The sequence below is a fragment of the Triturus cristatus genome, chromosome 9 (assembly GCF_964204655.1).
Source record: "Triturus cristatus chromosome 9, aTriCri1.1, whole genome shotgun sequence".
Lineage (NCBI taxonomy): Eukaryota > Metazoa > Chordata > Amphibia > Caudata > Salamandridae > Triturus > Triturus cristatus.
Genome location: NC_140592.1, coordinates 625,456,016 through 625,600,194, shown reverse-complemented (window position 1 = coordinate 625,600,194; position 144,179 = coordinate 625,456,016).

Here is a 144,179-nt window from a genome sequence, read left to right as displayed (position 1 = left end):
CGTACAAATGTGAATTGTAGTTCAGAGGCAACATTTGAAAATGGACCATTTTTTTAGTTTCTGAAGCATGTCGTAAGGGGGGTGGTTATCTCTTTCACCAAAAAACGGGCATTTTTGGTTGAACAATAAAGGCCTCCAAATGTTATTTAATTCACTTCCCGTGGAGGAGAAACACTTTTTAAGGCCTCAAAATGAGTAAATTGGCCATTTGCATTCACTTTTACCCATTTCTCAAATCTTGTGTTTATGGCCCCTGGAAGCTTGAAAATCACTTTAAACATCTCATTGTATCTCTAAAAGTGATTATCCACGTACAATGTTAATTGTAGTTCAAAGATGCAACATTTGAAAATGAACCATTTTTTTAGTTTCAGAAGCATGTTGTAAGGGGGGGTGGTTATCTCTTTCATCAAAAATCAGGCGTTTTCGCTTGAACAATAAAGGCCTCCAAATGTTATTTAATTCACTTCCCGTGGTGGAGAAAAACTTTTTAAGGCCGCAGAGTGAATAAATTCGCCATTTTCATTCACATTTACCCATTCCTCAAATCTTGTATTTAGGGCCCCTGGAAGCTTGAAAATCACTTTAAACATCTAATTTTATCTCTAAAAGTGATTATCCACGTACAAATGTGAATTGTAGTTCAAAGACGCAACATTTGAAAATGGACAATTATTTTCGTTTCTGAAGCATGTCGTAAGGGGGGGTGGTTATCTCTTTCACCAAAAAACGGGCATTTTTGGTTGAACAATAAAGGCCTCCAAATGTTATTTAATTCACTTCCCGTGGAGGAGAAACACTTTTTAAGGCCTCAAAATGAGTAAATTGGCCATTTGCATTCACTTTTACCCATTTCTCAAATCTTGTGTTTATGGCCCCTGGAAGCTTGAAAATCACTTTAAACATCTCATTTTCTCTTTACAAGTGATTTTCCATGTACAAATGTGAATTGTAGTTCAGAGGCAACATTTGAAAATGGACCATTTTTTTAGTTTCTGAAGCATGTCGTAAGGGGGGGTGGTTATCTCTTTCACCAAAAAACGGGCATTTTTGGTTGAACAATAAAGGCCTCCAAATGTTATTTAATTCACTTCCCGTGGAGGAGAAACACTTTTTAAGGCCTCAAAATGAGTAAATTGGCCATTTGCATTCACTTTTACCCATTTCTCAAATCTTGTGTTTATGGCCCCTGGAAGCTTGAAAATCACTTTAAACATCTCATTGTATCTCTAAAAGTGATTATCCACGTAGAATGTTAATTGTAGTTCAAAGATGCAACATTTGAAAATGAACCATTTTTTTAGTTTCAGAAGCATGTTGTAAGGGGGGGTGGTTATCTCTTTCATCAAAAATCAGGCGTTTTCGCTTGAACAAGAAAGGCCTCCAAATGTTATTTAATTCACTTCCCGTGGTGGAGAAAAACTTTTTAAGACCGCAGAGTGAGTAATTTGGCTATTTTCATTCACTTTTACCCATTCCTCAAATCTCGTGTTTAAGGCCCCTGGAAGCATGAAAATCACTTTAAACATCTCATTTTATCTTTAAAAGTGATTTTCCACGTACAAATGTGAATTGTAGTCCAAAGAGGCAACATTTGAAAACGGACCATTTTTTTAGTTTCTGAAGCATGTCGTAAGGGGGGGTGGTTATCTCTTTCACCAAAAAACGGGCGTTTTTGATTGAACAATAAAGGCCTACAAATGTTATTTAATTCACTTGCTGGGGTGGAGAAAAACTTTTTAAGGCCTTAGAGTGAATAAATTGGCCATTTTCATTCACATTTACCCATTCCTCAAATCTTGTGTTTACTGCCCCTGGAAGCTTGAAAATCACTTTAAACATCTAACTTTATCTCTAAAAGTGATTATCCACGTACAAATGTGAATTGTAGTTCAAAGATGCAACATTTGAAAATGGACCATTTTTTTCGTTTCTGAAGCATGTCGTAAGGGGGGTGGTTATCTCTTTCACCAAAAAACAGGCGTTTTTGATTGAACAATAAAGGCCTCCAAATGTAAATTTATTCACTTCCCGTGGAGGAGAAACACTTTTTCAGGCCGCAGAGTGAGTAAATTGGCCATTTTCATTCACGTTTACCCATTTCTCAAATCTTGTGTTTAGGGACCCTGGAAGCTTGAAAATCACTTTAAACATCGCATTTTATCTTTAAAAGTGATTTTCCACTTACAAATGTAAATTGTAGTTCAAAGAGGCAACATTTGAAAACGGACCATTTTTTTTGTTTCTGAAGCATGTCGTAAGGGGGGGTGGTTATCTCTTTCGTCAAAAATCGGGCGTTTTTGCATGAACAATACAGGCCTACAAATATTACTTAATTCACTTCCCGTGGAGGAGAAACACTTTTTAAGGCCTCAGAATGAGTAAATTGTCCATTTTCATTCACTTTTACCCATTCCTCAAATCTTGTGTTTAAGGCCCCTGGAAGCATGAAAATCACTTTAAACATCTCATTTTATCTTTAAAAGTGATTTTCCACGTACAAATGTGAATTGTAGTCCAAAGAGGCAACATTTGAAAACGGACCATTTGTTTAGTTTCTGAAGCATGTCGTAAGGGGGGGTGGTTATCTCTTTCATCAAAAACTCGGGCGTTTTTGATTGAACAATAAAGGCCTACAAATGTTATTTAATTCACTTTCTGGGGTGGAGAAAAACTTTTTAAGGCCTCAGAGTGAATAAATTCGCCATTTTCATTCACATTTACCCATTCCTCAAATCTTGTATTTAGGGCCCCTGGAAGCTTGAAAATCACTTTAAACATCTAATATTATCTCTAAAAGTGATTATCCACGTACAAATGTGAATTGTAGTTCAAAGAGGCAACATTTGAAAACGGACCATTTTTTTAGTTTCTGAAGCTTGTCGTAAGGGGGGGTGATTATCTCTTTCGTCAAAAATCGGGCGTTTTTGGTTGAACAATAAAGGCCTCCAAATGTTATTTAATTCACTTCCCGTGGAGGAGAAACACTTTTTAAGGCCTCAAAGTGAGTAAATTGGCCATTTGCATTCACTTTTACCCATTTCTCAAATCTTGTGTTTATGGCCCCTGGAAGCTTGAAAATCACTTTAAACATCTCATTGTATCTCTAAAAGTGATTATCCACGTACAATGTTAATTGTAGTTCAAAGAGGCAACATTTGAAAACGGATCATTTTTTTAGTTTCTGAAGCATGTCGTAAGGGGGGGTGGTTATCTCTTTTGTCAAAAATCGGGCGTTTTTGCTTGAACAATAAAGGCCTACAAATATTACTTAATTCACTTTCTGGGGTGGAGAAAAACTTTTTAAGGCCTCAGAGTGAATAAATTCGCCATTTTCATTCACATTTACCCATTCCTCAAATCTTGTATTTAGGGCCCCTGGAAGCTTGAAAATCACTTTAAACATCTAATTTTATCTCTAAAAGTGATTATCCACGTACAAATGTGAATTGTAGTTCAAAGACGCAACATTTGAAAATGGACCATTTTTTTCATTTCTGAAGAATGTCGTAAGGGGGTGGTTATCTCTTTCGTCAAAAATCGGGCGTTTTTGATTGAACAATAAAGGCCTCCAAATGTTATTTAATTCACTTCCCGTGGAGGAGAAACACTTTTTAAGGCCTCAAAATGAGTAAATTGGCCATTTGCATTCACTTTTACCCATTTCTCAAATCTTGTGTTTATGGCCCCTGGAAGCTTGAAAATCACTTTAAACATCTCATTGTATCTCTAAAAGTGATTATCTACGTACAATGTTAATTGTAGTTCAAAGATGCAACATTTGAAAATGAACCATTTTTTTAGTTTCAGAAGCATGTTGTAAGGGGGGGTGGTTATCTCTTTCATCAAAAATCAGGCGTTTTCGCTTGAACAATAAAGGCCTCCAAATGTTATTTAATTCACTTCCCGTGGTGGAGAAAATCTTTTTAAGGCCGCAGAGTGAGTAATTTGGCTATTTTCATTCACTTTTACCCATTCCTCAAATCTCGTGTTTAAGGCCCCTGGAAGCATGAAAATCACTTTAAACATCTAATTTTATCTCTAAAAGTGATTATCCACGTACAAATGTGAATTGTAGTTCAAAGACGCAACATTTGAAAATGGACCATTATTTTCGTTTCGGAAGCATGTCGTAAGGGGGGTGGTTATCTCTTTCACCAAAGAACGGGCATTTTTGGTTGAACAATAAAGGCCTCCAAATGTTATTTAATTCACTTCCCGTGGAGGAGAAACACTTTTTAAGGCCTCAGAGAGAGTAAATTGGCCATTTGCATTCACTTTTACCCATTTCTCAAATCTTGTGTTTAGGGCCCCTGGAAGCTTGAAAATCACTTTAAACATCTAATTTTATCTCTAAAAGTGATTATCCACGTACCAATGTGAATTGTAGTTCAAAGACGCAACATTTGAAAATGGACCATTTTTTTCGTTTCTGAAGCATGTCGTAAGGGGGGGGTGGTTATCTCTTTCACCAAAAAACAGGCGTTTTTGATTGAACAATAAAGGACAACAAATGTTATTTAATTCACTTCCAGTGGAGGAGAAACACTTTTTAAGGCCGCAGAGTGAGTAAATTGGCCATTTTCATTCACTTTTACCCAGTCCTCAAATCTCGTGTTTAAGGCCCCTGGAAGCATGAAAATCACTTTAAACATCTCATTTTATCTTTAAAAGTGATTTTCCACGTACAAATGTGAATTGTAGTTCAAAGAGGCAACATTTGAAAACGGACCATTTTTTTAGTTTCTGAAGCATGTCGTAAGGGGGGGTGGTTATCTCTTTCATCAAAAACTTGGGCGTTTTTGATTGAACAATAAAGGCCTACAAATGTTATTTAATTCACTTTCTGGGGTGGAGAAAAACTTTTTAAGGCCTCAGAGTGAATAAATTGGCCATTTTCATTCACATTTACCCATTCCTCAAATCTCGTGTTTAAGGCCCCTGGAAGCATGAAAATCACTTTAAACATCTCATTGTATCTCTAAAAGTGATTATCCACGTACAATGTTAATTGTAGTTCAAAGATGCAACATTTGAAAATGAACCATTTTTTTAGTTTCAGAAGCATGTCGTAAGGGGGGTGGTTATCTCTTTCATCAAAAATAAGGCGTTTTCGCTTGAACAATAAAAGCCTCCAAATGTTATTTCATTCACTTCCCGTGGCGGAGAAAAACTTTTTAAGGCCGCAGAGTGAGTAAATTAGCCATTTTCATTCACTTTTACACATTCCTCAAATCTTGTATTTAGGGCCCCTGGAAGCTTGAAAATCACTTTAAACATCTAATATTATCTCTAAAAGTGATTATCCACGTACAAATGTGAATTGTAGTTCAAAGAGGCAACATTTGAAAACGGACCATTTTTTTAGTTTCTGAAGCTTGTCGTAAGGGGGGGTGGTTATCTCTTTCGTCAAAAATCGGGCGTTTTTGGTTGAACAATAAAGGCCTCCAAATGTTATTTAATTCACTTCCCGTGGAGGAGAAACACTTTTTAAGGCCTCAAAGTGAGTAAATTGGCCATTTGCATTCACTTTTACCCATTTCTCAAATCTTGTGTTTATGGCCCCTGGAAGCTTGAAAATCACTTTAAACATCTCATTGTATCTCTAAAAGTGATTATCCACGTACAATGTTAATTGTAGTTCAAAGAGGCAACATTTGAAAACGGATCATTTTTTTAGTTTCTGAAGCATGTCGTAAGGGGGGGTGGTTATCTCTTTTGTCAAAAATCGGGCGTTTTTGCTTGAACAATAAAGGCCTACAAATATTACTTAATTCACTTTCTGGGGTGGAGAAAAACTTTTTAAGGCCTCAGAGTGAATAAATTCGCCATTTTCATTCACATTTACCCATTCCTCAAATCTTGTATTTAGGGCCCCTGGAAGCTTGAAAATCACTTTAAACATCTAATTTTATCTCTAAAAGTGATTATCCACGTACAAATGTGAATTGTAGTTCAAAGACGCAACATTTGAAAATGGACCATTTTTTCATTTCTGAAGAATGTCGTAAGGGGGTGGTTATCTCTTTCGTCAAAAATCGGGCGTTTTTGATTGAACAATAAAGGCCTCCAAATGTTATTTTATTCACTTCCCGTGGAGGAGAAACACTTTTTAAGGCCTCAGAATGAGTAAATTGGCCATTTTCATTCACTTTTACCCATTTCTCAAATCTTGTGTTTAAGGCCCCTGGAAGCATGAAAATCACTTTAAACATCTCATTTTCTCTTTAAAAGTGATTTTCCACGTACAAATGTGAATTGTAGTTCAGAGGCAACATTTGAAAATGGACCATTTTTTTAGTTTCTGAAGCATGTCGTAAGGGGGTTGGTTATCTCTTTCACCAAAAAACGGGCATTTTTGGTTGAACAATAAAGGCCTCCAAATGTTATTTAATTCACTTCCCGTGGAGGAGAAACACTTTTTAAGGCCTCAAAATGAGTAAGTTGGCCATTTGCATTCACTTTTACCCATTTCTCAAATCTTGTGTTTATGGCCCCTGGAAGCTTGAAAATCACTTTAAACATCTCATTGTATCTCTAAAAGTGATTATCCACGTACAATGTTAATTGTAGTTCAAAGATACAACATTTGAAAATGAACCATTTTTTTAGTTTCAGAAGCATGTTGTAAGGGGGGGTGGTTATCTCTTTCATCAAAAATCAGGCGTTTTCGCTTGAACAATAAAGGCCTCCAAATGTTATTTAATTCACTTCCCGTGGTGGAGAAAAACTTTTTAAGGCCGCAGAGTGAGTAATTTGGCTATTTTCATTCACTTTTACCCATTCCTCAAATCTCGTGTTTAAGGCCCCTGGAAGCATGAAAATCACTTTAAACATCTAATTTTATCTCTAAAAGTGATTATCCACGTACAAATGTGAATTGTAGTTCAAAGACGCAACATTTGAAAATGGACAATTATTTTCGTTTCGGAAGCATGTCGTAAGGGGGGTGGTTATCTCTTTCGTCAAAAATCGGGCGTTTTTGGTTGAACAATAAAGGCCTCCAAATGTTATTTAATTCACTTCCCGTGGAGGAGAAACACTTTTTAAGGCCTCAGAGAGAGTAAATTGGCCATTTGCATTCACTTTTACCCATTTCTCAAATCTTGTGTTTAGGGCCCCTGGAAGCTTGAAAATCACTTTAAACATCTAATTTTATCTCTAAAAGTGATTATCCACGTACCAATGTGAATTGTAGTTCAAAGACGCAACATTTGAAAATGGACCATTTTTTTCGTTTCTGAAGCATGTCATAAGGGGGGGTGGTTATCTCTTTCACCAAAAAACAGGCGTTTTTGATTGAACAATAAAGGACAACAAATGTTATTTAATTCACTTCCAGTGGAGGAGAAACACTTTTTAAGGCCGCAGAGTGAGTAAATTGGCCATTTTCATTCACTTTTACCCAGTCCTCAAATCTCGTGTTTAAGGCCCCTGGAAGCATGAAAATCACTTTAAACATCTCATTTTATCTTTAAAAGTGATTTTCACGTACAAATGTGAATTGTAGTTCAAAGAGGCAACATTTGAAAACGGACCATTTTTTTAGTTTCTGAAGCATGTCGTAAGGGGGGGTGGTTATCTCTTTCATCAAAAACTTGGGCGTTTTTGATTGAACAATAAAGGCCTACAAATGTTATTTAATTCACTTTCTGGGGTGGAGAAAAACTTTTTAAGGCCTCAGAGTGAATAAATTGGCCATTTTCATTCACATTTACCCATTCCTCAAATCTCGTGTTTAAGGCCCCTGGAAGCATGAAAATCACTTTAAACATCTCATTGTATCTCTAAAAGTGATTATCCACGTACAATGTTAATTGTAGTTCAAAGATGCAACATTTGAAAATGAACCATTTTTTTAGTTTCAGAAGCATGTCGTAAGGGGGGTGGTTATCTCTTTCATCAAAAATCAGGCGTTTTCGCTTGAACAATAAAAGCCTCCAAATGTTATTTAATTCACTTCCCGTGGCGGAGAAAAACTTTTTAAGGCCGCAGAGTGAGTAAATTAGCCATTTTCATTCACTTTTACACATTTCTCAAATCTTGTGTTTAAGGCCCCTGGAAGCATGAAAATCACTTTAAACATCTCATTTTATCTTTAAAAGTGATTTTCCACGTACAAATGTGAATTGTAGTTCAAAGAGGCAACATTTGAAAACGGATCATTTTTTTAGTTTCTGAAGCATGTCGTAAGGGGGGGTGGTTATCTCTTTTGTCAAAAATCTGCCGTTTTTGCTTGAACAATAAAGGCCTACAAATGTTACTTAATTCACTTCCCGTGGAGGAGAAACACTTTTTAAGGCCTCAGAATGAGTAAATTGGCCATTTTCATTCACTTTTACCCATTCCTCAAATCTTGTGTTTAAGGCCCCTGGAAGCATGAAAATCACTTTCAACATCTCATTTTATCTTTAAAAGTGATTTTCCACGTACAAATGTGAATTGTAGTTCAAAGAGGCAACATTTGAAAACGGACCATGTTTTTAGTTTCTGAAGCATGTCGTAAGGGGGGGTGGTTATCTCTTTCATCAAAAACTCAGGCGTTTTTGATTGAAGAATAAAGGCCTACAAATTTTATTTAATTCACTTTCTGGGGTGGAGAAAAACTTTTTAAGGCCTCAGAGTGAATAAATTCGCCATTTTCATTCACATTTACCCATTCCTCAAATCTTGTATTTAGGGCCCCTGGAAGCTTGAAAATCACTTTAAACATCTAATTTTATCTCTAAAAGTGATTATCCACGTACAAATGTGAATTGTAGTTCAAAGACGCAACATTTGAAAATGGACCATTTTTTTCGTTTCTGAAGCATGTCGTAAGGGGGGGGTGGCTATCTCTTTCACCAAAAAACAGGCGTTTTTGATTGAACAATAAAGGCCTACAAATGTTATTTAATTCACTTCCCGTGGAGGAGAAACACTTTTTAAGGCCGCAGAGTGAGTAAATTGGCCATTTTCATTCACTTTTACCCAGTCCTCAAATCTCGTGTTTAAGGACCCTGGAAGCATGAAAATCACTTTAAACATATCATTTTATCTTTAAAAGTGATTTTCCACGTACAAATGTGAATTGTAGTTCAAAGAGGCAACATTTGAAAACGGACCATTTTTTTCGTTTCTGAAGCATGTCGTAAGGGGGGGTGGTTATCTCTTTCACCAAACAACAGGCATTTTTGATTGAACAATAAAGGCCTACAAATGGTATTTTATTCACTTCCCGTGGAGCAGAACAACTTTTTAAGGCCTCAGAGTGAATAAATTGGCCATTTTCATTCACATTTACCCATTCCTCAAATCTTGTATTTAGAGCCCCTGGAAGCTGAAAATCACTTTAAACATCTAATTTTATCTCTAAAAGTGATTTTCCACGTACAAATGTGAATTGTAGTTCAAAGAGGCAACATTTGAAAACGGACCATTTTTTTAGTTTCTGAAGCATGTCGTAAGGGGGGTGGTTATCTCTTTCATCAAAAACTCGGGCGTTTTTGATTGAACAATAAAGGCCTACAAATGTTATTTAATTCACTTGCTGGGGTGGATAAAAACTTTTTAAGGCCTCAGAGTGAATAAATTGGCCATTTTCATTCACATTTACCCATTCCTCAAATCTTGTGTTTACTGCCCCTGGAAGCTTGAAAATCACTTTAAACATCTAACTTTATCTCTAAAAGTGATTATCCACGTACAAATGTGAATTGTAGTTCAAAGACGCAACATTTGAAAATAGACAATTTTTTTCGTTTCTGAAGCATGTCGTAAGGGGGGGTGGTTATCTCTTTCACCAAAAAACAGGCGTTTTTGATTGAACAATAAAGGACAACAAATGTTATTTAATTCACTTCCCGTGGAGGAGAAACACTTTTTAAGGCCGCAGAGTGAGTAAATTGGCCATTTTCATTCACTTTTACCCAGTCCTCAAATCTCGTGTTTAAGGCCCCTGGAAGCATGAAAATCACTTTAAACATCTCATTTTATCTTTAAAAGTGATTTTCCACGTACAAATGTGAATTGTAGTTCAAAGAGGCAACATTTGAAAACGGACCATTTTTTTAGTTTCTGAAGCATGTCGTAAGGGGGGGTGGTTATCTCTTTCATCAAAAACTTGGGCGTTTTTGATTGAACAATAAATGCCTACAAATGTTATTTAATTCACTTTCTGGGGTGGAGAAAAACTTTTTAAGGCCTCAGAGTGAATAAATTGGCCATTTTCATTCACATTTACCCATTCCTCAAATCTCGTGTTTAAGGCCCCTGGAAGCATGAAAATCACTTTAAACATCTCATTGTATCTCTAAAAGTGATTATCCACGTACAATGTTAATTGTAGCTCAAAGATGCAACATTTGAAAATGAACCATTTTTTTAGTTTCAGAAGCATGTCCTAAGGGGGGTGGTTATCTCTTTCATCAAAAATCAGGCGTTTTCGCTTGAACAATAAAAGCCTCCAAATGTTATTTAATTCACTTCCCGTGGCGGAGAAAAACTTTTTAAGGCCGCAGAGTGAGTAAATTAGCCATTTTCATTCACTTTTACACATTTCTCAAATCTTGTGTTTAAGGCCCCTGGAAGCATGAAAATCACTTTAAACAGCTCATTTTATCTTTAAAAGTGATTTTCCACGTACAAATGTGAATTGTAGTTCAAAGAGGCAACATTTGAAAACGGATCATTTTTTTAGTTTCTGAAGCATGTCGTAAGGGGGGGTGGTTATCTCTTTTGTCAAAAATCTGCCGTTTTTGCTTGAACAATAAAGGCCTACAAATATTACTTAATTCACTTCCTGTGGAGGAGAAACACTTTTTAAGGCCTCAGAATGAGTAAATTGGCCATTTTTATTCACTTTTACCCATTCCTCAAATCTTGTGTTTAAGGCCCCTGGAAGCATGAAAATCACTTTAAACATCTTATTTTATCTTTAAAAGTGATTTTCCACGTACAAATGTGAATTGTAGTTCAAAGAGGCAACATTTGAAAACGGACCATGTTTTTAGTTTCTGAAGCATGTCGTAAGGGGGGGTGGTTATCTCTCATCAAAAACTCGGGCGTTTTTGATTGAAGAATAAAGGCCTACAAATTTTATTTAATTCACTTTCTGGGGTGGAGAAAAACTTTTTAAGGCCTCAGAGTGAATAAATTCGCCATTTTCATTCACATTTACCCATTCCTCAAATCTTGTATTTAGGGCCCCTGGAAGCTTGAAAATCACTTTAAACATCTAATTTTATCTCTAAAAGTGATTATCCACGTACAAATGTGAATTGTAGTTCAAAGACGCAACATTTGAAAATGGACCATTTTTTTCGTTTCTGAGGCATGTCGTAAGGGGGGGTGGTTATCTCTTTCACCAAAAAACGGGCGTTTTTGATTGAACAATAAAGGCCTCCAAATCTTATTTTATTCACTTCCCGTGGAGGAGAAACACTTTTTAAGGCCTCAGAGAGAGTAAATTGGCCATTTTCAATCACTTTACCCATTTCTCAAATCTTGTGTTTAGGGCCCCTGGAAGCTTGAAAATCACTTTAAACATCTAATTTTATCTCTAAAAGTGATTTTCCACGTACAATGTGAATTGTAGTTCAAAGAGGCAACATTTGAAAATGGACCATTTTTTTCGTTTCTGAAGCATGTCGTAACGGGGGGTGGTTATCTCTTTCACCAAAAAACAGGCGGTTTTGATTGAACAATAAAGGCCTACAAATGGTATTTTATTCACTTCCCGTGGAGCAGAAAAACTTTGTAAGGCCTCAGAGTGAATAAATTGGCCATTTTCATTCACATTTACCCATTCCTCAAATCTTGTATTTAGGGCCCCTGGAAGCTGAAAATCACTTTAAACATCTAATTTTATCTCTAAAAGTGATTATCCACGTACAAATGTGAATTGTAGTTCAAAGACGCAACATTTGAAAATGGACAATTTTTTTCGTTTCTGAAGCATGTCGTAAGGGGGGGTGGTTATCTCTTTCACCAAAAAACGGGCGTTTTTGATTGAACAATAAAGGCCTCCAAATCTTATTTTATTCACTTCCCGTGGAGGAGAAACACTTTTTAAGGCCTCAGAGAGAGTAAATTGGCCATTTTCAATCACTTTTACCCATTTCTCAAATCTTGTGTTTAGGGCCCCTGGAAGCTTGAAAATCACTTTAAACATCTAATTTTATCTCTAAAAGTGATTATCCACGTACAAATGTGAATTGTCGTTCAAAGACGCAACATTTGAAAATGGACCATTTTTTTCATTTCTGAAGCATGTCGTAAGGGGAGGTGGTTATCTCTTTCAACAAAAAACAGGCGTTTTTGATTGAACAATAAACGCCTCCAAATGTTGTTTTATTCACTTGCTGGGGTGGAGAAAAACTTTTTAAGGCCTCAGAGTGAATAAATTGGCCATTTTTATTCACATTTACCCATTTCTCAAATCTTGTCTTTAGGGCCCCTGGAAGCTTGAAAATCACTTTAAACATCTCATTTTATCTATAAAAGTGATTTTCCACGTACAAATGTGAATTGTAGTTCAAAGAGGCAACATTTGAAAATGGACCATTTTTTTCGTTTCTGAAGCATGTCGTAAGGGGGGGTGGTTATCTCTTTCACCAAAAAACTGGCGTTTTTGATTGAACAATAAAGGCCTACAAATGGTATTTTATTCACTTCCCGTGGAGCAGAAAAACTTTTTAAGGCCTCAGAGTGAATAAATTGGCCATTTTTATTCACATTTACCCATTTCTCAAATCTTGTCTTTAGGGCCCCTGGAAGCTTGAAAATCACTTTAAACATCTCATTTTATCTATAAAAGTGATTTTCCACGTACAAATGTGAATTGTAGTTCAAAGAGGCAACATTTGAAAACGGACCGTTTTTTTAGTTTCTGAAGCATGTCGTAAGGGGGGGTGGTTATCTCTTTCATCAAAAATCGGGCATTTTTGATTGAAGAATAAAGGCCTACAAATTTTATTTAATTTACTTTCTGGGGTGGAGAAAAACTTTTTAAGGCCTCAGAGTGAATAAATTCGCCATTTTCATTCACATTTACCCATTCCTCAAATCTTGTATTTAGGGCCCCTGGAAGCTTGAAAATCACTTTAAACATCTAATTTTATCTCTAAAAGGTATTATCCACGTACAAATGTGAATTGTAGTTCAAAGACGCAACATTTGAAAATGGACCATTTTTTTCGTTTCTGAAGCATGTCGTAAGGGGGGGTGGTTATCTCTTTCACCAAAAAACAGGCGTTTTTGATTGAACAATAAAGGCCTACAAATGGTATTTTATTCACTTCCCGTGGAGCAGAAAAACTTTTTAAGGCCTCAGAGTGAATAAATTGGCCATTTTCATTCACATTTACCCATTCCTCAAATCTTGTATTTAGGGCCCCTGGAAGCTTGAAAATCACTTTAAACATCTAATTTTATCTCTAAAAGTGATTATCCACGTACAATGTTAATTGTAGTTCAAAGATGCAACATTTGAAAATGAACCATTTTTTTAGTTTCAGAAGCATGTTGTAAGGGGGGGTGGTTATCTCTTTCATCAAAAATCAGGCGTTTTCGCTTGAACAATAAAGGCCTCCAAATGTTATTTAATTCACTTCCCGTGGTGGAGAAAAACTTTTTAAGGCCGCAGAGTGAGTAATTTGGCTATTTTCATTCACTTTTACCCATTCCTCAAATCTCGTGTTTAAGGCCCCTGGAAGCATGAAAATCACTTTAAACATCTAATTTTATCTCTAAAAGTGATTATCCACGTACAAATGTGAATTGTAGTTCAAAGACGCAACATTTGAAAATGGACAATTATTTTCGTTTCGGAAGCATGTCGTAAGGGGGGTGGTTATCTCTTTCACCAAAGAACGGGCATTTTTGGTTGAACAATAAAGGCCTCCAAATGTTATTTAATTCACTTCCCATGGAGGAGAAACACTTTTTAAGGCCTCAGAGAGAGTAAATTGGCCATTTGCGTTCACTTTTACCCATTTCTCAAATCTTGTGTTTAGGGCCCCTGGAAGCTTGAAAATCACTTTAAACATCTAATTTTATCTCTAAAAGTGATTATCCACGTACCAATGTGAATTGTAGTTCAAAGACGCAACATTTGAAAATGGACCATTTTTTTCGTTTCTGAAGCATGTCGTAAGGGGGGGTGGTTATCTCTTTCACCAAAAAACAGGCGTTTTTGATTGAACAATAAAGGACAACAAATGTTATTTAATTCACTTCCAGTGGAGGAGAAACACTTTTTAAGGCCGCAGAGTGAGTAAATTGGCCATTTTCATTCACTTTTACCCAGTCCTCAAATCTCGTGTTTAAGGCCCCTGGAAGCATGAAAATCACTTTAAACATCTCATTTTATCTTTAAAAGTGATTTTCCACGTACAAATGTGAATTGTAGTTCAAAGAGGCAACATTTGAAAACGGACCATTTTTTTAGTTTCTGAAGCATGTCGTAAGGGGGGGTGGTTATCTCTTTCATCAAAAACTTGGGCGTTTTTGATTGAACAATAAAGGCCTACAAATGTTATTTAATTCACTTTCTGGGGTGGAGAAAAACTTTTTAAGGCCTCAGAGTGAATAAATTGGCCATTTTCATTCACATTTACCCATTCCTCAAATCTCGTGTTTAAGGCCCCTGGAAGCATGAAAATCACTTTAAACATCTCATTGTATCTCTAAAAGTGATTATCCACATACAATGTTAATTGTAGTTCAAAGATGCAACATTTGAAAATGAACCATTTTTTTAGTTTCAGAAGCATGTCGTAAGGGGGGTGGTTATCTCTTTCATCAAAAATCAGGCGTTTTCGCTTGAACAATAAAAGCCTCCAAATGTTATTTAATTCACTTCCCGTGGCGGAGAAAAACTTTTTAAGGCCGCAGAGTGAGTAAATTAGCCATTTTCATTCACTTTTACACATTTCTCAAATCTTGTGTTTAAGGCCCCTGGAAGCATGAAAATCACTTTAAACATCTCATTTTATCTTTAAAAGTGATTTTCCACGTACAAATGTGAATTGTAGTTCAAAGAGGCAACATTTGAAAACGGATCATTTTTTTAGTTTCTGAAGCATGTCGTAAGGGGGGGTGGTTATCTCTTTTGTCAAAAATCTGCCGTTTTTGCTTGAACAATAAAGGCCTACAAATATTACTTAATTCACTTCCCGTGGAGGAGAAACACTTTTTAAGGCCTCAGAATGAGTAAATTGGCCATTTTCATTCACTTTTACCCATTCCTCAAATCTTGTGTTTAAGGCCCCTGGAAGCATGAAAATCACTTTCAACATCTCATTTTATCTTTAAAAGTGATTTTCCACGTACAAATGTGAATTGTAGTTCAAAGAGGCAACATTTGAAAACGGACCATGTTTTTAGTTTCTGAAGCATGTCGTAAGGGGGGGTGGTTATCTCTTTCATCAAAAACTCGGGCGTTTTTGATTGAAGAATAAAGGCCTACAAATTTTATTTAATTCACTTTCTGGGGTGGAGAAAAACTTTTTAAGGCCTCAGAGTGAATAAATTCGCCATTTTCATTCACATTTACCCATTCCTCAAATCTTGTATTTAGGGCCCCTGGAAGCTTGAAAATCACTTTAAACATCTAATTTTATCTCTAAAAGTGATTATCCACGTACAAATGTGAATTGTAGTTCAAAGACGCAACATTTGAAAATGGACCATTTTTTTCGTTTCTGAAGCATGTCGTAAGGGGGGGGGTGGCTATCTCTTTCACCAAAAAACAGGCGTTTTTGATTGAACAATAAAGGCCTACAAATGTTATTTAATTCACTTCCCGTGGAGGAGAAACACTTTTTAAGGCCGCAGAGTGAGTAAATTGGCCATTTTCATTCACTTTTACCCAGTCCTCAAATCTCGTGTTTAAGGACCCTGGAAGCATGAAAATCACTTTAAACATATCATTTTATCTTTAAAAGTGATTTTCCACGTACAAATGTGAATTGTAGTTCAAAGAGGCAACATTTGAAAACGGACCATTTTTTTCGTTTCTGAAGCATGTCGTAAGGGGGGGTGGTTATCTCTTTCCCCAAACAACAGGCATTTTTGATTGAACAATAAAGGCCTACAAATGGTATTTTATTCACTTCCCGTGGAGCAGAACAACTTTTTAAGGCCTCAGAGTGAATAAATTGGCCATTTTCATTCACATTTACCCATTCCTCAAATCTTGTATTTAGAGCCCCTGGAAGCTGAAAATCACTTTAAACATCTAATTTTATCTCTAAAAGTGATTTTCCACGTACAAATGTGAATTGTAGTTCAAAGAGGCAACATTTGAAAACGGACCATTTTTTTAGTTTCTGAAGCATGTCGTAAGGGGGGTGGTTATCTCTTTCATCAAAAACTCTGGCGTTTTTGATTGAACAATAAAGGCCTACAAATGTTATTTAATTCACTTGCTGGGGTGGATAAAAACTTTTTAAGGCCTCAGAGTGAATAAATTGGCCATTTTCATTCACATTTACCCATTCCTCAAATCTCGTGTTTAAGGCCCCTGGAAGCATGAAAATCACTTTAAACATCTCATTGTATCTCTAAAAGTGATTATCCACGTACAATGTTAATTGTAGTTCAAAGATGCAACATTTGAAAATGAACCATTTTTTTAGTTTCAGAAGCATGTCGTAAGGGGGGTGGTTATCTCTTTCATCAAAAATAAGGCGTTTTCGCTTGAACAATAAAAGCCTCCAAATGTTATTTCATTCACTTCCCGTGGCGGAGAAAAACTTTTTAAGGCCGCAGAGTGAGTAAATTAGCCATTTTCATTCACTTTTACACATTCCTCAAATCTTGTATTTAGGGCCCCTGGAAGCTTGAAAATCACTTTAAACATCTAATATTATCTCTAAAAGTGATTATCCACGTACAAATGTGAATTGTAGTTCAAAGAGGCAACATTTGAAAACGGACCATTTTTTTTAGTTTCTGAAGCTTGTCGTAAGGGGGGGTGGTTATCTCTTTCGTCAAAAATCGGGCGTTTTTGGTTGAACAATAAAGGCCTCCAAATGTTATTTAATTCACTTCCCGTGGAGGAGAAACACTTTTTAAGGCCTCAAAGTGAGTAAATTGGCCATTTGCATTCACTTTTACCCATTTCTCAAATCTTGTGTTTATGGCCCCTGGAAGCTTGAAAATCACTTTAAACATCTCATTGTATCTCTAAAAGTGATTATCCACGTACAATGTTAATTGTAGTTCAAAAAGGCAACATTTGAAAACGGATCATTTTTTTAGTTTCTGAAGCATGTCGTAAGGGGGGGTGGTTATCTCTTTTGTCAAAAATCGGGCGTTTTTGCTTGAACAATAAAGGCCTACAAATATTACTTAATTCACTTTCTGGGGTGGAGAAAAACTTTTTAAGGCCTCAGAGTGAATAAATTCGCCATTTTCATTCACATTTACCCATTCCTCAAATCTTGTATTTAGGGCCCCTGGAAGCTTGAAAATCACTTTAAACATCTAATTTTATCTCTAAAAGTGATTATCCACGTACAAATGTGAATTGTAGTTCAAAGACGCAACATTTGAAAATGGACCATTTTTTTCATTTCTGAAGAATGTCGTAAGGGGGTGGTTATCTCTTTCGTCAAAAATCGGGCGTTTTTGATTGAACAATAAAGGCCTCCAAATGTTATTTTATTCACTTCCCGTGGAGGAGAAACACTTTTTAAGGCCTCAGAATGAGTAAATTGGCCATTTTCATTCACTTTTACCCATTTCTCAAATCTTGTGTTTAAGGCCCCTGGAAGCATGAAAATCACTTTAAACATCTCATTTTCTCTTTAAAAGTGATTTTCCACGTACAAATGTGAATTGTAGTTCAGAGGCAACATTTGAAAATGGACCATTTTTTTAGTTTCTGAAGCATGTCGTAAGGGGGTTGGTTATCTCTTTCACCAAAAAACGGGCATTTTTGGTTGAACAATAAAGGCCTCCAAATGTTATTTAATTCACTTCCCGTGGAGGAGAAACACTTTTTAAGGCCTCAAAATGAGTAAGTTGGCCATTTGCATTCACTTTTACCCATTTCTCAAATCTTGTGTTTATGGCCCCTGGAAGCTTGAAAATCACTTTAAACATCTCATTGTATCTCTAAAAGTGATTATCCACGTACAATGTTAATTGTAGTTCAAAGATACAACATTTGAAAATGAACCATTTTTTTAGTTTCAGAAGCATGTTGTAAGGGGGGGTGGTTATCTCTTTCATCAAAAATCAGGCGTTTTCGCTTGAACAATAAAGGCCTCCAAATGTTATTTAATTCACTTCCCGTGGTGGAGAAAAACTTTTTAAGGCCGCAGAGTGAGTAATTTGGCTATTTTCATTCACTTTTACCCATTCCTCAAATCTCGTGTTTAAGGCCCCTGGAAGCATGAAAATCACTTTAAACATCTAATTTTATCTCTAAAAGTGATTATCCACGTACAAATGTGAATTGTAGTTCAAAGACGCAACATTTGAAAATGGACAATTATTTTCGTTTCGGAAGCATGTCGTAAGGGGGGTGGTTATCTCTTTCGTCAAAAATCGGGCGTTTTTGGTTGAACAATAAAGGCCTCCAAATGTTATTTAATTCACTTCCCGTGGAGGAGAAACACTTTTTAAGGCCTCAGAGAGAGTAAATTGGCCATTTGCATTCACTTTTACCCATTTCTCAAATCTTGTGTTTAGGGCCCCTGGAAGCTTGAAAATCACTTTAAACATCTAATTTTATCTCTAAAAGTGATTATCCACGTACCAATGTGAATTGTAGTTCAAAGACGCAACATTTGAAAATGGACCATTTTTTTCGTTTCTGAAGCATGTCATAAGGGGGGGTGGTTATCTCTTTCACCAAAAAACAGGCGTTTTTGATTGAACAATAAAGGACAACAAATGTTATTTAATTCACTTCCAGTGGAGGAGAAACACTTTTTAAGGCCGCAGAGTGAGTAAATTGGCCATTTTCATTCACTTTTACCCAGTCCTCAAATCTCGTGTTTAAGGCCCCTGGAAGCATGAAAATCACTTTAAACATCTCATTTTATCTTTAAAAGTGATTTTCACGTACAAATGTGAATTGTAGTTCAAAGAGGCAACATTTGAAAACGGACCATTTTTTTAGTTTCTGAAGCATGTCGTAAGGGGGGGTGGTTATCTCTTTCATCAAAAACTTGGGCGTTTTTGATTGAACAATAAAGGCCTACAAATGTTATTTAATTCACTTTCTGGGGTGGAGAAAAACTTTTTAAGGCCTCAGAGTGAATAAATTGGCCATTTTCATTCACATTTACCCATTCCTCAAATCTCGTGTTTAAGGCCCCTGGAAGCATGAAAATCACTTTAAACATCTCATTGTATCTCTAAAAGTGATTATCCACGTACAATGTTAATTGTAGTTCAAAGATGCAACATTTGAAAATGAACCATTTTTTTAGTTTCAGAAGCATGTCGTAAGGGGGGTGGTTATCTCTTTCATCAAAAATCAGGCGTTTTCGCTTGAACAATAAAAGCCTCCAAATGTTATTTAATTCACTTCCCGTGGCGGAGAAAAACTTTTTAAGGCCGCAGAGTGAGTAAATTAGCCATTTTCATTCACTTTTACACATTTCTCAAATCTTGTGTTTAAGGCCCCTGGAAGCATGAAAATCACTTTAAACATCTCATTTTATCTTTAAAAGTGATTTTCCACGTACAAATGTGAATTGTAGTTCAAAGAGGCAACATTTGAAAACGGATCATTTTTTTAGTTTCTGAAGCATGTCGTAAGGGGGGGTGGTTATCTCTTTTGTCAAAAATCTGCCGTTTTTGCTTGAACAATAAAGGCCTACAAATGTTACTTAATTCACTTCCCGTGGAGGAGAAACACTTTTTAAGGCCTCAGAATGAGTAAATTGGCCATTTTCATTCACTTTTACCCATTCCTCAAATCTTGTGTTTTAGGCCCCTGGAAGTATGAAAATCACTTTCAACATCTCATTTTATCTTTAAAAGTGATTTTCCACGTACAAATGTGAATTGTAGTTCAAAGAGGCAACATTTGAAAACGGACCATGTTTTTAGTTTCTGAAGCATGTCGTAAGGGGGGGTGGTTATCTCTTTCATCAAAAACTCAGGCGTTTTTGATTGAAGAATAAAGGCCTACAAATTTTATTTAATTCACTTTCTGGGGTGGAGAAAAACTTTTTAAGGCCTCAGAGTGAATAAATTCGCCATTTTCATTCACATTTACCCATTCCTCAAATCTTGTATTTAGGGCCCCTGGAAGCTTGAAAATCACTTTAAACATCTAATTTTATCTCTAAAAGTGATTATCCACGTACAAATGTGAATTGTAGTTCAAAGACGCAACATTTGAAAATGGACCATTTTTTTCGTTTCTGAAGCATGTCGTAAGGGGGGGGTGGCTATCTCTTTCACCAAAAAACAGGCGTTTTTGATTGAACAATAAAGGCCTACAAATGTTATTTAATTCACTTCCCGTGGAGGAGAAACACTTTTTAAGGCCGCAGAGTGAGTAAATTGGCCATTTTCATTCACTTTTACCCAGTCCTCAAATCTCGTGTTTAAGGACCCTGGAAGCATGAAAATCACTTTAAACATATCATTTTATCTTTAAAAGTGATTTTCCACGTACAAATGTGAATTGTAGTTCAAAGAGGCAACATTTGAAAACGGACCATTTTTTTCGTTTCTGAAGCATGTCGTAAGGGGGGGTGGTTATCTCTTTCACCAAACAACAGGCATTTTTGATTGAACAATAAAGGCCTACAAATGGTATTTTATTCACTTCCCGTGGAGCAGAACAACTTTTTAAGGCCTCAGAGTGAATAAATTGGCCATTTTCATTCACATTTACCCATTCCTCAAATCTTGTATTTAGAGCCCCTGGAAGCTGAAAATCACTTTAAACATCTAATTTTATCTCTAAAAGTGATTTTCCACGTACAAATGTGAATTGTAGTTCAAAGAGGCAACATTTGAAAATGAACCATTTTTTTAGTTTCAGAAGCATGTCGTAAGGGGGGTGGTTATCTCTTTCATCAAAAATCAGGCGTTTTCGCTTGAACAATAAAAGCCTCCAAATGTTATTTAATTCACTTCCCGTGGCGGAGAAAAACTTTTTAAGGCCGCAGAGTGAGTAAATTAGCCATTTTCATTCACTTTTACACATTTCTCAAATCTTGTGTTTAAGGCCCCTGGAAGCATGAAAATCACTTTAAACATCTCATTGTATCTCTAAAAGTGATTATCCACGTACAATGTTAATTGTAGTTCAAAGATGCAACATTTGAAAATGAACCATTTTTTTAGTTTCAGAAGCATGTCGTAAGGGGGGTGGTTATCTCTTTCATCAAAAATCAGGCGTTTTCGCTTGAACAATAAAAGCCTCCAAATGTTATTTAATTCACTTCCCGTGGCGGAGAAAAACTTTTTAAGGCCGCAGAGTGAGTAAATTAGCCATTTTCATTCACTTTTACACATTTCTCAAATCTTGTGTTTAAGGCCCCTGGAAGCATGAAAATCACTTTAAACATCTCATTTTATCTTTAAAAGTGATTTTCCACGTACAAATGTGAATTGCAGTTCAAAGAGGCAACATTTGAAAACGGATCATTTTTTTAGTTTCTGAAGCATGTCGTAAGGGGGGGTGGTTATCTCTTTTGTCAAAAATCTGCCGTTTTTGCTTGAACAATAAAGGCCTACAAATGTTACTTAATTCACTTCCCGTGGAGGAGAAACACTTTTTAAGGCCTCAGAATGAGTAAATTGGCCATTTTCATTCACTTTTACCCATTCCTCAAATCTTGTGTTTAAGGCCCCTGGAAGCATGAAAATCACTTTCAACATCTCATTTTATCTTTAAAAGTGATTTTCCACGTACAAATGTGAATTGTAGTTCAAAGAGGCAACATTTGAAAACGGACCATGTTTTTAGTTTCTGAAGCATGTCGTAAGGGGGGGTGGTTATCTCTTTCATCAAAAACTCAGGCGTTTTTGATTGAAGAATAAAGGCCTACAAATTTTATTTAATTCACTTTCTGGGGTGGAGAAAAACTTTTTAAGGCCTCAGAGTGAATAAATTCGCCATTTTCATTCACATTTACCCATTCCTCAAATCTTGTATTTAGAGCCCCTGGAAGCTGAAAATCACTTTAAACATCTAATTTTATCTCTAAAAGTGATTTTCCACGTACAAATGTGAATTGTAGTTCAAAGAGGCAACATTTGAAAACGGACCATTTTTTTAGTTTCTGAAGCATGTCGTAAGGGGGGTGGTTATCTCTTTCATCAAAAACTCGGGCGTTTTTGATTGAACAATAAAGGCCTACAAATGTTATTTAATTCACTTGCTGGGGTGGATAAAAACTTTTTAAGGCCTCAGAGTGAATAAATTGGCCATTTTCATTCACATTTACCCATTCCTCAAATCTTGTGTTTACTGCCCCTGGAAGCTTGAAAATCACTTTAAACATCTAACTTTATCTCTAAAAGTGATTATCCACGTACAAATGTGAATTGTAGTTCAAAGACGCAACATTTGAAAATGGACAATTTTTTTCGTTTCTGAAGCATGTCGTAAGGGGGGGTGGTTATCTCTTTCACCAAAAAGCAGGCGTTTTTGATTGAACAATAAAGGACAACAAATGTTATTTAATTCACTTCCCGTGGAGGAGAAACACTTTTTAAGGCCGCAGAGTGAGTAAATTGGCCATTTTCATTCACTTTTACCCAGTCCTCAAATCTCGTGTTTAAGGCCCCTGGAAGCATGAAAATCACTTTAAACATCTCATTTTATCTTTAAAAGTGATTTTCCACGTACAAATGTGAATTGTAGTTCAAAGAGGCAACATTTGAAAACGGACCATTTTTTTAGTTTCTGAAGCATGTCGTAAGGGGGGGTGGTTATCTCTTTCATCAAAAACTTGGGCGTTTTTGATTGAACAATAAATGCCTACAAATGTTATTTAATTCACTTTCTGGGGTGGAGAAAAACTTTTTAAGGCCTCAGAGTGAATAAATTGGCCATTTTCATTCACATTTACCCATTCCTCAAATCTCGTGTTTAAGGCCCCTGGAAGCATGAAAATCACTTTAAACATCTCATTGTATCTCTAAAAGTGATTATCCACGTACAATGTTAATTGTAGCTCAAAGATGCAACATTTGAAAATGAACCATTTTTTTAGTTTCAGAAGCATGTCCTAAGGGGGGTGGTTATCTCTTTCATCAAAAATCAGGCGTTTTCGCTTGAACAATAAAAGCCTCCAAATGTTATTTAATTCACTTCCCGTGGCGGAGAAAAACTTTTTAAGGCCGCAGAGTGAGTAAATTAGCCATTTTCATTCACTTTTACACATTTCTCAAATCTTGTGTTTAAGGCCCCTGGAAGCATGAAAATCACTTTAAACATCTTATTTTATCTTTAAAAGTGATTTTCCACGTACAAATGTGAATTGTAGTTCAAAGAGGCAACATTTGAAAACGGACCATGTTTTTAGTTTCTGAAGCATGTCGTAAGGGGGGGTGGTTATCTCTCATCAAAAACTCGGGCGTTTTTGATTGAAGAATAAAGGCCTACAAATTTTATTTAATTCACTTTCTGGGGTGGAGAAAAACTTTTTAAGGCCTCAGAGTGAATAAATTCGCCATTTTCATTCACATTTACCCATTCCTCAAATCTTGTCTTTAGGGCCCCTGGAAGCATGAAAATCACTTTAAACATCTCATTTTATCTCTAAAAGTGATTATCCACGTACAAATGTGAATTGTAGTTCAAAGACGCAACATTTGAAAATGGACCATTTTTTTCGTTTCTGAGGCATGTCGTAAGGGGGGGTGGTTATCTCTTTCACCAAAAAACGGGCGTTTTTGATTGAACAATAAAGGCCTCCAAATCTTATTTTATTCACTTCCCGTGGAGGAGAAACACTTTTTAAGGCCTCAGAGAGAGTAAATTGGCCATTTTCAATCACTTTACCCATTTCTCAAATCTTGTGTTTAGGGCCCCTGGAAGCTTGAAAATCACTTTAAACATCTAATTTTATCTCTAAAAGTGATTTTCCACGTACAATGTGAATTGTAGTTCAAAGAGGCAACATTTGAAAATGGACCATTTTTTTCGTTTCTGAAGCATGTCGTAACGGGGGGTGGTTATCTCTTTCACCAAAAAACAGGCGGTTTTGATTGAACAATAAAGGCCTACAAATGGTATTTTATTCACTTCCCGTGGAGCAGAAAAACTTTGTAAGGCCTCAGAGTGAATAAATTGGCCATTTTCATTCACATTTACCCATTCCTCAAATCTTGTATTTAGGGCCCCTGGAAGCTGAAAATCACTTTAAACATCTAATTTTATCTCTAAAAGTGATTATCCACGTACAAATGTGAATTGTAGTTCAAAGACGCAACATTTGAAAATGGACAATTTTTTTCGTTTCTGAAGCATGTCGTAAGGGGGGGTGGTTATCTCTTTCACCAAAAAACGGGCGTTTTTGATTGAACAATAAAGGCCTCCAAATCTTATTTTATTCACTTCCCGTGGAGGAGAAACACTTTTTAAGGCCTCAGAGAGAGTAAATTGGCCATTTTCAATCACTTTTACCCATTTCTCAAATCTTGTGTTTAGGGCCCCTGGAAGCTTGAAAATCACTTTAAACATCTAATTTTACCTCTAAAAGTGATTCTCCACGTACAAATGTGAATTGTCGTTCAAAGACGCAACATTTGAAAATGGACCATTTTTTTCATTTCTGAAGCATGTCGTAAGGGGAGGTGGTTATCTCTTTCAACAAAAAACAGGCGTTTTTGATTGAACAATAAACGCCTCCAAATGTTGTTTTATTCACTTGCTGGGGTGGAGAAAAACTTTTTAAGGCCTCAGAGTGAATAAATTGGCCATTTTTATTCACATTTACCCATTTCTCAAATCTTGTCTTTAGGGCCCCTGGAAGCTTGAAAATCACTTTAAACATCTCATTTTATCTATAAAAGTGATTTTCCACGTACAAATGTGAATTGTAGTTCAAAGAGGCAACATTTGAAAATGGACCATTTTTTTCGTTTCTGAAGCATGTCGTAAGGGGGGGTGGTTATCTCTTTCACCAAAAAACTGGCGTTTTTGATTGAACAATAAAGGCCTACAAATGGTATTTTATTCACTTCCCGTGGAGCAGAAAAACTTTTTAAGGCCTCAGAGTGAATAAATTGGCCATTTTTATTCACATTTACCCATTTCTCAAATCTTGTCTTTAGGGCCCCTGGAAGCTTGAAAATCACTTTAAACATCTCATTTTATCTATAAAAGTGATTTTCCACGTACAAATGTGAATTGTAGTTCAAAGAGGCAACATTTGAAAACGGACCGTTTTTTTAGTTTCTGAAGCATGTCGTAAGGGGGGGTGGTTATCTCTTTCATCAAAAATCGGGCATTTTTGATTGAAGAATAAAGGCCTACAAATTTTATTTAATTTACTTTCTGGGGTGGAGAAAAACTTTTTAAGGCCTCAGAGTGAATAAATTCGCCATTTTCATTCACATTTACCCATTCCTCAAATCTTGTATTTAGGGCCCCTGGAAGCTTGAAAATCACTTTAAACATCTAATTTTATCTCTAAAAGGTATTATCCACGTACAAATGTGAATTGTAGTTCAAAGACGCAACATTTGAAAATGGACCATTTTTTTCGTTTCTGAAGCATGTCGTAAGGGGGGGTGGTTATCTCTTTCACCAAAAAACAGGCGTTTTTGATTGAACAATAAAGGCCTACAAATGGTATTTTATTCACTTCCCGTGGAGCAGAAAAACTTTTTAAGGCCTCAGAGTGAATAAATTGGCCATTTTCATTCACATTTACCCATTCCTCAAATCTTGTATTTAGGGCCCCTGGAAGCTTGAAAATCACTTTAAACATCTAATTTTATCTCTAAAAGTGATTATCCACGTACAATGTTAATTGTAGTTCAAAGATGCAACATTTGAAAATGAACCATTTTTTTAGTTTCAGAAGCATGTTGTAAGGGGGGGTGGTTATCTCTTTCATCAAAAATCAGGCGTTTTCGCTTGAACAATAAAGGCCTCCAAATGTTATTTAATTCACTTCCCGTGGTGGAGAAAAACTTTTTAAGGCCGCAGAGTGAGTAATTTGGCTATTTTCATTCACTTTTACCCATTCCTCAAATCTCGTGTTTAAGGCCCCTGGAAGCATGAAAATCACTTTAAACATCTAATTTTATCTCTAAAAGTGATTATCCACGTACAAATGTGAATTGTAGTTCAAATACGCAACATTTGAAAATGGACAATTATTTTCGTTTCGGAAGCATGTCGTAAGGGGGGTGGTTATCTCTTTCACCAAAGAACGGGCATTTTTGGTTGAACAATAAAGGCCTCCAAATGTTATTTAATTCACTTCCCATGGAGGAGAAACACTTTTTAAGGCCTCAGAGAGAGTAAATTGGCCATTTGCGTTCACTTTTACCCATTTCTCAAATCTTGTGTTTAGGGCCCCTGGAAGCTTGAAAATCACTTTAAACATCTAATTTTATCTCTAAAAGTGATTATCCACGTACCAATGTGAATTGTAGTTCAAAGACGCAACATTTGAAAATGGACCATTTTTTTCGTTTCTGAAGCATGTCGTAAGGGGGGGTGGTTATCTCTTTCACCAAAAAACAGGCGTTTTTGATTGAACAATAAAGGACAACAAATGTTATTTAATTCACTTCCAGTGGAGGAGAAACACTTTTTAAGGCCGCAGAGTGAGTAAATTGGCCATTTTCATTCACTTTTACCCAGTCCTCAAATCTTGTGTTTAAGGCCCCTGGAAGCATGAAAATCACTTTAAACATCTCATTTTATCTTTAAAAGTGATTTTCCACGTACAAATGTGAATTGTAGTTCAAAGAGGCAACATTTGAAAACGGACCATTTTTTTAGTTTCTGAAGCATGTCGTAAGGGGGGGTGGTTATCTCTTTCATCAAAAACTTGGGCGTTTTTGATTGAACAATAAAGGCCTACAAATGTTATTTAATTCACTTTCTGGGGTGGAGAAAAACTTTTTAAGGCCTCAGAGTGAATAAATTGGCCATTTTCATTCACATTTACCCATTCCTCAAATCTCGTGTTTAAGGCCCCTGGAAGCATGAAAATCACTTTAAACATCTCATTGTATCTCTAAAAGTGATTATCCACATACAATGTTAATTGTAGTTCAAAGATGCAACATTTGAAAATGAACCATTTTTTTAGTTTCAGAAGCATGTCGTAAGGGGGGTGGTTATCTCTTTCATCAAAAATCAGGCGTTTTCGCTTGAACAATAAAAGCCTCCAAATGTTATTTAATTCACTTCCCGTGGCGGAGAAAAACTTTTTAAGGCCGCAGAGTGAGTAAATTAGCCATTTTCATTCACTTTTACACATTTCTCAAATCTTGTGTTTAAGGCCCCTGGAAGCATGAAAATCACTTTAAACATCTCATTTTATCTTTAAAAGTGATTTTCCACGTACAAATGTGAATTGTAGTTCAAAGAGGCAACATTTGAAAACGGATCATTTTTTTAGTTTCTGAAGCATGTCGTAAGGGGGGGTGGTTATCTCTTTTGTCAAAAATCTGCCGTTTTTGCTTGAGCAATAAAGGCCTACAAATATTACTTAATTCACTTCCCGTGGAGGAGAAACACTTTTTAAGGCCTCAGAATGAGTAAATTGGCCATTTTCATTCACTTTTACCCATTCCTCAAATCTTGTGTTTAAGGCCCCTGGAAGCATGAAAATCACTTTCAACATCTCATTTTATCTTTAAAAGTGATTTTCCACGTACAAATGTGAATTGTAGTTCAAAGAGGCAACATTTGAAAACGGACCATGTTTTTAGTTTCTGAAGCATGTCGTAAGGGGGGGTGGTTATCTCTTTCATCAAAAACTCGGGCGTTTTTGATTGAAGAATAAAGGCCTACAAATTTTATTTAATTCACTTTCTGGGGTGGAGAAAAACTTTTTAAGGCCTCAGAGTGAATAAATTCGCCATTTTCATTCACATTTACCCATTCCTCAAATCTTGTATTTAGGGCCCCTGGAAGCTTGAAAATCACTTTAAACATCTAATTTTATCTCTAAAAGTGATTATCCACGTACAAATGTGAATTGTAGTTCAAAGACGCAACATTTGAAAATGGACCATTTTTTTCGTTTCTGAAGCATGTCGTAAGGGGGGGGGTGGCTATCTCTTTCACCAAAAAACAGGCGTTTTTGATTGAACAATAAAGGCCTACAAATGTTATTTAATTCACTTCCCGTGGAGGAGAAACACTTTTTAAGGCCGCAGAGTGAGTAAATTGGCCATTTTCAGTCACTTTTACCCAGTCCTCAAATCTCGTGTTTAAGGACCCTGGAAGCATGAAAATCACTTTAAACATATCATTTTATCTTTAAAAGTGATTTTCCACGTACAAATGTGAATTGTAGTTCAAAGAGGCAACATTTGAAAACGGACCATTTTTTTCGTTTCTGAAGCATGTCGTAAGGGGGGGTGGTTATCTCTTTCCCCAAACAACAGGCATTTTTGATTGAACAATAAAGGCCTACAAATGGTATTTTATTCACTTCCCGTGGAGCAGAACAACTTTTTAAGGCCTCAGAGTGAATAAATTGGCCATTTTCATTCACATTTACCCATTCCTCAAATCTTGTATTTAGAGCCCCTGGAAGCTGAAAATCACTTTAAACATCTAATTTTATCTCTAAAAGTGATTTTCCACGTACAAATGTGAATTGTAGTTCAAAGAGGCAACATTTGAAAACGGACCATTTTTTTAGTTTCTGAAGCATGTCGTAAGGGGGGTGGTTATCTCTTTCATCAAAAACTCTGGCGTTTTTGATTGAACAATTAAGGCCTACAAATGTTATTTAATTCACTTGCTGGGGTGGATAAAAACTTTTTAAGGCCTCAGAGTGAATAAATTGGCCATTTTCATTCACATTTACCCATTCCTCAAATCTCGTGTTTAAGGCCCCTGGAAGCATGAAAATCACTTTAAACATCTCATTGTATCTCTAAAAGTGATTATCCACGTACAATGTTAATTGTAGTTCAAAGATGCAACATTTGAAAATGAACCATTTTTTTAGTTTCAGAAGCATGTCGTAAGGGGGGTGGTTATCTCTTTCATCAAAAATCAGGCGTTTTCGCTTGAACAATAAAAGCCTCCCAATGTTATTTAATTCACTTCCCGTGGCGGAGAAAAACTTTTTAAGGCCGCAGAGTGAGTAAATTAGCCATTTTCATTCACTTTTACACATTTCTCAAATCTTGTGTTTAAGGCCCCTGGAAGCATGAAAATCACTTTAAACATCTCATTTTATCTTTAAAAGTGATTTTCCACGTACAAATGTGAATTGTAGTTCAAAGAGGCAACATTTGAAAACGGATCATTTTTTTAGTTTCTGAAGCATGTCGTAAGGGGGGGTGGTTATCTCTTTTGTCAAAAATCTGCCGTTTTTGCTTGAACAATAAAGGCCTACAAATATTACTTAATTCACTTCTCGTGGAGGAGAAACACTTTTTAAGGCCTCAGAATGAGTAAATTGGCCATTTTCATTCACTTTTACCCATTCCTCAAATCTTGTGTTTAAGGCCCCTGGAAGCATGAAAATCACTTTCAACATCTCATTTTATCTTTAAAAGTGATTTTCCACGTACAAATGTGAATTGTAGTTCAAAGAGGCAACATTTGAAAACGGACCATGTTTTTAGTTTCTGAAGCATGTCGTAAGGGGGGGTGGTTATCTCTTTCATCAAAAACTCGGGCGTTTTTGATTGAAGAATAAAGGCCTACAAATTTTATTTAATTCACTTTCTGGGGTGGAGAAAAACTTTTTAAGGCCTCAGAGTGAATAAATTCGCCATTTTCATTCACATTTACCCATTCCTCAAATCTTGTATTTAGGGCCCCTGGAAGCTTGAAAATCACTTTAAACATCTAATTTTATCTCTAAAAGTGATTATCCACGTACAAATGTGAATTGTAGTTCAAAGACGCAACATTTGAAAATGGACCATTTTTTTCGTTTCTGAAGCATGTCGTAAGGGGGGGGGTGGCTATCTCTTTCACCAAAAAACAGGCGTTTTTGATTGAACAATAAAGGCCTACAAATGTTATTTAATTCACTTCCCGTGGAGGAGAAACACTTTTTAAGGCCGCAGAGTGAGTAAATTGGCCATTTTCATTCACTTTTACCCAGTCCTCAAATCTCGTGTTTAAGGACCCTGGAAGCATGAAAATCACTTTAAACATATCATTTTATCTTTAAAAGTGATTTTCCACGTACAAATGTGAATTGTAGTTCAAAGAGGCAACATTTGAAAACGGACCATTTTTTTCGTTTCTGAAGCATGTCGTAAGGGGGGGTGGTTATCTCTTTCACCAAACAACAGGCATTTTTGATTGAACAATAAAGGCCTACAAATGGTATTTTATTCACTTCCCGTGGAGCAGAACAACTTTTTAAGGCCTCAGAGTGAATAAATTGGCCATTTTCATTCACATTTACCCATTCCTCAAATCTTGTATTTAGAGCCCCTGGAAGCTGAAAATCACTTTAAACATCTAATTTTATCTCTAAAAGTGATTTTCCACGTACAAATGTGAATTGTAGTTCAAAGAGGCAACATTTGAAAACGGACCATTTTTTTAGTTTCTGAAGCATGTCGTAAGGGGGGTGGTTATCTCTTTCATCAAAAACTCGGGCGTTTTTGATTGAACAATAAAGGCCTACAAATGTTATTTAATTCACTTGCTGGGGTGGATAAAAACTTTTTAAGGCCTCAGAGTGAATAAATTGGCCATTTTCATTCACATTTACCCATTCCTCAAATCTTGTGTTTACTGCCCCTGGAAGCTTGAAAATCACTTTAAACATCTAACTTTATCTCTAAAAGTGATTATCCACGTACAAATGTGAATTGTAGTTCAAAGACGCAACATTTGAAAATGGACAATTTTTTTCGTTTCTGAAGCATGTCGTAAGGGGGTGGTTATCTCTTTCACCAAAAAACGGGCGTTTTTGATTGAACAATAAAGGACAACAAATGTTATTTAATTCACTTCCCGTGGAGGAGAAACACTTTTTAAGGCCGCAGAGTGAGTAAATTGGCCATTTTCATTCACTTTTACCCAGTCCTCAAATCTCGTGTTTAAGGCCCCTGGAAGCATGAAAATCACTTTAAACATCTCATTTTATCTTTAAAAGTGATTTTCCACGTACAAATGTGAATTGTAGTTCAAAGAGGCAACATTTGAAAACGGACCATTTTTTTAGTTTCTGAAGCATGTCTTAAGGGGGGGTGGTTATCTCTTTCATCAAAAACTTGGGCGTTTTTGATTGAACAATAAAGGCCTACAAATGTTATTTAATTCACTTTCTGGGGTGGAGAAAATCTTTTTAAGGCCGCAGAGTGAGTAAATTAGCCATTTTCATTCACTTTTACACATTTCTCAAATCTTGTGTTTAAGGCCCCTGGAAGCATGAAAATCACTTTAAACATCTCATTTTATCTTTAAAAGTGATTTTCCACGTACAAATGTGAATTGTAGTTCAAAGAGGCAACATTTGAAAACGGATCATTTTTTTAGTTTCTGAAGCATGTCGTAAGGGGGGGTGGTTATCTCTTTTGTCAAAAATCTGCCGTTTTTGCTTGAACAATAAAGGCCTACAAATATTACTTAATTCACTTCCTGTGGAGGAGAAACACTTTTTAAGGCCTCAGAATGAGTAAATTGGCCATTTTTATTCACTTTTACCCATTCCTCAAATCTTGTGTTTAAGGCCCCTGGAAGCATGAAAATCACTTTAAACATCTCATTTTATCTTTAAAAGTGATTTTCCACGTACAAATGTGAATTGTAGTTCAAAGAGGCAACATTTGAAAACGGACCATGTTTTTAGTTTCTGAAGCATGTCGTAAGGGGGGGTGGTTATCTCTCATCAAAAACTCGGGCGTTTTTGATTGAAGAATAAAGGCCTACAAATTTTATTTAATTCACTTTCTGGGGTGGAGAAAAACTTTTTAAGGCCTCAGAGTGAATAAATTCGCCATTTTCATTCACATTTACCCATTCCTCAAATCTTGTATTTAGGGCCCCTGGAAGCTTGAAAATCACTTTAAACATCTAATTTTATCTCTAAAAGTGATTATCCACGTACAAATGTGAATTGTAGTTCAAAGACGCAACATTTGAAAATGGACCATTTTTTTCGTTTCTGAGGCATGTCGTAAGGGGGGGTGGTTATCTCTTTCACCAAAAAACGGGCGTTTTTGATTGAACAATAAAGGCCTCCAAATCTTATTTTATTCACTTCCCGTGGAGGAGAAACACTTTTTAAGGCCTCAGAGAGAGTAAATTGGCCATTTTCAATCACTTTACCCATTTCTCAAATCTTGTGTTTAGGGCCCCTGGAAGCTTGAAAATCACTTTAAACATCTAATTTTATCTCTAAAAGTGATTTTCCACGTACAATGTGAATTGTAGTTCAAAGAGGCAACATTTGAAAATGGACCATTTTTTTCGTTTCTGAAGCATGTCGTAACGGGGGGTGGTTATCTCTTTCACCAAAAAACAGGCGGTTTTGATTGAACAATAAAGGCCTACAAATAGTATTTTATTCACTTCCCGTGGAGCAGAAAAACTTTGTAAGGCCTCAGAGTGAATAAATTGGCCATTTTCATTCACATTTACCCATTCCTCAAATCTTGTATTTAGGGCCCCTGGAAGCTGAAAATCACTTTAAACATCTAATTTTATCTCTAAAAGTGATTATCCACGTACAAATGTGAATTGTAGTTCAAAGACGCAACATTTGAAAATGGACAATTTTTTTCGTTTCTGAAGCATGTCGTAAGGGGGGGTGGTTATCTCTTTCACCAAAAAACGGGCGTTTTTGATTGAACAATAAAGGCCTCCAAATCTTATTTTATTCACTTCCCGTGGAGGAGAAACACTTTTTAAGGCCTCAGAGAGAGTAAATTGGCCATTTTCAATCACTTTTACCCATTTCTCAAATCTTGTGTTTAGGGCCCCTGGAAGCTTGAAAATCACTTTAAACATCTAATTTTATCTCTAAAAGTGATTATCCACGTACAAATGTGAATTGTCGTTCAAAGACGCAACAATTGAAAATGGACCATTTTTTTCATTTCTGAAGCATGTCGTAAGGGGAGGTGGTTATCTCTTTCAACAAAAAACAGGCGTTTTTGATTGAACAATAAACGCCTCAAAATGTTGTTTTATTCACTTGCTGGGGTGGAGAAAAACTTTTTAAGGCCTCAGAGTGAATAAATTGGCCATTTTTATTCACATTTACCCATTTCTCAAATCTTGTCTTTAGGGCCCCTGGAAGCTTGAAAATCACTTTAAACATCTCATTTTATCTATAAAAGTGATTTTCCACGTACAAATGTGAATTGTAGTTCAAAGAGGCAACATTTGAAAATGGACCATTTTTTTCGTTTCTGAAGCATGTCGTAAGGGGGGTGGTTATCTCTTTCACCAAAAAACTGGCGTTTTTGATTGAACAATAAAGGCCTACAAATGGTATTTTATTCACTTCCCGTGGAGCAGAAAAACTTTTTAAGGCCTCAGAGTGAATAAATTGGCCATTTTTATTCACATTTACCCATTTCTCAAATCTTGTCTTTAGGGCCCCTGGAAGCTTGAAAATCACTTTAAACATCTCATTTTATCTATAAAAGTGATTTTCCACGTACAAATGTGAATTGTAGTTCAAAGAGGCAACATTTGAAAACGGACCGTTTTTTTAGTTTCTGAAGCATGTCGTAAGGGGGGGTGGTTATCTCTTTCATCAAAAATCGGGCATTTTTGATTGAAGAATAAAGGCCTACAAATTTTATTTAATTCACTTTCTGGGGTGGAGAAAAACTTTTTAAGGCCTCAGAGTGAATAAATTCGCCATTTTCATTCACATTTACCCATTCCTCAAATCTTGTATTTAGGGCCCCTGGAAGCTTGAAAATCACTTTAAACATCTAATTTTATCTCTAAAAGTGATTATCCACGTACAAATGTGAATTGTAGTTCAAAGACGCAACATTTGAAAATGGACCATTTTTTTCGTTTCTGAAGCATGTCGTAAGGGGGGGGGTGGCTATCTCTTTCACCAAAAAACAGGCGTTTTTGATTGAACAATAAAGGCCTACAAATGTTATTTAATTCACTTCCCGTGGAGGAGAAACACTTTTTAAGGCCGCAGAGTGAGTAAATTGGCCATTTTCATTCACTTTTACCCAGTCCTCAAATCTCGTGTTTAAGGACCCTGGAAGCATGAAAATCACTTTAAACATATCATTTTATCTTTAAAAGTGATTTTCCACGTACAAATGTGAATTGTAGTTCAAAGAGGCAACATTTGAAAACGGACCATTTTTTTCGTTTCTGAAGCATGTCGTAAGGGGGGGTGGTTATCTCTTTCACCAAACAACAGGCATTTTTGATTGAACAATAAAGGCCTACAAATGGTATTTTATTCACTTCCCGTGGAGCAGAACAACTTTTTAAGGCCTCAGAGTGAATAAATTGGCCATTTTCATTCACATTTACCCATTCCTCAAATCTTGTATTTAGGGCCCCTGGAAGCTTGAAAATCACTTTAAACATCTAATTTTATCTCTAAAAGTGATTATCCACGTACAATGTTAATTGTAGTTCAAAGATGCAACATTTGAAAATGAACCATTTTTTTAGTTTCAGAAGCATGTTGTAAGGGGGGGTGGTTATCTCTTTCATCAAAAATCAGGCGTTTTCGCTTGAACAATAAAGGCCTCCAAATGTTATTTAATTCACTTCCCGTGGTGGAGAAAAACTTTTTAAGGCCGCAGAGTGAGTAATTTGGCTATTTTCATTCACTTTTACCCATTCCTCAAATCTCGTGTTTAAGGCCCCTGGAAGCATGAAAATCACTTTAAACATCTAATTTTATCTCTACAAGTGATTATCCACGTACAAATGTGAATTGTAGTTCAAAGACGCAACATTTGAAAATGGACAATTATTTTCGTTTCGGAAGCATGTCGTAAGGGGGGTGGTTATCTCTTTCACCAAAGAACGGGCATTTTTGGTTGAACAATAAAGGCCTCCAAATGTTATTTAATTCACTTCCCGTGGAGGAGAAACACTTTTTAAGGCCTCAGAGAGAGTAAATTGGCCATTTGCGTTCACTTTTACCCATTTCTCAAATCTTGTGTTTAGGGCCCCTGGAAGCTTGAAAATCACTTTAAACATCTAATTTTATCTCTAAAAGTGATTATCCACGTACCAATGTGAATTGTAGTTCAAAGACGCAACATTTGAAAATGGACCATTTTTTTCGTTTCTGAAGCATGTCGTAAGGGGGGGTGGTTATCTCTTTCACCAAAAAACAGGCGTTTTTGATTGAACAATAAAGGACAACAAATGTTATTTAATTCACTTCCAGTGGAGGAGAAACACTTTTTAAGGCCGCAGAGTGAGTAAATTGGCCATTTTCATTCACTTTTACCCAGTCCTCAAATCTCGTGTTTAAGGCCCCTGGAAGCATGAAAATCACTTTAAACATCTCATTTTATCTTTAAAAGTGATTTTCCACGTACAAATGTGAATTGTAGTTCAAAGAGGCAACATTTGAAAACGGACCATTTTTTTAGTTTCTGAAGCATGTCGTAAGGGGGGGTGGTTATCTCTTTCATCAAAAACTTGGGCGTTTTTGATTGAACAATAAAGGCCTCCAAATGTTATTTAATTCACTTCCCGTGGAGGAGAAACAATTTTTAAGGCCTCAGAGTGAATAAATTGGCCATTTTCATTCACATTTACCCATTCCTCAAATCTCGTGTTTAAGGCCCCTGGAAGCATGAAAATCACTTTAAACATCTCATTGTATCTCTAAAAGTGATTATCCACATACAATGTTAATTGTAGTTCAAAGATGCAACATTTGAAAATGAACCATTTTTTTAGTTTCAGAAGCATGTCGTAAGGGGGGTGGTTATCTCTTTCATCAAAAATCAGGCGTTTTCGTTTGAACAATAAAAGCCTCCAAATGTTATTTAATTCACTTCCCGTGGCGGAGAAAAACTTTTTAAGGCCGCAGAGTGAGTAAATTAGCCATTTTCATTCACTTTTACACATTTCTCAAATCTTGTGTTTAAGGCCCCTGGAAGCATGAAAATCACTTTAAACATCTCATTTTATCTTTAAAAGTGATTTTCCACGTACAAATGTGAATTGTAGTTCAAAGAGGCAACATTTGAAAACGGATCATTTTTTTAGTTTCTGAAGCATGTCGTAAGGGGGGGTGGTTATCTCTTTTGTCAAAAATCTGCCGTTTTTGCTTGAACAATAAAGGCCTACAAATATTACTTAATTCACTTCCCGTGGAGGAGAAACACTTTTTAAGGCCTCAGAATGAGTAAATTGGCCATTTTCATTCACTTTTACCCATTCCTCAAATCTTGTGTTTAAGGCCCCTGGAAGCATGAAAATCACTTTCAACATCTCATTTTATCTTTAAAAGTGATTTTCCACGTACAAATGTGAATTGTAGTTCAAAGAGGCAACATTTGAAAACGGACCATGTTTTTAGTTTCTGAAGCATGTCGTAAGGGGGGGTGGTTATCTCTTTCATCAAAAACTCGGGCGTTTTTGATTGAAGAATAAAGGCCTACAAATTTTATTTAATTCACTTTCTGGGGTGGAGAAAAACTTTTTAAGGCCTCAGAGTGAATAAATTCGCCATTTTCATTCACATTTACCCATTCCTCAAATCTTGTATTTAGGGCCCCTGGAAGCTTGAAAATCACTTTAAACATCTAATTTTATCTCTAAAAGTGATTATCCACGTACAAATGTGAATTGTAGTTCAAAGACGCAACATTTGAAAATGGACCATTTTTTTCGTTTCTGAAGCATGTCGTAAGGGGGGGGGGTGGCTATCTCTTTCACCAAAAAACAGGCGTTTTTGATTGAACAATAAAGGCCTACAAATGTTATTTAATTCACTTCCCGTGGAGGAGAAACACTTTTTAAGGCCGCAGAGTGAGTAAATTGGCCATTTTCATTCACTTTTACCCAGTCCTCAAATCTCGTGTTTAAGGACCCTGGAAGCATGAAAATCACTTTAAACATATCATTTTATCTTTAAAAGTGATTTTCCACGTACAAATGTGAATTGTAGTTCAAAGAGGCAACATTTGAAAACGGACCATTTTTTTCGTTTCTGAAGCATGTCGTAAGGGGGGTGGTTATCTCTTTCATCAAAAACTCTGGCGTTTTTGATTGAACAATAAAGGCCTACAAATGTTATTTAATTCGCTTGCTGGGGTGGATAAAAACTTTTTAAGGCCTCAGAGTGAATAAATTGGCCATTTTCATTCACATTTACCCATTCCTCAAATCTCGTGTTTAAGGCCCCTGGAAGCATGAAAATCACTTTAAACATCTCATTGTATCTCTAAAAGTGATTATCCACGTACAATGTTAATTGTAGTTCAAAGATGCAACATTTGAAAATGAACCATTTTTTTAGTTTCAGAAGCATGTCGTAAGGGGGGTGGTTATCTCTTTCATCAAAAATCAGGCGTTTTCGCTTGAACAATAAAAGCCTCCAAATGTTATTTAATTCACTTCCCGTGGCGGAGAAAAACTTTTTAAGGCCGCAGAGTGAGTAAATTAGCCATTTTCATTCACTTTTACACATTTCTCAAATCTTGTGTTTAAGGCCCCTGGAAGCATGAAAATCACTTTAAACATCTCATTTTATCTTTAAAAGTGATTTTCCACGTACAAATGTGAATTGTAGTTCAAAGAGGCAACATTTGAAAACGGATCATTTTTTTAGTTTCTGAAGCATGTCGTAAGGGGGGGTGGTTCTCTTTTGTCAAAAATCTGCCGTTTTTGCTTGAACAATAAAGGCCTACAAATATTACTTAATTCACTTCCCGTGGAGGAGAAACACTTTTTAAGGCCTCAGAATGAGTAAATTGGCCATTTTCATTCACTTTTACCCATTCCTCAAATCTTGTGTTTAAGGCCCCTGGAAGCATGAAAATCACTTTCAACATCTCATTTTATCTTTAAAAGTGATTTTCCACGTACAAATGTGAATTGTAGTTCAAAGAGGCAACATTTGAAAACGGACCATGTTTTTAGTTTCTGAAGCATGTCGTAAGGGGGGGTGGTTATCTCTTTCATCAAAAACTCGGGCGTTTTTGATTGAAGAATAAAGGCCTACAAATTTTATTTAATTCACTTTCTGGGGTGGAGAAAAACTTTTTAAGGCCTCAGAGTGAATAAATTCGCCATTTTCATTCACATTTACCCATTCCTCAAATCTTGTATTTAGGGCCCCTGGAAGCTTGAAAATCACTTTAAACATCTAATTTTATCTCTAAAAGTGATTATCCACGTACAAATGTGAATTGTAGTTCAAAGACGCAACATTTGAAAATGGACCATTTTTTTCGTTTCTGAAGCATGTCGTAAGGGGGGGGGGTGGCTATCTCTTTCACCAAAAAACAGGCGTTTTTGATTGAACAATAAAGGCCTACAAATGTTATTTAATTCACTTCCCGTGGAGGAGAAACACTTTTTAAGGCCGCAGAGTGAGTAAATTGGCCATTTTCATTCACTTTTACCCAGTCCTCAAATCTCGTGTTTAAGGACCCTGGAAGCATGAAAATCACTTTAAACATATCATTTTATCTTTAAAAGTGATTTTCCACGTACAAATGTGAATTGTAGTTCAAAGAGGCAACATTTGAAAACGGACCATTTTTTTCGTTTCTGAAGCATGTCGTAAGGGGGGGTGGTTATCTCTTTCACCAAACAACAGGCATTTTTGATTGAACAATAAAGGCCTACAAATGGTATTTTATTCACTTCCCGTGGAGCAGAACAACTTTTTAAGGCCTCAGAGTGAATAAATTGGCCATTTTCATTCACATTTACCCATTCCTCAAATCTTGTATTTAGAGCCCCTGGAAGCTGAAAATCACTTTAAACATCTAATTTTATCTCTAAAAGTGATTTTCCACGTACAAATGTGAATTGTAGTTCAAAGAGGCAACATTTGAAAATGGACCATTTTTTTAGTTTCTGAAGCATGTCGTAAGGGGGGTGGTTATCTCTTTCATCAAAAACTCGGGCGTTTTTGATTGAACAATAAAGGCCTACAAATGTTATTTAATTCACTTGCTGGGGTGGATAAAAACTTTTTAAGGCCTCAGAGTGAATAAATTGGCCATTTTCATTCACATTTACCCATTCCTCAAATCTTGTGTTTACTGCCCCTGGAAGCTTGAAAATCACTTTAAACATCTAACTTTATCTCTAAAAGTGATTATCCACGTACAAATGTGAATTGTAGTTCAAAGACGCAACATTTGAAAATGGACAATTTTTTTCGTTTCTGAAGCATGTCGTAAGGGGGGGTGGTTATCTCTTTCACCAAAAAACGGGCGTTTTTGATTGAACAATAAAGGCCTACAAATGTTATTTAATTCACTTCCTGTGGAGGAGAAACACTTTTTAAGGCCGCAGAGTGAGTAAATTGGCCATTTTCATTCACTTTTACCCAGTCCTCAAATCTCGTGTTTAAGGCCCCTGGAAGCATGAAAATCACTTTAAACATCTCATTTTATCTTTAAAAGTGATTTTCCACGTACAAATGTGAATTGTAGTTCAAAGAGGCAACATTTGAAAACGGACCATTTTTTTAGTTTCTGAAGCATGTCTTAAGGGGGGGTGGTTATCTCTTTCATCAAAAACTTGGGCGTTTTTGATTGAACAATAAAGGCCTACAAATGTTATTTAATTCACTTTCTGGGGTGGAGAAAAACTTTTTAAGGCCGCAGAGTGAGTAAATTAGCCATTTTCATTCACTTTTACACATTTCTCAAATCTTGTGTTTAAGGCCCCTGGAAGCATGAAAATCACTTTAAACATCTCATTTTATCTTTAAAAGTGATTTTCCACGTACAAATGTGAATTGTAGTTCAAAGAGGCAACATTTGAAAACGGATCATTTTTTTAGTTTCTGAAGCATGTCGTAAGGGGGGGTGGTTATCTCTTTTGTCAAAAATCTGCCGTTTTTGCTTGAACAATAAAGGCCTACAAATATTACTTAATTCACTTCCTGTGGAGGAGAAACACTTTTTAAGGCCTCAGAATGAGTAAATTGGCCATTTTTATTCACTTTTACCCATTCCTCAAATCTTGTGTTTAAGGCCCCTGGAAGCATGAAAATCACTTTAAACATCACATTTTATCTTTAAAAGTGATTTTCCACGTACAAATGTGAATTGTAGTTCAAAGAGGCAACATTTGAAAACGGACCATGTTTTTAGTTTCTGAAGCATGTCGTAAGGGGGGGTGGTTATCTCTCATCAAAAACTCGGGCGTTTTTGATTGAAGAATAAAGGCCTACAAATTTTATTTAATTCACTTTCTGGGGTGGAGAAAAACTTTTTAAGGCCTCAGAGTGAATAAATTCGCCATTTTCATTCACATTTACCCATTCCTCAAATCTTGTATTTAGGGCCCCTGGAAGCTTGAAAATCACTTTAAACATCTAATTTTATCTCTAAAAGTGATTATCCACGTACAAATGTGAATTGTAGTTCAAAGACGCAACATTTGAAAATGGACCATTTTTTTCGTTTCTGAGGCATGTCGTAAGGGGGGGTGGTTATCTCTTTCACCAAAAAACGGGCGTTTTTGATTGAACAATAAAGGCCTCCAAATCTTATTTTATTCACTTCCCGTGGAGGAGAAACACTTTTTAAGGCCTCAGAGAGAGTAAATTGGCCATTTTCAATCACTTTACCCATTTCTCAAATCTTGTGTTTAGGGCCCCTGGAAGCTTGAAAATCACTTTAAACATCTAATTTTATCTCTAAAAGTGATTTTCCACCTACAATGTGAATTGTAGTTCAAAGAGGCAACATTTGAAAATGGACCATTTTTTTCGTTTCTGAAGCATGTCGTAACGGGGGGTGGTTATCTCTTTCACCAAAAAACAGGCGGTTTTGATTGAACAATAAAGGCCTACAAATGGTATTTTATTCACTTCCCGTGGAGCAGAAAAACTTTGTAAGGCCTCAGAGTGAATAAATTGGCCATTTTCATTCACATTTACCCATTCCTCAAATCTTGTATTTAGGGCCCCTGGAAGCTGAAAATCACTTTAAACATCTAATTTTATCTCTAAAAGTGATTATCCACGTACAAATGTGAATTGTAGTTCAAAGACGCAACATTTGAAAATGGACAATTTTTTTCGTTTCTGAAGCATGTCGTAAGGGGGGGTGGTTATCTCTTTCACCAAAAAACGGGCGTTTTTGATTGAACAATAAAGGCCTCCAAATCTTATTTTATTCACTTCCCGTGGAGGAGAAACACTTTTTAAGGCCTCAGAGAGAGTAAATTGGCCATTTTCAATCACTTTTACCCATTTCTCAAATCTTGTGTTTAGGGCCCCTGGAAGCTTGAAAATCACTTTAAACATCTAATTTTATCTCTAAAAGTGATTATCCACGTACAAATGTGAATTGTCGTTCAAAGACGCAACATTTGAAAATGGACCATTTTTTTCATTTCTGAAGCATGTCGTAAGGGGAGGTGGTTATCTCTTTCAACAAAAAACAGGCGTTTTTGATTGAACAATAAACGCCTCCAAATGTTGTTTTATTCACTTGCTGGGGTGGAGAAAAACTTTTTAAGGCCTCAGAGTGAATAAATTGGCCATTTTTATTCACATTTACCCATTTCTCAAATCTTGTCTTTAGGGCCCCTGGAAGCTTGAAAATCACTTTAAACATCTCATTTTATCTATAAAAGTGATTTTCCACGTACAAATGTGAATTGTAGTTCAAAGAGGCAACATTTGAAAATGGACCATTTTTTTCGTTTCTGAAGCATGTCGTAAGGGGGGGTGGTTATCTCTTTCACCAAAAAACTGGCGTTTTTGATTGAACAATAAAGGCCTACAAATGGTATTTTATTCACTTCCCGTGGAGCAGAAAAACTTTTTAAGGCCTCAGAGTGAATAAATTGGCCATTTTTATTCACATTTACCCATTTCTCAAATCTTGTCTTTAGGGCCCCTGGAAGCTTGAAAATCACTTTAAACATCTCATTTTATCTATAAAAGTGATTATCCACGTACAATGTTAATTGTAGTTCAAAGATGCAACATTTGAAAATGAACCATTTTTTTAGTTTCAGAAGCATGTCGTAAGGGGGGTGGTTATCTCTTTCATCAAAAATCAGGCGTTTTCGCTTGAACAATAAAAGCCTCCAAATGTTATTTCATTCACTTCCCGTGGCGGAGAAAAACTTTTTAAGGCCGCAGAGTGAGTAAATTAGCCATTTTCATTCACTTTTACACATTTCTCAAATCTTGTGTTTAAGGCCCCTGGAAGCATGAAAATCACTTTAAACATCTCATTTTATCTTTAAAAGTGATTTTCCACGTACAAATGTGAATTGTAGTTCAAAGAGGCAACATTTTAAAACGGATCATTTTTTTAGTTTCTGAAGCATGTCGTAAGGGGGGGTGGTTATCTCTTTTGTCAAAAATCTGCCGTTTTTGCTTGAACAATAAAGGCCTACAAATATTACTTAATTCACTTCCCGTGGAGGAGAAACACTTTTTAAGGCCTCAGAATGAGTAAATTGGCCATTTTCATTCACTTTTACCCATTCCTCAAATCTTGTGTTTAAGGCCCCTGGAAGCATGAAAATCACTTTAAACATCTCATTTTATCTTTAAAAGTGATTTTCCACGTACAAATGTGAATTGTAGTTCAAAGAGGCAACATTTGAAAACGGACCATGTTTTTAGTTTCTGAAGCATGTCGTAAGGGGGGGTGGTTATCTCTTTCATCAAAAACTCGGGCGTTTTTGATTGAAGAATAAAGGCCTACAAATTTTATTTAATTCACTTTCTGGGGTGGAGAAAAACTTTTTAAGGCCTCAGAGTGAATAAATTCGCCATTTTCATTCACATTTACCCATTCCTCAAATCTTGTATTTAGGGCCCCTGGAAGCTTGAAAATCACTTTAAACATCTAATTTTATCTCTAAAAGTGATTATCCACGTACAAATGTGAATTGTAGTTCAAAGACGCAACATTTGAAAATGGACCATTTTTTTCGTTTCTGAAGCATGTCGTAAGGGGGGGGTGGCTATCTCTTTCACCAAAAAACAGGCGTTTTTGATTGAACAATAAAGGCCTACAAATGTTATTTAATTCACTTCCCGTGGAGGAGAAACACTTTTTAAGGCCGCAGAGTGAGTAAATTGGCCATTTTCATTCACTTTTACCCAGTCCTCAAATCTCGTGTTTAAGGACCCTGGAAGCATGAAAATCACTTTAAACATCTCATTTTATCTTTAAAAGTGATTTTCCACGTACAAATGTGAATTGTAGTTCAAAGAGGCAACATTTGAAAACGGACCATTTTTTTAGTTTCTGAAGCATGTCGTAAGGGGGGGTGGTTATCTCTTTCATCAAAAACTTGGGCGTTTTTGATTGAACAATAAAGGCCTACAAATGTTATTTAATTCACTTTCTGGGGTGGAGAAAAACTTTTTACGGCCTCAGAGTGAATAAATTGGCCATTTTCATTCACATTTACCCATTCCTCAAATCTCGTGTTTAAGGCCCCTGGAAGCATGAAAATCACTTTAAACATCTCATTTTATCTCTAAAAGTGATTTTCCACGTACAATGTGAATTGTAGTTCAAAGAGGCAACATTTGAAAATGGACCATTTTTTTCATTTCTGAAGCATGTCGTAAGGGGGGGGTGGTTATCTCTTTCACCAAAAAACAGGCGTTTTTGATTGAACAATAAAGGCCTACAAATGGTATTTTATTCACTTCCCGTGGAGCAGAAAAACTTTTTAAGGCCTCAGAGTGAATAAATTGGCCATTTTCATTCACATTTACCCATTCCTCAAATCTTGTATTTAGGGCCCCTGGAAGCTGAAAATCACTTTAAACATCTAATTTTATCTCTAAAAGTGATTATCCACGTACAAATGTGAATTGTAGTTCAAAGACGCAACATTTGAAAATGGACAATTTTTTTTCGTTTCTGAAGCATGTCGTAAGGGGGGTGGTTATCTCTTTCACCAAAAAACGGGCGTTTTTGATTGAACAATAAAGGCCTCCAAATCTTATTTTATTCACTTCCCGTGGAGGAGAAACACTTTTAAAGGCCTCAGAGAGAGTAAATTGCCCATTTTCAATCACTTTTACCCATTTCTCAAATCTTGTGTTTAGGGCCCCTGGAAGCTTGAAAATCACTTTAAACATCTAATTTTATCTCTAAAAGTGATTATCCACGTACAAATGTGAATTGTCGTTCAAAGACGCAACATTTGAAAATGGACCATTTTTTTCGTTTCTGAAGCATGTCGTAAGGGGGGGGGTGGTTATCTCTTTCACCAAAAAACAGGCGTTTTTGATTGAACAATAAAGGCCTACAAATGTTATTTAATTCACTTCCCGTGGAGGAGAAACACTTTTTAAGGCCGCAGAGTGAGTAAATTGGCCATTTTCATTCACTTTTACCCAGTCCTCAAATCTCGTGTTTAAGGCCCCTGGAAGCATGAAAATCACTTTAAACACATCATTTTATCTTTAAAAGTGATTTTCCACGTACAAATGTGAATTGTAGTTCAAAGAGGCAACATTTGAAAACGGACCATTTTTTTAGTTTCTGAAGCATGTCGTAAGGGGGGGTGGTTATCTCTTTTATCAAAAACTCGGGCGTTTTTGATTGAACAATAAAGGCCTACAAATGTTATTTAATTCACTTTCTGGGGTGGAGAAAAACTTTTTAAGGCCTCAGAGTGAATAAATTGGCTATTTTCATTCACTTTTACCCATTCCTCAAATCTTGTGTTTAAGGCCCCTGGAAGCATGAAAATCACTTTAAACATCTCATTTTATCTTTAAAAGTGATTTTCCACGTACAAATGTGAATTGTAGTTCAAAGAGGCAACATTTGAAAACGGACCATTTTTTTAGTTTCTGAAGCATGTCGTAAGGGGGGGTGGTTATCTCTTTCACCAAAAAACGGGTGTTTTTGATTGAACAATAAAGGCCTACAAATGTTATTTAATTCACTTGCTGGGGTGGAGAAAAACTTTTTAAGGCCTCAGAGTGAATAAATTGGCCATTTTCATTCACATTTACCCATTCCTCAAATCTCGTGTTTAAGGCCCCTGGAAGCATGAAAATCACTTTAAACATCTAATTTTATCTCTAAAAGTGATTTTCCACGTACAATGTGAATTGTAGTTCAAAGAGGCAACATTTGAAAATGGACCATTTTTTTCGTTTCTGAAGCATGTCGTAAGGGGGGGTGGTTATCTCTTTCACTAAAAAACGGGCGTTTTTGATTGAACAATAAAGGCCTCCAAATCTTATTTTATTCACTTCCCGTGGAGGAGAAACACTTTTTAAGGCCTCAGAGAGAGTAAATTGGCCATTTTCAATCACTTTTACCCATTTCTCAAATCTTGTGTTTAGGGCCCCTGGAAGCTTGAAAATCACTTTAAACATCTAATTGTATCTCTAAAAGTGATTATCCACGTACAAATGTGAATTGTCGTTCAAAGACGCAACATTCGAAAATGGACCATTTTTTTCATTTCTGAAGCATGTCGTAAGGGGGGGTGGTTATCTCTTTCAACAAAAAACAGGCGTTTTTGATTGAAGAATAAAGGCCTCCAAATGTTGTTTTATTCACTTGCTGGGGAGGAGAAAAACTTTTTAAGGCCTCAGAGTGAATAAATTGGCCATTTTCATTCACATTTACCCATTCCTCAAATCTTGTGTTTACGGCCCCTGGAAGCTTGAAAATCACTTTAAACATCTCATTTTATCTCTAAAAGTGATTATCCACGTACAATGTTAATTGTAATTCAAAGGCGCAACATTTGAAAATGGACCATTTTTTTCGTTTCTGAAGCATGTCGTAAGGGGGGGTGGTTATCTCTTTCACCAAAAAACGGGCGTTTTTGATTGAACAATAAAGGCCTACAAATGTTATTTAATTCACTTGCTGGGGTGGAGAAAAACTTTTTAAGGCCTCAGAATGAATAAATTGGCCATTTTCATTCACATTTACCCATTCCTCAAATCTTGTGTTTGCGGCCCCTGGAAGCTTGAAAATCACTTTAAACATCTAACTTTATCTCTAAAAGTGATTTTCCACTTACAATGTGAATTGTAGTTCAAAGAGGCAACATTTGAAAAGGGACCATTTTTTTCGTTTCTGAAGCATGTCGTAAGGGGGGGTGGTTATCTCTTTCACCAAAAAACTGGCGTTTTTGATTGAACAATAAAGGCCTACAAATGGTATTTTATTCACTTCCCGTGGAGCAGAAAAACTTTTTAAGGCCTCAGAGTGAATAAATTGGCCATTTTTATTCACATTTACCCATTTCTCAAATCTTGTCTTTAGGGCCCCTGGAAGCTTGAAAATCACTTTAAACATCTCATTTTATCTATAAAAGTGATTTTCCACGTACAAATGTGAATTGTAGTTCAAAGAGGCAACATTTGAAAACAGACCGTTTTTTTAGTTTCTGAAGCATGTCGTAAGGGGGGGTGGTTATCTCTTTCATCAAAAATCGGGCATTTTTGATTGAAGAATAAAGGCCTACAAATTTTATTTATTTCACTTTCTGGGGTGGAGAAAAACTTTTTAAGGCCTCAGAGTGAATAAATTCGCCATTTTCATTCACATTTACCCATTCCTCAAATCTTGTATTTAGGGCCCCTGGAAGCTTGAAAATCACTTTAAACATCTAATTTTATCTCTAAAAGTGATTATCCACGTACAAATGTGAATTGTAGTTCAAAGACGCAACATTTGAAAATGGACCATTTTTTTCGTTTCTGAAGCATGTCGTAAGGGGGGGGTGGTTATCTCTTTCACCAAAAAACAGGCGTTTTTGATTGAACAATAAAGGCCTACAAATGTTATTTAATTCACTTCCCGTGGAGGAGAAACACTTTTTAAGGCCGCAGAGTGAGTAAATTGGCCATTTTCATTCACTTTTACCCATTTCTCAAATCTTGTGTTTAGGGCCCCTGGAAGCTTGAAAACCACTTTAAACATCTCATTTTATCTCTAAAAGTGATTTTCCACGTACAATGTGAATTGTAGTTCAAAGAGGCAACATTTGAAAATGGACCATTTTTTTCGTTTCTGAAGCATGTCGTAAGGGGGGGTGGTTATCTCTTTCACCAAAAAACAGGCGTTTTTGATTGAACAATAAAGGCCTACAAATGGTATTTTATTCACTTCCCGTGGAGCAGAAAAACTTTTTAAGGCCTCAGAGTGAATAAATTGGCCATTTTCATTCACATTTACCCATTCCTCAAATCTTGTATTTAGGGCCCCTGGAAGCTGAAAATCACTTTAAACATCTAATTTTATCTCTAAAAGTGATTATCCACGTACAAATGTGAATTGTAGTTCAAAGACGCAACATTTGAAAATGGACAATTTTTTTCGTTTCTGAAGCATGTCGTAAGGGGGGGTGGTTATCTCTTTCACCAAAAAACGGGCGTTTTTGATTGAACAATAAAGGCCTCCAAATCTTATTTTATTCACTTCCCGTGGAGGAGAAACACTTTTTAAGGCCTCAGAGAGAGTAAATTGGCCATTTTCAATCACTTTACCCATTTCTCAAATCTTGTGTTTAGGGCCCCTGGAAGCTTGAAAATCACTTTAAACATCTAATTTTATCTCTAAAAGTGATTATCCACGTACAAATGTGAATTGTAGTTCAAAGACGCAACATTTGAAAATGGACCATTTTTTTCGTTTCTGAAGCATGTCGTAAGGGGGGGGTGGTTATCTCTTTCACCAAAAAACAGGCGTTTTTGATTGAACAATAAAGGCCTACAAATGTTATTTAATTCACTTCCCGTGGAGGAGAAACACTTTTTAAGGCCGCAGAGTGAGTAAATTGGCCATTTTCATTCACTTTTACCCAGTCCTCAAATCTCGTGTTTAAGGCCACTGGAAGCATGAAAATCACTTTAAACATATCATTTTATTTTAAAAGTGATTTTCCACGTACAAATGTGAATTGTAGTTCAAAGAGGCAACATTTGAAAATGGACCATTTTTTTCGTTTCTGAAGCATGTCGTAAGGGGGGGTGGTTATCTCTTTCACCAAAAAACAGGCGTTTTTGATTGAACAATAAAGGCCTACAAATGGTATTTTATTCACTTCCCGTGGAGCAGAAAAACTTTTTAAGGCCTCAGAGTGAATAAATTGGCCATTTTCATTCACATTTACCCATTCCTCAAATCTTGTATTTAGGGCCCCTGGAAGCTGAAAATCACTTTAAAAATTCTAATTTTATCTCTAAAAGTGATTATCCACGTACAAATGTGAATTGTAGTTCAAAGACGCAACATTTGAAAATGGACAATTTTTTTCGTTTCTGAAGTATGTCGTAAGGGGGGGTGGTTATCTCTTTCACCAAAAAACAGGCGTTTTTGATTGAACAATAAAGGCCTACAAATGTTATTTAATTCACTTCCCGTGGAGGAGAAACACTTTTTAAGGCCGCAGAGTGAGTAAATTGGCCATTTTCATTCACTTTTACCCAGTCCTCAAATCTCGTGTTTAAGGCCCCTGGAAGCATGAAAATCACTTTAAACATCTAATTTTATCTCTAAAAGTGATTTTCCACGTACAATGTGAATTGTAGTTCAAAGAGGCAACATTTGAAAATGGACCATTTTTTTCGTTTCTGAAGCATGTCGTAAGGGGGGGTGGTTATCTCTTTCACTAAAAAACGGGCGTTTTTGATTGAACAATAAAGGCCTCCAAATCCTATTTTATTCACTTCCCGTGGAGGAGAAACACTTTTTAAGGCCTCAGAGAGAGTAAATTGGCCATTTTCAATCACTTTTACCCATTTCTCAAATCTTGTGTTTAGGGCCCCTGGAAGCTTGAAAATCACTTTAAACATCTAATTGTATCTCTAAAAGTGATTATCCACGTACAAATGTGAATTGTCGTTCAAAGACGCAACATTTGAAAATGGACCATTTTTTTCATTTCTGAAGCATGTCGTAAGGGGGGGTGGTTATCTCTTTCAACAAAAAACAGGCATTTTTGATTGAAGAATAAAGGCCTCCAAATGTTGTTTTATTCACTTGCTGGGGAGGAGAAAAACTTTTTAAGGCCTCAGAGTGAATAAATTGGCCATTTTCATTCACATTTACCCATTCCTCAAATCTTGTGTTTACGGCCCCTGGAAGCTTGAAAATCACTTTAAACATCTCATTTTATCTCTAAAAGTGATTATCCACGTACAATGTTAATTGTAATTCAAAGGCGCAACATTTGAAAATGGACCATTTTTTTCGTTTCTGAAGCATGTCGTAAGGGGGGGTGGTTATCTCTTTCACCAAAAAACGGGCGTTTTTGATTGAACAATAAAGGCCTACAAATGTTATTTAATTCACTTGCTGGGGTGGAGAAAAACTTTTTAAGGCCTCAGAATGAATAAATTGGCCATTTTCATTCACATTTACCCATTCCTCAAATCTTGTGTTTGCGGCCCCTGGAAGCTTGAAAATCACTTTAAACATCTAACTTTATCTCTAAAAGTGATTTTCCACTTACAATGTGAATTGTAGTTCAAAGAGGCAACATTTGAAAATGGACCATTTTTTTCGTTTCTGAAGCATGTCGTAAGGGGGGGTGGTTATCTCTTTCACCAAAAAACTGGCGTTTTTGATTGAACAATAAAGGCCTACAAATGGTATTTTATTCACTTCCCGTGGAGCAGAAAAACTTTTTAAGGCCTCAGAGTGAATAAATTGGCCATTTTTATTCACATTTACCCATTTCTCAAATCTTGTCTTTAGGGCCCCTGGAAGCTTGAAAATCACTTTAAACATCTCATTTTATCTATAAAAGTGATTTTCCACGTACAAATGTGAATTGTAGTTCAAAGAGGCAACATTTGAAAACAGACCGTTTTTTTAGTTTCTGAAGCATGTCGTAAGGAGGGGTGGTTATCTCTTTCATCAAAAATCGGGCATTTTTGATTGAAGAATAAAGGCCTACAAATTTTATTTATTTCACTTTCTGGGGTGGAGAAAAACTTTTTAAGGCCTCAGAGTGAATAAATTCGCCATTTTCATTCACATTTACCCATTCCTCAAATCTTGTATTTAGGGCCCCTGGAAGCTTGAAAATCACTTTAAACATCTAATTTTATCTCTAAAAGTGATTATCCACGTACAAATGTGAATTGTAGTTCAAAGACGCAACATTTGAAAATGGACCATTTTTTTCGTTTCTGAAGCATGTCGTAAGGGGGGGGTGGTTATCTCTTTCACCAAAAAACAGGCGTTTTTGATTGAACAATAAAGGCCTACAAATGTTATTTAATTCACTTCCCGTGGAGGAGAAACACTTTTTAAGGCCGCAGAGTGAGTAAATTGGCCATTTTCATTCACTTTTACCCATTTCTCAAATCTTGTGTTTAGGGCCCCTGGAAGCTTGAAAACCACTTTAAACATCTCATTTTATCTCTAAAAGTGATTTTCCACGTACAATGTGAATTGTAGTTCAAAGAGGCAACATTTGAAAATGGACCATTTTTTTAGTTTCTGAAGCATGTCGTAAGGGGGGGTGGTTATCTCTTTCACCAAAAAACGGGCATTTTTGGTTGAACAATAAAGGCCTCCAAATGTTATTTAATTCACTTCCCGTGGAGGAGAAACACTTTTTAAGGCCTCAAAATGAGTAAATTGGCCATTTGCATTCACTTTTACCCATTTCTCAAATCTTGTGTTTATGGCCCCTGGAAGCTTGAAAATCACTTTAAACATCTCATTGTATCTCTAAAAGTGATTATCCACGTACAATGTTAATTGTAGTTCAAAGATGCAACATTTGAAAATGAACCATTTTTTTCGTTTCTGAAGCATGTCGTAAGGGGTGGTGGTTATCTCTTTCACCAAAATACAGGCGTTTTTGATTGAAATATAAATGCCTCCAAATGGTATTTTATTCACTTCCCGTGGAGGAGAAACACTTTTTAAGGCCGCAGAGTGAGTAAATTGGCCATTTTCATTCACTTTTACCCAGTCCTCAAATCTCGTGTTTAAGGCCCCTGGAAGCATGAAAATCACTTTAAACATCTCATTTTATCTTTAAAAGTGATTTTCCACGTACAAATGTGAATTGTGGTACAAAGAGGCAACATTTGAAAACGGACCATTTTTTTAGTTTCTGAAGCATGTCGTAAGGGGGGGTGGTTATCTCTTTCATCAAAAACTCGGGCGTTTTTGATTGAACAATAAAGGCCTACAAATGTTATTTAATTCACTTTCTGGGGTGGAGAAAAACTTTTTAAGGCCTCAGAGTGAATAAATTCGCCATTTTCATTCACATTTACCCATTCCTCAAATCTTGTATTTAGGGCCCCTGGAAGCTTGAAAATCACTTTAAACATCTAATTTTATCTCTAAAAGTGATTATCCACGTACAAATGTGAATTGTAGTTCAAAGAGGCAACATTTGAAAACGGACCATTTTTTTAGTTTCTGAAGCTTGTCGTAAGGGGGGGTGGTTATCTCTTTCGTCAAAAATCGGGCGTTTTTGGTTGAACAATAAAGGCCTCCAAATGTTATTTAATTCACTTCCCGTGGAGGAGAAACACTTTTTAAGGCCTCAAAGTGAGTAAATTGGCCATTTGCATTCACTTTTACCCATTTCTCAAATCTTGTGTTTATGGCCCCTGGAAGCTTGAAAATCACTTTAAACATCTCATTGTATCTCTAAAAGTGATTATCCACGTACAATGTTAATTGTAGTTCAAAGAGGCAACATTTGAAAACGGATCATTTTTTTAGTTTCTGAAGCATGTCGTAAGGGGGGGTGGTTATCTCTTTCACCAAAAAACGGGCGTTTTTGATTGAACAATAAAGGCCTACAAATGTTATTTAATTCACTTGCTGGGGTGGAGAAAAACTTTTTAAGGCCTCAGAGTGAATAAATTGGCCATTTTCATTCACATTTACCCATTCCTCAAATCTTGTGTTTACTGCCCCTGGAAGCTTGAAAATCACTTTAAACATCTAACTTTATCTCTAAAAGTGATTATCCACGTACAAATGTGAATTGTAGTTCAAAGATGCAACATTTGAAAATGGACCATTTTTTTCGTTTCTGAAGCATGTCGTAAGGGGGGGTGGTTATCTCTTTCACCAAAAAACAGGCGTTTTTGATTGAACAATAAAGGCCTCCAAATGTTATTTTATTCACTTCCCGTGGAGGAGAAACATTTTTTCAGGCCGCAGAGTGAGTAAATTGGCCATTTTCATTCACGTTTACCCATTTCTCAATTCTTGTGTTTAGGGACCCTGGAAGCTTGAAAATTACTTTAAACATCTCATTTTATCTTTAAAAGTGATTTTCCACGTACAAATGTAAATTGTAGTTCAAAGAGGCAACATTTGAAAACGGACCATTTTTTTTGTTTCTGAAGCATGTCGTAAGGGGGGGTGGTTATCTCTTTCGTCAAAAATCGGGCGTTTTTCCATGAACAATACAGGCCTACAAATATTACTTAATTCACTTCCCGTGGAGGAGAAACACTTTTTAAGGCCTCAAAGTGAGTAAATTGGCCATTTGCATTCACTTTTACCCATTTCTCAAATCTTGTGTTTATGGCCCCTGGAAGCTTGAAAATCACTTTAAACATCTCATTGTATCTCTAAAAGTGATTATCCACGTACAATGTTAATTGTAGTTCAAAGAGGCAACATTTGAAAACGGATCATTTTTTTAGTTTCTGAAGCATGTCGTAAGGGGGGGTGGTTATCTCTTTCATCAAAAATCAGGCGTTTTCGCTTGAACAATAAAGGCCTCCAAATGTTATTTAATTCACTTCCCGTGGTGGAGAAAAACTTTTTAAGGCCGCAGAGTGAGTAATTTGGCTATTTTCATTCACTTTTACCCATTCCTCAAATCTCGTGTTTAAGGCCCCTGGAAGCATGAAAATCACTTTAAACATCTCATTTTATCTTTAAAAGTGATTTTCCACGTACAAATGTGAATTGTAGTCCAAAGAGGCAACATTTGAAAACGGACCATTTTTTTAGTTTCTGAAGCATGTCGTAAGGGGGGGTGGTTATCTCTTTCACCAAAAAACGGGCGTTTTTGATTGAACAATAAAGGCCTACAAATGTTATTTAATTCACTTGCTGGGGTGGAGAAAAACTTTTTAAGGCCTCAGAGTGAATAAATTGGCCATTTTCATTCACATTTACCCATTCCTCAAATCTTGTGTTTACTGCCCCTGGAAGCTTGAAAATCACTTTAAACATCTAACTTTATCTCTAAAAGTGATTATCCACGTACAAATGTGAATTGTAGTTCAAAGATGCAACATTTGAAAATGGACCATTTTTTTCGTTTCTGAAGCATGTCGTAAGGGGGGGTGGTTATCTCTTTCACCAAAAAACAGGCGTTTTTGATTGAACAATAAAGGCCTCCAAATGTTATTTTATTCACTTCCCGTGGAGGAGAAACACTTTTTAAGGCCTCAGAATGAGTAAATTGTCCATTTTCATTCACTTTTACCCATTCCTCAAATCTTGTGTTTAAGGCCCCTGGAAGCATGAAAATCACTTTAAACATCTCATTTTATCTTTAAAAGTGATTTTCCACGTACAAATGTGAATTGTAGTTCAAAGAGGCAACATTTGAAAACGGACCATTTTTTTAGTTTCTGAAGCATGTCGTAAGGGGGGGTGGTTATCTCTTTCATCAAAAACTCGGGCGTTTTTGATTGAACAATAAAGGCCTACAAATGTTATTTAATTCACTTTCTGGGGTGGAGAAAAACTTTTTAAGGCCTCAGAGTGAATAAATTCGCCATTTTCATTCACATTTACCCATTCCTCAAATCTTGTATTTAGGGCCCCTGGAAGCTTGAAAATCACTTTAAACATCTAATTTTATCTCTAAAAGTGATTATCCACGTACAAATGTGAATTGTAGTTCAAAGAGGCAACATTTGAAAACGGACCATTTTTTTAGTTTCTGAAGCTTGTCGTAAGGGGGGTGGTTATCTCTTTCGTCAAAAATCGGGCGTTTTTGGTTGAACAATAAAGGCCTCCAAATGTTATTTAATTCACTTCCCGTGGAGGAGAAACACTTTTTAAGGCCTCAAAGTGAGTAAATTGGCCATTTGCATTCACTTTTACCCATTTCTCAAATCTTGTGTTTATGGCCCCTGGAAGCTTGAAAATCACTTTAAACATCTCATTGTATCTCTAAAAGTGATTATCCACGTACAATGTTAATTGTAGTTCAGCGAGGCAACATTTGAAAACTGATCATTTTTTTAGTTTCTGAAGCATGTCGTAAGGGGGGGTGGTTATCTCTTTTGTCAAACATCGGGCGTTTTTGCTTGAACAATAAAGGCCTACAAATATTACTTAATTCACTTTCTGGGGTGGAGAAAAACTTTTTAAGGCCTCAGAGTGAATAAATTCGCCATTTTCATTCACATTTACCCATTCCTCAAATCTTGTATTTAGGGCCCCTGGAAGCTTGAAAATCACTTTAAACATCTAATTTTATCTCTAAAAGTGATTATCCACGTACAAATGTGAATTGTAGTTCAAAGACGCAACATTTGAAAATGGACCATTTTTTTCATTTCTGAAGAATGTCGTAAGGGGGTGGTTATCTCTTTCACCAAAAAACGGGCGTTTTTGATTGAACAATAAAGGCCTCCAAATGTTATTTTATTCACTTCCCGTGGAGGAGAAACACTTTTTAAGGCCGCAGAGTGAGTATTTGGCTATTTTCATTCACTTTTACCCATTCCTCAAATCTCGTGTTTAAGGCCCCTGGAAGCATGAAAATCACTTTAAACATCTCATTAAAAGTGATTTTCCACGTACAAATGTGAATTGTAGTTCAGAGGCAACATTTGAAAATGGACCATTTTTTTAGTTTCTGAAGCATGTCGTAAGGGGGGGTGGTTATCTCTTTCACCAAAAAACGGGCATTTTTGGTTGAACAATAAAGGCCTCCAAATGTTATTTAATTCACTTCCCGTGGAGGAGAAACACTTTTTAAGGCCTCAAAATGAGTAAATTGGCCATTTGCATTCACTTTTACCCATTTCTCAAATCTTGTGTTTATGGCCCCTGGAAGCTTGAAAATCACTTTAAACATCTCATTGTATCTCCAAAAGTGATTATCCACGTACAATGTGAATTGTAGTTCAAAGAGGCAACATTTGAAAATGGACCATTTTTTTCGTTTCTGAAGCATGTCGTAAGGGGGGGTGGTTATCTCTTTCACCAAAAAACAGGCGTTTTTGATTGAACAATAAAGGCCTACAAATGGTATTTTATTCACTTCCCGTGGAGCAGAAAAACTTTTTAAGGCCTCAGAGTGAATAAATTGGCCATTTTCATTCACATTTACCCATTCCTCAAATCTTGTATTTAGGGCCCCTGGAAGCTGAAAATCACTTTAAACATCTAATTTTATCTCTAAAAGTGATTATCCACGTACAAATGTGAATTGTAGTTCAAAGACGCAACATTTGAAAATGGACAATTTTTTTCGTTTCTGAAGCATGTCGTAAGGGGGGGTGGTTATCTCTTTCACCAAAAAACGGGCGTTTTTGATTGAACAATAAAGGCCTCCAAATCTTATTTTATTCACTTCCCGTGGAGGAGAAACACTTTTTAAGGCCTCAGAGAGAGTAAATTGGCCATTTTCAAACACTTTACCCATTTCTCAAATCTTGTGTTTAGGGCCCCTGGAAGCTTGAAAATCACTTTAAACATCTAATTTTATCTCTAAAAGTGATTATCCACGTACAAATGTGAATTGTAGTTCAAAGACGCAACATTTGAAAATGGACCATTTTTTTCGTTTCTGAAGCATGTCGTAAGGGGGGGGGTGGTTATCTCTTTCACCAAAAAACAGGCGTTTTTGATTGAACAATAAAGGCCTACAAATGTTATTTAATTCACTTCCCGTGGAGGAGAAACACTTTTTAAGGCCGCAGAGTGAGTAAATTGGCCATTTTCATTCACTTTTACCCAGTCCTCAAATCTCGTGTTTAAGGCCCCTGGAAGCATGAAAATCACTTTAAACATATCATTTTATTTTAAAAGTGATTTTCCACGTACAAATGTGAATTGTAGTTCAAAGAGGCAACATTTGAAAATGGACCATTTTTTTCGTTTCTGAAGCATGTCGTAAGGGGGGGTGGTTATCTCTTTCACCAAAAAACAGGCGTTTTTGATTGAACAATAAAGGCCTACAAATGGTATTTTATTCACTTCCCGTGGAGCAGAAAAACTTTTTAAGGCCTCAGAGTGAATAAATTGGCCATTTTCATTCACATTTACCCATTCCTCAAATCTTGTATTTAGGGCCCCTGGAAGCTGAAAATCACTTTAAAAATTCTAATTTTATCTCTAAAAGTGATTATCCACGTACAAATGTGAATTGTAGTTCAAAGACGCAACATTTGAAAATGGACAATTTTTTTCGTTTCTGAAGCATGTCGTAAGGGGGGGTGGTTATCTCTTTCACCAAAAAACAGGCGTTTTTGATTGAACAATAAAGGCCTACAAATGTTATTTAATTCACTTCCCGTGGAGGAGAAACACTTTTTAAGGCCGCAGAGTGAGTAAATTGGCCATTTTCATTCACTTTTACCCAGTCCTCAAATCTCGTGTTTAAGGCCCCTGGAAGCATGAAAATCACTTTAAACATATCATTTTATCTTTAAAAGTGATTTTCCACGTACAAATGTGAATTGTAGTTCAAAGAGGCAACATTTGAAAATGGACCATTTTTTTCGTTTCTGAAGCATGTTGTAAGGGGGGGTGGTTATCTCTTTCGTCAAAAATCGGGCGTTTTTGATTGATCAATAAAGGCCTACAAATATTACTTAATTCACTTCCCGTGGAGGAGAAACACTTTTTAAGGCCTCAGAATGAGTAAATTGGCCATTTTCATTCACTTTTACCCATTTCTCAAATCTTGTGTTTAAGGCCCCTGGAAGCATGAAAATCACTTTAAACATCTCGTTTTATCTTTAAAAGTGATTTTCCACGTACAAATGTGAATTGTGGTACAAAGAGGCAACATTTGAAAACGGACCATTTTTTTAGTTTCTGAAGCATGTCGTAAGGGGGGTGGTTATCTCTTTCATCAAAAACTCGGGCGTTTTTGATTGAACAATAAAGGCCTACAAATGTTATTTAATTCACTTTCTGGGGTGGAGAAAACTTTTTAAGGCCTCAGAGTGAATAAATTCGCCATTTTCATTCACATTTACCCATTCCTCAAAACTTGTATTTAGGGCCCCTGGAAGCTTGAAAATCACTTTAAACATCTAATTTTATCTCTAAAAGTGATTATCCACGTACAAATGTGAATTGTAGTTCAAAGACGCAACATTTGAAAATGGACCATTTTTTTCATTTCTGAAGAATGTCGTAAGGGGGTGGTTATCTCTTTCACCAAAAAACGGGCGTTTTTGATTGAACAATAAAGGCCTCCAAATGTTATTTTATTCACTTCCCGTGGAGGAGAAACACTTTTTAAGGCCGCAGAGTGAGTAATTTGGCTATTTTCATTCACTTTTACCCATTCCTCAAATCTCGTGTTTAAGGCCCCTGGAAGCATGAAAATCACTTTAAACATCTCATTTTCTCTTTAAAAGTGATTTTCCACGTACAAATGTGAATTGTAGTTCAGAGGCAACATTTGAAAATGGACCATTTTTTTAGTTTCTGAAGCATGTCGTAAGGGGGGGTGGTTATCTCTTTCACCAAAAAACGGGCATTTTTGGTTGAACAATAAAGGCCTCCAAATGTTATTTAATTCACTTCCCGTGGAGGAGAAACACTTTTTAAGGCCTCAAAATGAGTAAATTGGCCATTTGCATTCACTTTTACCCATTTCTCAAATCTTGTGTTTATGGCCCCTGGAAGCTTGAAAATCACTTTAAACATCTCATTGTATCTCTAAAAGTGATTATCCACGTACAATGTTAATTGTAGTTCAAAGATGCAACATTTGAAAATGAACCATTTTTTTCGTTTCTGAAGCATGTCGTAAGGGGTGGTGGTTATCTCTTTCACCAAAATACAGGCGTTTTTGATTGAAATATAAATGCCTCCAAATGGTATTTTATTCACTTCCCGTGGAGGAGAAACACTTTTTAAGGCCGCAGAGTGAGTAAATTGGCCATTTTCATTCACTTTTACCCAGTCCTCAAATCTCGTGTTTAAGGCCCCTGGAAGCATGAAAATCACTTTAAACATCTCATTTTATCTTTAAAAGTGATTTTCCACGTACAAATGTGAATTGTGGTACAAAGAGGCAACATTTGAAAACGGACCATTTTTTTAGTTTCTGAAGCATGTCGTAAGGGGGGGTGGTTATCTCTTTCATCAAAAACTCGGGCGTTTTTGATTGAACAATAAAGGCCTACAAATGTTATTTAATTCACTTTCTGGGGTGGAGAAAAACTTTTAAGGCCTCAGAGTGAATAAATTCGCCATTTTCATTCACATTTACCCATTCCTCAAATCTTGTATTTAGGGCCCCTGGAAGCTTGAAAATCACTTTAAACATCTAATTTTATCTCTAAAAGTGATTATCCACGTACAAATGTGAATTGTAGTTCAAAGAGGCAACATTTGAAAACGGACCATTTTTTTAGTTTCTGAAGCTTGTCGTAAGGGGGGGTGGTTATCTCTTTCGTCAAAAATCGGGCGTTTTTGGTTGAACAATAAAGGCCTCCAAATGTTATTTAATTCACTTCCCGTGGAGGAGAAACACTTTTTAAGGCCTCAAAGTGAGTAAATTGGCCATTTGCATTCACTTTTACCCATTTCTCAAATCTTGTGTTTATGGCCCCTGGAAGCTTGAAAATCACTTTAAACATCTCATTGTATCTCTAAAAGTGATTATCCACGTACAATGTTAATTGTAGTTCAAAGAGGCAACATTTGAAAACGGATCATTTTTTTAGTTTCTGAAGCATGTCGTAAGGGGGGGTGGTTATCTCTTTCATCAAAAATCAGGCGTTTTCGCTTGAACAATAAAGGCCTCCAAATGTTATTTAATTCACTTCCCGTGGTGGAGAAAAACTTTTTAAGGCCGCAGAGTGAGTAATTTGGCTATTTTCATTCACTTTTACCCATTCCTCAAATCTCGTGTTTAAGGCCCCTGGAAGCATGAAAATCACTTTAAACATCTCATTTTATCTTTAAAAGTGATTTTCCACGTACAAATGTGAATTGTAGTCCAAAGAGGCAACATTTGAAAACGGACCATTTTTTTAGTTTCTGAAGCATGTCGTAAGGGGGGGTGGTTATCTCTTTCACCAAAAAACGGGCGTTTTTGATTGAACAATAAAGGCCTACAAATGTTATTTAATTCACTTGCTGGGGTGGAGAAAAACTTTTTAAGGCCTCAGAGTGAATAAATTGGCCATTTTCATTCACTTTTACCCATTCCTCAAATCTTGTGTTTACTGCCCCTGGAAGCTTGAAAATCACTTTAAACATCTAACTTTATCTCTAAAAGTGATTATCCACGTACAAATGTGAATTGTAGTTCAAAGATGCAACATTTGAAAATGGACCATTTTTTTCGTTTCTGAAGCATGTCGTAAGGGGGGGTGGTTATCTCTTTCACCAAAAAACAGGCGTTTTTGATTGAACAATAAAGGCCTCCAAATGTTATTTTATTCACTTCCCGTGGAGGAGAAACACTTTTTCAGGCCGCAGAGTGAGTAAATTGGCCATTTTCATTCACGTTTACCCATTTCTCAATTCTTGTGTTTAGGGACCCTGGAAGCTTGAAAATTACTTTAAACATCTCATTTTATCTTTAAAAGTGATTTTCCACGTACAAATGTAAATTGTAGTTCAAAGAGGCAACATTTGAAAACGGACCATTTTTTTTGTTTCTGAAGCATGTCGTAAGGGGGGGTGGTTATCTCTTTCGTCAAAAATCGGGCGTTTTTCCATGAACAATACAGGCCTACAAATATTACTTAATTCACTTCCCGTGGAGGAGAAACACTTTTTAAGGCCTCAGAATGAGTAAATTGTCCATTTTCATTCACTTTTACCCATTCCTCAAATCTTGTGTTTAAGGCCCCTGGAAGCGTGAAAATCACTTTAAACATCTCATTTTATCTTTAAAAGTGATTTTCCACGTACAAATGTGAATTGTAGTTCAAAGAGGCAACATTTGAAAACGGACCATTTTTTTAGTTTCTGAAGCATGTCGTAAGGGGGGGTGGTTATCTCTTTCATCAAAAACTCGGGCGTTTTTGATTGAACAATAAAGGCCTACAAATGTTATTTAATTCACTTTCTGGGGTGGAGAAAAACTTTTTAAGGCCTCAGAGTGAATAAATTCGCCATTTTCATTCACATTTACCCATTCCTCAAATCTTGTATTTAGGGCCCCTGGAAGCTTGAAAATCACTTTAAACATCTAATTTTATCTCTAAAAGTGATTATCCACGTACAAATGTGAATTGTAGTTCAAAGAGGCAACATTTGAAAACGGACCATTTTTTTAGTTTCTGAAGCTTGTCGTAAGGGGGGGTGGTTATCTCTTTCGTCAAAAATCGGGCGTTTTTGGTTGAACAATAAAGGCCTCCAAATGTTATTTAATTCACTTCCCGTGGAGGAGAAACACTTTTTAAGGCCTCAAAGTGAGTAAATTGGCCATTTGCATTCACTTTTACCCATTTCTCAAATCTTGTGTTTATGGCCCCTGGAAGCTTGAAAATCACTTTAAACATCTCATTGTATCTCTAAAAGTGATTATCCACGTACAATGTTAATTGTAGTTCAAAGAGGCAACATTTGAAAACGGATCATTTTTTTAGTTTCTGAAGCATGTCGTAAGGGGGGGTGGTTATCTCTTTTGTCAAAAATCGGGCGTTTTTGCTTGAACAATAAAGGCCTACAAATATTACTTAATTCACTTTCTGGGGTGGAGAAAAACTTTTTAAGGCCTCAGAGTGAATAAATTCGCCATTTTCATTCACATTTACCCATTCCTCAAATCTTGTATTTAGGGCCCCTGGAAGCTTGAAAATCACTTTAAACATCTAATTTTATCTCTAAAAGTGATTATCCACATACAAATGTGAATTGTAGTTCAAAGACGCAACATTTGAAAATGGACCATTTTTTTCATTTCTGAAGAATATCGTAAGGGGGTGGTTATCTCTTTCACCAAAAAACGGGCGTTTTTGATTGAACAATAAAGGCCTCCAAATGTTATTTTATTCACTTCCCGTGGAGGAGAAACACTTTTTAAGGCCGCAGAGTGAGTATTTGGCTATTTTCATTCACTTTTACCCATTCCTCAAATCTCGTGTTTAAGGCCCCTGGAAGCATGAAAATCACTTTAAACATCTCATTAAAAGTGATTTTCCACGTACAAATGTGAATTGTAGTTCAGAGGCAACATTTGAAAATGGACCATTTTTTTAGTTTCTGAAGCATGTCGTAAGGGGGGGTGGTTATCTCTTTCACCAAAAAACGGGCATTTTTGGTTGAACAATAAAGGCCTCCAAATGTTATTTAATTCACTTCCCGTGGAGGAGAAACACTTTTTAAGGCCTCAAAATGAGTAAATTGGCCATTTGCATTCACTTTTACCCATTTCTTAAATCTTGTGTTTATGGCCCCTGGAAGCTTGAAAATCACTTTAAACATCTCATTGTATCTCTAAAAGTGATTATCCACGTACAATGTTAATTGTAGTTCAAAGAGGCAACATTTGAAAACGGATCATTTTTTTAGTTTCTGAAGCATGTCGTAAGGGGGGGTGGTTATCTCTTTTGTCAAAAATCGGGCGTTTTTGCTTGAACAATAAAGGCCTACAAATATTACTTAATTCACTTTCTGGGGTGGAGAAAAACTTTTTAAGGCCTCAGAGTGAATAAATTCGCCATTTTCATTCACATTTACCCATTCCTCAAATCTTGTATTTAGGGCCCCTGGAAGCTTGAAAATCACTTTAAACATCTAATTTTATCTCTAAAAGTGATTATCCACATACAAATGTGAATTGTAGTTCAAAGACGCAACATTTGAAAATGGACCATTTTTTTCATTTCTGAAGAATATCGTAAGGGGGTGGTTATCTCTTTCACCAAAAAACGGGCGTTTTTGATTGAACAATAAAGGCCTCCAAATGTTATTTTATTCACTTCCCGTGGAGGAGAAACACTTTTTAAGGCCGCAGAGTGAGTATTTGGCTATTTTCATTCACTTTTACCCATTCCTCAAATCTCGTGTTTAAGGCCCCTGGAAGCATGAAAATCACTTTAAACATCTCATTAAAAGTGATTTTCCACGTACAAATGTGAATTGTAGTTCAGAGGCAACATTTGAAAATGGACCATTTTTTTAGTTTCTGAAGCATGTCGTAAGGGGGGGTGGTTATCTCTTTCACCAAAAAACGGGCATTTTTGGTTGAACAATAAAGGCCTCCAAATGTTATTTAATTCACTTCCCGTGGAGGAGAAACACTTTTTAAGGCCTCAAAATGAGTAAATTGGCCATTTGCATTCACTTTTACCCATTTCTTAAATCTTGTGTTTATGGCCCCTGGAAGCTTGAAAATCACTTTAAACATCTCATTGTATCTCTAAAAGTGATTATCCACGTACAATGTTAATTGTAGTTCAAAGATGCAACATTTGAAAATGAACCATTTTTTTCGTTTCTGAAGCATGTCGTAAGGGGTGGTGGTTATCTCTTTCACCAAAATACAGGCGTTTTTGATTGAAATATAAATGCCTCCAAATGGTATTTTATTCACTTCCCGTGGAGGAGAAACACTTTTTAAGGCCGCAGAGTGAGTAAATTGGCCATTTTCATTCACTTTTACCCAGTCCTCAAATCTCGTGTTTAAGGCCCCTGGAAGCATGAAAATTACTTTAAACATCTCATTTTATCTTTAAAAGTGATTTTCCACGTACAAATGTGAATTGTGGTACAAAGAGGCAACATTTGAAAACGGACCATTTTTTTAGTTTCTGAAGCATGTCGTAAGGGGGGGTGGTTATCTCTTTCATCAAAAACTCGGGCGTTTTTGATTGAACAATAAAGGCCTACAAATGTTATTTAATTCACTTTCTGGGGTGGAGAAAAACTTTTTAAGGCCTCAGAGTGAATAAATTCGCCATTTTCATTCACATTTACCCATTCCTCAAATCTTGTATTTAGGGCCCCTGGAAGCTTGAAAATCACTTTAAACATCTAATTTTATCTCTAAAAGTGATTATCCACGTACAAATGTGAATTGTAGTTCAAAGAGGCAACATTTGAAAACGGACCATTTTTTTAGTTTCTGAAGCTTGTCGTAAGGGGGGGTGGTTATCTCTTTCGTCAAAAATCGGGCGTTTTTGGTTGAACAATAAAGGCCTCCAAATGTTATTTAATTCACTTCCAGTGGAGGAGAAACACTTTTTAAGGCCTCAAAGTGAGTAAATTGGCCATTTGCATTCACTTTTACCCATTTCTCAAATCTTGTGTTTATGGCCCCTGGAAGCTTGAAAATCACTTTAAACATCTCATTGTATCTCTAAAAGTGATTATCCACGTACAATGTTAATTGTAGTTCAAAGAGGCAACATTTGAAAACGGACCATTTTTTTAGTTTCTGAAGCATGTCGTAAGGGGGGGTGGTTATCTCTTTTGTCAAAAATCGGGCGTTTTTGCTTGAACAATAAAGGCCTACAAATGTTATTTAATTCACTTCCCGTGGTGGAGAAAAACTTTTTAAGGCCGCAGAGTGAGTAATTTGGCTATTTTCATTCACTTTTACCCATTCCTCAAATCTCGTGTTTAAGGCCCCTGGAAGCATGAAAATCACTTTAAACATCTCATTTTATCTTTAAAAGTGATTTTCCACGTACAAATGTGAATTGTAGTCCAAAGAGGCAACATTTGAAAACGGACCATTTTTTTAGTTTCTGAAGCATGTCGTAAGGGGGGGTGGTTATCTCTTTTGTCAAAAATCGGGCGTTTTTGCTTGAACAATAAAGGCCTACAAATATTACTTAATTCACTTTCTGGGGTGGAGAAAAACTTTTTAAGGCCTCAGAGTGAATAAATTCGCCATTTTCATTCACATTTACCCATTCCTCAAATCTTGTATTTAGGGCCCCTGGAAGCTTGAAAATCACTTTAAACATCTAATTTTATCTCTAAAAGTGATTATCCACGTACAAATGTGAATTGTAGTTCAAAGACGCAACATTTGAAAATGGACCATTTTTTTCATTTCTGAAGAATGTCGTAAGGGGGTGGTTATCTCTTTCACCAAAAAACGGGCGTTTTTGATTGAACAATAAAGGCCTCCAAATGTTATTTTATTCACTTCCCGTGGAGGAGAAACACTTTTTAAGGCCGCAGAGTGAGTATTTGGCTATTTTCATTCACTTTTACCCATTCCTCAAATCTCGTGTTTAAGGCCCCTGGAAGCATGAAAATCACTTTAAACATCTCATTAAAAGTGATTTTCCACGTACAAATGTGAATTGTAGTTCAGAGGCAACATTTGAAAATGGACCATTTTTTTAGTTTCTGAAGCATGTCGTAAGGGGGGGTGGTTATCTCTTTCACCAAAAAACGGGCATTTTTGGTTGAACAATAAAGGCCTCCAAATGTTATTTAATTCACTTCCCGTGGAGGAGAAACACTTTTTAAGGCCTCAGAGTGAATAAATTGGCCATTTTCATTCACATTTACCCATTCCTCAAATCTTGTATTTAGGGCCCCTGGAAGCTGAAAATCACTTTAAGCATCTAATTTTATCTCTAAAAGTGATTATCCACGTACAAATGTGAATTGTAGTTCAAAGACGCAACATTTGAAAATGGACAATTTTTTTCGTTTCTGAAGCATGTCGTAAGGGGGGGTGGTTATCTCTTTCACCAAAAAACGGGCGTTTTTGATTGAACAATAAAGGCCTACAAATGTTATTTAATTCACTTCCCGTGGAGGAGAAACACTTTTTAAGGCCGCAGAGTGAGTAAATTGGCCATTAACATTCACTTTTACCCAGTCCTCAAATCTCGTGTTTAAGGCCCCTGGAAGCATGAAAATCACTTTAAACATATCATTTTATTTTAAAAGTGATTTTTCACGTACAAATGTGAATTGTAGTTCAAAGAGGCAACATTTGAAAATGGACCATTTTTTTCGTTTCTGAAGCATGTCGTAAGGGGGGGTGGTTATCTCTTTCACCAAAAAACAGGCGTTTTTGATTGAACAATAAAGGCCTACAAATGGTATTTTATTCACTTCCCGTGGAGCAGAAAAACTTTTTACGGCCTCAGAGTGAATAAATTGGCCATTTTCATTCACATTTACCCATTCCTCAAATCTTGTATTTAGGGCCCCTGGAAGCTGAAAATCACTTTAAAAATTCTAATTTTATCTCTAAAAGTGATTATCCACGTACAAATGTGAATTGTAGTTCAAAGACGCAACATTTGAAAATGGACAATTTTTTTCGTTTCTGAAGCATGTCGTAAGGGGGGGTGGTTATCTCTTTCACCAAAAAACAGGCGTTTTTGATTGAACAATAAAGGCCTACAAATGTTATTTAATTCACTTCCCGTGGAGGAGAAACACTTTTTAAGGCCGCAGAGTGAGTAAATTGGCCATTTTCATTCACTTTTACCCAGTCCTCAAATCTCGTGTTTAAGGCCCCTGGAAGCATGAAAATCACTTTAAACATATCATTTTATCTTTAAAAGTGATTTTCCACGTACAAATGTGAATTGTAGTTCAAAGAGGCAACATTTGAAAATGGACCATTTTTTTCGTTTCTGAAGCATGTTGTAAGGGGGGGTGGTTATCTCTTTCGTCAAAAATCGGGCATTTTTGATTGATCAATAAAGGCCTACAAATATTACTTAATTCACTTCCCGTGGAGGAGAAACACTTTTTAAGGCCTCAGAATGAGTAAATTGGCCATTTTCATTCACTTTTACCCATTTCTCAAATCTTGTGTTTAAGGCCCCTGGAAGCATGAAAATCACTTTAAACATCTCGTTTTATCTTTAAAAGTGATTTTCCACGTACAAATGTGAATTGTGGTACAAAGAGGCAACATTTGAAAACGGACCATTTTTTTAGTTTCTGAAGCATGTCGTAAGGGGGGTGGTTATCTCTTTCATCAAAAACTCGGGCGTTTTTGATTGAACAATAAAGGCCTACAAATGTTATTTAATTCACTTTCTGGGGTGGAGAAAAACTTTTTAAGGCCTCAGAGTGAATAAATTCGCCATTTTCATTCACATTTACCCATTCCTCAAATCTTGTATTTAGGGCCCCTGGAAGCTTGAAAATCACTTTAAACATCTAATTTTATCTCTAAAAGTGATTATCCACGTACAAATGTGAATTGTAGTTCAAAGACGCAACATTTGAAAATGGACCATTTTTTTCATTTCTGAAGAATGTCGTAAGGGGGTGGTTATCTCTTTCACCAAAAAACGGGCGTTTTTGATTGAACAATAAAGGCCTCCAAATGTTATTTTATTCACTTCCCGTGGAGGAGAAACACTTTTTAAGGCCGCAGAGTGAGTAATTTGGCTATTTTCATTCACTTTTACCCATTCCTCAAATCTCGTGTTTAAGGCCCCTGGAAGCATGAAAATCACTTTAAACATCTCATTTTCTCTTTAAAAGTGATTTTCCACGTACAAATGTGAATTGTAGTTCAGAGGCAACATTTGAAAATGGACCATTATGTTAGTTTCTGAAGCATGTCGTAAGGGGGGGTGGTTATCTCTTTCACCAAAAAACGGGCATTTTTGGTTGAACAATAAAGGCCTCCAAATGTTATTTAATTCACTTCCCGTGGAGGAGAAACACTTTTTAAGGCCTCAAAATGAGTAAATTGGCCATTTGCATTCACTTTTACCCATTTCTCAAATCTTGTGTTTATGGCCCCTGGAAGCTTGAAAATCACTTTAAACATCTCATTGTATCTCTAAAAGTGATTATCCACGTACAATGTTAATTGTAGTTCAAAGAGGCAACATTTGAAAACGGATCATTTTTTTAGTTTCTGAAGCATGTCGTAAGGGGGGGTGGTTATCTCTTTTATCAAAAATCAGGCGTTTTCGCTTGAACAATAAAGGCCTCCAAATGTTATTTAATTCACTTCCCGTGGTGGAGAAAAACTTTTTAAGGCCGCAGAGTGAGTAATTTGGCTATTTTCATTCACTTTTACCCATTCCTCAAATCTCGTGTTTAAGGCCCCTGGAAGCATGAAAATCACTTTAAACATCTCATTTTATCTTTAAAAGTGATTTTCCACGTACAAATGTTAATTGTAGTCCAAAGAGGCAACATTTGAAAACGGACCATTTTTTTAGTTTCTGAAGCATGTCGTAAGGGGGGGTGGTTATCTCTTTCACCAAAAAACGGGCGTTTTTGATTGAACAATAAAGGCCTACAAATGTTATTTAATTCACTTGCTGGGGTGGAGAAAAACTTTTTAAGGCCTCAGAGTGAATAAATTGGCCATTTTCATTCACATTTACCCATTCCTCAAATCTTGTGTTTACTGCCCCTGGAAGCTTGAAAATCACTTTAAACATCTAACTTTATCTCTAAAAGTGATTATCCACGTACAAATGTGAATTGTAGTTCAAAGATGCAACATTTGAAAATGGACCATTTTTTTCGTTTCTGAAGCATGTCGTAAGGGGGGGTGGTTATCTCTTTCACCAAAAAACAGGCGTTTTTGATTGAACAATAAAGGCCTCCAAATGTTATTTTATTCACTTCCCGTGGAGGAGAAACACTTTTTAAGGCCTCAGAATGAGTAAATTGTCCATTTTCATTCACTTTTACCCATTCCTCAAATCTTGTGTTTAAGGCCCCTGGAAGCGTGAAAATCACTTTAAACATCTCATTTTATCTTTAAAAGTGATTTTCCACGTACAAATGTGAATTGTAGTTCAAAGAGGCAACATTTGAAAACGGACCATTTTTTTAGTTTCTGAAGCATGTCGTAAGGGGGGGTGGTTATCTCTTTCATCAAAAACTCGGGCGTTTTTGATTGAACAATAAAGGCCTACAAATGTTATTTAATTCACTTTCTGGGGTGGAGAAAAACTTTTTAAGGCCTCAAAGTGAGTAAATTGGCCATTTGCATTCACTTTTACCCATTTCTCAAATCTTGTGTTTATGGCCCCTGGAAGCTTGAAAATCACTTTAAACATCTCATTGTATCTCTAAAAGTGATTATCCACGTACAATGTTAATTGTAGTTCAAAGAGGCAACATTTGAAAACGGATCATTTTTTTAGTTTCTGAAGCATGTCGTAAGGGGGGGTGGTTATCTCTTTTGTCAAAAATCGGGCGTTTTTGCTTGAACAATAAAGGCCTACAAATATTACTTAATTCACTTTCTGGGGTGGAGAAAAACTTTTTAAGGCCTCAGAGTGAATAAATTCGCCATTTTCATTCACATTTACCCATTCCTCAAATCTTGTATTTAGGGCCCCTGGAAGCTTGAAAATCACTTTAAACATCTAATTTTATCTCTAAAAGTGATTATCCACGTACAAATGTGAATTGTAGTTCAAAGACGCAACATTTGAAAATGGACCATTTTTTTCATTTCTGAAGAATGTCGTAAGGGGGTGGTTATCTCTTTCACCAAAAAACGGGCGTTTTTGATTGAACAATAAAGGCCTCCAAATGTTATTTTATTCACTTCCCGTGGAGGAGAAACACTTTTTAAGGCCGCAGAGTGAGTATTTGGCTATTTTCATTCACTTTTACCCATTCCTCAAATCTCGTGTTTAAGGCCCCTGGAAGCATGAAAATCACTTTAAACATCTCATTAAAAGTGATTTTCCACGTACAAATGTGAATTGTAGTTCAGAGGCAACATTTGAAAATGGACCATTTTTTTAGTTTCTGAAGCATGTCGTAAGGGGGGGTGGTTATCTCTTTCACCAAAAAACGGGCATTTTTGGTTGAACAATAAAGGCCTCCAAATGTTATTTAATTCACTTCCCGTGGAGGAGAAACACTTTTTAAGGCCTCAAAATGAGTAAATTGGCCATTTGCATTCACTTTTACCCATTTCTTAAATCTTGTGTTTATGGCCCCTGGAAGCTTGAAAATCACTTTAAACATCTCATTGTATCTCTAAAAGTGATTATCCACGTACAATGTTAATTGTAGTTCAAAGATGCAACATTTGAAAATGAACCATTTTTTTCGTTTCTGAAGCATGTCGTAAGGGGTGGTGGTTATCTCTTTCACCAAAATACAGGCGTTTTTGATTGAAATATAAATGCCTCCAAATGGTATTTTATTCACTTCCCGTGGAGGAGAAACACTTTTTAAGGCCGCAGAGTGAGTAAATTGGCCATTTTCATTCACTTTTACCCAGTCCTCAAATCTCGTGTTTAAGGCCCCTGGAAGCATGAAAATTACTTTAAACATCTCATTTTATCTTTAAAAGGGATTTTCCACGTACAAATGTGAATTGTGGTACAAAGAGGCAACATTTGAAAACGGACCATTTTTTTAGTTTCTGAAGCATGTCGTAAGGGGGGGTGGTTATCTCTTTCATCAAAAACTCGGGCGTTTTTGATTGAACAATAAAGGCCTACAAATGTTATTTAATTCACTTTCTGGGGTGGAGAAAAACTTTTTAAGGCCTCAGAGTGAATAAATTCGCCATTTTCATTCACATTTACCCATTCCTCAAATCTTGTATTTAGGGCCCCTGGAAGCTTGAAAATCACTTTAAACATCTAATTTTATCTCTAAAAGTGATTATCCACGTACAAATGTGAATTGTAGTTCAAAGAGGCAACATTTGAAAACGGACCATTTTTTTAGTTTCTGAAGCTTGTCGTAAGGGGGGGTGGTTATCTCTTTCGTCAAAAATCGGGCGTTTTTGGTTGAACAATAAAGGCCTCCAAATGTTATTTAATTCACTTCCAGTGGAGGAGAAACACTTTTTAAGGCCTCAAAGTGAGTAAATTGGCCATTTGCATTCACTTTTACCCATTTCTCAAATCTTGTGTTTATGGCCCCTGGAAGCTTGAAAATCACTTTAAACATCTCATTGTATCTCTAAAAGTGATTATCCACGTACAATGTTAATTGTAGTTCAAAGAGGCAACATTTGAAAACGGATCATTTTTTTAGTTTCTGAAGCATGTCGTAAGGGGGGGTGGTTATCTCTTTCATCAAAAATCAGGCGTTTTCGCTTGAACAATAAAGGCCTCCAAATGTTATTTAATTCACTTCCCGTGGTGGAGAAAAACTTTTTAAGGCCGCAGAGTGAGGAATTTGGCTATTTTCATTCACTTTTACCCATTCCTCAAATCTCGTGTTTAAGGCCCCTGGAAGCATGAAAATCACTTTAAACATCTCATTTTATCTTTAAAAGTGATTTTCCACGTACAAATGTGAATTGTAGTCCAAAGAGGCAACATTTGAAAACGGACCATTTTTTTAGTTTCTGAAGCATGTCGTAAGGGGGGGTGGTTATCTCTTTTGTCAAAAATCGGGCGTTTTTGCTTGAACAATAAAGGCCTACAAATATTACTTAATTCACTTTCTGGGGTGGAGAAAAACTTTTTAAGGCCTCAGAGTGAATAAATTCGCCATTTTCATTCACATTTACCCATTCCTCAAATCTTGTATTTAGGGCCCCTGGAAGCTTGAAAATCACTTTAAACATCTAATTTTATCTCTAAAAGTGATTATCCACGTACAAATGTGAATTGTAGTTCAAAGACGCAACATTTGAAAATGGACCATTTTTTTCATTTCTGAAGAATGTCGTAAGGGGGTGGTTATCTCTTTCACCAAAAAACGGGCGTTTTTGATTGAACAATAAAGGCCTCCAAATGTTATTTTATTCACTTCCCGTGGAGGAGAAACACTTTTTAAGGCCGCAGAGTGAGTATTTGGCTATTTTCATTCACTTTTACCCATTCCTCAAATCTCGTGTTTAAGGCCCCTGGAAGCATGAAAATCACTTTAAACATCTCATTAAAAGTGATTTTCCACGTACAAATGTGAATTGTAGTTCAGAGGCAACATTTGAAAATGGACCATTTTTTTAGTTTCTGAAGCATGTCGTAAGGGGGGGTGGTTATCTCTTTCACCAAAAAACGGGCATTTTTGGTTGAACAATAAAGGCCTCCAAATGTTATTTAATTCACTTCCCGTGGAGGAGAAACACTTTTTAAGGCCTCAGAGTGAATAAATTGGCCATTTTCATTCACATTTACCCATTCCTCAAATCTTGTATTTAGGGCCCCTGGAAGCTGAAAATCACTTTAAGCATCTAATTTTATCTCTAAAAGTGATTATCCACGTACAAATGTGAATTGTAGTTCAAAGACGCAACATTTGAAAATGGACAATTTTTTTCGTTTCTGAAGCATGTCGTAAGGGGGGGTGGTTATCTCTTTCACCAAAAAACGGGCGTTTTTGATTGAACAATAAAGGCCTACAAATGTTATTTAATTCACTTCCCGTGGAGGAGAAACACTTTTTAAGGCCGCAGAGTGAGTAAATTGGCCATTTTCATTCACTTTTACCCAGTCCTCAAATCTCGTGTTTAAGGCCCCTGGAAGCATGAAAATCACTTTAAACATATCATTTTATTTTAAAAGTGATTTTTCACGTACAAATGTGAATTGTAGTTCAAAGAGGCAACATTTGAAAATGGACCATTTTTTTCGTTTCTGAAGCATGTCGTAAGGGGGGGTGGTTATCTCTTTCACCAAAAAACAGGCGTTTTTGATTGAACAATAAAGGCCTACAAATGGTATTTTATTCACTTCCCGTGGAGCAGAAAAACTTTTTACGGCCTCAGAGTGAATAAATTGGCCATTTTCATTCACATTTACCCATTCCTCAAATCTTGTATTTAGGGCCCCTGGAAGCTGAAAATCACTTTAAAAATTCTAATTTTATCTCTAAAAGTGATTATCCACGTACAAATGTGAATTGTAGTTCAAAGACGCAACATTTGAAAATGGACAATTTTTTTCGTTTCTGAAGCATGTCGTAAGGGGGGGTGGTTATCTCTTTCACCAAAAAACAGGCGTTTTTGATTGAACAATAAAGGCCTACAAATGTTATTTAATTCACTTCCCGTGGAGGAGAAACACTTTTTAAGGCCGCAGAGTGAGTAAATTGGCCATTTTCATTCACTTTTACCCAGTCCTCAAATCTCGTGTTTAAGGCCCCTGGAAGCATGAAAATCACTTTAAACATATCATTTTATCTTTAAAAGTGATTTTCCACGTACAAATGTGAATTGTAGTTCAAAGAGGCAACATTTGAAAATGGACCATTTTTTTCGTTTCTGAAGCATGTTGTAAGGGGGGGTGGTTATCTCTTTCGTCAAAAATCGGGCGTTTTTGATTGATCAATAAAGGCCTACAAATATTACTTAATTCACTTCCCGTGGAGGAGAAACACTTTTTAAGGCCTCAGAATGAGTAAATTGGCCATTTTCATTCACTTTTACCCATTTCTCAAATCTTGTGTTTAAGGCCCCTGGAAGCATGAAAATCACTTTAAACATCTCGTTTTATCTTTAAAAGTGATTTTCCACGTACAAATGTGAATTGTGGTACAAAGAGGCAACATTTGAAAACGGACCATTTTTTTAGTTTCTGAAGCATGTCGTAAGGGGGGTGGTTATCTCTTTCATCAAAAACTCGGGCGTTTTTGATTGAACAATAAAGGCCTACAAATGTTATTTAATTCACTTTCTGGGGTGGAGAAAAACTTTTTAAGGCCTCAGAGTGAATAAATTCGCCATTTTCATTCACATTTACCCATTCCTCAAATCTTGTATTTAGGGCCCCTGGAAGCTTGAAAATCACTTTAAACATCTAATTTTATCTCTAAAAGTGATTATCCACGTACAAATGTGAATTGTAGTTCAAAGAGGCAACATTTGAAAACGGACCATTTTTTTAGTTTCTGAAGCTTGTCGTAAGGGGGGGTGGTTATCTCTTTCGTCAAAAATCGGGCGTTTTTGGTTGAACAATAAAGGCCTCCAAATGTTATTTAATTCACTTCCCGTGGAGGAGAAACACTTTTTAAGGCCGCAGAGTGAGTATTTGGCTATTTTCATTCACTTTTACCCATTCCTCAAATCTCGTGTTTAAGGCCCCTGGAAGCATGAAAATCACTTTAAACATCTCATTAAAAGTGATTTTCCACGTACAAATGTGAATTGTAGTTCAGAGGCAACATTTGAAAATGGACCATTTTTTTAGTTTCTGAAGCATGTCGTAAGGGGGGGTGGTTATCTCTTTCACCAAAAAACGGGCATTTTTGGTTGAACAATAAAGGCCTCCAAATGTTATTTAATTCACTTCCCGTGGAGGAGAAACACTTTTTAAGGCCTCAAAGTGAGTAAATTGGCCATTTGCATTCACTTTTACCCATTTCTCAAATCTTGTGTTTATGGCCCCTGGAAGCTTGAAAATCACTTTAAACATCTCATTGTATCTCTAAAAGTGATTATCCACGTACAATGTTAATTGTAGTTCAAAGAGGCAACATTTGAAAACGGACCATTTTTTTAGTTTCTGAAGCATGTCGTAAGGGGGGTGGTTATCTCTTTCATCAAAAACTCGGGCGTTTTTGATTGAACAATAAAGGCCTACAAATGTTATTTAATTCACTTTCTGGGGTGGAGAAAAACTTTTTAAGGCCTCAGAGTGAATAAATTCGCCATTTTCATTCACATTTACCCATTCCTCAAATCTTGTATTTAGGGCCCCTGGAAGCTTGAAAATCACTTTAAACATCTAATTTTATCTCTAAAAGTGATTATCCACGTACAAATGTGAATTGTAGTTCAAAGACGCAACATTTGAAAATGGACCATTTTTTTCATTTCTGAAGAATGTCGTAAGGGGGTGGTTATCTCTTTCACCAAAAAACGGGCGTTTTTGATTGAACAATAAAGGCCTCCAAATGTTATTTTATTCACTTCCCGTGGAGGAGAAACACTTTTTAAGGCCACAGAGTGAGTAATTTGGCTATTTTCATTCACTTTTACCCATTCCTCAAATCTCGTGTTTAAGGCCCCTGGAAGCATGAAAATCACTTCAAACATCTCATTTTCTCTTTAAAAGTGATTTTCCACGTACAAATGTGAATTGTAGTTCAGAGGCAACATTTGAAAATGGACCATTTTTTTAGTTTCTGAAGCATGTCGTAAGGGGGGTGGTTATCTCTTTCACCAAAGAACGGGCATTTTTGGTTGAACAATAAAGGCCTCCAAATGTTATTTAATTCACTTCCCGTGGAGGAGAAACACTTTTTAAGGCCTCAAAATGAGTAAATTGGCCATTTGCATTCACTTTTACCCATTTCTCAAATCTTGTGTTTATGGCCCCTGGAAGCTTGAAAATCACTTTAAACATCTCATTGTATCTCTAAAAGTGATTATCCACGTACAATGTTAATTGTAGTTCAAAGATGCAACATTTGAAAATGAACCATTTTTTTCGTTTCTGAAGCATGTCGTAAGGGGGGGTGGTTATCTCTTTCACCAAAAAACAGGCGTTTTTGATTGAACAATAAAGGCCTACAAATGGTATTTTATTCACTTCCCGTGGAGCAGAAAAACTTTTTAAGGCCTCAGAGTGAATAAATTGGCCATTTTCATTCACATTTACCCATTCCTCAAATCTTGTATTTAGGGCCCCTGGAAGCTGAAAATCACTTTAAACATCTAATTTTATCTCTAAAAGTGATTATCCACGTACAAATGTGAATTGTAGTTCAAAGACGCAACATTTGAAAATGGACAATTTTTTTCGTTTCTGAAGCATGTCGTAAGGGGGGGTGGTTATCTCTTTCACAAAAAACGGGCGTTTTTGATTGAACAATAAAGGCCTCCAAATCTTATTTTATTCACTTCCCGTGGAGGAGAAACACTTTTTAAGGCCTCAGAGAGAGTAAATTGGCCATTTTCAATCACTTTTACCCATTTCTCAAATCTTGTGTTTAGGGCCCCTGGAAGCTTGAAAATCACTTTAAACATCTAATTTTATGTCTAAAAGTGATTATCCACGTACAAATGTGAATTGTAGTTCAAAGACGCAACATTTGAAAATGGACCATTTTTTTCGTTTCTGAAGCATGTCGTAAGGGGGGGGGGTGGTTATCTCTTTCACCAAAAAACAGGCGTTTTTGATTGAACAATAAAGGCCTACAAATGTTATTTAATTCACTTCCCGTGGAGGAGAAACACTTTTTAAGGCCGCAGAGTGAGTAAATTGGCCATTTTCATTCACTTTTACCCAGTCCTCAAATCTCGTGTTTAAGGCCCTTGGAAGCATGAAAATCACTTTAAACATATCATTTTATCTTTAAAAGTGATTTTCCACGTACAAATGTGAATTGTAGTTCAAAGAGGCAACATTTGAAAACGGACAATTTTTTTAGTTTCTGAAGCATGTCGTAAGGGGGGGTGGTTATCTCTTTCATCAAAAACTCGGGCGTTTTTGATTGAACAATAAAGGCCTACAAATGTTATTTAATTCACTTTCTGGGGTGGAGAAAAACTTTTTAAGGCCTCAGAGTGAATAAATTGGCCATTTTCATTCACTTTTACCCATTCCTCAAATCTTGTGTTTAAGGCCCCTGGAAGCATGAAAATCACTTTAAACATCTCATTTTATCTCTAAAAGTGATTTTCCACGTACAATGTGAATTGTAGTTCAAAGAGGCAATATTTGAAAATGGACCATTTTTTTCGTTTCTGAAGCATGTCGTAAGGGGGGGTGGTTATCTCTTTCACCAAAAAACAGGCGGTTTTGATTGAACAATAAAGGCCTACAAATGGTATTTTATTCACTTCCCGTGGAGCAGAAAAACTTTTTAAGGCCTCAGAGTGAATAAATTGGCCATTTTCATTCACATTTACCCATTCCTCAAATCTTGTATTTAGGGCCCCTGGAAGCTGAAAATCACTTTAAACATCTAATTTTATCTCTAAAAGTGATTATCCACGTACAAATGTGAATTGTAGTTCAAAGACGCAACATTTGAAAATGGACAATTTTTTTCGTTTCTGAAGCATGTCGTAAGGGGGGGGTGGTTATCTCTTTCACCAAAAAACGGGCGTTTTTGATTGAACAATAAAGGCCTCCAAATCTTATTTTATTCACTTCCCGTGGAGGAGAAACACTTTTTAAGGCCTCAGAGAGAGTAAATTGGCCATTTTCAATCACTTTTACCCATTTCTCAAATCTTGTGTTTAGGGCCCCTGGAAGCTTGAAAATCACTTTAAACATCTAATTTTATCTCTAAAAGTGATTATCCACGTACAAATGTGAATTGTCGTTCAAAGACGCAACATTTGAAAATGGACCATTTTTTTCATTTCTGAAGCATGTCGTAAGGGGGGGTGGTTATCTCTTTCAACAAAAAACAGGCGTTTTTGATTGAACAATAAAGGCCTCCAAATGTTGTTTTATTCACTTGCTGGGGTGGAGAAAAACTTTTTAAGGCCTCAGAGTGAATAAATTGGCCATTTTCATTCACATTTACCCATTCCTCAAATCTTGTGTTTACGGCCCCTGGAAGCTTGAAAATCACTTTAAACATCTAACTTTATCTCTAAAAGTGATTTTCCACTTACAATGTGAATTGTAGTTCAAAGAGGCAACATTTGAAAATGGACCATTTTTTTCGTTTCTGAAGCATGTCGTAAGGGGGGGTGGTTATCTCTTTCACCAAAAAACTGGCGTTTTTGATTGAACAATAAAGGCCTACAAATGGTATTTTATTCACTTCCCGTGGAGCAGAAAAACTTTTTAAGGCCTCAGAGTGAATAAATTGGCCATTTTTATTCACATTTACCCATTTCTCAAATCTTGTCTTTAGGGCCCCTGGAAGCTTGAAAATCACTTTAAACATCTCATTTTATCTATAAAAGTGATTTTCCACGTACAAATGTGAATTGTAGTTCAAAGAGGCAACATTTGAAAACGGACCGTTTTTTTAGTTTCTGAAGCATGTCGTAAGGGGGGGTGGTTATCTCTTTCATCAAAAATCGGGCATTTTTGATTGAAGAATAAAGGCCTACAAAATTTTATTTAATTCACTTTCTGGGGTGGAGTAAAACTTTTTAAGGCCTCAGAGTGAATAAATTCGCCATTTTCATTCACATTTACCCATTCCTCAAATCTTGCATTTAGGGCCCCCTGGAAGCTTGAAAATCACTTTAAACATCTAATTTTATCTCTAAAAGGGATTATCCACGTACAAATGTGAATTGTAGTTCAAAGACGCAACATTTGAAAATGGACCATTTTTTTCGTTTCTGAAGCATGTCGTAAGGGGGGGGTGGTTATCTCTTTCACCAAAAAACAGGCGTTTTTGATTGAACAATAAAGGCCTACAAATGTTATTTAATTCACTTCCCGTGGAGGAGAAACACTTTTTAAGGCCGCAGAGTGAGTAAATTGGCCATTTTCATTCACTTTTACCCATTTCTCAAATGTTGTATTTAGGGCCCCGGGAAGCTTGAAAATCACTTTAAACATCTAATTTTATCTCTAAAAGTGATTATCCACGTACAAATGTGAATTGTAGTTCAAAGAGGCAACATTTGAAAACGGACCATTTTTTTAGTTTCTGAAGCATGTCGTAAGGGGGGTGGTTATCTCTTTCATCAAAAATCAGGCGTTTTCGCTTGAACAATAAAAGCCTCCAAATGTTATTTAATTCACTTCCCGTGGCGGAGAAAAACTTTTTAAGGCCGCAGAGTGAGTAAATTAGCCATTTTCATTCACTTTTACACATTTCTCAAATCTTGTGTTTAAGGCCCCTGGAAGCATGAAAATCACTTTAAACATCTCATTTTATCTTTAAAAGTGATTTTCCACGTACAAATGTGAATTGTAGTTCAAAGAGGCAACATTTGAAAACGGATCATTTTTTTAGTTTCTGAAGCATGTCGTAAGGGGGGGTGGTTATCTCTTTTGTCAAAAATCTGCCGTTTTTGCTTGAACAATACAGGCCTACAAATATTACTTAATCCACTTCCCGTGGAGGAGAAACACTTTTTAAGGCCTCAGAATGAGTAAATTGGCCATTTTCATTCACTTTTACCCATTCCTCAAATCTTGTGTTTAAGGCCCCTGGAAGCATGAAAATCACTTTAAACATCTCATTTTATCTTTAAAAGTGATTTTCCACGTACAAATGTGAATTGTAGTTCAAAGAGGCAACATTTGAAAACGGACCATGTTTTTAGTTTCTGAAGCATGTCGTAAGGGGGGGTGGTTATCTCTTTCATCAAAAACTCGGGCGTTTTTGATTGAAGGATAAAGGCCTACAAATTTTATTTAATTCACTTTCTGGGGTGGAGAAAAACTTTTTAAGGCCTCAGAGTGAATAAATTCGCCATTTTCATTCACATTTACCCATTCCTCAAATCTTGTATTTAGGGCCCCTGGAAGCTTGAAAATCACTTTAAACATCTAATTTTATCTCTAAAAGTGATTATCCACGTACAAATGTGAATTGTAGTTCAAAGACGCAACATTTGAAAATGGACCATTTTTTTCGTTTCTGAAGCATGTCGTAAGGGGGGGGGTGGCTATCTCTTTCACCAAAAAACAGGCGTTTTTGATTGAACAATAAAGGCCTACAAATGTTATTTAATTCACTTCCCGAGGAGGAGAAACACTTTTTAAGGCCGCAGAGTGAGTAAATTGGCCATTTTCATTCACTTTTACCCAGTCCTCAAATCTCGTGTTTAAGGACCCTGGAAGCATGAAAATCACTTTAAACATCTCATTTTATCGTTAAAAGTGATTTTCCACGTACAAATGTGAATTGTAGTTCAAAGAGGCAACATTTGAAAACGGACCATTTTTTTAGTTTCTGAAGCATGTCGTAAGGGGGGTGGTTATCTCTTTCATCAAAAACTTGGGTGTTTTTGATTGAACAATAAAGGCCTACAAATGTTATTTAATTCACTTTCTGGGGTGGAGAAAAACTTTTTAAGGCCTCAGAGTGAATAAATTGGCCATTTTCATTCACATTTACCCATTCCACAAATCTCGTGTTTAAGGCCCCTGGAAGCATGAAAATCACTTTAAACATCTAATTTTATCTCTAAAAGTGATTTTCCACGTACAATGTGAATTGTAGTTCAAAGAGGCAACATTTGAAAATGGACCATTTTTTTCGTTTCTGAAGCATGTCGTAAGGGGGGGGTGGTTATCTCTTTCACCAAAAAACAGGCGGTTTTGATTGAACAATAAAGGCCTACAAATGGTATTTTATTCACTTCCCGTGGAGCAGAAAAACTTTTTAAGGCCTCAGAGTGAATAAATTGGCCATTTTCAATCACTTTTACCCATTTCTCAAATCTTGTGTTTAGGGCCCCTGGAAGCTTGAAAATCACTTTAAACATCTAATTTTATCTCTAAAAGTGATTATCCACGTACAAATGTGAATTGTCGTTCAAAGACGCAACATTTGAAAATGGACCATTTTTTTCATTTCTGAAGCATGTCGTAAGGGGGGGTGGTTATCTCTTTCAACAAAAAACAGGCGTTTTTGATTGAACAATAAAGGCCTCCAAATGTTGTTTTATTCACTTGCTGGGGAGGAGAAAAACTTTTTAAGGCCTCAGAGTGAATAAATTGGCCATTTTCATTCACATTTACCCATTCCTCAAATCTTGTGTTTACGGCCCCTGGAAGCTTGAAAATCACTTTAAACATCTCATTTTATCTCTAAAAGTGATTATCCACGTACAATGTTAATTGTAATTCAAAGGCGCAACATTTGAAAATGGACCATTTTTTTTGTTTCTGAAGCATGTCGTAAGGGGGGGTGGTTATCTCTTTCACCAAAAAACGGGCGTTTTTGATTGAACAATAAAGGCCTACAAATGTTATTTAATTCACTTGCTGGGGTGGAGAAAAACTTTTTAAGGCCTCAGAATGAATAAATTGGCCATTTTCATTCACATTTACCCATTCCTCAAATCTTGTGTTTGCGGCCCCTGGAAGCTTGAAAATCACTTTAAACATCTAATTTTATCTCTAAAAGTGATTATCCACGTACAAATGTGAATTGTAGTTCAAAGACGCAACATTTGAAAATGGACCATTTTTTTTGTTTCTGAAGCATGTCGTAAGGAGGGGGTGGTTATCTCTTTCACCAAAAAACAGGCGTTTTTGATTGAACAATAAAGGCCTACAAATGTTATTTAATTCACTTCCCGTGGAGGAGAAACACTTTTTAAGGCCTCAGAGAGAGTAAATTGGCCATTTTCAATCACTTTACCCATTTCTCAAATCTTGTGTTTAGGGCCCCTGGAAGCTTGAAAATCACTTTAAACATCTAATTTTATCTCTAAAAGTGATTTTCCACGTACAATGTGAATTGTAGTTCAAAGAGGCAACATTTGAAAATGGACCATTTTTTTCGTTTCTGAAGCATGTCGTAAGGGGGGGTGGTTATCTCTTTCACCAAAAAACAGGCGGTTTTGATTGAACAATAAAGGCCTACAAATGGTATTTTATTCACTTCCCGTGGAGCAGAAAAACTTTTTAAGGCCTCAGAGTGAATAAATTGGCCATTTTCATTCACATTTACCCATTCCTCAAATCTTGTATTTAGGGCCCCTGGAAGCTGAAAATCACTTTAAACATCTAATTTTATCTCTAAAAGTGATTATCCACGTACAAATGTGAATTGTAGTTCAAAGACGCAACATTTGAAAATGGACCATTTTTTTCATTTCTGAAGCATGTCGTAAGGGGGGGTGGTTATCTCTTTCAACAAAAAACAGGCGTTTTTGATTGAACAATAAAGGCCTCCAAATGTTGTTTTATTCACTTGCTGGGGAGGAGAAAAACTTTTTAAGGCCTTAGAGTGAATAAATTGGCCATTTTCATTCACATTTACCCATTCCTCAAATCTTGTGTTTACGGCCCCTGGAAGCTTGAAAATCACTTTAAACATCTCATTTTATCTCTAAAAGTGATTATCCACGTACAATGTTAATTGTAATTCAAAGGCGCAACATTTGAAAATGGACCATTTTTTTTGTTTCTGAAGCATGTCGTAAGGGGGGGTGGTTATCTCTTTCACCAAAAAACGGGCATTTTTGATTGAACAATAAAGGCCTACAAATGTTATTTAATTCACTTGCTGGGGTGGAGAAAAACTTTTTAAGGCCGCAGAATGAATAAATTGGCCATTTTCATTCACATTTACCCATTCCTCAAATCTTGTGTTTGCGGCCCCTGGAAGCTTGAAAATCACTTTAAACATCTAACTTTATCTCTAAAAGTGATTTTCCACTTACAATGTGAATTGTAGTTCAAAGAGGCAACATTTGAAAATGGACCATTTTTTTCATTTCTGAAGCATGTCGTAAGGGGGGGTGGTTATCTCTTTCAACAAAAAACAGGCGTTTTTGATTGAACAATAAAGGCCTCCAAATGTTGTTTTATTCACTTGCTGGGGAGGAGAAAAACTTTTTAAGGCCTCAGAGTGAATAAATTGGCCATTTTCATTCACATTTACCCATTCCTCAAATCTTGTGTTTACGGCCCCTGGAAGCTTGAAAATCACTTTAAACATCTCATTTTATCTCTAAAAGTGATTATCCACGTACAATGTTAATTGTAATTCAAAGGCGCAACATTTGAAAATGGACCATTTTTTTTGTTTCTGAAGCATGTCGTAAGGGGGGGTGGTTATCTCTTTCACCAAAAAACGGGCGTTTTTGATTGAACAATAAAGGCCTACAAATGTTATTTAATTCACTTGCTGGGGTGGAGAAAAACTTTTTAAGGCCTCAGAATGAATAAATTGGCCATTTGCATTCACTTTTACCCATTTCTCAAATGTTGTGTTTATGGCCCCTGGAAGCTTGAAAATCACTTTAAACACCTCATTGTATCTCTAAAAGTGATTATCCACGTACAATGTTAATTGTAGTTCAAAGATGCAACATTTGAAAATGAACCATTTTTTTAGTTTCAGAAGCATGTCGTAAGGGGGGTGGTTATCTCTTTCATCAAAAATCAGGCGTTTTCGCTTGAACAATAAAAGCCTCCAAATGTTATTTAATTCACTTCCCGTGGCGGAGAAAAACTTTTTAAGGCCGCAGAGTGAGTAAATTAGCCATTTTCATTCACTTTTACACATTTCTCAAATCTTGTGTTTAAGGCCCCTGGAAGCATGAAAATCACTTTAAACATCTCATTTTATCTTTAAAAGTGATTTTCCACGTACAAATGTGAATTGTAGTTCAAAGAGGCAACATTTGAAAACGGATCATTTTTTTAGTTTCTGAAGCATGTCGTAAGGGGGGGTGGTTATCTATTTTGTCAAAAATCTGCCGTTTTTGCTTGAACAATAAAGGCCTACAAATATTACTTAATTCACTTCCCGTGGAGGAGAAACACTTTTTAAGGCCTCAGAATGAGTAAATTGGCCATTTTCATTCACTTTTACCCATTCCTCAAATCTTGTGTTTAAGGCCCCTGGAAGCATGAAAATCACTTTAAACATCTCATTTTATCTTTAAAAGTGATTTTCCACGTACAAATGTGAATTGTAGTTCAAAGAGGCAACATTTGAAAACGGACCATGTTTTTAGTTTCTGAAGCATGTCGTAAGGGGGGGTGGTTATCTCTTTCATCAAAAACTCGGGCGTTTTTGATTGAAGAATAAAGGCCTACAAATTTTATTTAATTCACTTTCTGGGGTGGAGAAAAACTTTTTAAGGCCTCAGAGTGAATAAATTCGCCATTTTCATTCACATTTACCCATTCCTCAAATCTTGTATTTAGGGCCCCTGGAAGCTTGAAAATCACTTTAAACATCTAATTTTATCTCTAAAAGTGATTATCCACGTACAAATGTGAATTGTAGTTCAAAGACGCAACATTTGAAAATGGACCATTTTTTTCGTTTCTGAAGCATGTCGTAAGGGGGGGGTGGCTATCTCTTTCACCAAAAAACAGGCGTTTTTGATTGAACAATAAAGGCCTACAAATGTTATTTAATTCACTTCCCGTGGAGGAGAAACACTTTTTAAGGCCGCAGAGTGAGTAAATTGGCCATTTTCATTCACTTTTACCCATTCCTCAAATCTCGTGTTTAAGGCCCCTGGAAGCATGAAAATCACTTTAAACATCTCATTTTATCTCTAAAAGTGATTTTCCACGTACAATGTGAATTGTAGTTCAAAGAGGCAACATTTGAAAATGGACCATTTTTTTCGTTTCTGAAGCATGTCGTAAGGGGGGGTGGTTATCTCTTTCACCAAAAAACAGGCGTTTTTGATTGAACAATAAAGGCCTACAAATGGTATTTTATTCACTTCCCGTGGAGCAGAAAAACTTTTTAAGGCCTCAGAGTGAATCAATTGGCCATTTTCATTCACATTTACCCATTCCTCAAATCTTGTATTTAGGGCCCCTGGAAGCTTGAAAATCACTTTAAACATCTAATTTTATCTCTAAAAGTGATTATCCACGTACAAATGTGAATTGTCGTTCAAAGACGCAACATTTGAAAATGGACCATTTTTTTCATTTCTGAAGCATGTCGTAAGGGGGGTGGTTATCTCTTTCAACAAAAAACAGGCGTTTTTGATTGAACAATAAAGGCCTCCAAATGTTGTTTTATTCACTTGCTGGGGTGGAGAAAAACTTTTTAAGGCCTCAGAGTGAATAAATTGGCCATTTTCATTCACATTTACCCATTCCTCAAATCTTGTGTTTACGGCCCCTGGAAGCTTGAAAATCACTTTAAACATCTAACTTTATCTCTAAAAGTGATTTTCCACTTACAATGTGAATTGTAGTTCAAAGAGGCAACATTTGAAAATGGACCATTTTTTTCGTTTCTGAAGCATGTCGTAAGGGGGGGTGGTTATCTCTTTCACCAAAAAACAGGCGTTTTTGATTGAACAATAAAGGCCTACAAATGGTATTTTATTCACTTCCCGTGGAGCAGAAAAACTTTTTAAGGCCTCAGAGTGAATAAATTGGCCATTTTTATTCACATTTACCCATTTCTCAAATCTTGTCTTTAGGGCCCCTGGAAGCTTGAAAATCACTTTAAACATCTCATTTTATCTATAAAAGTGATTTTCCACGTACAAATGTGAATTGTAGTTCAAAGAGGCAACATTTGAAAATGGACCGTTTTTTTAGTTTCTGAAGCATGTCGTAAGGGGGGGTGGTTATCTCTTTCATCAAAAATCGGGCATTTTTGATTGAAGAATAAAGGCCTACAAATTTTATTTAATTCACTTTCTGGGGTGGAGAAAAACTTATTAAGGCCTCAGAGTGAATAAATTCGCCATTTTCATTCACATTTACCCATTCCTCAAATCTTGTATTTAGGGCCCCTGGAAGCTTGAAAATCACTTTAAACATCTAATTTTATCTCTAAAAGGGATTATCCACGTACAAATGTGAATTGTAGTTCAAAGACGCAACATTTGAAAATGGACCATTTTTTTCGTTTCTGAAGCATGTCGTAAGGGGGGGTGGTTATCTCTTTCACCAAAAAACAGGCGTTTTTGATTGAACAATAAAGGCCTACAAATGTTATTTAATTCACTTCCCGTGGAGGAGAAACACTTTTTAAGGCCGCAGAGTGAATAAATTGGCCATTTTCATTCACATTTACCCATTCCTCAAATCTTGTATTTAGGGACCCTGGAAGCTTGAAAATCACTTTAAACATCTAATTTTATCTCTAAAAGTGATTATCCACGTACAAATGTGAATTGTAGTTCAAAGAGGCAACATTTGAAAACGGACCATTTTTTTAGTTTCTGAAGCATGTCGTAAGGGGGGGTGGTTATCTCTTTCATCAAAAACTCGGGCGTTTTTGATTGAAGAATAAAGGCCTACAAATTTTATTTAATTCACTTTCTGGGGTGGAGAAAAACTTTTTAAGGCCTCAGAGTGAATAAATTCGCCATTTTCATTCACATTTACCCATTCCTCAAATCTTGTATTTAGGGCCCCTGGAAGCTTGAAAATCACTTTAAACATCTAATTTTATCTCTAAAAGTGATTATCCACGTACCAATGTGAATTGTAGTTCAAAGACGCAACATTTGAAAATGGACCATTCTTTTCGTTTCTGAAGCATGTCGTAAGGGGGGGGTGGTTATCTCTTTCACCAAAAAACAGGCGTTTTTGATTGAACAATAAAGGACAACAAATGTTATTTAATTCACTTCCCGTGGAGGAGAAACACTTTTTAAGGCCGCAGAGTGAGTAAATTGGCCATTTTCATTCACTTTTACCCAGTCCTCAAATATCGTGTTTAAGGCCCCGGGAAGCATGAAAATCACTTTAAACATCTCATTTTATCTTTAAAAGTGATTTTCCACGTACAAATGTGAATTGTAGTTCAAAGAGGCAACATTTGAAAACGGACCATTTTTTTAGTTTCTGAAGCATGTCGTAAGGGGGGGTGGTTATCTCTTTCATCAAAAACTTGGGCGTTTTTGATTGAACAATAAAGGCCTACAAATGTTATTTAATTCACTTTCTGGGGTGGAGAAAAACTTTTTAAGGCCTCAGAGTGAATAAATTGGCCATTTTCATTCACATTTACCCATTCCTCAAATCTCGTGTTTAAGGCCCCTGGAAGCATGAAAATCACTTTAAACATCTCATTGTATCTCTAAAAGTGATTATCCACGTACAATGTTAATTGTAGTTCAAAGATGCAACATTTGAAAATGAACCATTTTTTTAGTTTCAGAAGCATGTCGTAAGGGGGGTGGTTATCTCTTTCATCAAAAATCAGGCATTTTCGCTTGAACAATAAAAGCCTCCAAATGTTATTTAATTCACTTCCCGTGGAGGAGAAACACTTTTTAAGGCCTCAGAATGAGTAAATTGGCCATTTTCATTCACTTTTACCCATTCCTCAAATCTTGTGTTTAAGGCCCCTGGAAGCATGAAAATCACTTTAAACATCTCACTGTATCTCTAAAAGTGATTATCCACGTACAATCCTAATTGTAGTTCAAAGATGCAACATTTGAAAATGAACCATTTTTTTAGTTTCAGAAGCATGTCGTAAGGGGGGTGGTTATCTCTTTCATCAAAAATCTGCCGTTTTTGCTTGAACAATAAAGGCTTACAAATATTACTTAATTCACTTCCCGTGGAGGAGAAACACTTTTTAAGGCCTCAGAATGAGTAAATTGGCCATTTTCATTCACTTTCACCCATTCCTCAAATCTTGTGTTTAAGGCCCCTGGAAGCATGAAAATCACTTTAAACATCTCATTTTATCTTTAAAAGTGATTTTCCACGTACAAATGTGAATTGTAGTTCAAAGAGGCAACATTTGAAAACGGACCATGTTTTTAGTTTCTGAAGCATGTCGTAAGGGGGGGTGGTTATCTCTTTCATCAAAAACTCGGGCGTTTTTGATTGAAGAATAAAGGCCTACAAATTTTATTTAATTCACTTTCTGGGGTGGAGAAAAACTTTTTAAGGCCTCAGAGTGAATAAATTCGCCATTTTCATTCACATTTACCCATTCCTCAAATCTTGTATTTAGGGCCCCTGGAAGCTTGAAAATCACTTTAAACATCTAATTTTATCTCTAAAAGTGATTATCCACGTACCAATGTGAATTGTAGTTCAAAGACGCAACATTTGAAAATGGACCATTTTTTTCGTTTCTGAAGCATGTCGTAAGGGGGGGTGGTTATCTCTTTCACCAAAAAACAGGCGTTTTTGATTGAACAATAAAGGACAACAAATGTTATTTAATTCACTTCCCGTGGAGGAGAAACACTTTTTAAGGCCGCAGAGTGAGTAAATTGGCCATTTTCATTCACTTTTACCCAGTCCTCAAATCTCGTGTTTAAGGCCCCTGGAAGCATGAAAATCACTTTAAACATCTCATTTTATCTTTAAAAGTGATTTTCCACGTACAAATGTGAATTGTAGTTCAAAGAGGCAACATTTGAAAACGGACCATTTTTTTAGTTTCTGAAGCATGTCGTAAGGGGGGGTGGTTATCTCTTTCATCAAAAACTTGGGCGTTTTTGATTGAACAATAAAGGCCTACAAATGTTATTTAATTCACTTTCTGGGGTGGAGAAAAACTTTTTAAGGCCTCAGAGTGAATAAATTGGCCATTTTCATTCACATTTACCCATTCCTCAAATCTCGTGTTTAAGGCCCCTGGAAGCATGAAAATCACTTTAAACATCTCATTGTATCTCTAAAAGTGATTATCCACGTACAATGTTAATTGTAGTTCAAAGATGCAACATTTGAAAATGAACCATTTTTTTAGTTTCAGAAGCATGTCGTAAGGGGGGTGGTTATCTCTTTCATCAAAAATCAGGCGTTTTCGCTTGAACAATAAAAGCCTCCAAATGTTATTTAATTCACTTCCCGTGGCGGAGAAAATCTTTTTAAGGCCGCAGAGTGAGTAAATTAGCCATTTTCATTCACTTTTACACATTTCTCAAATCTTGTGTTTAAGGCCCCTGGAAGCATGAAAATCACTTTAAACATCTCATTTTATCTTTAAAAGTGATTTTCCACGTACAAATGTGAATTGTAGTTCAAAGAGGCAACATTTGAAAACGGATAATTTTTTTAGTTTCTGAAGCATGTCGTAAGGGGGGGTGGTTATCTATTTTGTCAAAAATCTGCCGTTTTTGCTTGAACAATAAAGGCCTACAAATATTACTTAATTCACTTCCCGTGGAGGAGAAACACTTTTTAAGGCCTCAGAATGAGTAAATTGGCCATTTTCATTCACTTTTACCCATTCCTCAAATCTTGTGTTTAAGGCCCCTGGAAGCATGAAAATCACTTTAAACATCTCATTTTATCTTTAAAAGTGATTTTCCACGTACAAATGTGAATTGTAGTTCAAAGAGGCAACATTTGAAAACGGACCATGTTTTTAGTTTCTGAAGCATGTCGTAAGGGGGGGTGGTTATCTCTTTCATCAAAAACTCGGGCGTTTTTGATTGAAGAATAAAGGCCTACAAATTTTATTTAATTCACTTTCTGGGGTGGAGAAAAACTTTTTAAGGCCTCAGAGTGAATAAATTCGCCATTTTCATTCACATTTACCCATTCCTCAAATCTTGTATTTAGGGCCCCTGGAAGCTTGAAAATCACTTTAAACATCTCATTTTATCTCTAAAAGTGATTATCCACGTACAAATGTGAATTGTAGTTCAAAGACGCAACATTTGAAAATGGACCATTTTTTTCGTTTCTGAAGCATGTCGTAAGGGGGGGGTGGCTATCTCTTTCACCAAAAAACAGGCGTTTTTGATTGAACAATAAAGGCCTACAAATGTTATTTAATTCACTTCCCGTGGAGGAGAAACACTTTTTAAGGCCGCAGAGTGAGTAAATTGGCCATTTTCATTCACTTTTACCCAGTCCTCAAATCTCGTGTTTAAGGACCCTGGAAGCATGAAAATCACTTTAAACATCTCATTTTATCTTTAAAAGTGATTTTCCACGTACAAATGTGAATTGTAGTTCAAAGAGGCAACATTTGAAAACGGACCATTTTTTTAGTTTCTGAAGCATGTCGTAAGGGGGGGTGGTTATCTCTTTCATCAAAAACTTGGGCGTTTTTGATTGAACAATAAAGGCCTACAAATGTTATTTAATTCACTTTCTGGGGTGGAGAAAAACTTTTTAAGGCCTCAGAGTGAATAAATTTGCCATTTTCATTCACATTTACCCATTCCTCAAATCTCGTGTTTAAGGCCCCTGGAAGCATGAAAATCACTTTAAACATCTCATTTTATCTCTAAAAGTGATTTTCCACGTACAATGTGAATTGTAGTTCAAAGAGGCAACATTTGAAAATGGACCATTTTTTTCGTTTCTGAAGCATGTCGTAAGGGGGGGTGGTTATCTCTTTCACCAAAAAACAGGCGTTTTTGATTGAACAATAAAGGCCTACAAATGGTATTTTATTCACTTCCCGTGGAGCAGAAAAACTTTTTAAGGCCTCAGAGTGAATCAATTGGCCATTTTCATTCACATTTACCCATTCCTCAAATCTTGTATTTAGGGCCCCTGGAAGCTTGAAAATCACTTTAAACATCTAATTTTATCTCTAAAAGTGATTATCCACGTACAAATGTGAATTGTCGTTCAAAGACGCAACATTTGAAAATGGACCATTTTTTTCATTTCTGAAGCATGTCGTAAGGGGGGGTGGTTATCTCTTTCAACAAAAAACAGGCGTTTTTGATTGAACAATAAAGGCCTCCAAATGTTGTTTTATTCACTTGCTGGGGTGGAGAAAAACTTTTTAAGGCCTCAGAGTGAATAAATTGGCCATTTTCATTCACATTTACCCATTCCTCAAATCTTGTGTTTACGGCCCCTGGAAGCTTGAAAATCACTTTAAACATCTAACTTTATCTCTAAAAGTGATTTTCCACTTACAATGTGAATTGTAGTTCAAAGAGGCAACATTTGAAAATGAACCATTTTTTTCGTTTCTGAAGCATGTCGTAAGGGGGGGTGGTTATCTCTTTCACCAAAAAACAGGCGTTTTTGATTGAACAATAAAGGCCTACAAATGGTATTTTATTCACTTCCCGTGGAGCAGAAAAACTTTTTAAGGCCTCAGAGTGAATAAATTGGCCATTTTTATTCACATTTACCCATTTCTCAAATCTTGTCTTTAGGGCCCCTGGAAGCTTGAAAATCACTTTAAACATCTCATTTTATCTATAAAAGTGATTTTCCACGTACAAATGTGAATTGTAGTTCAAAGAGGCAACATTTGAAAACGGACCGTTTTTTTAGTTTCTGAAGCATGTCGTAAGGGGGGGTGGTTATCTCTTTCATCAAAAATCGGGCATTTTTGATTGAAGAATAAAGGCCTACAAATTTTATTTAATTCACTTTCTGGGGTGGAGAAAAACTTTTTAAGGCCTCAGAGTGAATAAATTCGCCATTTTCATTCACATTTACCCATTCCTCAAATCTTGTATTTAGGGCCCCTGGAAGCTTGAAAATCACTTTAAACATCTAATTTTATCTCTAAAAGGGATTATCCACGTACAAATGTGAATTGTAGTTCAAAGACGCAACATTTGAAAATGGACCATTTTTTTCGTTTCTGAAGCATGTCGTAAGGGGGGGTGGTTATCTCTTTCACCAAAAAACAGGCGTTTTTGATTGAACAATAAAGGCCTACAAATGTTATTTAATTCACTTCCCGTGGAGGAGAAACACTTTTTAAGGCCGCAGAGTGAATAAATTGGCCATTTTCATTCACATTTACCCATTCCTCAAATCTTGTATTTAGGGCCCCTGGAAGCTTGAAAATCACTTTAAACATCTAATTTTATCTCTAAAAGTGATTATCCACGTACAAATGTGAATTGTAGTTCAAAGAGGCAACATTTGAAAACGGACCATTTTTTTAGTTTCTGAAGCATGTCGTAAGGGGGGGTGGTTATCTCTTTCATCAAAAACTCGGGCGTTTTTGATTGAAGAATAAAGGCCTACAAATTTTATTTAATTCACTTTCTGGGGTGGAGAAAAACTTTTTAAGGCCTCAGAGTGAATAAATTCGCCATTTTCATTCACATTTACCCATTCCTCAAATCTTGTATTTAGGGCCCCTGGAAGCTTGAAAATCACTTTAAACATCTAATTTTATCTCTAAAAGTGATTATCCACGTACCAATGTGAATTGTAGTTCAAAGACGCAACATTTGAAAATGGACCATTCTTTTCGTTTCTGAAGCATGTCGTAAGGGGGGTGGTTATCTCTTTCACCAAAAAACAGGCGTTTTTGATTGAACAATAAAGGACAACAAATGTTATTTAATTCACTTCCCGTGGAGGAGAAACACTTTTTAAGGCCGCAGAGTGAGTAAATTGGCCATTTTCATTCACTTTTACCCAGTCCTCAAATCTCGTGTTTAAGGCCCCGGGAAGCATGAAAATCACTTTAAACATCTCATTTTATCTTTAAAAGTGATTTTCCACGTACAAATGTGAATTGTAGTTCAAAGAGGCAACATTTGAAAACGGACCATTTTTTTTAGTTTCTGAAGCATGTCGTAAGGGGGGGTGGTTATCTCTTTCATCAAAAACTTGGGCGTTTTTGATTGAACAATAAAGGCCTACAAATGTTATTTAATTCACTTTCTGGGGTGGAGAAAAACTTTTTAAGGCCTCAGAGTGAATAAATTGGCCATTTTCATTCACATTTACCCATTCCTCAAATCTCGTGTTTAAGGCCCCTGGAAGCATGAAAATCACTTTAAACATCTCATTGTATCTCTAAAAGTGATTATCCACGTACAATGTTAATTGTAGTTCAAAGATGCAACATTTGAAAATGAACCATTTTTTTAGTTTCAGAAGCATGTCGTAAGGGGGGTGGTTATCTCTTTCATCAAAAATCAGGCATTTTCGCTTGAACAATAAAAGCCTCCAAATGTTATTTAATTCACTTCCCGTGGAGGAGAAACACTTTTTAAGGCCTCAGAATGAGTAAATTGGCCATTTTCATTCACTTTTACCCATTCCTCAAATCTTGTGTTTAAGGCCCCTGGAAGCATGAAAATCACTTTAAACATCTCACTGTATCTCTAAAAGTGATTATCCACGTACAATCTTAATTGTAGTTCAAAGATGCAACATTTGAAAATGAACCATTTTTTTAGTTTCAGAAGCATGTCGTAAGGGGGGTGGTTATCTCTTTCATCAAAAATCTGCCGTTTTTGCTTGAACAATAAAGGCTTACAAATATTACTTAATTCACTTCCCGTGGAGGAGAAACACTTTTTAAGGCCTCAGAATGAGTAAATTGGCCATTTTCATTCACTTTTACCCATTCCTCAAATCTTGTGTTTAAGGCCCCTGGAAGCATGAAAATCACTTTAAACATCTCATTTTATCTTTAAAAGTGATTTTCCACGTACAAATGTGAATTGTAGTTCAAAGAGGCAACATTTGAAAACGGACCATGTTTTTAGTTTCTGAAGCATGTCGTAAGGGGGGGTGGTTATCTCTTTCATCAAAAACTCGGGCGTTTTTGATTGAAGAATAAAGGCCTACAAATTTTATTTAATTCACTTTCTGGGGTGGAGAAAAACTTTTTAAGGCCTCAGAGTGAATAAATTCGCCATTTTCATTCACATTTACCCATTCCTCAAATCTTGTATTTAGGGCCCCTGGAAGCTTGAAAATCACTTTAAACATCTCATTTTATCTCTAAAAGTGATTATCCACGTACAAATGTGAATTGTAGTTCAAAGACGCAACATTTGAAAATGGACCATTTTTTTCGTTTCTGAAGCATGTCGTAAGGGGGGGGGGTGGCTATCTCTTTCACCAAAAAACAGGCGTTTTTGATTGAACAATAAAGGCCTACAAATGTTATTTAATTCACTTCCCGTGGAGGAGAAACACTTTTTAAGGCCGCAGAGTGAGTAAATTGGCCATTTTCATTCACTTTTACCCAGTCCTCAAATCTCGTGTTTAAGGACCCTGGAAGCATGAAAATCACTTTAAACATCTCATTTTATCTTTAAAAGTGATTTTCCACGTACAAATGTGAATTGTAGTTCAAAGAGGCAACATTTGAAAACGGACCATTTTTTTAGTTTCTGAAGCATGTCGTAAGGGGGGGTGGTTATCTCTTTCATCAAAAACTTGGGCGTTTTTGATTGAACAATAAAGGCCTACAAATGTTATTTAATTCACTTTCTGGGGTGGAGAAAAACTTTTTAAGGCCTCAGAGTGAATAAATTGGCCATTTTCATTCACATTTACCCATTCCTCAAATCTCGTGTTTAAGGCCCCTGGAAGCATGAAAATCACTTTAAACATCTCATTTTATCTCTAAAAGTGATTTTCCACGTACAATGTGAATTGTAGTTCAAAGAGGCAACATTTGAAAATGGACCATTTTTTTCGTTTCTGAAGCATGTCGTAAGGGGGGGTGGTTATCTCTTTCACCAAAAAACAGGCGTTTTTGATTGAACAATAAAGGCCTACAAATGGTATTTTATTCACTTCCCGTGGAGCAGAAAAACTTTTTAAGGCCTCAGAGTGAATCAATTGGCCATTTTCATTCACATTTACCCATTCCTCAAATCTTGTATTTAGGGCCCCTGGAAGCTTGAAAATCACTTTAAACATCTAATTTTATCTCTAAAAGTGATTATCCACGTACAAATGTGAATTGTCGTTCAAAGACGCAACATTTGAAAATGGACCATTTTTTTCATTTCTGAAGCATGTCGTAAGGGGGGGTGGTTATCTCTTTCAACAAAAAACAGGCGTTTTTGATTGAACAATAAAGGCCTCCAAATGTTGTTTTATTCACTTGCTGGGGTGGAGAAAAACTTTTTAAGGCCTCAGAGTGAATAAATTGGCCATTTTCATTCACATTTACCCATTCCTCAAATCTTGTGTTTACGGCCCCTGGAAGCTTGAAAATCACTTTAAACATCTAACTTTATCTCTAAAAGTGATTTTCCACTTACAATGTGAATTGTAGTTCAAAGAGGCAACATTTGAAAATGGACCATTTTTTTCGTTTCTGAAGCATGTCGTAAGGGGGGGTGGTTATCTCTTTCACCAAAAAACAGGCGTTTTTGATTGAACAATAAAGGCCTACAAATGGTATTTTATTCACTTCCCGTGGAGCAGAAAAACTTTTTAAGGCCTCAGAGTGAATAAATTGGCCATTTTTATTCACATTTACCCATTTCTCAAATCTTGTCTTTAGGGCCCCTGGAAGCTTGAAAATCACTTTAAACATCTCATTTTATCTATAAAAGTGATTTTCCACGTACAAATGTGAATTGTAGTTCAAAGAGGCAACATTTGAAAACGGACCGTTTTTTTAGTTTCTGAAGCATGTCGTAAGGGGGGGTGGTTATCTCTTTCATCAAAAATCGGGCATTTTTGATTGAAGAATAAAGGCCTACAAATTTTATTTAATTCACTTTCTGGGGTGGAGAAAAACTTTTTAAGGCCTCAGAGTGAATAAATTCGCCATTTTCATTCACATTTACCCATTCCTCAAATCTTGTATTTAGGGCCCCTGGAAGCTTGAAAATCACTTTAAACATCTAATTTTATCTCTAAAAGTGATTATCCACGTACCAATGTGAATTGTAGTTCAAAGACGCAACATTTGAAAATGGACCATTCTTTTCGTTTCTGAAGCATGTCGTAAGGGGGGTGGTTATCTCTTTCACCAAAAAACAGGCGTTTTTGATTGAACAATAAAGGACAACAAATGTTATTTAATTCACTTCCCGTGGAGGAGAAACACTTTTTAAGGCCGCAGAGTGAGTAAATTGGCCATTTTCATTCACTTTTACCCAGTCCTCAAATCTCGTGTTTAAGGCCCCGGGAAGCATGAAAATCACTTTAAACATCTCATTTTATCTTTAAAAGTGATTTTCCACGTACAAATGTGAATTGTAGTTCAAAGAGGCAACATTTGAAAACGGACCATTTTTTTTAGTTTCTGAAGCATGTCGTAAGGGGGGGTGGTTATCTCTTTCATCAAAAACTTGGGCGTTTTTGATTGAACAATAAAGGCCTACAAATGTTATTTAATTCACTTTCTGGGGTGGAGAAAAACTTTTTAAGGCCTCAGAGTGAATAAATTGGCCATTTTCATTCACATTTACCCATTCCTCAAATCTCGTGTTGAAGGCCCCTGGAAGCATGAAAATCACTTTAAACATCTCATTGTATCTCTAAAAGTGATTATCCACGTACAATGTTAATTGTAGTTCAAAGATGCAACATTTGAAAATGAACCATTTTTTTAGTTTCAGAAGCATGTCGTAAGGGGGGTGGTTATCTCTTTCATCAAAAATCAGGCATTTTCGCTTGAACAATAAAAGCCTCCAAATGTTATTTAATTCACTTCCCGTGGAGGAGAAACACTTTTTAAGGCCTCAGAATGAGTAAATTGGCCATTTTCATTCACTTTTACCCATTCCTCAAATCTTGTGTTTAAGGCCCCTGGAAGCATGAAAATCACTTTAAACATCTCACTGTATCTCTAAAAGTGATTATCCACGTACAATCTTAATTGTAGTTCAAAGATGCAACATTTGAAAATGAACCATTTTTTTAGTTTCAGAAGCATGTCGTAAGGGGGGTGGTTATCTCTTTCATCAAAAATCTGCCGTTTTTGCTTGAACAATAAAGGCTTACAAATATTACTTAATTCACTTCCCGTGGAGGAGAAACACTTTTTAAGGCCTCAGAATGAGTAAATTGGCCATTTTCATTCACTTTTACCCATTCCTCAAATCTTGTGTTTAAGGCCCCTGGAAGCATGAAAATCACTTTAAACATCTCATTTTATCTTTAAAAGTGATTTTCCACGTACAAATGTGAATTGTAGTTCAAAGAGGCAACATTTGAAAACGGACCATGTTTTTAGTTTCTGAAGCATGTCGTAAGGGGGGGTGGTTATCTCTTTCATCAAAAACTCGGGCGTTTTTGATTGAAGAATAAAGGCCTACAAATTTTATTTAATTCACTTTCTGGGGTGGAGAAAAACTTTTTAAGGCCTCAGAGTGAATAAATTCGCCATTTTCATTCACATTTACCCATTCCTCAAATCTTGTATTTAGGGCCCCTGGAAGCTTGAAAATCACTTTAAACATCTAATTTTATCTCTAAAAGTGATTATCCACGTACCAATGTGAATTGTAGTTCAAAGACGCAACATTTGAAAATGGACCATTTTTTTCGTTTCTGAAGCATGTCGTAAGGGGGGGGTGGTTATCTCTTTCACCAAAAAACAGGCGTTTTTGATTGAACAATAAAGGACAACAAATGTTATTTAATTCACTTCCCGTGGAGGAGAAACACTTTTTAAGGCCGCAGAGTGAGTAAATTGGCCATTTTCATTCACTTTTACCCAGTCCTCAAATCTCGTGTTTAAGGCCCCTGGAAGCATGAAAATCACTTTAAACATCTCATTTTATCTTTAAAAGTGATTTTCCACGTACAAATGTGAATTGTAGTTCAAAGAGGCAACATTTGAAAACGGACCATTTTTTTAGTTTCTGAAGCATGTCGTAAGGGGGGGTGGTTATCTCTTTCATCAAAAACTTGGGCGTTTTTGATTGAACAATAAAGGCCTACAAATGTTATTTAATTCACTTTCTGGGGTGGAGAAAAACTTTTTAAGGCCTCAGAGTGAATAAATTGGCCATTTTCATTCACATTTACCCATTCCTCAAATCTCGTGTTTAAGGCCCCTGGAAGCATGAAAATCACTTTAAACATCTCATTGTATCTCTAAAAGTGATTATCCACGTACAATGTTAATTGTAGTTCAAAGATGCAACATTTGAAAATGAACCATTTTTTTAGTTTCAGAAGCATGTCGTAAGGGGGGTGGTTATCTCTTTCATCAAAAATCAGGCGTTTTCGCTTGAACAATAAAAGCCTCCAAATGTTATTTAATTCACTTCCCGTGGCGGAGAAAAACTTTTTAAGGCCGCAGAGTGAGTAAATTAGCCATTTTCATTCACTTTTACACATTTCTCAAATCTTGTGTTTAAGGCCCCTGGAAGCATGAAAATCACTTTAAACATCTCATTTTATCTTTAAAAGTGATTTTCCACGTACAAATGTGAATTGTAGTTCAAAGAGGCAACATTTGAAAACGGATCATTTTTTTAGTTTCTGAAGCATGTCGTAAGGGGGGGTGGTTATCTATTTTGTCAAAAATCTGCCATTTTTGCTTGAACAATAAAGGCCTACAAATATTACGTAATTCACTTCCCGTGGAGGAGAAACACTTTTTAAGGCCTCAGAATGAGTAAATTGGCCATTTTCATTCACTTTTACCCATTCCTCAAATCTTGTGTTTAAGGCCCCTGGAAGCATGAAAATCACTTTAAACATCTCATTTTATCTTTAAAAGTGATTTTCCACGTACAAATGTGAATTGTAGTTCAAAGAGGCAACATTTGAAAACGGACCATGTTTTTAGTTTCTGAAGCATGTCGTAAGGGGGGGTGGTTATCTCTTTCATCAAAAACTCGGGCGTTTTTGATTGAAGAATAAAGGCCTACAAATTTTATTTAATTCACTTTCTGGGGTGGAGAAAAACTTTTTAAGGCCTCAGAGTGAATAAATTCGCCATTTTCATTCACATTTACCCATTCCTCAAATCTTGTATTTAGGGCCCCTGGAAGCATGAAAATCACTTTAAACATCTAATTTTATCTCTAAAAGTGATTATCCACGTACAAATGTGAATTGTAGTTCAAAGACGCAACATTTGAAAATGGACCATTTTTTTCGTTTCTGAAGCATGTCGTAAGGGGGGGGGTGGCTATCTCTTTCACCAAAAAACAGGCGTTTTTGATTGAACAATAAAGGCCTACAAATGTTATTTAATTCACTTCCCGTGGAGGAGAAACACTTTTTAAGGCCGCAGAGTGAGTAAATTGGCCATTTTCATTCACTTTTACCCAGTCCTCAAATCTCGTGTTTAAGGACCCTGGAAGCATGAAAATCACTTTAAACATCTCATTTTATCTTTAAAAGTGATTTTCCACGTACAAATGTGAATTGTAGTTCAAAGAGGCAACATTTGAAAACGGACCATTTTTTTAGTTTCTGAAGCATGTCGTAAGGGGGGGTGGTTATCTCTTTCATCAAAAACTTGGGCGTTTTTGATTGAACAATAAAGGCCTACAAATGTTATTTAATTCACTTTCTGGGGTGGAGAAAAACTTTTTAAGGCCTCAGAGTGAATAAATTGGCCATTTTCATTCACATTTACCCATTCCTCAAATCTCGTGTTTAAGGCCCCTGGAAGCATGAAAATCACTTTAAACATCTCATTTTATCTCTAAAAGTGATTTTCCACGTACAATGTGAATTGTAGTTCAAAGAGGCAACATTTGAAAATGGACCATATTTTTCATTTCTGAAGCATGTCGTAAGGGGGGGTGGTTATCTCTTTCACCAAAAAACAGGCGTTTTTGATTGAACAATAAAGGCCTACAAATGGTATTTTATTCACTTCCCGTGGAGCAGAAAAACTTTTTAAGGCCTCAGAGTGAATAAATTGGCCATTTTCATTCACATTTACCCATTCCTCAAATCTTGTGTTTACGGCCCCTGGAAGCTTGAAAATCACTTTAAACATCTAACTTTATCTCTAAAAGTGATTTTCCACTTACAATGTGAATTGTAGTTCAAAGAGGCAACATTTGAAAATGGACCATTTTTTTTCGTTTCTGAAGCATGTCGTAAGGGGGGGTGGTTATCTCTTTCACCAAAAAACAGGCGTTTTTGATTGAACAATAAAGGCCTACAAATGGTATTTTATTCACTTCCCGTGGAGCAGAAAAACTTTTTAAGGCCTCAGAGTGAATCAATTGGCCATTTTCATTCACATTTACCCATTCCTCAAATCTTGTATTTAGGGCCCCTGGAAGCTTGAAAATCACTTTAAACATCTAATTTTATCTCTAAAAGTGATTATCCACGTACAAATGTGAATTGTCGTTCAAAGACGCAACATTTGAAAATGGACCATTTTTTTCATTTCTGAAGCATGTCGTAAGGGGGGGTGGTTATCTCTTTCAACAAAAAACAGGCGTTTTTGATTGAACAATAAAGGCCTCCAAATGTTGTTTTATTCACTTGCTGGGGTGGAGAAAAACTTTTTAAGGCCTCAGAGTGAATAAATTGGCCATTTTCATTCACATTTACCCATTCCTCAAATCTTGTGTTTACGGCCCCTGGAAGCTTGAAAATCACTTTAAACATCTAACTTTATCTCTAAAAGTGATTTTCCACTTACAATGTGAATTGTAGTTCAAAGAGGCAACATTTGAAAATGGACCATTTTTTTCGTTTCTGAAGCATGTCGTAAGGGGGGGTGGTTATCTCTTTCACCAAAAAACAGGCGTTTTTGATTGAACAATAAAGGCCTACAAATGGTATTTTATTCACTTCCCGTGGAGCAGAAAAACTTTTTAAGGCCTCAGAGTGAATAAATTGGCCATTTTTATTCACATTTACCCATTTCTCAAATCTTGTCTTTAGGGCCCCTGGAAGCTTGAAAATCACTTTAAACATCTCATTTTATCTATAAAAGTGATTTTCCACGTACAAATGTGAATTGTAGTTCAAAGAGGCAACATTTGAAAACGGACCGTTTTTTTAGTTTCTGAAGCATGTCGTAAGGGGGGGTGGTTATCTCTTTCATCAAAAATCGGGCATTTTTGATTGAAGAATAAAGGCCTACAAATTTTATTTAATTCACTTTCTGGGGTGGAGAAAAACTTTTCAAGGCCTCAGAGTGAATAAATTCGCCATTTTCATTCACATTTACCCATTCCTCAAATCTTGTATTTAGGGCCCCTGGAAGCTTGAAAATCACTTTAAACATCTAATTTTATCTCTAAAAGGGATTATCCACGTACAAATGTGAATTGTAGTTCAAAGACGCAACATTTGAAAATGGACCATTTTTTTCGTTTCTGAAGCATGTCGTAAGGGGGGGTGGTTATCTCTTTCACCAAAAAACAGGCGTTTTTGATTGAACAATAAAGGCCTACAAATGTTATTTAATTCACTTCCCGTGGAGGAGAAACACTTTTTAAGGCCGCAGAGTGAATAAATTGGCCATTTTCATTCACATTTACCCATTCCTCAAATCTTGTATTTAGGGCCCCTGGAAGCTTGAAAATCACTTTAAACATCTAATTTTATCTCTAAAAGTGATTATCCACGTACAAATGTGAATTGTAGTTCAAAGAGGCAACATTTGAAAACGGTCCATTTTTTTAGTTTCTGAAGCATGTCGTAAGGGGGGGTGGTTATCTCTTTCATCAAAAACTCGGGCGTTTTTGATTGAAGAATAAAGGCCTACAAATTTTATTTAATTCACTTTCTGGGGTGGAGAAAAACTTTTTAAGGCCTCAGAGTGAATAAATTCGCCATTTTCATTCACATTTACCCATTCCTCAAATCTTGTATTTAGGGCCCCTGGAAGCTTGAAAATCACTTTAAACATCTAATTTTATCTCTAAAAGTGATTATCCACGTACCAATGTGAATTGTAGTTCAAAGACGCAACATTTGAAAATGGACCATTCTTTTCGTTTCTGAAGCATGTCGTAAGGGGGGGGTGGTTATCTCTTTCACCAAAAAACAGGCGTTTTTGATTGAACAATAAAGGACAACAAATGTTATTTAATTCACTTCCCGTGGAGGAGAAACACTTTTTAAGGCCGCAGAGTGAGTAAATTGGCCATTTTCATTCACTTTTACCCAGTCCTCAAATCTCGTGTTTTAGGCCCCGGGAAGCATGAAAATCACTTTAAACATCTCATTTTATCTTTAAAAGTGATTTTCCACGTACAAATGTGAATTGTAGTTCAAAGAGGCAACATTTGAAAACGGACCATTTTTTTAGTTTCTGAAGCATGTCGTAAGGGGGGGTGGTTATCTCTTTCATCAAAAACTTGGGCGTTTTTGATTGAACAATAAAGGCCTACAAATGTTATTTAATTCACTTTCTGGGGTGGAGAAAAACTTTTTAAGGCCTCAGAGTGAATAAATTGGCCATTTTCATTCACATTTACCCATTCCTCAAATCTCGTGTTTAAGGCCCCTGGAAGCATGAAAATCACTTTAAACATCTCATTGTATCTCTAAAAGTGATTATCCACGTACAATGTTAATTGTAGTTCAAAGATGCAACATTTGAAAATGAACCATTTTTTTAGTTTCAGAAGCATGTCGTAAGGGGGGTGGTTATCTCTTTCATCAAAAATCAGGCATTTTCGCTTGAACAATAAAAGCCTCCAAATGTTATTTAATTCACTTCCCGTGGAGGAGAAACACTTTTTAAGGCCTCAGAATGAGTAAATTGGCCATTTTCATTCACTTTTACCCATTCCTCAAATCTTGTGTTTAAGGCCCCTGGAAGCATGAAAATCACTTTAAACATCTCACTGTATCTCTAAAAGTGATTATCCACGTACAATCTTAATTGTAGTTCAAAGATGCAACATTTGAAAATGAACCATTTTTTTAGTTTCAGAAGCATGTCGTAAGGGGGGTGGTTATCTCTTTCATCAAAAATCTGCCGTTTTTGCTTGAACAATAAAGGCTTACAAATATTACTTAATTCACTTCCCGTGGAGGAGAAACACTTTTTAAGGCCTCAGAATGAGTAAATTGGCCATTTTCATTCACTTTTACCCATTCCTCAAATCTTGTGTTTAAGGCCCCTGGAAGCATGAAAATCACTTTAAACATCTCATTTTATCTTTAAAAGTGATTTTCCACGTACAAATGTGAATTGTAGTTCAAAGAGGCAACATTTGAAAACGGACCATGTTTTTAGTTTCTGAAGCATGTCGTAAGGGGGGGTGGTTATCTCTTTCATCAAAAACTCGGGCGTTTTTGATTGAAGAATAAAGGCCTACAAATTTTATTTAATTCACTTTCTGGGGTGGAGAAAAACTTTTTAAGGCCTCAGAGTGAATAAATTCGCCATTTTCATTCACATTTACCCATTCCTCAAATCTTGTATTTAGGGCCCCTGGAAGCTTGAAAATCACTTTAAACATCTAATTTTATCTCTAAAAGTGATTATCCACGTACCAATGTGAATTGTAGTTCAAAGACGCAACATTTGAAAATGGACCATTTTTTTCGTTTCTGAAGCATGTCGTAAGGGGGGGGTGGTTATCTCTTTCACCAAAAAACAGGCGTTTTTGATTGAACAATAAAGGACAACAAATGTTATTTAATTCACTTCCCGTGGAGGAGAAACACTTTTTAAGGCCGCAGAGTGAGTAAATTGGCCATTTTCATTCACTTTTACCCAGTCCTCAAATCTTGTATTTAGAGCCCCTGGAAGCTGAAAATCACTTTAAACATCTCATTTTATCTTTAAAAGTGATTTTCCACGTACAAATGTGAATTGTAGTTCAAAGAGGCAACATTTGAAAACGGACCATTTTTTTAGTTTCTGAAGCATGTCGTAAGGGGGGGGTGGTTATCTCTTTCATCAAAAACTTGGGCGTTTTTGATTGAACAATAAAGGCCTACAAATGTTATTTAATTCACTTTCTGGGGTGGAGAAAAACTTTTTAAGGCCTCAGAGTGAATAAATTGGCCATTTTCATTCACATTTACCCATTCCTCAAATCTCGTGTTTAAGGCCCCTGGAAGCATGAAAATCACTTTAAACATCTCATTGTATCTCTAAAAGTGATTATCCACGTACAATGTTAATTGTAGTTCAAAGATGCAACATTTGAAAATGAACCATTTTTTTAGTTTCAGAAGCATGTCGTAAGGGGGGTGGTTATCTCTTTCATCAAAAATCAGGCGTTTTCGCTTGAACAATAAAAGCCTCCAAATGTTATTTAATTCACTTCCCGTGGCGGAGAAAAACTTTTTAAGGCCGCAGAGTGAGTAAATTAGCCATTTTCATTCACTTTTACACATTTCTCAAATCTTGTGTTTAAGGCCCCTGGAAGCATGAAAATCACTTTAAACATCTCATTTTATCTTTAAAAGTGATTTTCCACGTACAAATGTGAATTGTAGTTCAAAGAGGCAACATTTGAAAACGGATCATTTTTTTAGTTTCTGAAGCATGTCGTAAGGGGGGGTGGTTATCTATTTTGTCAAAAATTTGCCGTTTTTGCTTGAACAATAAAGGCCTACAAATATTACTTAATTCACTTCCCGTGGAGGAGAAACACTTTTTAAGGCCTCAGAATGAGTAAATTGGCCATTTTCATTCACTTTTACCCATTCCTCAAATCTTGTGTTTAAGGCCCCTGGAAGCATGAAAATCACTTTAAACATCTCATTTTATCTTTAAAAGTGATTTTCCACGTACAAATGTGAATTGTAGTTCAAAGAGGCAACATTTGAAAACGGACCATGTTTTTAGTTTCTGAAGCATGTCGTAAGGGGGGGTGGTTATCTCTTTCATCAAAAACTCGGGCGTTTTTGATTGAAGAATAAAGGCCTACAAATTTTATTTAATTCACTTTCTGGGGTGGAGAAAAACTTTTTAAGGCCTCAGAGTGAATAAATTGGCCATTTTCATTCACATTTACCCATTCCTCAAATCTTGTATTTAGGGCCCCTGGAAGCTTGAAAATCACTTTAAACATCTAATTTTATCTCTAAAAGTGATTATCCACGTACAAATGTGAATTGTAGTTCAAAGACGCAACATTTGAAAATGGACCATTTTTTTCGTTTCTGAAGCATGTCGTAAGGGGGGGGGTGGCTATCTCTTTCACCAAAAAACAGGCGTTTTTGATTGAACAATAAAGGCCTACAAATGTTATTTAATTCACTTCCCGTGGAGGAGAAACACTTTTTAAGGCCGCAGAGTGAGTAAATTGGCCATTTTCATTCACTTTTACCCAGTCCTCAAATCTCGTGTTTAAGGACCCTGGAAGCATGAAAATCACTTTAAACATCTCATTTTATCTTTAAAAGTGATTTTCCACGTACAAATGTGAATTGTAGTTCAAAGAGGCAACATTTGAAAACGGACCATTTTTTTAGTTTCTGAAGCATGTCGTAAGGGGGGGTGGTTATCTCTTTCATCAAAAACTTGGGCGTTTTTGATTGAACAATAAAGGCCTACAAATGTTATTTAATTCACTTTCTGGGGTGGAGAAAAACTTTTTAAGGCCTCAGAGTGAATAAATTGGCCATTTTCATTCACATTTACCCATTCCTCAAATCTCGTGTTTAAGGCCCCTGGAAGCATGAAAATCACTTTAAACATCTCATTTTATCTCTAAAAGTGATTTTCCACGTACAATGTGAATTGTAGTTCAAAGAGGCAACATTTGAAAATGGACCATTTTTTTCGTTTCTGAAGCATGTCGTAAGGGGGGGTGGTTATCTCTTTCACCAAAAAACAGGCGTTTTTGATTGAACAATAAAGGCCTACAAATGGTATTTTATTCACTTCCCGTGGAGCAGAAAAACTTTTTAAGGCCTCAGAGTGAATAAATTGGCCATTTTCATTCACATTTACCCATTCCTCAAATCTTGTGTTTACGGCCCCTGGAAGCTTGAAAATCACTTTAAACATCTAACTTTATCTCTAAAAGTGATTTTCCACTTACAATGTGAATTGTAGTTCAAAGAGGCAACATTTGAAAATGGACCATTTTTTTCGTTTCTGAAGCATGTCGTAAGGGGGGGTGGTTATCTCTTTCACCAAAAAACAGGCGTTTTTGATTGAACAATAAAGGCCTACAAATGGTATTTTATTCACTTCCCGTGGAGCAGAAAAACTTTTTAAGGCCTCAGAGTGAATCAATTGGCCATTTTCATTCACATTTACCCATTCCTCAAATCTTGTATTTAGGGCCCCTGGAAGCTTGAAAATCACTTTAAACATCTAATTTTATCTCTAAAAGTGATTTTCCACGTACAAATGTGAATTGTCGTTCAAAGACGCAACATTTGAAAATGGACCATTTTTTTCATTTCTGAAGCATGTCGTAAGGGGGGGTGGTTATCTCTTTCAACAAAAAACAGGCGTTTTTGATTGAACAATAAAGGCCTCCAAATGTTGTTTTATTCACTTGCTGGGGTGGAGAAAAACTTTTTAAGGCCTCAGAGTGAATAAATTGGCCATTTTCATTCACATTTACCCATTCCTCAAATCTTGTGTTTACGGCCCCTGGAAGCTTGAAAATCACTTTAAACATCTAACTTTATCTCTAAAAGTGATTTTCCACTTACAATGTGAATTGTAGTTCAAAGAGGCAACATTTGAAAATGGACCATTTTTTTCGTTTCTGAAGCATGTCGTAAGGGGGGGTGGTTATCTCTTTCACCAAAAAACAGGCGTTTTTGATTGAACAATAAAGGCCTACAAATGGTATTTTATTCACTTCCCGTGGAGCAGAAAAACTTTTTAAGGCCTCAGAGTGAATAAATTGGCCATTTTTATTCACATTTACCCATTTCTCAAATCTTGTCTTTAGGGCCCCTGGAAGCTTGAAAATCACTTTAAACATCTCATTTTATCTATAAAAGTGATTTTCCACGTACAAATGTGAATTGTAGTTCAAAGAGGCAACATTTGAAAACGGACCGTTTTTTTAGTTTCTGAAGCATGTCGTAAGGGGGGGTGGTTATCTCTTTCATCAAAAATCGGGCATTTTTGATTGAAGAATAAAGGCCTACAAATTTTATTTAATTCACTTTCTGGGGTGGAGAAAAACTTTTTAAGGCCTCAGAGTGAATAAATTCGCCATTTTCATTCACATTTACCCATTCCTCAAATCTTGTATTTAGGGCCCCTGGAAGCTTGAAAATCACTTTAAACATCTAATTTTATCTCTAAAAGGGATTATCCACGTACAAATGTGAATTGTAGTTCAAAGACGCAACATTTGAAAATGGACCATTTTTTTCGTTTCTGAAGCATGTCGTAAGGGGGGGTGGTTATCTCTTTCACCAAAAAACAGGCGTTTTTGATTGAACAATAAAGGCCTACAAATGTTATTTAATTCACTTCCCGTGGAGGAGAAACACTTTTTAAGGCCGCAGAGTGAATAAATTGGCCATTTTCATTCACATTTACCCATTCCTCAAATCTTGTATTTAGGGCCCCTGGAAGCTTGAAAATCACTTTAAACATCTAATTTTATCTCTAAAAGGGATTATCCACGTACAAATGTGAATTGTAGTTCAAAGACGCAACATTTGAAAATGGACCATTTTTTTCGTTTCTGAAGCATGTCGTAAGGGGGGGTGGTTATCTCTTTCATCAAAAACTCGGGCGTTTTTGATTGAAGAATAAAGGCCTACAAATTTTATTTAATTCACTTTCTGGGGTGGAGAAAAACTTTTTAAGGCCTCAGAGTGAATAAATTCGCCATTTTCATTCACATTTACCCATTCCTCAAATCTTGTATTTAGGGCCCCTGGAAGCTTGAAAATCACTTTAAACATCTAATTTTATCTCTAAAAGTGATTATCCACGTACCAATGTGAATTGTAGTTCAAAGACGCAACATTTGAAAATGGACCATTCTTTTCGTTTCTGAAGCATGTCGTAAGGGGGGTGGTTATCTCTTTCACCAAAAAACAGGCGTTTTTGATTGAACAATAAAGGACAACAAATGTTATTTAATTCACTTCCCGTGGAGGAGAAACACTTTTTAAGGCCGCAGAGTGAGTAAATTGGCCATTTTCATTCACTTTTACCCAGTCCTCAAATCTCGTGTTTAAGGCCCCGGGAAGCATGAAAATCACTTTAAACATCTCATTTTATCTTTAAAAGTGATTTTCCACGTACAAATGTGAATTGTAGTTCAAAGAGGCAACATTTGAAAACGGACCATTTTTTTTAGTTTCTGAAGCATGTCGTAAGGGGGGGTGGTTATCTCTTTCATCAAAAACTTGGGCGTTTTTGATTGAACAATAAAGGCCTACAAATGTTATTTAATTCACTTTCTGGGGTGGAGAAAAACTTTTTAAGGCCTCAGAGTGAATAAATTGGCCATTTTCATTCACATTTACCCATTCCTCAAATCTCGTGTTTAAGGCCCCTGGAAGCATGAAAATCACTTTAAACATCTCATTGTATCTCTAAAAGTGATTATCCACGTACAATGTTAATTGTAGTTCAAAGATGCAACATTTGAAAATGAACCATTTTTTTAGTTTCAGAAGCATGTCGTAAGGGGGGTGGTTATCTCTTTCATCAAAAATCAGGCATTTTCGCTTGAACAATAAAAGCCTCCAAATGTTATTTAATTCACTTCCCGTGGAGGAGAAACACTTTTTAAGGCCTCAGAATGAGTAAATTGGCCATTTTCATTCACTTTTACCCATTCCTCAAATCTTGTGTTTAAGGCCCCTGGAAGCATGAAAATCACTTTAAACATCTCACTGTATCTCTAAAAGTGATTATCCACGTACAATCTTAATTGTAGTTCAAAGATGCAACATTTGAAAATGAACCATTTTTTTAGTTTCAGAAGCATGTCGTAAGGGGGGTGGTTATCTCTTTCATCAAAAATCTGCCGTTTTTGCTTGAACAATAAAGGCTTACAAATATTACTTAATTCACTTCCCGTGGAGGAGAAACACTTTTTAAGGCCTCAGAATGAGTAAATTGGCCATTTTCATTCACTTTTACCCATTCCTCAAATCTTGTGTTTAAGGCCCCTGGAAGCATGAAAATCACTTTAAACATCTCATTTTATCTTTAAAAGTGATTTTCCACGTACAAATGTGAATTGTAGTTCAAAGAGGCAACATTTGAAAACGGACCATGTTTTTAGTTTCTGAAGCATGTCGTAAGGGGGGGTGGTTATCTCTTTCATCAAAAACTCGGGCGTTTTTGATTGAAGAATAAAGGCCTACAAATTTTATTTAATTCACTTTCTGGGGTGGAGAAAAACTTTTTAAGGCCTCAGAGTGAATAAATTCGCCATTTTCATTCACATTTACCCATTCCTCAAATCTTGTATTTAGGGCCCCTGGAAGCTTGAAAATCACTTTAAACATCTAATTTTATCTCTAAAAGTGATTATCCACGTACCAATGTGAATTGTAGTTCAAAGACGCAACATTTGAAAATGGACCATTTTTTTCGTTTCTGAAGCATGTCGTAAGGGGGGGGTGGTTATCTCTTTCACCAAAAAACAGGCGTTTTTGATTGAACAATAAAGGACAACAAATGTTATTTAATTCACTTCCCGTGGAGGAGAAACACTTTTTAAGGCCGCAGAGTGAGTAAATTGGCCATTTTCATTCACTTTTACCCAGTCCTCAAATCTCGTGTTTAAGGCCCCTGGAAGCATGAAAATCACTTTAAACATCTCATTTTATCTTTAAAAGTGATTTTCCACGTACAAATGTGAATTGTAGTTCAAAGAGGCAACATTTGAAAACGGACCATTTTTTTAGTTTCTGAAGCATGTCGTAAGGGGGGGTGGTTATCTCTTTCATCAAAAACTTGGGCGTTTTTGATTGAACAATAAAGGCCTACAAATGTTATTTAATTCACTTTCTGGGGTGGAGAAAAACTTTTTAAGGCCTCAGAGTGAATAAATTGGCCATTTTCATTCACATTTACCCATTCCTCAAATCTCGTGTTTAAGGCCCCTGGAAGCATGAAAATCACTTTAAACATCTCATTGTATCTCTAAAAGTGATTATCCACGTACAATGTTAATTGTAGTTCAAAGATGCAACATTTGAAAATGAACCATTTTTTTAGTTTCAGAAGCATGTCGTAAGGGGGGTGGTTATCTCTTTCATCAAAAATCAGGCGTTTTCGCTTGAACAATAAAAGCCTCCAAATGTTATTTAATTCACTTCCCGTGGCGGAGAAAAACTTTTTAAGGCCGCAGAGTGAGTAAATTAGCCATTTTCATTCACTTTTACACATTTCTCAAATCTTGTGTTTAAGGCCCCTGGAAGCATGAAAATCACTTTAAACATCTCATTTTATCTTTAAAAGTGATTTTCCACGTACAAATGTGAATTGTAGTTCAAAGAGGCAACATTTGAAAACGGATCATTTTTTTAGTTTCTGAAGCATGTCGTAAGGGGGGGTGGTTATCTATTTTGTCAAAAATCTGCCATTTTTGCTTGAACAATAAAGGCCTACAAATATTACGTAATTCACTTCCCGTGGAGGAGAAACACTTTTTAAGGCCTCAGAATGAGTAAATTGGCCATTTTCATTCACTTTTACCCATTCCTCAAATCTTGTGTTTAAGGCCCCTGGAAGCATGAAAATCACTTTAAACATCTCATTTTATCTTTAAAAGTGATTTTCCACGTACAAATGTGAATTGTAGTTCAAAGAGGCAACATTTGAAAACGGACCATGTTTTTAGTTTCTGAAGCATGTCGTAAGGGGGGGTGGTTATCTCTTTCATCAAAAACTCGGGCGTTTTTGATTGAAGAATAAAGGCCTACAAATTTTATTTAATTCACTTTCTGGGGTGGAGAAAAACTTTTTAAGGCCTCAGAGTGAATAAATTCGCCATTTTCATTCACATTTACCCATTCCTCAAATCTTGTATTTAGGGCCCCTGGAAGCATGAAAATCACTTTAAACATCTAATTTTATCTCTAAAAGTGATTATCCACGTACAAATGTGAATTGTAGTTCAAAGACGCAACATTTGAAAATGGACCATTTTTTTCGTTTCTGAAGCATGTCGTAAGGGGGGGGTGGCTATCTCTTTCACCAAAAAACAGGCGTTTTTGATTGAACAATAAAGGCCTACAAATGTTATTTAATTCACTTCCCGTGGAGGAGAAACACTTTTTAAGGCCGCAGAGTGAGTAAATTGGCAATTTTCATTCACTTTTACCCAGTCCTCAAATCTCGTGTTTAAGGACCCTGGAAGCATGAAAATCACTTTAAACATCTCATTTTATCTTTAAAAGTGATTTTCCACGTACAAATGTGAATTGTAGTTCAAAGAGGCAACATTTGAAAACGGACCATTTTTTTAGTTTCTGAAGCATGTCGTAAGGGGGGGTGGTTATCTCTTTCATCAAAAACTTGGGCGTTTTTGATTGAACAATAAAGGCCTACAAATGTTATTTAATTCACTTTCTGGGGTGGAGAAAAACTTTTTAAGGCCTCAGAGTGAATAAATTGGCCATTTTCATTCACATTTACCCATTCCTCAAATCTCGTGTTTAAGGCCCCTGGAAGCATGAAAATCACTTTAAACATCTCATTTTATCTCTAAAAGTGATTTTCCACGTACAATGTGAATTGTAGTTCAAAGAGGCAACATTTGAAAATGGACCATTTTTTTCGTTTCTGAAGCATGTCGTAAGGGGGGGTGGTTATCTCTTTCACCAAAAAACAGGCGTTTTTGATTGAACAATAAAGGCCTACAAATGGTATTTTATTCACTTCCCGTGGAGCAGAAAAACTTTTTAAGGCCTCAGAGTGAATAAATTGGCCATTTTCATTCACATTTACCCATTCCTCAAATCTTGTGTTTACGGCCCCTGGAAGCTTGAAAATCACTTTAAACATCTAACTTTATCTCTAAAAGTGATTTTCCACTTACAATGTGAATTGTAGTTCAAAGAGGCAACATTTGAAAATGGACCATTTTTTTCGTTTCTGAAGCATGTCGTAAGGGGGGGTGGTTATCTCTTTCACCAAAAAACAGGCGTTTTTGATTGAACAATAAAGGCCTACAAATGGTATTTTATTCACTTCCCGTGGAGCAGAAAAACTTTTTAAGGCCTCAGAGTGAATCAATTGGCCATTTTCATTCACATTTACCCATTCCTCAAATCTTGTATTTAGGGCCCCTGGAAGCTTGAAAATCACTTTAAACATCTAATTTTATCTCTAAAAGTGATTATCCACGTACAAATGTGAATTGTCGTTCAAAGACGCAACATTTGAAAATGGACCATTTTTTTCATTTCTGAAGCATGTCGTAAGGGGGGGTGGTTATCTCTTTCAACAAAAAACAGGCGTTTTTGATTGAACAATAAAGGCCTCCAAATGTTGTTTTATTCACTTGCTGGGGTGGAGAAAAACTTTTTAAGGCCTCAGAGTGAATAAATTGGCCATTTTCATTCACATTTACCCATTCCTCAAATCTTGTGTTTACGGCCCCTGGAAGCTTGAAAATCACTTTAAACATCTAACTTTATCTCTAAAAGTGATTTTCCACTTACAATGTGAATTGTAGTTCAAAGAGGCAACATTTGAAAATGGACCATTTTTTTCGTTTCTGAAGCATGTCGTAAGGGGGGGTGGTTATCTCTTTCACCAAAAAACAGGCGTTTTTGATTGAACAATAAAGGCCTACAAATGGTATTTTATTCACTTCCCGTGGAGCAGAAAAACTTTTTAAGGCCTCAGAGTGAATAAATTGGCCATTTTTATTCACATTTACCCATTTCTCAAATCTTGTCTTTAGGGCCCCTGGAAGCTTGAAAATCACTTTAAACATCTCATTTTATCTATAAAAGTGATTTTCCACGTACAAATGTGAATTGTAGTTCAAAGAGGCAACATTTGAAAACGGACCGTTTTTTTAGTTTCTGAAGCATGTCGTAAGGGGGGGTGGTTATCTCTTTCATCAAAAATCGGGCATTTTTGATTGAAGAATAAAGGCCTACAAATTTTATTTAATTCACTTTCTGGGGTGGAGAAAAACTTTTCAAGGCCTCAGAGTGAATAAATTCGCCATTTTCATTCACATTTACCCATTCCTCAAATCTTGTATTTAGGGCCCCTGGAAGCTTGAAAATCACTTTAAACATCTAATTTTATCTCTAAAAGGGATTATCCACGTACAAATGTGAATTGTAGTTCAAAGACGCAACATTTGAAAATGGACCATTTTTTTTGTTTCTGAAGCATGTCGTAAGGGGGGGTGGTTATCTCTTTCACCAAAAAACAGGCGTTTTTGATTGAACAATAAAGGCCTACAAATGTTATTTAATTCACTTCCCGTGGAGGAGAAACACTTTTTAAGGCCGCAGAGTGAATAAATTGGCCATTTTCATTCACATTTACCCATTCCTCAAATCTTGTATTTAGGGCCCCTGGAAGCTTGAAAATCACTTTAAACATCTAATTTTATCTCTAAAAGTGATTATCCACGTACAAATGTGAATTGTAGTTCAAAGAGGCAACATTTGAAAACGGACCATTTTTTTAGTTTCTGAAGCATGTCGTAAGGGGGGGTGGTTATCTCTTTCATCAAAAACTCGGGCGTTTTTGATTGAAGAATAAAGGCCTACAAATTTTATTTAATTCACTTTCTGGGGTGGAGAAAAACTTTTTAAGGCCTCAGAGTGAATAAATTCGCCATTTTCATTCACATTTACCCATTCCTCAAATCTTGTATTTAGGGCCCCTGGAAGCTTGAAAATCACTTTAAACATCTAATTTTATCTCTAAAAGTGATTATCCACGTACCAATGTGAATTGTAGTTCAAAGACGCAACATTTGAAAATGGACCATTCTTTTCGTTTCTGAAGCATGTCGTAAGGGGGGGGTGGTTATCTCTTTCACCAAAAAACAGGCGTTTTTGATTGAACAATAAAGGACAACAAATGTTATTTAATTCACTTCCCGTGGAGGAGAAACACTTTTTAAGGCCGCAGAGTGAGTAAATTGGCCATTTTCATTCACTTTTACCCAGTCCTCAAATCTCGTGTTTTAGGCCCCGGGAAGCATGAAAATCACTTTAAACATCTCATTTTATCTTTAAAAGTGATTTTCCACGTACAAATGTGAATTGTAGTTCAAAGAGGCAACATTTGAAAACGGACCATTTTTTTAGTTTCTGAAGCATGTCGTAAGGGGGGGTGGTTATCTCTTTCATCAAAAACTTGGGCGTTTTTGATTGAACAATAAAGGCCTACAAATGTTATTTAATTCACTTTCTGGGGTGGAGAAAAACTTTTTAAGGCCTCAGAGTGAATAAATTGGCCATTTTCATTCACATTTACCCATTCCTCAAATCTCGTGTTTAAGGCCCCTGGAAGCATGAAAATCACTTTAAACATCTCATTGTATCTCTAAAAGTGATTATCCACGTACAATGTTAATTGTAGTTCAAAGATGCAACATTTGAAAATGAACCATTTTTTTAGTTTCAGAAGCATGTCGTAAGGGGGGTGGTTATCTCTTTCATCAAAAATCAGGCATTTTCGCTTGAACAATAAAAGCCTCCAAATGTTATTTAATTCACTTCCCGTGGAGGAGAAACACTTTTTAAGGCCTCAGAATGAGTAAATTGGCCATTTTCATTCACTTTTACCCATTCCTCAAATCTTGTGTTTAAGGCCCCTGGAAGCATGAAAATCACTTTAAACATCTCACTGTATCTCTAAAAGTGATTATCCACGTACAATCTTAATTGTAGTTCAAAGATGCAACATTTGAAAATGAACCATTTTTTTAGTTTCAGAAGCATGTCGTAAGGGGGGTGGTTATCTCTTTCATCAAAAATCTGCCGTTTTTGCTTGAACAATAAAGGCTTACAAATATTACTTAATTCACTTCCCGTGGAGGAGAAACACTTTTTAAGGCCTCAGAATGAGTAAATTGGCCATTTTCATTCACTTTTACCCATTCCTCAAATCTTGTGTTTAAGGCCCCTGGAAGCATGAAAATCACTTTAAACATCTCATTTTATCTTTAAAAGTGATTTTCCACGTACAAATGTGAATTGTAGTTCAAAGAGGCAACATTTGAAAACGGACCATGTTTTTAGTTTCTGAAGCATGTCGTAAGGGGGGGTGGTTATCTCTTTCATCAAAAACTCGGGCGTTTTTGATTGAAGAATAAAGGCCTACAAATTTTATTTAATTCACTTTCTGGGGTGGAGAAAAACTTTTTAAGGCCTCAGAGTGAATAAATTCGCCATTTTCATTCACATTTACCCATTCCTCAAATCTTGTATTTAGGGCCCCTGGAAGCTTGAAAATCACTTTAAACATCTAATTTTATCTCTAAAAGTGATTATCCACGTACCAATGTGAATTGTAGTTCAAAGACGCAACATTTGAAAATGGACCATTTTTTTCGTTTCTGAAGCATGTCGTAAGGGGGGGGTGGTTATCTCTTTCACCAAAAAACAGGCGTTTTTGATTGAACAATAAAGGACAACAAATGTTATTTAATTCACTTCCCGTGGAGGAGAAACACTTTTTAAGGCCGCAGAGTGAGTAAATTGGCCATTTTCATTCACTTTTACCCAGTCCTCAAATCTTGTATTTAGAGCCCCTGGAAGCTGAAAATCACTTTAAACATCTCATTTTATCTTTAAAAGTGATTTTCCACGTACAAATGTGAATTGTAGTTCAAAGAGGCAACATTTGAAAACGGACCATTTTTTTAGTTTCTGAAGCATGTCGTAAGGGGGGGGTGGTTATCTCTTTCATCAAAAACTTGGGCGTTTTTGATTGAACAATAAAGGCCTACAAATGTTATTTAATTCACTTTCTGGGGTGGAGAAAAACTTTTTAAGGCCTCAGAGTGAATAAATTGGCCATTTTCATTCACATTTACCCATTCCTCAAATCTCGTGTTTAAGGCCCCTGGAAGCATGAAAATCACTTTAAACATCTCATTGTATCTCTAAAAGTGATTATCCACGTACAATGTTAATTGTAGTTCAAAGATGCAACATTTGAAAATGAACCATTTTTTTAGTTTCAGAAGCATGTCGTAAGGGGGGTGGTTATCTCTTTCATCAAAAATCAGGCGTTTTCGCTTGAACAATAAAAGCCTCCAAATGTTATTTAATTCACTTCCCGTGGCGGAGAAAAACTTTTTAAGGCCGCAGAGTGAGTAAATTAGCCATTTTCATTCACTTTTACACATTTCTCAAATCTTGTGTTTAAGGCCCCTGGAAGCATGAAAATCACTTTAAACATCTCATTTTATCTTTAAAAGTGATTTTCCACGTACAAATGTGAATTGTAGTTCAAAGAGGCAACATTTGAAAACGGATCATTTTTTTAGTTTCTGAAGCATGTCGTAAGGGGGGGTGGTTATCTATTTTGTCAAAAATTTGCCGTTTTTGCTTGAACAATAAAGGCCTACAAATATTACTTAATTCACTTCCCGTGGAGGAGAAACACTTTTTAAGGCCTCAGAATGAGTAAATTGGCCATTTTCATTCACTTTTACCCATTCCTCAAATCTTGTGTTTAAGGCCCCTGGAAGCATGAAAATCACTTTAAACATCTCATTTTATCTTTAAAAGTGATTTTCCACGTACAAATGTGAATTGTAGTTCAAAGAGGCAACATTTGAAAACGGACCATGTTTTTAGTTTCTGAAGCATGTCGTAAGGGGGGGTGGTTATCTCTTTCATCAAAAACTCGGGCGTTTTTGATTGAAGAATAAAGGCCTACAAATTTTATTTAATTCACTTTCTGGGGTGGAGAAAAACTTTTTAAGGCCTCAGAGTGAATAAATTGGCCATTTTCATTCACATTTACCCATTCCTCAAATCTTGTATTTAGGGCCCCTGGAAGCTTGAAAATCACTTTAAACATCTAATTTTATCTCTAAAAGTGATTATCCACGTACAAATGTGAATTGTAGTTCAAAGACGCAACATTTGAAAATGGACCATTTTTTTCGTTTCTGAAGCATGTCGTAAGGGGGGGGGTGGCTATCTCTTTCACCAAAAAACAGGCGTTTTTGATTGAACAATAAAGGCCTACAAATGTTATTTAATTCACTTCCCGTGGAGGAGAAACACTTTTTAAGGCCGCAGAGTGAGTAAATTGGCCATTTTCATTCACTTTTACCCAGTCCTCAAATCTCGTGTTTAAGGACCCTGGAAGCATGAAAATCACTTTAAACATCTCATTTTATCTTTAAAAGTGATTTTCCACGTACAAATGTGAATTGTAGTTCAAAGAGGCAACATTTGAAAACGGACCATTTTTTTAGTTTCTGAAGCATGTCGTAAGGGGGGGTGGTTATCTCTTTCATCAAAAACTTGGGCGTTTTTGATTGAACAATAAAGGCCTACAAATGTTATTTAATTCACTTTCTGGGGTGGAGAAAAACTTTTTAAGGCCTCAGAGTGAATAAATTGGCCATTTTCATTCACATTTACCCATTCCTCAAATCTCGTGTTTAAGGCCCCTGGAAGCATGAAAATCACTTTAAACATCTCATTTTATCTCTAAAAGTGATTTTCCACGTACAATGTGAATTGTAGTTCAAAGAGGCAACATTTGAAAATGGACCATTTTTTTCGTTTCTGAAGCATGTCGTAAGGGGGGGTGGTTATCTCTTTCACCAAAAAACAGGCGTTTTTGATTGAACAATAAAGGCCTACAAATGGTATTTTATTCACTTCCCGTGGAGCAGAAAAACTTTTTAAGGCCTCAGAGTGAATAAATTGGCCATTTTCATTCACATTTACCCATTCCTCAAATCTTGTGTTTACGGCCCCTGGAAGCTTGAAAATCACTTTAAACATCTAACTTTATCTCTAAAAGTGATTTTCCACTTACAATGTGAATTGTAGTTCAAAGAGGCAACATTTGAAAATGGACCATTTTTTTCGTTTCTGAAGCATGTCGTAAGGGGGGGTGGTTATCTCTTTCACCAAAAAACAGGCGTTTTTGATTGAACAATAAAGGCCTACAAATGGTATTTTATTCACTTCCCGTGGAGCAGAAAAACTTTTTAAGGCCTCAGAGTGAATCAATTGGCCATTTTCATTCACATTTACCCATTCCTCAAATCTTGTATTTAGGGCCCCTGGAAGCTTGAAAATCACTTTAAACATCTAATTTTATCTCTAAAAGTGATTTTCCACGTACAAATGTGAATTGTCGTTCAAAGACGCAACATTTGAAAATGGACCATTTTTTTCATTTCTGAAGCATGTCGTAAGGGGGGGTGGTTATCTCTTTCAACAAAAAACAGGCGTTTTTGATTGAACAATAAAGGCCTCCAAATGTTGTTTTATTCACTTGCTGGGGTGGAGAAAAACTTTTTAAGGCCTCAGAGTGAATAAATTGGCCATTTTCATTCACATTTACCCATTCCTCAAATCTTGTGTTTACGGCCCCTGGAAGCTTGAAAATCACTTTAAACATCTAACTTTATCTCTAAAAGTGATTTTCCACTTACAATGTGAATTGTAGTTCAAAGAGGCAACATTTGAAAATGGACCATTTTTTTCGTTTCTGAAGCATGTCGTAAGGGGGGGTGGTTATCTCTTTCACCAAAAAACAGGCGTTTTTGATTGAACAATAAAGGCCTACAAATGGTATTTTATTCACTTCCCGTGGAGCAGAAAAACTTTTTAAGGCCTCAGAGTGAATAAATTGGCCATTTTTATTCACATTTACCCATTTCTCAAATCTTGTCTTTAGGGCCCCTGGAAGCTTGAAAATCACTTTAAACATCTCATTTTATCTATAAAAGTGATTTTCCACGTACAAATGTGAATTGTAGTTCAAAGAGGCAACATTTGAAAACGGACCGTTTTTTTAGTTTCTGAAGCATGTCGTAAGGGGGGGTGGTTATCTCTTTCATCAAAAATCGGGCATTTTTGATTGAAGAATAAAGGCCTACAAATTTTATTTAATTCACTTTCTGGGGTGGAGAAAAACTTTTTAAGGCCTCAGAGTGAATAAATTCGCCATTTTCATTCACATTTACCCATTCCTCAAATCTTGTATTTAGGGCCCCTGGAAGCTTGAAAATCACTTTAAACATCTAATTTTATCTCTAAAAGGGATTATCCACGTACAAATGTGAATTGTAGTTCAAAGACGCAACATTTGAAAATGGACCATTTTTTTCGTTTCTGAAGCATGTCGTAAGGGGGGGTGGTTATCTCTTTCACCAAAAAACAGGCGTTTTTGATTGAACAATAAAGGCCTACAAATGTTATTTAATTCACTTCCCGTGGAGGAGAAACACTTTTTAAGGCCGCAGAGTGAATAAATTGGCCATTTTCATTCACATTTACCCATTCCTCAAATCTTGTATTTAGGGCCCCTGGAAGCTTGAAAATCACTTTAAACATCTAATTTTATCTCTAAAAGGGATTATCCACGTACAAATGTGAATTGTAGTTCAAAGACGCAACATTTGAAAATGGACCATTTTTTTCGTTTCTGAAGCATGTCGTAAGGGGGGGTGGTTATCTCTTTCATCAAAAACTCGGGCGTTTTTGATTGAAGAATAAAGGCCTACAAATTTTATTTAATTCACTTTCTGGGGTGGAGAAAAACTTTTTAAGGCCTCAGAGTGAATAAATTCGCCATTTTCATTCACATTTACCCATTCCTCAAATCTTGTATTTAGGGCCCCTGGAAGCTTGAAAATCACTTTAAACATCTAATTTTATCTCTAAAAGTGATTATCCACGTACCAATGTGAATTGTAGTTCAAAGACGCAACATTTGAAAATGGACCATTTTTTTCGTTTCTGAAGCATGTCGTAAGGGGGGGTGGTTATCTCTTTCACCAAAAAACAGGCGTTTTTGATTGAACAATAAAGGACAACAAATGTTATTTAATTCACTTCCCGTGGAGGAGAAACACTTTTTAAGGCCGCAGAGTGAGTAAATTGGCCATTTTCATTCACTTTTACCCAGTCCTCAAATCTCGTGTTTAAGGCCCCTGGAAGCATGAAAATCACTTTAAACATCTCATTTTATCTTTAAAAGTGATTTTCCACGTACAAATGTGAATTGTAGTTCAAAGAGGCAACATTTGAAAACGGACCATTTTTTTAGTTTCTGAAGCATGTCGTAAGGGGGGGTGGTTATCTCTTTCATCAAAAACTTGGGCGTTTTTGATTGAACAATAAAGGCCTACAAATGTTATTTAATTCACTTTCTGGGGTGGAGAAAAACTTTTTAAGGCCTCAGAGTGAATAAATTGGCCATTTTCATTCACATTTACCCATTCCTCAAATCTCGTGTTTAAGGCCCCTGGAAGCATGAAAATCACTTTAAACATCTCATTGTATCTCTAAAAGTGATTATCCACGTACAATGTTAATTGTAGTTCAAAGATGCAACATTTGAAAATGAACCATTTTTTTAGTTTCAGAAGCATGTCGTAAGGGGGGTGGTTATCTCTTTCATCAAAAATCAGGCGTTTTCGCTTGAACAATAAAAGCCTCCAAATGTTATTTAATTCACTTCCCGTGGCGGAGAAAAACTTTTTAAGGCCGCAGAGTGAGTAAATTAGCCATTTTCATTCACTTTTACACATTTCTCAAATCTTGTGTTTAAGGCCCCTGGAAGCATGAAAATCACTTTAAACATCTCATTTTATCTTTAAAAGTGATTTTCCACGTACAAATGTGAATTGTAGTTCAAAGAGGCAACATTTGAAAACGGATCATTTTTTTAGTTTCTGAAGCATGTCGTAAGGGGGGGTGGTTATCTATTTTGTCAAAAATCTGCCGTTTTTGCTTGAACAATAAAGGCCTACAAATATTACTTAATTCACTTCCCGTGGAGGAGAAACACTTTTTAAGGCCTCAGAATGAGTAAATTGGCCATTTTCATTCACTTTTACCCATTCCTCAAATCTTGTGTTTAAGGCCCCTGGAAGCATGAAAATCACTTTAAACATCTCATTTTATCTTTAAAAGTGATTTTCCACGTACAAATGTGAATTGTAGTTCAAAGAGGCAACATTTGAAAACGGACCATGTTTTTAGTTTCTGAAGCATGTCGTAAGGGGGGTGGTTATCTCTTTCATCAAAAACTCGGGCGTTTTTGATTGAAGAATAAAGGCCTACAAATTTTATTTAATTCACTTTCTGGGGTGGAGAAAAACTTTTTAAGGCCTCAGAGTGAATAAATTCGCCATTTTCATTCACATTTACCCATTCCTCAAATCTTGTATTTAGGGCCCCTGGAAGCTTGAAAATCACTTTAAACATCTAATTTTATCTCTAAAAGTGATTATCCACGTACAAATGTGAATTGTAGTTCAAAGACGCAACATTTGAAAATGGACCATTTTTTTCGTTTCTGAAGCATGTCGTAAGGGGGGGGGTGGCTATCTCTTTCACCAAAAAACAGGCGTTTTTGATTGAACAATAAAGGCCTACAAATGTTATTTAATTCACTTCCCGTGGCGGAGAAAAACTTTTTAAGGCCGCAGAGTGAGTAAATTAGCCATTTTCATTCACTTTTACACATTTCTCAAATCTTGTGTTTAAGGCCCCTGGAAGCATGAAAATCACTTTAAACATCTCATTTTATCTTTAAAAGTGATTTTCCACGTACAAATGTGAATTGTAGTTCAAAGAGGCAACATTTGAAAACGGATCATTTTTTTAGTTTCTGAAGCATGTCGTAAGGGGGGGTGGTTATCTATTTTGTCAAAAATCTGCCGTTTTTGCTTGAACAATAAAGGCCTACAAATATTACTTAATTCACTTCCCGTGGAGGAGAAACACTTTTTAAGGCCTCAGAATGAGTAAATTGGCCATTTTCATTCACTTTTACCCATTCCTCAAATCTTGTGTTTAAGGCCCCTGGAAGCATGAAAATCACTTTAAACATCTCATTTTATCTTTAAAAGTGATTTTCCACGTACAAATGTGAATTGTAGTTCAAAGAGGCAACATTTGAAAACGGACCATGTTTTTAGTTTCTGAAGCATGTCGTAAGGGGGGGTGGTTATCTCTTTCATCAAAAACTCGGGCGTTTTTGATTGAAGAATAAAGGCCTACAAATTTTATTTAATTCACTTTCTGGGGTGGAGAAAAACTTTTTAAGGCCTCAGAGTGAATAAATTCGCCATTTTCATTCACATTTACCCATTCCTCAAATCTTGTATTTAGGGCCCCTGGAAGCTTGAAAATCACTTTAAACATCTAATTTTATCTCTAAAAGTGATTATCCACGTACAAATGTGAATTGTAGTTCAAAGACGCAACATTTGAAAATGGACCATTTTTTTCGTTTCTGAAGCATGTCGTAAGGGGGGGGGGTGGCTATCTCTTTCACCAAAAAACAGGCGTTTTTGATTGAACAATAAAGGCCTACAAATGTTATTTAATTCACTTCCCGTGGAGGAGAAACACTTTTTAAGGCCGCAGAGTGAGTAAATTGGCCATTTTCATTCACTTTTACCCAGTCCTCAAATCTCGTGTTTAAGGACCCTGGAAGCATGAAAATCACTTTAAACATCTCATTTTATCTTTAAAAGTGATTTTCCACGTACAAATGTGAATTGTAGTTCAAAGAGGCAACATTTGAAAACGGACCATTTTTTTAGTTTCTGAAGCATGTCGTAAGGGGGGGTGGTTATCTCTTTCATCAAAAACTTGGGCGTTTTTGATTGAACAATAAAGGCCTACAAATGTTATTTAATTCACTTTCTGGGGTGGAGAAAAACTTTTTAAGGCCTCAGAGTGAATAAATTGGCCATTTTCATTCACATTTACCCATTCCTCAAATCTCGTGTTTAAGGCCCCTGGAAGCATGAAAATCACTTTAAACATCTACTTTTATCTCTAAAAGTGATTTTCCACGTACAATGTGAATTGTAGTTCAAAGAGGCAACATTTGAAAATGGACCATTTTTTTCGTTTCTGAAGCATGTCGTAAGGGGGGGTGGTTATCTCTTTCACCAAAAAACAGGCGTTTTTGATTGAACAATAAAGGCCTACAAATGGTATTTTATTCACTTCCCGTGGAGCAGAAAAACTTTTTAAGGCCTCAGAGTGAATAAATTGGCCATTTTCATTCACATTTACCCATTCCTCAAATCTTGTGTTTACGGCCCCTGGAAGCTTGAAAATCACTTTAAACATCTAACTTTATCTCTAAAAGTGATTTTCCACTTACAATGTGAATTGTAGTTCAAAGAGGCAACATTTGAAAATGGACCATTTTTTTCGTTTCTGAAGCATGTCGTAAGGGGGGGTGGTTATCTCTTTCACCAAAAAACAGGCGTTTTTGATTGAACAATAAAGGCCTACAAATGGTATTTTATTCACTTCCCGTGGAGCAGAAAAACTTTTTAAGGCCTCAGAGTGAATCAATTGGCCATTTTCATTCACATTTACCCATTCCTCAAATCTTGTATTTAGGGCCCCTGGAAGCTTGAAAATCACTTTAAACATCTAATTTTATCTCTAAAAGTGATTTTCCACGTACAAATGTGAATTGTCGTTCAAAGACGCAACATTTGAAAATGGACCATTTTTTTCATTTCTGAAGCATGTCGTAAGGGGGGGTGGTTATCTCTTTCAACAAAAAACAGGCGTTTTTGATTGAACAATAAAGGCCTCCAAATGTTGTTTTATTCACTTGCTGGGGTGGAGAAAAACTTTTTAAGGCCTCAGAGTGAATAAATTGGCCATTTTCATTCACATTTACCCATTCCTCAAATCTTGTGTTTACGGCCCCTGGAAGCTTGAAAATCACTTTAAACATCTAACTTTATCTCTAAAAGTGATTTTCCACTTACAATGTGAATTGTAGTTCAAAGAGGCAACATTTGAAAATGGACCATTTTTTTCGTTTCTGAAGCATGTCGTAAGGGGGGGTGGTTATCTCTTTCACCAAAAAACAGGCGTTTTTGATTGAACAATAAAGGCCTACAAATGGTATTTTATTCACTTCCCGTGGAGCAGAAAAACTTTTTAAGGCCTCAGAGTGAATAAATTGGCCATTTTTATTCACATTTACCCATTTCTCAAATCTTGTCTTTAGGGCCCCTGGAAGCTTGAAAATCACTTTAAACATCTCATTTTATCTATAAAAGTGATTTTCCACGTACAAATGTGAATTGTAGTTCAAAGAGGCAACATTTGAAAACGGACCGTTTTTTTAGTTTCTGAAGCATGTCGTAAGGGGGGGTGGTTATCTCTTTCATCAAAAATCGGGCATTTTTGATTGAAGAATAAAGGCCTACAAATTTTATTTAATTCACTTTCTGGGGTGGAGAAAAACTTTTTAAGGCCTCAGAGTGAATAAATTCGCCATTTTCATTCACATTTACCCATTCCTCAAATCTTGTATTTAGGGCCCCTGGAAGCTTGAAAATCACTTTAAACATCTAATTTTATCTCTAAAAGGGATTATCCACGTACAAATGTGAATTGTAGTTCAAAGACGCAACATTTGAAAATGGACCATTTTTTTCGTTTCTGAAGCATGTCGTAAGGGGGGGTGGTTATCTCTTTCACCAAAAAACAGGCGTTTTTGATTGAACAATAAAGGCCTACAAATGTTATTTAATTCACTTCCCGTGGAGGAGAAACACTTTTTAAGGCCGCAGAGTGAATAAATTGGCCATTTTCATTCACATTTACCCATTCCTCAAATCTTGTATTTAGGGCCCCTGGAAGCTTGAAAATCACTTTAAACATCTAATTTTATCTCTAAAAGGGATTATCCACGTACAAATGTGAATTGTAGTTCAAAGACGCAACATTTGAAAATGGACCATTTTTTTCGTTTCTGAAGCATGTCGTAAGGGGGGGTGGTTATCTCTTTCATCAAAAACTCGGGCGTTTTTGATTGAAGAATAAAGGCCTACAAATTTTATTTAATTCACTTTCTGGGGTGGAGAAAAACTTTTTAAGGCCTCAGAGTGAATAAATTCGCCATTTTCATTCACATTTACCCATTCCTCAAATCTTGTATTTAGGGCCCCTGGAAGCTTGAAAATCACTTTAAACATCTAATTTTATCTCTAAAAGTGATTATCCACGTACCAATGTGAATTGTAGTTCAAAGACGCAACATTTGAAAATGGACCATTTTTTTCGTTTCTGAAGCATGTCGTAAGGGGGGGGTGGTTATCTCTTTCACCAAAAAACAGGCGTTTTTGATTGAACAATAAAGGACAACAAATGTTATTTAATTCACTTCCCGTGGAGGAGAAACACTTTTTAAGGCCGCAGAGTGAGTAAATTGGCCATTTTCATTCACTTTTACCCAGTCCTCAAATCTCGTGTTTAAGGCCCCTGGAAGCATGAAAATCACTTTAAACATCTCATTTTATCTTTAAAAGTGATTTTCCACGTACAAATGTGAATTGTAGTTCAAAGAGGCAACATTTGAAAACGGACCATTTTTTTAGTTTCTGAAGCATGTCGTAAGGGGGGGTGGTTATCTCTTTCATCAAAAACTTGGGCGTTTTTGATTGAACAATAAAGGCCTACAAATGTTATTTAATTCACTTTCTGGGGTGGAGAAAAACTTTTTAAGGCCTCAGAGTGAATAAATTGGCCATTTTCATTCACATTTACCCATTCCTCAAATCTCGTGTTTAAGGCCCCTGGAAGCATGAAAATCACTTTAAACATCTCATTGTATCTCTAAAAGTGATTATCCACGTACAATGTTAATTGTAGTTCAAAGATGCAACATTTGAAAATGAACCATTTTTTTAGTTTCAGAAGCATGTCGTAAGGGGGGTGGTTATCTCTTTCATCAAAAATCAGGCGTTTTCGCTTGAACAATAAAAGCCTCCAAATGTTATTTAATTCACTTCCCGTGGCGGAGAAAAACTTTTTAAGGCCGCAGAGTGAGTAAATTAGCCATTTTCATTCACTTTTACACATTTCTCAAATCTTGTGTTTAAGGCCCCTGGAAGCATGAAAATCACTTTAAACATCTCATTTTATCTTTAAAAGTGATTTTCCACGTACAAATGTGAATTGTAGTTCAAAGAGGCAACATTTGAAAACGGATCATTTTTTTAATTTCTGAAGCATGTCGTAAGGGGGGGTGGTTATCTATTTTGTCAAAAATCTGCCGTTTTTGCTTGAACAATAAAGGCCTACAAATATTACTTAATTCACTTCCCGTGGAGGAGAAACACTTTTTAAGGCCTCAGAATGAGTAAATTGGCCATTTTCATTCACTTTTACCCATTCCTCAAATCTTGTGTTTAAGGCCCCTGGAAGCATGAAAATCACTTTAAACATCTCATTTTATCTTTAAAAGTGATTTTCCACGTACAAATGTGAATTGTAGTTCAAAGAGGCAACATTTGAAAACGGACCATGTTTTTAGTTTCTGAAGCATGTCGTAAGGGGGGTGGTTATCTCTTTCATCAAAAACTCGGGCGTTTTTGATTGAAGAATAAAGGCCTACAAATTTTATTTAATTCACTTTCTGGGGTGGAGAAAAACTTTTTAAGGCCTCAGAGTGAATAAATTCGCCATTTTCATTCACATTTACCCATTCCTCAAATCTTGTATTTAGGGCCCCTGGAAGCTTGAAAATCACTTTAAACATCTAATTTTATCTCTAAAAGTGATTATCCACGTACAAATGTGAATTGTAGTTCAAAGACGCAACATTTGAAAATGGACCATTTTTTTCGTTTCTGAAGCATGTCGTAAGGGGGGGGGTGGCTATCTCTTTCACCAAAAAACAGGCGTTTTTGATTGAACAATAAAGGCCTACAAATGTTATTTAATTCACTTCCCGTGGCGGAGAAAAACTTTTTAAGGCCGCAGAGTGAGTAAATTAGCCATTTTCATTCACTTTTACACATTTCTCAAATCTTGTGTTTAAGGCCCCTGGAAGCATGAAAATCACTTTAAACATCTCATTTTATCTTTAAAAGTGATTTTCCACGTACAAATGTGAATTGTAGTTCAAAGAGGCAACATTTGAAAACGGATCATTTTTTTAGTTTCTGAAGCATGTCGTAAGGGGGGGTGGTTATCTATTTTGTCAAAAATCTGCCGTTTTTGCTTGAACAATAAAGGCCTACAAATATTACTTAATTCACTTCCCGTGGAGGAGAAACACTTTTTAAGGCCTCAGAATGAGTAAATTGGCCATTTTCATTCACTTTTACCCATTCCTCAAATCTTGTGTTTAAGGCCCCTGGAAGCATGAAAATCACTTTAAACATCTCATTTTATCTTTAAAAGTGATTTTCCACGTACAAATGTGAATTGTAGTTCAAAGAGGCAACATTTGAAAACGGACCATGTTTTTAGTTTCTGAAGCATGTCGTAAGGGGGGGTGGTTATCTCTTTCATCAAAAACTCGGGCGTTTTTGATTGAAGAATAAAGGCCTACAAATTTTATTTAATTCACTTTCTGGGGTGGAGAAAAACTTTTTAAGGCCTCAGAGTGAATAAATTCGCCATTTTCATTCACATTTACCCATTCCTCAAATCTTGTATTTAGGGCCCCTGGAAGCTTGAAAATCACTTTAAACATCTAATTTTATCTCTAAAAGTGATTATCCACGTACAAATGTGAATTGTAGTTCAAAGACGCAACATTTGAAAATGGACCATTTTTTTCGTTTCTGAAGCATGTCGTAAGGGGGGGGGGTGGCTATCTCTTTCACCAAAAAACAGGCGTTTTTGATTGAACAATAAAGGCCTACAAATGTTATTTAATTCACTTCCCGTGGAGGAGAAACACTTTTTAAGGCCGCAGAGTGAGTAAATTGGCCATTTTCATTCACTTTTACCCAGTCCTCAAATCTCGTGTTTAAGGACCCTGGAAGCATGAAAATCACTTTAAACATCTCATTTTATCTTTAAAAGTGATTTTCCACGTACAAATGTGAATTGTAGTTCAAAGAGGCAACATTTGAAAACGGACCATTTTTTTAGTTTCTGAAGCATGTCGTAAGGGGGGGTGGTTATCTCTTTCATCAAAAACTTGGGCGTTTTTGATTGAACAATAAAGGCCTACAAATGTTATTTAATTCACTTTCTGGGGTGGAGAAAAACTTTTTAAGGCCTCAGAGTGAATAAATTGGCCATTTTCATTCACATTTACCCATTCCTCAAATCTCGTGTTTAAGGCCCCTGGAAGCATGAAAATCACTTTAAACATCTACTTTTATCTCTAAAAGTGATTTTCCACGTACAATGTGAATTGTAGTTCAAAGAGGCAACATTTGAAAATGGACCATTTTTTTCGTTTCTGAAGCATGTCGTAAGGGGGGGTGGTTATCTCTTTCACCAAAAAACAGGCGTTTTTGATTGAACAATAAAGGCCTACAAATGGTATTTTATTCACTTCCCGTGGAGCAGAAAAACTTTTTAAGGCCTCAGAGTGAATAAATTGGCCATTTTCATTCACATTTACCCATTCCTCAAATCTTGTGTTTACGGCCCCTGGAAGCTTGAAAATCACTTTAAACATCTAACTTTATCTCTAAAAGTGATTTTCCACTTACAATGTGAATTGTAGTTCAAAGAGGCAACATTTGAAAATGGACCATTTTTTTCGTTTCTGAAGCATGTCGTAAGGGGGGGTGGTTATCTCTTTCACCAAAAAACAGGCGTTTTTGATTGAACAATAAAGGCCTACAAATGGTATTTTATTCACTTCCCGTGGAGCAGAAAAACTTTTTAAGGCCTCAGAGTGAATCAATTGGCCATTTTCATTCACATTTACCCATTCCTCAAATCTTGTATTTAGGGCCCCTGGAAGCTTGAAAATCACTTTAAACATCTAATTTTATCTCTAAAAGTGATTTTCCACGTACAAATGTGAATTGTCGTTCAAAGACGCAACATTTGAAAATGGACCATTTTTTTCATTTCTGAAGCATGTCGTAAGGGGGGGTGGTTATCTCTTTCAACAAAAAACAGGCGTTTTTGATTGAACAATAAAGGCCTCCAAATGTTGTTTTATTCACTTGCTGGGGTGGAGAAAAACTTTTTAAGGCCTCAGAGTGAATAAATTGGCCATTTTCATTCACATTTACCCATTCCTCAAATCTTGTGTTTACGGCCCCTGGAAGCTTGAAAATCACTTTAAACATCTAACTTTATCTCTAAAAGTGATTTTCCACTTACAATGTGAATTGTAGTTCAAAGAGGCAACATTTGAAAATGGACCATTTTTTTCGTTTCTGAAGCATGTCGTAAGGGGGGGTGGTTATCTCTTTCACCAAAAAACAGGCGTTTTTGATTGAACAATAAAGGCCTACAAATGGTATTTTATTCACTTCCCGTGGAGCAGAAAAACTTTTTAAGGCCTCAGAGTGAATAAATTGGCCATTTTTATTCACATTTACCCATTTCTCAAATCTTGTCTTTAGGGCCCCTGGAAGCTTGAAAATCACTTTAAACATCTCATTTTATCTATAAAAGTGATTTTCCACGTACAAATGTGAATTGTAGTTCAAAGAGGCAACATTTGAAAACGGACCGTTTTTTTAGTTTCTGAAGCATGTCGTAAGGGGGGGTGGTTATCTCTTTCATCAAAAATCGGGCATTTTTGATTGAAGAATAAAGGCCTACAAATTTTATTTAATTCACTTTCTGGGGTGGAGAAAAACTTTTTAAGGCCTCAGAGTGAATAAATTCGCCATTTTCATTCACATTTACCCATTCCTCAAATCTTGTATTTAGGGCCCCTGGAAGCTTGAAAATCACTTTAAACATCTAATTTTATCTCTAAAAGGGATTATCCACGTACAAATGTGAATTGTAGTTCAAAGACGCAACATTTGAAAATGGACCATTTTTTTCGTTTCTGAAGCATGTCGTAAGGGGGGGTGGTTATCTCTTTCACCAAAAAACAGGCGTTTTTGATTGAACAATAAAGGCCTACAAATGTTATTTAATTCACTTCCCGTGGAGGAGAAACACTTTTTAAGGCCGCAGAGTGAATAAATTGGCCATTTTCATTCACATTTACCCATTCCTCAAATCTTGTATTTAGGGCCCCTGGAAGCTTGAAAATCACTTTAAACATCTAATTTTATCTCTAAAAGTGATTATCCACGTACAAATGTGAATTGTAGTTCAAAGAGGCAACATTTGAAAACGGACCATTTTTTTAGTTTCTGAAGCATGTCGTAAGGGGGGGTGGTTATCTCTTTCATCAAAAACTCGGGCGTTTTTGATTGAAGAATAAAGGCCTACAAATTTTATTTAATTCACTTTCTGGGGTGGAGAAAAACTTTTTAAGGCCTCAGAGTGAATAAATTCGCCATTTTCATTCACATTTACCCATTCCTCAAATCTTGTATTTAGGGCCCCTGGAAGCTTGAAAATCACTTTAAACATCTAATTTTATCTCTAAAAGTGATTATCCACGTACCAATGTGAATTGTAGTTCAAAGACGCAACATTTGAAAATGGACCATTCTTTTCGTTTCTGAAGCATGTCGTAAGGGGGGGGTGGTTATCTCTTTCACCAAAAAACAGGCGTTTTTGATTGAACAATAAAGGACAACAAATGTTATTTAATTCACTTCCCGTGGAGGAGAAACACTTTTTAAGGCCGCAGAGTGAGTAAATTGGCCATTTTCATTCACTTTTACCCAGTCCTCAAATCTCGTGTTTAAGGCCCCGGGAAGCATGAAAATCACTTTAAACATCTCATTTTATCTTTAAAAGTGATTTTCCACGTACAAATGTGAATTGTAGTTCAAAGAGGCAACATTTGAAAACAGACCATTTTTTTAGTTTCTGAAGCATGTCGTAAGGGGGGGTGGTTATCTCTTTCATCAAAAACTTGGGCGTTTTTGATTGAACAATAAAGGCCTACAAATGTTATTTAATTCACTTTCTGGGGTGGAGAAAAACTTTTTAAGGCCTCAGAGTGAATAAATTGGCCATTTTCATTCACATTTACCCATTCCTCAAATCTCGTGTTTAAGGCCCCTGGAAGCATGAAAATCACTTTAAACATCTCATTGTATCTCTAAAAGTGATTATCCACGTACAATGTTAATTGTAGTTCAAAGATGCAACATTTGAAAATGAACCATTTTTTTAGTTTCAGAAGCATGTCGTAAGGGGGGTGGTTATCTCTTTCATCAAAAATCAGGCATTTTCGCTTGAACAATAAAAGCCTCCAAATGGTATTTAATTCACTTCCCGTGGAGGAGAAACACTTTTTAAGGCCTCAGAATGAGTAAATTGGCCATTTTCATTCACTTTTACCCATTCCTCAAATCTTGTGTTTAAGGCCCCTGGAAGCATGAAAATCACTTTAAACATCTCACTGTATCTCTAAAAGTGATTATCCACGTACAATCTTAATTGTAGTTCAAAGATGCAACATTTGAAAATGAACCATTTTTTTAGTTTCAGAAGCATGTCGTAAGGGGGGTGGTTATCTCTTTCATCAAAAATCTGCCGTTTTTGCTTGAACAATAAAGGCTTACAAATATTACTTAATTCACTTCCCGTGGAGGAGAAACACTTTTTAAGGCCTCAGAATGAGTAAATTGGCCATTTTCATTCACTTTTACCCATTCCTCAAATCTTGTGTTTAAGGCCCCTGGAAGCATGAAAATCACTTTAAACATCTCATTTTATCTTTAAAAGTGATTTTCCACGTACAAATGTGAATTGTAGTTCAAAGAGGCAACATTTGAAAACGGACCATGTTTTTAGTTTCTGAAGCATGTCGTAAGGGGGGGTGGTTATCTCTTTCATCAAAAACTCGGGCGTTTTTGATTGAAGAATAAAGGCCTACAAATTTTATTTAATTCACTTTCTGGGGTGGAGAAAAACTTTTTAAGGCCTCAGAGTGAATAAATTCGCCATTTTCATTCACATTTACCCATTCCTCAAATCTTGTATTTAGGGCCCCTGGAAGCTTGAAAATCACTTTAAACATCTAATTTTATCTCTAAAAGTGATTATCCACGTACCAATGTGAATTGTAGTTCAAAGACGCAACATTTGAAAATGGACCATTTTTTTCGTTTCTGAAGCATGTCGTAAGGGGGGGGTGGTTATCTCTTTCACCAAAAAACAGGCGTTTTTGATTGAACAATAAAGGACAACAAATGTTATTTAATTCACTTCCCGTGGAGGAGAAACACTTTTTAAGGCCGCAGAGTGAGTAAATTGGCCATTTTCATTCACTTTTACCCAGTCCTCAAATCTCGTGTTTAAGGCCCCTGGAAGCATGAAAATCACTTTAAACATCTCATTTTATCTTTAAAAGTGATTTTCCACGTACAAATGTGAATTGTAGTTCAAAGAGGCAACATTTGAAAACGGACCATTTTTTTAGTTTCTGAAGCATGTCGTAAGGGGGGGTGGTTATCTCTTTCATCAAAAACTTGGGCGTTTTTGATTGAACAATAAAGGCCTACAAATGTTATTTAATTCACTTTCTGGGGTGGAGAAAAACTTTTTAAGGCCTCAGAGTGAATAAATTGGCCATTTTCATTCACATTTACCCATTCCTCAAATCTCGTGTTTAAGGCCCCTGGAAGCATGAAAATCACTTTAAACATCTCATTGTATCTCTAAAAGTGATTATCCACGTACAATGTTAATTGTAGTTCAAAGATGCAACATTTGAAAATGAACCATTTTTTTAGTTTCAGAAGCATGTCGTAAGGGGGGTGGTTATCTCTTTCATCAAAAATCAGGCGTTTTCGCTTGAACAATAAAAGCCTCCAAATGTTATTTAATTCACTTCCCGTGGCGGAGAAAAACTTTTTAAGGCCGCAGAGTGAGTAAATTAGCCATTTTCATTCACTTTTACACATTTCTCAAATCTTGTGTTTAAGGCCCCTGGAAGCATGAAAATCACTTTAAACATCTCATTTTATCTTTAAAAGTGATTTTCCACGTACAAATGTGAATTGTAGTTCAAAGAGGCAACATTTGAAAACGGATCATTTTTTTAGTTTCTGAAGCATGTCGTAAGGGGGGGTGGTTATCTATTTTGTCAAAAATCTGCCGTTTTTGCTTGAACAATAAAGGCCTACAAATATTACTTAATTCACTTCCCGTGGAGGAGAAACACTTTTTAAGGCCTCAGAATGAGTAAATTGGCCATTTTCATTCACTTTTACCCATTCCTCAAATCTTGTGTTTAAGGCCCCTGGAAGCATGAAAATCACTTTAAACATCTCATTTTATCTTTAAAAGTGATTTTCCACGTACAAATGTGAATTGTAGTTCAAAGAGGCAACATTTGAAAACGGACCATGTTTTTAGTTTCTGAAGCATGTCGTAAGGGGGGTGGTTATCTCTTTCATCAAAAACTCGGGCGTTTTTGATTGAAGAATAAAGGCCTACAAATTTTATTTAATTCACTTTCTGGGGTGGAGAAAAACTTTTTAAGGCCTCAGAGTGAATAAATTCGCCATTTTCATTCACATTTACCCATTCCTCAAATCTTGTATTTAGGGCCCCTGGAAGCTTGAAAATCACTTTAAACATCTAATTTTATCTCTAAAAGTGATTATCCACGTACAAATGTGAATTGTAGTTCAAAGACGCAACATTTGAAAATGGACCATTTTTTTCGTTTCTGAAGCATGTCGTAAGGGGGGGGGTGGCTATCTCTTTCACCAAAAAACAGGCGTTTTTGATTGAACAATAAAGGCCTACAAATGTTATTTAATTCACTTCCCGTGGAGGAGAAACACTTTTTAAGGCCGCAGAGTGAGTAAATTGGCCATTTTCATTCACTTTTACCCAGTCCTCAAATCTCGTGTTTAAGGACCCTGGAAGCATGAAAATCACTTTAAACATCTCATTTTATCTTTAAAAGTGATTTTCCACGTACAAATGTGAATTGTAGTTCAAAGAGGCAACATTTGAAAACGGACCATTTTTTTAGTTTCTGAAGCATGTCGTAAGGGGGGGTGGTTATCTCTTTCATCAAAAACTTGGGCGTTTTTGATTGAACAATAAAGGCCTACAAATGTTATTTAATTCACTTTCTGGGGTGGAGAAAAACTTTTTAAGGCCTCAGAGTGAATAAATTGGCCATTTTCATTCACATTTACCCATTCCTCAAATCTCGTGTTTAAGGCCCCTGGAAGCATGAAAATCACTTTAAACATCTCATTTTATCTCTAAAAGTGATTTTCCACGTACAATGTGAATTGTAGTTCAAAGAGGCAACATTTGAAAATGGACCATTTTTTTCGTTTCTGAAGCATGTCGTAAGGGGGGGTGGTTATCTCTTTCACCAAAAAACAGGCGTTTTTGATTGAACAATAAAGGCCTACAAATGGTATTTTATTCACTTCCCGTGGAGCAGAAAAACTTTTTAAGGCCTCAGAGTGAATCAATTGGCCATTTTCATTCACATTTACCCATTCCTCAAATCTTGTATTTAGGGCCCCTGGAAGCTTGAAAATCACTTTAAACATCTAATTTTATCTCTAAAAGTGATTATCCACGTACAAATGTGAATTGTCGTTCAAAGACGCAACATTTGAAAATGGACCATTTTTTTCATTTCTGAAGCATGTCGTAAGGGGGGGTGGTTATCTCTTTCAACAAAAAACAGGCGTTTTTGATTGAACAATAAAGGCCTCCAAATGTTGTTTTATTCACTTGCTGGGGTGGAGAAAAACTTTTTAAGGCCTCAGAGTGAATAAATTGGCCATTTTCATTCACATTTACCCATTCCTCAAATCTTGTGTTTACGGCCCCTGGAAGCTTGAAAATCAGTTTAAACATCTAACTTTATCTCTAAAAGTGATTTTCCACTTACAATGTGAATTGTAGTTCAAAGAGGCAACATTTGAAAATGGACCATTTTTTTCGTTTCTGAAGCATGTCGTAAGGGGGGGTGGTTATCTCTTTTACCAAAAAACAGGCGTTTTTGATTGAACAATAAAGGCCTACAAATGGTATTTTATTCACTTCCCGTGGAGCAGAAAAACTTTTTAAGGCCTCAGAGTGAATAAATTGGCCATTTTTATTCACATTTACCCATTTCTCAAATCTTGTCTTTAGGGCCCCTGGAAGCTTGAAAATCACTTTAAACATCTCATTTTATCTATAAAAGTGATTTTCCACGTACAAATGTGAATTGTAGTTCAAAGAGGCAACATTTGAAAACGGACCATTTTTTTAGTTTCTGAAGCATGTCGTAAGGGGGGGTGGTTATCTCTTTCATCAAAAACTCGGGCGTTTTTGATTGAAGAATAAAGGCCTACAAATTTTATTTAATTCACTTTCTGGGGTGGAGAAAAACTTTTTAAGGCCTCAGAGTGAATAAATTCGCCATTTTCATTCACATTTACCCATTCCTCAAATCTTGTATTTAGGGCCCCTGGAAGCTTGAAAATCACTTTAAACATCTAATTTTATCTCTAAAAGTGATTATCCACGTACCAATGTGAATTGTAGTTCAAAGACGCAACATTTGAAAATGGACCATTCTTTTCGTTTCTGAAGCATGTCGTAAGGGGGGGGGTGGTTATCTCTTTCACCAAAAAACAGGCGTTTTTGATTGAACAATAAAGGACAACAAATGTTATTTAATTCACTTCCCGTGGAGGAGAAACACTTTTTAAGGCCGCAGAGTGAGTAAATTGGCCATTTTCATTCACTTTTACCCAGTCCTCAAATCTCGTGTTTAAGGCCCCGGGAAGCATGAAAATCACTTTAAACATCTCATTTTATCTTTAAAAGTGATTTTCCACGTACAAATGTGAATTGTAGTTCAAAGAGGCAACATTTGAAAACGGACCATTTTTTTAGTTTCTGAAGCATGTCGTAAGGGGGGGTGGTTATCTCTTTCATCAAAAACTTGGGCGTTTTTGATTGAACAATAAAGGCCTACAAATGTTATTTAATTCACTTTCTGGGGTGGAGAAAAACTTTTTAAGGCCTCAGAGTGAATAAATTGGCCATTTTCATTCACATTTACCCATTCCTCAAATCTCGTGTTTAAGGCCCCTGGAAGCATGAAAATCACTTTAAACATCTCATTGTATCTCTAAAAGTGATTATCCACGTACAATGTTAATTGTAGTTCAAAGATGCAACATTTGAAAATGAACCATTTTTTTAGTTTCAGAAGCATGTCGTAAGGGGGGTGGTTATCTCTTTCATCAAAAATCAGGCATTTTCGCTTGAACAATAAAAGCCTCCAAATGTTATTTAATTCACTTCCCGTGGAGGAGAAACACTTTTTAAGGCCTCAGAATGAGTAAATTGGCCATTTTCATTCACTTTTACCCATTCCTCAAATCTTGTGTTTAAGGCCCCTGGAAGCATGAAAATCACTTTAAACATCTCACTGTATCTCTAAAAGTGATTATCCACGTACAATCTTAATTGTAGTTCAAAGATGCAACATTTGAAAATGAACCATTTTTTTAGTTTCAGAAGCATGTCGTAAGGGGGGTGGTTATCTCTTTCATCAAAAATCTGCCGTTTTTGCTTGAACAATAAAGGCTTACAAATATTACTTAATTCACTTCCCGTGGAGGAGAAACACTTTTTAAGGCCTCAGAATGAGTAAATTGGCCATTTTCATTCACTTTTACCCATTCCTCAAATCTTGTGTTTAAGGCCCCTGGAAGCATGAAAATCACTTTAAACATCTCATTTTATCTTTAAAAGTGATTTTCCACGTACAAATGTGAATTGTAGTTCAAAGAGGCAACATTTGAAAACGGACCATGTTTTTAGTTTCTGAAGCATGTCGTAAGGGGGGGTGGTTATCTCTTTCATCAAAAACTCGGGCGTTTTTGATTGAAGAATAAAGGCCTACAAATTTTATTTAATTCACTTTCTGGGGTGGAGAAAAACTTTTTAAGGCCTCAGAGTGAATAAATTCGCCATTTTCATTCACATTTACCCATTCCTCAAATCTTGTATTTAGGGCCCCTGGAAGCTTGAAAATCACTTTAAACATCTAATTTTATCTCTAAAAGTGATTATCCACGTACCAATGTGAATTGTAGTTCAAAGACGCAACATTTGAAAATGGACCATTTTTTTCGTTTCTGAAGCATGTCGTAAGGGGGGGGGTGGTTATCTCTTTCACCAAAAAACAGGCGTTTTTGATTGAACAATAAAGGACAACAAATGTTATTTAATTCACTTCCCGTGGAGGAGAAACACTTTTTAAGGCCGCAGAGTGAGTAAATTGGCCATTTTCATTCACTTTTACCCAGTCCTCAAATCTCGTGTTTAAGGCCCCTGGAAGCATGAAAATCACTTTAAACATCTCATTTTATCTTTAAAAGTGATTTTCCACGTACAAATGTGAATTGTAGTTCAAAGAGGCAACATTTGAAAACGGACCATTTTTTTAGTTTCTGAAGCATGTCGTAAGGGGGGGTGGTTATCTCTTTCATCAAAAACTTGGGCGTTTTTGATTGAACAATAAAGGCCTACAAATGTTATTTAATTCACTTTCTGGGGTGGAGAAAAACTTTTTAAGGCCTCAGAGTGAATAAATTGGCCATTTTCATTCACATTTACCCATTCCTCAAATCTCGTGTTTAAGGCCCCTGGAAGCATGAAAATCACTTTAAACATCTCATTGTATCTCTAAAAGTGATTATCCACGTACAATGTTAATTGTAGTTCAAAGATGCAACATTTGAAAATGAACCATTTTTTTAGTTTCAGAAGCATGTCGTAAGGGGGGTGGTTATCTCTTTCATCAAAAATCAGGCGTTTTCGCTTGAACAATAAAAGCCTCCAAATGTTATTTAATTCACTTCCCGTGGCGGAGAAAAACTTTTTAAGGCCGCAGAGTGAGTAAATTAGCCATTTTCATTCACTTTTACACATTTCTCAAATCTTGTGTTTAAGGCCCCTGGAAGCATGAAAATCACTTTAAACATCTCATTTTATCTTTAAAAGTGATTTTCCACGTACAAATGTGAATTGTAGTTCAAAGAGGCAACATTTGAAAACGGATCATTTTTTTAGTTTCTGAAGCATGTCGTAAGGGGGGGTGGTTATCTATTTTGTCAAAAATCTGCCGTTTTTGCTTGAACAATAAAGGCCTACAAATATTACTTAATTCACTTCCCGTGGAGGAGAAACACTTTTTAAGGCCTCAGAATGAGTAAATTGGCCATTTTCATTCACTTTTACCCATTCCTCAAATCTTGTGTTTAAGGCCCCTGGAAGCATGAAAATCACTTTAAACATCTCATTTTATCTTTAAAAGTGATTTTCCACGTACAAATGTGAATTGTAGTTCAAAGAGGCAACATTTGAAAACGGACCATGTTTTTAGTTTCTGAAGCATGTCGTAAGGGGGGGTGGTTATCTCTTTCATCAAAAACTCGGGCGTTTTTGATTGAAGAATAAAGGCCTACAAATTTTATTTAATTCACTTTCTGGGGTGGAGAAAAACTTTTTAAGGCCTCAGAGTGAATAAATTCGCCATTTTCATTCACATTTACCCATTCCTCAAATCTTGTATTTAGGGCCCCTGGAAGCTTGAAAATCACTTTAAACATCTAATTTTATCTCTAAAAGTGATTATCCACGTACAAATGTGAATTGTAGTTCAAAGACGCAACATTTGAAAATGGACCATTTTTTTCGTTTCTGAAGCATGTCGTAAGGGGGGGGGTGGCTATCTCTTTCACCAAAAAACAGGCGTTTTTGATTGAACAATAAAGGCCTACAAATGTTATTTAATTCACTTCCCGTGGAGGAGAAACACTTTTTAAGGCCGCAGAGTGAGTAAATTGGCCATTTTCATTCACTTTTACCCAGTCCTCAAATCTCGTGTTTAAGGACCCTGGAAGCATGAAAATCACTTTAAACATCTCATTTTATCTTTAAAAGTGATTTTCCACGTACAAATGTGAATTGTAGTTCAAAGAGGCAACATTTGAAAACGGACCATTTTTTTAGTTTCTGAAGCATGTCGTAAGGGGGGGTGGTTATCTCTTTCATCAAAAACTTGGGCGTTTTTGATTGAACAATAAAGGCCTACAAATGTTATTTAATTCACTTTCTGGGGTGGAGAAAAACTTTTTAAGGCCTCAGAGTGAATAAATTGGCCATTTTCATTCACATTTACCCATTCCTCAAATCTCGTGTTTAAGGCCCCTGGAAGCATGAAAATCACTTTAAACATCTCATTTTATCTCTAAAAGTGATTTTCCACGTACAATGTGAATTGTAGTTCAAAGAGGCAACATTTGAAAATGGACCATTTTTTTCGTTTCTGAAGCATGTCGTAAGGGGGGGTGGTTATCTCTTTCACCAAAAAACAGGCGTTTTTGATTGAACAATAAAGGCCTACAAATGGTATTTTATTCACTTCCCGTGGAGCAGAAAAACTTTTTAAGGCCTCAGAGTGAATCAATTGGCCATTTTCATTCACATTTACCCATTCCTCAAATCTTGTATTTAGGGCCCCTGGAAGCTTGAAAATCACTTTAAACATCTAATTTTATCTCTAAAAGTGATTATCCACGTACAAATGTGAATTGTCGTTCAAAGACGCAACATTTGAAAATGGACCATTTTTTTCATTTCTGAAGCATGTCGTAAGGGGGGGTGGTTATCTCTTTCAACAAAAAACAGGCGTTTTTGATTGAACAATAAAGGCCTCCAAATGTTGTTTTATTCACTTGCTGGGGTGGAGAAAAACTTTTTAAGGCCTCAGAGTGAATAAATTGGCCATTTTCATTCACATTTACCCATTCCTCAAATCTTGTGTTTACGGCCCCTGGACGCTTGAAAATCACTTTAAACATCTAACTTTATCTCTAAAAGTGATTTTCCACTTACAATGTGAATTGTAGTTCAAAGAGGCAACATTTGAAAATGGACCATTTTTTTCGTTTCTGAAGCATGCCGTAAGGGGGGGTGGTTATCTCTTTCACCAAAAAACAGGCGTTTTTGATTGAACAATAAAGGCCTACAAATGGTATTTTATTCACTTCCCGTGGAGCAGAAAAACTTTTTAAGGCCTCAGAGTGAATAAATTGGCCATTTTTATTCACATTTACCCATTTCTCAAATCTTGTCTTTAGGGCCCCTGGAAGCTTGAAAATCACTTTAAACATCTCATTTTATCTATAAAAGTGATTTTCCACGTACAAATGTGAATTGTAGTTCAAAGAGGCAACATTTGAAAACGGACCGTTTTTTTAGTTTCTGAAGCATGTCGTAAGGGGGGGTGGTTATCTCTTTCATCAAAAATCGGGCATTTTTGATTGAAGAATAAAGGCCTACAAATTTTATTTAATTCACTTTCTGGGGTGGAGAAAAACTTTTTAAGGCCTCAGAGTGAATAAATTGGCCATTTTCATTCACATTTACCCATTCCTCAAATCTTGTGTTTACGGCCCCTGGAAGCTTGAAAATCACTTTAAACATCTAACTTTATCTCTAAAAGTGATTTTCCACTTACAATGTGAATTGTAGTTCAAAGAGGCAACATTTGAAAATGGACCATTTTTTTCGTTTCTGAAGCATGTCGTAAGGGGGGGTGGTTATCTCTTTCACCAAAAAACAGGCGTTTTTGATTGAACAATAAAGGCCTACAAATGTTATTTAATTCACTTCCCGTGGAGGAGAAACACTTTTTAAGGCCGCAGAGTGAATAAATTGGCCATTTTCATTCACATTTACCCATTCCTCAAATCTTGTATTTAGGGCCCCTGGAAGCTTGAAAATCACTTTAAACATCTAATTTTATCTCTAAAAGTGATTATCCACGTACAAATGTGAATTGTAGTTCAAAGAGGCAACATTTGAAAACGGACCATTTTTTTAGTTTCTGAAGCATGTCGTAAGGGGGGGTGGTTATCTCTTTCATCAAAAACTTGGGCGTTTTTGATTGAACAATAAAGGCCTACAAATGTTATTTAATTCACTTTCTGGGGTGGAGAAAAACTTTTTAAGGCCTCAGAGTGAATAAATTGGCCATTTTCATTCACATTTACCCATTCCTCAAATCTCGTGTTTAAGGCCCCTGGAAGCATGAAAATCACTTTAAACATCTCATTTTATCTCTAAAAGTGATTATCCACGTACAAATGTGAATTGTCGTTCAAAGACGCAACATTTGAAAATGGACCATTTTTTTCATTTCTGAAGCATGTCGTAAGGGGGGGTGGTTATCTCTTTCAACAAAAAACAGGCGTTTTTGATTGAACAATAAAGGCCTCCAAATGTTATTTAATTCACTTGCTGGGGTGGAGAAAAACTTTTTAAGGCCTCAGAGTGAATAAATTGGCCATTTTCATTCACATTTACCCATTCCTCAAATCTTGTGTTTACGGCCCCTGGAAGCTTGAAAATCACTTTAAACATCTAACTTTATCTCTAAAAGTGATTTTCCACTTACAATGTGAATTGTAGTTCAAAGAGGCAACATTTGAAAATGGACCATTTTTTTCGTTTCTGAAGCATGTCGTAAGGGGGGGTGGTTATCTCTTTCACCAAAAAACAGGCGTTTTTGATTGAACAATAAAGGCCTACAAATGGTATTTTATTCACTTCCCGTGGAGCAGAAAAACTTTTTAAGGCCTCAGAGTGAATAAATTGGCCATTTTTATTCACATTTACCCATTTCTCAAATCTTGTCTTTAGGGCCCCTGGAAGCTTGAAAATCACTTTAAACATCTCATTTTATCTATAAAAGTGATTTTCCACGTACAAATGTGAATTGTAGTTCAAAGAGGCAACATTTGAAAACGGACCGTTTTTTTAGTTTCTGAAGCATGTCGTAAGGGGGGGTGGTTATCTCTTTCATCAAAAATCGGGCATTTTTGATTGAAGAATAAAGGCCTACAAATTTTATTTAATTCACTTTCTGGGGTGGAGAAAAACTTTTTAAGGCCTCAGAGTGAATAAATTCGCCATTTTCATTCACATTTACCCATTCCTCAAATCTTGTATTTAGGGCCCCTGGAAGCTTGAAAATCACTTTAAACATCTAATTTTATCTCTAAAAGGGATTATCCACGTACAAATGTGAATTGTAGTTCAAAGACGCAACATTTGAAAATGGACCATTTTTTTCGTTTCTGAAGCATGTCGTAAGGGGGGGTGGTTATCTCTTTCACCAAAAAACAGGCGTTTTTGATTGAACAATAAAGGCCTACAAATGTTATTTAATTCACTTTCTGGGGTGGAGAAAAACTTTTTAAGGCCGCAGAGTGAATAAATTCGCCATTTTCATTCACATTTACCCATTCCTCAAATCTTGTATTTAGGGCCCCTGGAAGCTTGAAAATCACTTTAAACATCTAATTTTATCTCTAAAAGTGATTATCCACGTACCAATGTGAATTGTAGTTCAAAGACGCAACATTTGAAAATGGACCATTCTTTTCGTTTCTGAAGCATGTCGTAAGGGGGGGGTGGTTATCTCTTTCACCAAAAAACAGGCGTTTTTGATTGAACAATAAAGGACAACAAATGTTATTTAATTCACTTCCCGTGGAGGAGAAACACTTTTTAAGGCCGCAGAGTGAGTAAATTGGCCATTTTCATTCACTTTTACCCAGTCCTCAAATCTCGTGTTTAAGGCCCCGGGAAGCATGAAAATCACTTTAAACATCTCATTTTATCTTTAAAAGTGATTTTCCACGTACAAATGTGAATTGTAGTTCAAAGAGGCAACATTTGAAAACGGACCATTTTTTTAGTTTCTGAAGCATGTCGTAAGGGGGGGTGGTTATCTCTTTCATCAAAAACTTGGGCGTTTTTGATTGAACAATAAAGGCCTACAAATGTTATTTAATTCACTTTCTGGGGTGGAGAAAAACTTTTTAAGGCCTCAGAGTGAATAAATTGGCCATTTTCATTCACATTTACCCATTCCTCAAATCTCGTGTTTAAGGCCCCTGGAAGCATGAAAATCACATTAAACATCTCATTGTATCTCTAAAAGTGATTATCCACGTACAATGTTAATTGTAGTTCAAAGATGCAACATTTGAAAATGAACCATTTTTTTAGTTTCAGAAGCATGTCGTAAGGGGGGTGGTTATCTCTTTCATCAAAAATCAGGCATTTTCGCTTGAACAATAAAAGCCTCCAAATGTTATTTAATTCACTTCCCGTGGAGGAGAAACACTTTTTAAGGCCTCAGAATGAGTAAATTGGCCATTTTCATTCACTTTTACCCATTCCTCAAATCTTGTGTTTAAGGCCCCTGGAAGCATGAAAATCACTTTAAACATCTCACTGTATCTCTAAAAGTGATTATCCACGTACAATCTTAATTGTAGTTCAAAGATGCAACATTTGAAAATGAACCATTTTTTTAGTTTCAGAAGCATGTCGTAAGGGGGGTGGTTATCTCTTTCATCAAAAATCTGCCGTTTTTGCTTGAACAATAAAGGCTTACAAATATTACTTAATTCACTTCCCGTGGAGGAGAAACACTTTTTAAGGCCTCAGAATGAGTAAATTGGCCATTTTCATTCACTTTTACCCATTCCTCAAATCTTGTGTTTAAGGCCCCTGGAAGCATGAAAATCACTTTAAACATCTCATTTTATCTTTAAAAGTGATTTTCCACGTACAAATGTGAATTGTAGTTCAAAGAGGCAACATTTGAAAACGGACCATGTTTTTAGTTTCTGAAGCATGTCGTAAGGGGGGGTGGTTATCTCTTTCATCAAAAACTCGGGCGTTTTTGATTGAAGAATAAAGGCCTACAAATTTTATTTAATTCACTTTCTGGGGTGGAGAAAAACTTTTTAAGGCCTCAGAGTGAATAAATTCGCCATTTTCATTCACATTTACCCATTCCTCAAATCTTGTATTTAGGGCCCCTGGAAGCTTGAAAATCACTTTAAACATCTAATTTTATCTCTAAAAGTGATTATCCACGTACCAATGTGAATTGTAGTTCAAAGACGCAACATTTGAAAATGGACCATTTTTTTCGTTTCTGAAGCATGTCGTAAGGGGGGGTGGTTATCTCTTTCACCAAAAAACAGGCGTTTTTGATTGAACAATAAAGGACAACAAATGTTATTTAATTCACTTCCCGTGGAGGAGAAACACTTTTTAAGGCCGCAGAGTGAGTAAATTGGCCATTTTCATTCACTTTTACCCAGTCCTCAAATCTCGTGTTTAAGGCCCCTGGAAGCATGAAAATCACTTTAAACATCTCATTTTATCTTTAAAAGTGATTTTCCACGTACAAATGTGAATTGTAGTTCAAAGAGGCAACATTTGAAAACGGACCATTTTTTTAGTTTCTGAAGCATGTCGTAAGGGGGGGTGGTTATCTCTTTCATCAAAAACTTGGGCGTTTTTGATTGAACAATAAAGGCCTACAAATGTTATTTAATTCACTTTCTGGGGTGGAGAAAAACTTTTTAAGGCCTCAGAGTGAATAAATTGGCCATTTTCATTCACATTTACCCATTCCTCAAATCTCGTGTTTAAGGCCCCTGGAAGCATGAAAATCACTTTAAACATCTCATTGTATCTCTAAAAGTGATTATCCACGTACAATGTTAATTGTAGTTCAAAGATGCAACATTTGAAAATAAACCATTTTTTTAGTTTCAGAAGCATGTCGTAAGGGGGGTGGTTATCTCTTTCATCAAAAATCAGGCGTTTTCGCTTGAACAATAAAAGCCTCCAAATGTTATTTAATTCACTTCCCGTGGCGGAGAAAAACTTTTTAAGGCCGCAGAGTGAGTAAATTAGCCATTTTCATTCACTTTTACACATTTCTCAAATCTTGTGTTTAAGGCCCCTGGAAGCATGAAAATCACTTTAAACATCTCATTTTATCTTTAAAAGTGATTTTCCACGTACAAATGTGAATTGTAGTTCAAAGAGGCAACATTTGAAAACGGATCATTTTTTTAGTTTCTGAAGCATGTCGTAAGGGGGGGTGGTTATCTATTTTGTCAAAAATCTGCCGTTTTTGCTTGAACAATAAAGGCCTACAAATATTACTTAATTCACTTCCCGTGGAGGAGAAACACTTTTTAAGGCCTCAGAATGAGTAAATTGGCCATTTTCATTCACTTTTACCCATTCCTCAAATCTTGTGTTTAAGGCCCCTGGAAGCTTGAAAATCACTTTAAACATCTAATTTTATCTCTAAAAGTGATTATCCACGTACAAATGTGAATTGTCGTTCAAAGACGCAACATTTGAAAATGGACCATTTTTTTCATTTCTGAAGCATGTCGTAAGGGGGGGTGGTTATCTCTTTCAACAAAAAACAGGCGTTTTTGATTGAACAATAAAGGCCTCCAAATGTTGTTTTATTCACTTGCTGGGGTGGAGAAAAACTTTTTAAGGCCTCAGAGTGAATAAATTGGCCATTTTCATTCACATTTACCCATTCCTCAAATCTTGTGTTTACGGCCCCTGGAAGCTTGAAAATCACTTTAAACATCTAACTTTATCTCTAAAAGTGATTTTCCACTTACAATGTGAATTGTAGTTCAAAGAGGCAACATTTGAAAATGGACCATTTTTTTCGTTTCTGAAGCATGTCGTAAGGGGGGGTGGTTATCTCTTTCACCAAAAAACAGGCGTTTTTGATTGAACAATAAAGGCCTACAAATGTTATTTAATTCAGTTCCCGTGGAGGAGAAACACTTTTTAAGGCCGCAGAGTGAATAAATTGGCCATTTTCATTCACATTTACCCATTCCTCAAATCTTGTATTTAGGGCCCCTGGAAGCTTGAAAATCACTTTAAACATCTAATTTTATCTCTAAAAGTGATTATCCACGTACAAATGTGAATTGTAGTTCAAAGAGGCAACATTTGAAAACGGACCATTTTTTT